General features: G+C 40.9%; 3 protein-coding genes across 6 annotated transcripts in view; 1 reads left to right on the top strand and 2 right to left on the bottom strand.

Moving 5' to 3' along the window:
- USP14 (ubiquitin specific peptidase 14 (tRNA-guanine transglycosylase)) overlaps positions 1–4,271 on the top strand; it is a 21,859-nt gene extending 17,588 nt beyond the window's left edge. Inside the window, exons 14-17 of the mRNA XM_010574406.1 lie at positions 807–935; positions 2,025–2,085; positions 3,216–3,323; positions 3,446–4,271. Coding sequence (XP_010572708.1) covers positions 807–935; positions 2,025–2,085; positions 3,216–3,323; positions 3,446–3,597 — 450 coding nt within the window. The 3' untranslated portion in view covers positions 3,598–4,271. The remainder of the gene's footprint in view (positions 1–806; positions 936–2,024; positions 2,086–3,215; positions 3,324–3,445) is intronic.
- A 2,545-nt stretch (positions 4,272–6,816) lies between these two features.
- THOC1 (THO complex 1) lies at positions 6,817–29,623 on the bottom strand. 4 transcript variants are annotated; one of them, XM_010574306.1, is made up of 22 exons: positions 29,476–29,623; positions 28,469–28,542; positions 28,307–28,367; positions 27,524–27,590; positions 26,348–26,466; positions 25,032–25,080; positions 24,428–24,523; positions 24,054–24,136; positions 23,474–23,547; positions 22,747–22,855; positions 21,406–21,537; positions 19,953–20,053; positions 18,018–18,084; positions 17,790–17,840; positions 17,082–17,152; positions 16,192–16,215; positions 15,673–15,768; positions 14,688–14,753; positions 11,226–11,309; positions 10,845–10,992; positions 9,293–9,371; positions 6,817–7,257 (listed from the first exon to the last, which is right to left on the bottom strand). In XM_010574306.1, the coding sequence occupies exons 1-22, from the start codon at positions 29,566–29,568 to the stop codon at positions 6,962–6,964; spliced, it is 2,040 nt and encodes a 679-aa protein (XP_010572608.1). In that variant the 5' UTR covers positions 29,569–29,623; the 3' UTR covers positions 6,817–6,961. The 4 variants fall into 4 exon arrangements, with proteins under 4 accessions (XP_010572608.1, XP_010572607.1, XP_010572609.1 ...); XM_010574305.1 differs by lacking the exon at positions 16,192–16,215 and having other exon boundaries at positions 24,012–24,136; XM_010574307.1 differs by lacking the exon at positions 16,192–16,215.
- Positions 29,624–53,777: 24,154 nt separating this feature from the next.
- COLEC12 (collectin sub-family member 12) lies at positions 53,778–73,181 on the bottom strand. The gene is made up of 9 exons (XM_010574405.1): positions 73,094–73,181; positions 71,620–71,742; positions 64,703–64,801; positions 61,122–62,168; positions 59,207–59,695; positions 58,625–58,761; positions 57,732–57,841; positions 55,894–56,039; positions 53,778–54,690 (listed from the first exon to the last, which is right to left on the bottom strand). Exons 1-9 carry the CDS (start codon positions 73,179–73,181, stop codon positions 54,671–54,673), a joined length of 2,259 nt encoding a protein of 752 aa, XP_010572707.1. The 3' UTR covers positions 53,778–54,670.
- Positions 73,182–127,326: the final 54,145 nt, after the last annotated feature.

Genomic DNA, 127,326 nt, shown 5'->3' with positions numbered 1-127,326 from the left:
GGGGGAACCTTCCACCAACTTTTTAAAGGGCCCCCCCCCTTAAACCCCCCCCCCCCCGCTACCAAAACCTTGCCACATAAAACCAATACAATTTGCTCCAATACTGTTAGGATGGTTTTTGGTCTCTCTTCACCAGTGGTTCAGAGGAGAATGTTTAATTAAGGAGAGGGCCATGCTTTCAGTCACTGGACAGTGTTCTAAAGTTGATGAGAAATGTTTATGCTAACAAACACTTCCTGTATTAGTTATTTTAATTGTCTGGCTTTCTGATTGACAAATGCAAGAACCAGCTGCAAACAGCTAAATGTTCAGTTTTGCTTTCTGTTGGCCTTGGTTGGTAGACCTCCTAGGCTGCCCAGGGAGCATCATGATAGATGATGCGTGTTCCTTACAAGATAAGCAAGGGAATAAAGGTAGAAGGCACGTGTTAACTATTTTAGAAGATTGTTTGGATAACACAAATTTACATTTTTGCAAGTGTACAGTCATTTTACAAGCATTTTTTTCCTTAGGCCTGCATAGGTATTTCTGTAGTACAGAAGTATGACAGCTGATAATAAAGAATCTAAATATTTATACTGAATGTAGTAATTTGTGATGGTTTGTTTATACTGAATCAGACATTCCTCTGTGAAAGTATTGTAGCCCTTTAGGTAAGTGCTGTCAGCAACATTTCAGTAGATCAAGTTGTCATAAATGTGATGAGAGTTGCATTTAATTGGACTTACTGTTGTCTTCCCATGGGAGAACGCTTTAATGTGGGGTACTAAATTATGCTAATAATCTTTATGCTTTCTACTTCCTAGGATGTTAAATTTCCTCTTATGTTGGATGTGTATGAGCTGTGTACGCCAGACCTTCAGGAAAAAATGGTTTCTTACCGATCAAAATTCAAAGATGTAGAAGACAAAAAAGTAAATCAACAGCCAAAGAATGTAAGTCTCCTGACATTTTGATTGAATAAGTCATACATATGAAATAGGGGTACTAATAAGGACTAGAGAAAACTTGACTTAAATACATTTTTTGCTTATTTAGCATTCAAACTCCTTGGTATTGAGCTTTAGATCTTTTTTGTGTATTTTCATGAAAATACAGTATCTGCTTTGGTATGACTGCTTGATGAGAAATGTTAAATGCTGTGGACATACATGTTGCTAACATTTTTATTTCAAAATGTATTAAAATGTAGTGCTTCTGCTTACCAGTGTTATGCCTAATGGTTTTCTCTGAATTACACAAAGTGATTGTCTTCAAACATTATTGCTTGCTGGCAGGTCACCTCTTCAGTGGAGCATAGGTAGCTATTTCCTGCTCATGAACTGGAAAGGGTTGTATAACAGAGTGCTACATGTCTGACTGATAAAACTTAGAATAGATGTACTAGTGAGCTAAAAGACTGTACCCTAAAAACTTGGTAAATGGTTTTGTCTCCTCTCTTGTCTACACATTCTAAAACTGACTTGCCTTTCTTTAATGAAGAAAAAAAGTAAACGGGCTAAAGCTGTAGTGTTTTAGCCAATTTTTTTTTTTTAAAGTTTGCTACTCTTTTCCTGGCCTAACTCCTGGCAGTTTCATGTAAACATTTGAATAAGGCTTGCATCTCTTTTTACACAGTTAGGAGCAAGGAAAGAGTGCTATTTTAAAACAGAATGTGTTGGCACTTGGGATCTGTCTCTGGTATTTTCTTGTTGCTACTTCTGCTGCTAGCAAGTCCCTAACAAGGAATAAAATCTTCAATTGCAGAATTGTTTTCAGGCTCCAAACTTGTAAATCTGGTGGGTAAACAGTCTAGGCAATATGTGCTAAAATGGTTATATATTTGCTTTAAAAAGTGGTCTTGTTTAGGTTAAGCTTTTGGATGTCCAGCTAGAAATACTGTAATGGAACTTGTTTTCAAGTTGAACAAAAAATGTTTAGGCTTAGAAACATCTTTAAATGAATGGAGAGTTGGTATTTGATATGATTGTGCTAAAGCTTTCTCAAAACCATTCCACATTAATTCAGCATATTCTGTTCTTTAGTCTAGTAAAAGTGATGGTGCACAGAAAGAAGTTAAATATGAGCCATTTTCTTTTCCTGATGGTGAGTACAGGGAAGTAAAGCTATTTTAAAGTAATTTTCTATTTACTGATATTTAAGTGGACCTGATGGTAGGTATATTTTGAGAACCCTGGTTATTTTTAATGCCTTTGAAAATTAATCTTCAGAAACTGATGGAAATTTAAGGAATGGAAAGATTAGGCAAGTCAAAATGGTGTTGAGATAGTCAAAGACTTAATTGTCATCCCTCTGACAAGTTGATGATACATAGAAGACATGCGCCTCAAAAGACATTTTGCATGTAATGTGCAGTTGTTTTGTATGCTTCCATGTCAGTGGGTGATAGAAAGCTGAAATCAAAACAGAAACTTAAATTGGACTTTTAAAACTTCTGTAGTGGTGCTAGTGTTGCCTAATTTGGGGGGGCTTGGAGCTTGAATGTCCTAAGCATTCACCCTTATGTTGAGGACGCTGTGCAGAAATTATTTTGGAGGTCTTGTTTACCCAGACTGTTACCATTCAGTGCTTCCTGAGGCTTGTGTGTGTTGCACTATGTGAGAAGTGGGGCGGGGGGTGTTGACTAGCTTGAGAGCACAGTGAAAACAAGATATTCTGGAGTGCTGAGAAATGCAGTTAAGACACGTTGGGAACTGTAACACCCTTCTTGGTATGTTTGGAATTAGCCAGCTTTTTCCATTGAAAAATGGAATAGCATAATTGAACTAACTGCAGAGTGGTTGATTACTGTATCTGAGTATTCTCAGCAGTGTCGCTATACAGCCCATGCCCAGCACATCAGTTCTTGCAGTTTCATGGCTTGCCCTGAATGCGGACAGCAGCTGGTGTTTGAAGGAGGTATTGGCCAAACCTCTCCAGAAGATTTACTGACCATACATCATTGTTTTAATACTTCAAGCTTGCTGCATTTGCATTACATCCAGAATACATATTTATGTCTTGAAAATGGACAACATTCTCAGTTTCCTGAGAGGCTATCCTGGCTGAAAGCTGCTGCTTTTAGTTCGCAATGATTTAGAACCATGCTGTAAATGGGGTTTTACACAGCTACAGTGCTGCAGTATGGCTAACGTGCCTTTGGTCTGTATGCTGTTAAAAACACTAAAACTGTTCATGTAAGACTAGCGTAACTGTTTTTTCCCCTCTTCCTTTAGATATTGGTTCTAATAATTGCGGCTATTATGACCTGCAGGCAGTGCTAACACATCAAGGCAGATCAAGTTCCTCTGGGCATTATGTGTCTTGGGTTAAAAGGAAACAAGGTAAAAAAACCCATTACAGTACTGTTAACCACCCTTCACAGCTTCTTTCATTTAAGGGGCTGTTAAATGTGATTAGATTTTATGTACCTAAATTACAAATAATCCTCTTGTTTTTCTTGCAGATGAATGGATTAAATTTGATGATGACAAAGTCAGCATTGTTACACCTGAAGATATTTTGAGGTTATCTGGGGGTGGAGACTGGCATATAGCTTATGTTCTACTCTACGGGCCTCGCAGAATTGAAGTAATTGAAGACGAAGCTGAACAGTAGTCTTCAGTTTTAGTCATTCTGCCTAGGTGTGAAATAAATGTTGATTACTGATCACTTCTTTAACCCCAGAGCTTTAGCAAGTGGATAAATAATTTGTTTAAACCTTTTCATGAGAAGAGGGACGTTGTTTCAAAACTGATCCATGTACCAATTAGTCACTACTGGACTGGACTGCCCACTGTGGTGGTGACAATACTTTAAATAGCTTTAATGTCTTGCAGAAGATAATTTTTTTTAAATGAGCCTCTTGCCCTCCTGCCCCTTCCTTCCTCTCTAAAGTCATCAAGTATTTATTATACACCTGTTCTCACATTTGTTACTCTTGCATGGTTTATACCACAGTTCAGTAGCTGTCCATCCTTTGCCTTACCTGGCAGTTTTGTTAGGAAGGTAGAAGAGAAACTGTTGCCTTGTTGTGTAACTCAGTGCTGCTGCCCATAGCCAACAACTGTGGCTGCAATCAAGTATTTGTCCAGCCTGACCTGCTGATTCAGTCTGTTGTTGCTGGCATCTCATGACTTCAAAATAAATTGTGATCAACAATGTGTCTCCATTAAAAAAAAGTTCATGTCTTGGTAGTGTAGTTAGTATGTGTTTTGTTTTCACTTCTTGGGCTACCACTGATGAATGTCTTGAAGCAGTCACATAATAAAGCCACTTTTTTTTAAGCTGTAGGGATTTATCTCCTGTCCTGTTACTCTTTACTCAGTATGTAAGTCTAGTGTAGTGGCTGCAAAACTGGGCTTTGCTTGCTTACAGTAATTTCTGTTCCTTCCCCACAGGAATACAGCAGCTGTATGCTAGTGGGAGGCTGCAGTAAAAAGTATTTCAGTGTTGGCTACAGCCATAAAAGCACTAGGCCATCAACAGAACTCAGCCCTCTGTGTAGAGGATCTGATTTTTAATGTGTCCCAGTCCCTTCTGGGAGAGCTAGTCCATATTCATATGAAATGCCTTCTGTTGTGTCTTCGCTAACAGTGACAGTGTGGTGAGTTCAGCTGTGCCTTCCTTGCACAGAAAGGATCCCTCCTTTAACCCTCCTCTGGGGCCACTGGCTTCAGCTTTCACCTTCCCAGGTAGTTTTTCTCCCTTACAACTCGTGTTGCTGGTTATTGCACTGCCGCCTTCACTGCACAGCTTACCCTGGGAGCACGCCAAAGGGCTAAGGGTGCAATTTAAAAAAGTTGGATGATGCTTAAAGGCAAGTTCCCCAGCACAGTACTGACTCTGTTCCTGTGTACCCCACAGAAATAGGACAGGCTCCTCTGTTTTTAAAGGCTTGTTCTGTGTCCTGTTAAGGAGGAAGGAGTTTCCTCTCTGAAAGCTGCTGTTGGCAGTTGAAGAGAGCCTACACCCATAAAATAATTAATCTTTTATTACTGATCACAGCCTGATAGTTATAAAAAAAAAATTAACTGTTTTTTCTTCCCAGAAAGTGTTCTGCCCCATTTGCTTTTTCCTAATTTTGAGATGCATGCATTTATCACACCTGACAACTGTACTACAAGTTGTCTCACTGGGACAGGATACACTTAATAACAAACAGCTGGGACACTGAAACCCCCTTACTACATGGGTCTACAGGCCTGCCATTGTCATTTCTAGTGGATGTCTTTCTAGGTCTATCAAACCCTTTAGTTGCACCTTAGGGCTGGGGCTTGAAGCCATGATAGGGATCCTCACAGTCAGGATCTCTCCCCCAGTGGGTCTAATTCCAAGCCTGTTTGAAGGCCAGAGCAGTGCTGTCACATTTTGATGAGGTCACACTTGTCAGATAATGCAGAAAAAATCTGCACTCCTTGCACAAAATGACACAAGACTGCTGGATCAGAGAAAGGGATCAAATCTAAAGCAGGGGGGTGGCTTGGTGCCCAAGTCTCCCACCTTGAACACAAGCACTGAGATCATGGTTCATGCCTGTAGCAGCAAGAATGTAACTTGCTGGACATGGCTTCCTTCAGTTACCTTCATAATGGCTGCCCTCATCCCCAGCTTTCCCAGTGTCAAGGTGGCAGGGAGGCCACCTTCAAGAACTGTTCAGTCATCCACACACACCTCAGTTCACAATACACTTGAGTGCCTGAGTCAAGTGACATCGTTACTTTTTGTACCTTCTACCAAATTGTACCTGCAGCAAGAGGTTAAGAGTTAGGCTGTATTATTTCCAATGCCTGTCCCATGGATCAGCCCATACCAACTTTCACTGGAGCACCCAGTAATCAAATTCCTAATAAATGCAGTTAAATCCAAAGAGGGGGAGCAGGCACAAAGCTGTCCTCAACAGCTCTGTAGGCAGGAACCTGCCTCCCAGCTGGTAGCAAACCACCCTGGAAATTCACAGGTACAATGTAGTAACTGAAACAATGCAGAGAAAAGTCCTGTAGTATGTAGTTTTCCAAATAATCAGCAATTAACTGAATGACACAAATTCTACAGGAAATAATAGCCACAAAACAAGTTGTAGCTAGCTATACCACCACAAAAATCTCTCACTTCTTGAGGAAAAACAGATCTAGCTACATGCAACAGCTTGTACTCATCAACAGAGCTGTATCCTTAAAAGGAAACCAATTGTCACTTCTTCACAGTGAACTGGGACAAAAAAAATTCACCTTGTTTATCATGATTCAGGGGAGTTCTTAAATAGCAAACATATGCAGAGACTAAAGTTAATCATTACTAATAAAAACAAGCATAGAAACCCCTCCTGACTATTGACTGTCAAGGCCTAGAGAGAACCAGTTCTTCAGCAGGAGAGCCAATGGACCACAGCACCCCTCCAAGGACAGCAGTTCTTTGCTGAAAGTGAATATTATAACTTGGATCTCCATGACAACTCTGTTACCTTCTCAGAGTGGAATCACTCACAAACAGGTATGTTTTGATGGTCTATAGCTCCCTGCCACCCCAAGCAATGACTTGGAAGTCCTTTGCACCTACCCATGCTCTGAGAAACCACCCACCAGCAGCAGGGTCACAGAGACCACCAGACACTGTCCAACAGGATCCACCTGAGCTCTGCTGATGCCAAACCCTCCTGCTGCAGGCTGCACAGGAAGCAGCCTTGACTCTCCATCCTCCCTTTTACCTTTCCACCATCCAAGGTGAAGCTTCCTATTTCTGGATCAGGATGACTAATCCTTTTCTCAGAAAATCTGGACAACTGAACAATGTTATTAAAAAGTTTTATTGTTTATTGAACATAAAATACCTATCAAAAATCTATCACCTAGCAACGATAGTCACAATTAACAACAACCACCAACAAAATAGTCACAATTAACAATGATGACAACAGCCAGAACAGTCACAATTAACAACCACCACCACCACCAAAACCAAACAAGTTAGCACGTGAAGCGTGTTAGCTGCTGCTTTCAGTGTCGTTGGTTAGGCTTTCTGCAAGGTCACTTAACCCAGCTTTGTTCAGTGCAGTAATCAGATTCTCAGGGGTTGCATGTGCACCCTCCTGATCCTGCCAGGCAACCAGCAGCTGCTTAGCTCTCATCTTCATGTCCTCACTGTCTGACTCAATCTGCCGTATATCGGAATCCTTCATTTCCAAGTAGGGGGCCAAGGCCTTCCACTGCTCCCCGAGCCTTGTCGCAAATGACTCAATTTGTTCGCCTGTCATGGCTTTGTCCCGTTGTACCTCTGGACCTGGAGACACAAAAAAAAAAAAAAGAAAAAAAAAGTGTGAAAGAATCAGCAAGACACAGGGAACGTCTCCACATACTGCAATGAATCTTCCCTGATCTGCCCCATTTTAAACCTCCTATTTATTTACTAACAGACTGACTTAAACCTTTCCTTTAGTTGTTAAAACCTACTCAAGACCTCTGAGAACAGATGGATTTTTACAGATTTACTACCTGGGTTTCAAGAAGAATGTCCCTTATTGCCCATGATAAAGAAAATATTGGTTTTTATGTTGTTATCTCCTGTTTGATTGAGAGAGAATTGCTAAAACCTCAAGTATATCAGAACTGCCCCCTCCAAATGAAAACAAGGATTCTGACAGGCAGCCTGCAATTTTCAATACATGAGTCAACTATGATATTAAAATAGAGTGATCTTTAACATTTAATTGTCTTTTGGACTTATCTTAGTCACTTTACTCAAGAGTTAACCCAGGTAAAAAATAGTTTGCTTCCCTTTTACTGAGTTACTAAAGCCTCATGTTCCTATTAGCAGCAGGACCGTGAATAGGATAGTAACTTTAATAGGTAGTCAATTCTTAAAGGAATTTTCTGTCATTCTGGCATCAAGATAAAAGACATGGAATACTGTGTTCTGCTGAGAAGACAAGTGCTGCAGTGATCAAAACATCACTTGTCATGGTCTACAATCTATGGCTTACCACCTATGTTTATTACATGCTTTTAAAGAAAAAACCCTAACAACTGCATTACACATAATTACTGCATAGAAAGTAATCATATCCTTAGTTTTTAGTAAATATCTCACCCTCATGCCACCTGAAGAGCCAGCTGGCATGGAGTGGAAGTTTCAACTCTCTCCAGTGCTTATCAGTCACACTCATTTATCCGAGCTAAACTCACTACATCAAGGGGAAAAGAATGGACAATCACGAACAAAACAACAAAAACACTCCAATCACTTCCCTTATTTCTAAGCACAATGTTGTATAGCGGATGACAGCTCTGCCATCTTGGCTTTAAGACAAGATGTAAAGAAAGATGTAAAATCAACACAGTGAAGCTCCGAAGGCTGCATCAGGCAGTGTTAAGCTGAAGACGAGAGAACTTCTCCGCTATTGACGGGGAGACTGTGGAAAAGGTCTGGTGCTGGATGCAATAGGGCACTAGGAGAGAGATTCAGAGGCCCACAGGCAGCTTTCCACTAACAGAAAAATCTTCCAACAAAATTACCAGCGGCACCCGGTGTGTGCCTTCCATGCCCTGCACACCCCATCAGCCCATGCTGGATCCAAGAGCTAGCACACAGAGATACAACACGCAAGGGAGAAGGTGCTGTGAGATGAAGGCATGAATGAGGATGGAAGGCGGCAGACTTACAGACACGGGAGACAGGGAAGGACACTTGGGAGCATGACATACCAAGGTTACAGGCAAGAGGCAAAAATGGACGGACTGGTTCATGGAGAGGAATGAACAAGAGATAACATTTGTCAGGAAGATTGCTCTTCTCACAGACAAGCTTTTGCCTTTTAAGATATTTTAAATGAAGAGGAAGTAAAGATCTCAGAGTTGGAATATATCCATTTCTGAAAGTCCCATAACTACTCACCCCAGCAGGGGCTAGAGGGAAGCACGTACCCGTGGCAGTTAAAGGGCAGAAAGAACAGGAAAGCGGGGCGAGGAACACTCAGGTAGGTTTTTACACAGCAATGCTAGCGTTTCAGCTATAAACACCTACTAACACTGTAAACATACACCACATAGCAGAAAAGGTAGAAAAGGCTCCTAATTCAAGTGCTACTCCAACTCCAACAAGTTGGATGCTTTCAGCGCTGCAGGCCACAAGACTGAGAGGTTGCTACTGGTGCCCTGTGTCCTGAAAAGGCTGCACTTCTTGGTGTGAATGCAGGTTCAAGTTAGGAGCACTGGGGTAACCAGGACTGGTGACCCTCAGTAGAAACTATGCTAAAACACAGCTTCTACAATACACATCAAGAGAGAAACTGAAAAGACTGAGAACATGCAAATCTTACTTTCATTGTTTTCCTTTAATAAAGCATCATTATCTTCCTCATCTTCATCTTCGCCTGTTTTTATTTCTTCAGAAGGAGGCTACAATGAAAGAACTAAACATCACTGGATGAATTTTGTGTTTAAAGAGAAATTTCACAGCTCTGTGATTGTCTCTGGAATGTGTGTTAGGATGGAAAACCTCACATGATCCCATATGAGATTTAAAAATCCCCCAGTCTCCTGTATCCAAAACACCAGTAATAAGTGTTCTAATAAAACATACTATTAACTAAAAAACCTAATGAAAGTATCCACTGACTTCACAGGATTCTCTCTTTTTCATAGTAACTACAACTAAGTATTACATACCTAGTTTTATTACTTACTTTAAAAAAAACAACCAACCAACTTTCTATAACACCACTAGCAATAAACTTTTTTAATTCTTCTTCACTAATTTTACTCCTCGCTCCAAAATTCCTCAAAGTTTTCTGTACTTTCAAACTTCTTAAATGTGGCAAATAAATACGCAAACAATAAACTTTTCACTCTCTGATTTAGCTATTGATCAGCCAAGATGAACAAAGGGCTTCCTCTTTTCCTACATTTCAATCACAGGCCTTATCTCTGTATTTGTTTCTTGCCACAACATTTGGTACATGGCAGTAGTACTATCAGAAATATTACATAAAGTGATACCTTAATATATTAAACAGCTCTCCCCTCCCAGTATTTTTTTTCTAAAATTGCTATTAGCATCTAGTTAACTCTGATGGCTGAACAAACAAAAAAGCTATGTATTACAATCCAACCTTTACACCTCAGTAGTTTCACATTACAGACAAGGAAGGTCTCAAATATGGAAGCATGGGTTCATATCCGCAAGAAATTGCTGGGTTGTGTGCTAAGTCAAAGGTTTAGAAAATGCTCCCTTTTCCCAACTCCTAGTCTCTCTTATCATTGTGTGTAAAGTGATCCGAAAGACCCCTCCCTGGCCTCAAATTTGTATGTGAAAGGGTTAAAGCCTTAAATTTACAGCTCCACAAGGTCTATTTTTCTTTACATATTTTAAAAGTCAGGAAGCTGATAGAAAAGCTCTGGTAAATCTTGCTGTAAAGCTCTGGTAACACTTAGCACAGTATCTTCAGCTGTACACCCTGTCCCTTTTACTGCCATCCCAGTAGCCACAGCTACTGATATTCATGAGCCCTAACACTGGCTTATACCTTCAGTAAAAGTGGTTTGCACCGCAACATGAGACCCAAGCAGCTGGGTACAAATATATTCCTGTCTACCAACCCAGCAGAAAAACTTGGGATTGCCACAGCTGTTTGTTCACAGAATACAAGGCAGAGCTCAGCAGTTACTTGGCGAGCCAATGTTATTCAGTTTAGTGTTACTGGGATCTTCATCAATTAGACCAATTTCACTTGCAATTTTTACTTTACAAGCTTTTCTTCCCCCCTGTGTTTTTTTGCTCCCCTCCCTCCCCATGTACCAAATGGACTGCAGAGAGACAAGCAGGAAGTCAAATGAATTCAGCATTTATTATTGTAGGATAATATTACTTACAGGCAGCTCCTTGGCTAATTTGATTACCATATTTTCTAGATATTCAGGTAAACTCTTGAATTGTTGGTTTGTTGGCTGGAAGAAGTGGGGACTTCTGCGTGCTAGAAGTCTTAATGCTCTCCAGCCATAGTTAGAATTGTTCACAGCCCTATAATAAAATACAAGTTTGGTTGGTAACAGTCTGTCATCTATAAAAGCACAGAAAAAGATCTGCGTAATTTCCTGATTGTAATTTTGGACAGAATTATATTAAAGTTTTTTGTATGTTACTAGATTCCTGTACAGATATTAACAATACAGAGAGAGAACAGTCTGTTTTCTTTAACAATCCAAACATGAAAGAGATCGAAATAAAGCAAAACACAACAAAAATTAACATACTTGTACTTATTTTCAACCATGTTTTCAGGATCTGCTTGTTCAATAGCTTCTTCAAAAAATTCCTCTAACGTTGGCATATATTCCCTAAAAAATAAAATAAGGAGCTTTAATACTCCTCAAAATCTACCCTAAAATATCTGGTTTTCAGTTCCTTCATACACATCTCAAATTTATCCACAGAAGAAAAAAAACCCCAAACCCAACCTACTCAAACTTAACAATTGAAAATAAGCAAAGAATCTGTTTGATACATGTTGCTATAAAATTATTTACTGCATAACCACTTAAGCATACCAGTAGTTGCTAGCACTGCCTATTATATGTATTTAAACCTTCTGCCATACCAAAAGGTGACATGAACATCTTGTCAATAGCATTTGGTGAAAAAGGACTATGGGACCTAAGAGAAGAATTTTGGCAATAAGGAAATGAGACTTTCATAAAAATACCCCTAACAACTGACTGTGCTCAGGAGTCTAAAATGGTTGTTAGTTTTGTGCAATTTGACAGGACAGGATAGTAAAATGTGGCCTTTTTAACCCCCATTTCAGTTTCATCTGCTACCAGAGATACCTAGACTACTATTACTCCCCAATTTCAATTATTTACAATCACTAATTTTATAGGGGGGAAAATATTAGGCAGCTTAATGTTGTGTTGAATGATCCCATCTTAGTGGCTTCCTGACTTGCTCAAGTACATGTTCATTTCACCCCCCATGGTGATTCTTGCACCTTCTGCTGAAGGTACTTCAGTTAAAGTACATTCAATACAGGTCCAAAGTCTACAGGCATCAGCAGAATTTGTCTGAAGCGGACTGAAAAGCATCTGAACTCCTGGACTCAAAGAGATGTGATCAGTGTCATGAAGTCCAGCTGGCGGCCTGTCACTAGCATGTGCCAGGGCTTGATACTAGGGCTGGTACTATTTAGCACCTTCATTACTGACCTACTGATGATGGGACAGAGTGCACCCTCAGCAAGTTTGCAGACAATGTAAAACTGGGAGGAGTGGTTGATAGACCAGAGGGTTTTGCTGCCATTCATAGAGAGTTCAATGGACCATGATGTTCCTGACAGCCAATTCCTCTGGAGTTCAGGAAAGGGAAATGCCAAGTCCTGCCCCTGGGGAGGAACAACCCCAGGCACCAGTACATGCTGGAGATTGACTGGCTGGGGAGCAGCTTTGCAGAAAAGGTCTTGGTGGACAACCATCATGAACATGAGCCGGCGATGCACCCTTCTGGCAAAGGTGGCCAGTGGCATCCTGGCTGCATTAGGAAGAGGGTTGCCAACAGGTCAAGGGAAATGATCCTTTCCTTCTATTCAGCACTGGCAAGATACATCTGGAGTGCTGGGTCCAGTTCTGGGCTTCCCAGTGCAAGTGCTTTCCCTGTGCAAAAGGCTGTGCATGGACAGAACATCTGACATCCAAGCAGAGGCTGAGGGAGCTAGGACCATTTACTCTGGTGAAGAGAAGACTCAGGGGCAGTAAATAAATACCTGATGGGGCAGTAAGGAAGAAAGAGTCAGACTTGATGTTACTCAGTGAAAGTACAAGCAGCAGCCGGCACAAATTGAAATACTGGAAATTTGACTTAAGCATCAGAAAAAAAAACTAAACCACTTTTCTGTGAGGGTGGTCAAACACTGGAACAGGTTGGCCAGGAAGGCTGTGGAGCTTTCACTCTTGGAGAGACATTCAGAACCTGACTGGAGAAGGTCCTAGGCAACTTGATCTAGTTGACCCTGCTTTGAGCAAGGGGGTGGACTAGCTGATCTCTACAGGTCTCTTCCAACCTCAGCACTTCTGTGATTTAAAAGACAATATTTGTGGTTCATAGGGGACATATTAAAAAGGTGAAAGGGATGTTTCTGTTCTTAGAACAGCTAGCGGTTGCTTCTGAAAGGTATTCAAACCAGTACATAAGGAACCACGACCTAAAAAAATAACAGAAATATTCACAGTGATCAGGACAGTTTGCTGCTATTAACACTACAAGCAAGAAATACAGATTATTTAAGAGCTGTAGGTACTGTGAGCCAAAATTATCAGTGGTGCAAAGCAAGCTCATGATGATCTGTATTTCTCCTACCTAATGTTTGACAGAGACATATCTGCTTCTACAAGGGAACCTAGTGATCAGTTGTGGGGGTGGAAGCACACTGGTCTACAAATTCACATTAGTTTTATTTTGAAAAACACATTTTGCCCAGGAAAGCAGTGCCCCATGCATGTTTAAATGTGGTATTATCACTGACTATGGGAACCAAAGCCAGCATCTTGAAAACCCATCTGATTTAAATCCTGCTATATTTGGCATTATGCAAAAACATTAGAGTTTTTATCCCAAGAACAGCTATGTAAAAAGAAGACAGGTAAGGAAGTATTACCCCATTTGAATGAAGACATGGGGAATCAAAGCAAAAAGTTGCAGTCACTTGACCACGTTCAGTCACAAAGTCTGTAATAAAACTTGGAAATGAATCCAGATCCTCCAGGATCTTCTCTTTCCTGTTTACCATGGCATGCAATTTTCTTGGTTTATCTCCATTTGTTTAGTTTCAGGGTTTTTTTTTGTTTGTTTGAGTTTGTTTATTTATTTAAAGAAGTTGCAGCACAATACAGTCATGCACAGGGAATCAAAAGCTTTGTTTCCAAACACAGCTCCACTGTGTTTAGCCCTTGGCCCAGTAAAGTCAAGTATTCTGTCAGAAGCCTTCCTGCACATCCCGGCCTCACAAGAAAGGAAGGCACTCCTCTGCAGAGCTCTCAACCTCTGGAAAAGCAATTCCTCCACTCAGGACACCTGCACAGCTAGCACCTCTCCCCAGGCACCAAGCCTTTGCAGCCACCCAGCCTTTGCAGCCACTACTAGCAAAGTTCTCTTTGGGAACTGTCCCATTCCTTTTCCAAGTTTTCATACTAGGTACATACTGCACAAAAGGGGATTATGCTATCTTTAACAAATAGAAAGTTACATAGCAAAGTACATTTTCAGTATTTCCTACAACTGTGCAAGCGGAAGGATAACCAATAATTGTATTTTTCTGCATCTGCACCACTAGTAGATCCTGTATGCACTGGAACAATGCCTGCTAGCCAATTTCCTCTTATCTAGTATTGTTCAAAGCACATGCCTGCTTGAAAATCATAGCTAAACAGCATGCTAACTTCATTAGAGCCAGACTTAGCAATCTTACAAAATGGGGATTTCCATCTGGGTTTTAGCTTAGATTTTACTTTACTAAGCAATGAAAACACTAGTGAAGGAAACCGTAAGGAGATTTTAAGACAAAGATTCGTACAACCAACTTCTCTCAAGACACAGAGTTAAACAGCATACCATATGAGATCATCTTGTATACTTTCCTTATACCGATTTTCCAATAACTGTAATTTCATGTGCAATTAGAGTGCTGAAAGTTAGCTTTAGACAACAATGTATCATCTTTTACCTACCTATTCTCAGATTTACAAGCTTCCATGTTATCAGGACATAAATTCCAAAGGCGGGTCAGTTCCTCACTGAAAAGAGAGGCATAAATGCATATGAAACTCCACATTCATCATTCTATCATTCCACACTCCATCATTCAAAGACAGACACACGAAACAACGCTACAGAAATTCTCACCCCAGAGCCTTTATAATAAAGCATATCATACGAGCTTTGTGATACATACATATTAGGAATTACGAGAAATGACAGAAATTTTATCTGATGTTGCAAATTAGGAAAATTACGTATTAAATTTCTATTATAATCTCTTGCTGATCTATAGTCAGAAACAGTAACAAACTCTCCTTCCAAACTAGCTAAGGTCAGGCTATTTTGTTTTGATAAATGAAATAATTTACCACTTTCTTTTTCAGAAGGGACATTTTACTAAACACTCAGTACAAGGTCTTGAAGGTCAAGTTTCCACATCTAGGTTGGGTGAACTGTTAGAATGAATAGACTATCATTCCTCCTAAAGGAGGAAGTGAAAAAATGCAGCACTTAGTGTCATGCAAAATATGGCATTTTTATCGGAGAGGACATATCAGGAAGAATTCTTCGCCCCAGGGATAAAATACCAGTGGGTGTTATTTTAAAACCCATGGCACAGATAGATTTTAAGCAAAACCATAAGGACTACAAAAGTATAAAAACTGATCCAATGAGTACAAACCACTGATTTTCAGCCTGTAACTTACAGACTATTTAAAAGGGATCTAAAGAGATGACTGTAAGGAAAGGAAGCCTACTGCAAGTTTTAAAAGAACTGATATATCCCTTGGCTGTTCTTTCCTGGCAGTTGCAAAATGAGGATGTTTGAAAATTATTGACTAGAAAATACAGTCAGTGGCAAAAAAAAAAAACAAAAACCAACCCACAAAAAACCCCAGACCAACTAACCAACCAAAACCCAGAAACCGGGTAACAAAAAAATATTCAACATACTTCCCCATAAGGATTTTTTTGTTTGGTCCTTTTCCTAAGAAGTCCTCTGGAGCTGGCCTCTTTCTCACAGGCCTCATTGGCTTAGAATCCGGAGGTCTAAAGCAAAAAAAAAAAAATAAAAAATCATCTCTTTAGTATCAAACCAGTAACATTCAGAGAACAAAATTAAGCCACTTCACTTCAGCTGGTGACGAGTTTAATTATGATTAATGTATTCAGAAGGACTGGGATTCCAGGAATGGAACAAGGGAGTGGGGCAGAGGAGAGAGAATGTAAAGTAAGGAAAAGTATTTGCCAAACACCAGAATTAGTTCACTCACAAATTTAAAGGTCTATCAGAGTCCTGATATAGAAAAAGAAGCAAATCATGTTTATGCCAGCAGCACATAGTTAGTATGATCTACCCTGCTGCTGGGATCATCTGTTCTATGACTGCAAGTTCTCTTTCCCAAGGTGCATCTGATTTCATGGGATCAGAGAATGGAGATCCCAGACCACTGAGGCTAGGGTAAGACCTACCCAAGCTGAAACTCTGGCTGAGATCTAAAGAAGGAGACAGAACATTTGTAAAAGTCAAATTTCATAATTTTACTTCTCACCACCTCCCAATAGTAATTTCTCTCTTCTCACAGCCCCTCTTCCTTTTTTGCAAACAGATGAAGTCATGAAAAGGTGGCTCCACCTGATCCCTCCATAAAAGGAAATCTTCAAAGAGAGATTGACCCAGCTGCTCCCTACCACAAAGAGGCTACAGTCTGTGTGTAGAATAAATAAGGATGGAAGAGGAATGTTTGGGCACCACCTCAAGATAGTCAAGTAGACATATGGAGTCAAAGTTCAAGTTTTGTCACTAGTTAGTAACCAATAACACAGGAAACCTTGCAATGGCAAAAGCCACCTAATCATAATTTCCTTTCAGGTAAGCAATCACCACCAAGTATCAAACCTAACAAGGTACATAAGAGGAGAACTGTTACACAAAACTCCAGGTATGCTGCCCCACCAAAGCCTTAACACCAAAGGCTTCATTAGAGGCAATCCAAAGCAGTATATAGAAGTCAGGCACTAACTTCTTGAACCTAGCATCTGCTGAAGGCAGGAGGGGAGACAACATGCTTCAGTCTCCTCAGTCACTGGTTCCTTGGTATTAAGAGAACAAAACATTGCCATGAGACAGTGCGGAATGTTCTCCTAAGACCCCGCACATACATAACCACTGCTTCACTAACATAATGAAGCCTTAAGACTTCTGGCAGAAATCTAGGAGCCTTCTGCACACACAGAAGGGACATTCTTCTATGCAAATCTTGTGTGAATCATTAATGTTCATGTACATCGTGGGTACATATTCTGAAGTTGAACCACCATTTCAAACAAGCAACAGCAATCTTCTACTTCATAATAGTTACCTTTCTTTCACAAAGCTTGGGCAGCCCTCATTTTTCCATGAGTTCCAGTTTTCTTCAGTATTTAATATATGCTAGAGAAACATAATATTGCACATATTAGGGTCATAATCACCTTCAGAGTTGACCCCAAAGTTTTTAATTGAGCTATTACAATTAAAGAGAAAACTTTGTTATTTTGTATTTCAGCCACTATTTTGAAGGTCATCAGTATAATCTTAGGCAGCTGGTTTAGTTTATTCAAAAATAGTGTCGCTCCTCTCTTCAATAATTGTGGGAAAGGCTTTATTTCTCCTTTTCTAAACAAGAAAATAGAGGCAGCCAAAGTAAAGGAAAAAATGAAAGCAAGACGACAACTTTTTTTTTTTTTTTAATTTCCACTTGCATCTTATTGCCATGTCTCTGGGCACAGCACTCCTTTCTGTAAAGACTTTTTAAATTTTTTTTTTTCCCCCAACAACCAATGTCTCCTGTGTGTACACATGCACATATATGCACATTTCCATCTCTCCCCAGGAGAAGGAAAAGGACATTAATGAAAACATGGGAAAAATGTGACTACAAAATAAAAAAGATGTTATGAGACCTTTTTTACTGAGATGAGATAAAAGTTCTCAGACATGACATCTATGTTCCAAAAGCTAGTTTAAAACAATACTGCTTTTTTATGCTCTATATAGACTTTATTCAGACAGGCACCAAAGTACTTACCTCTACCATTTTTGAGAATCTTTCCCCATCTGGAGGATTTTCTGAAAGAAGCTATGATTGGGAAGGAGGAAAAAAGTTAACTTTTTGCATTAGATTTATACAGATACAGAATATATAGAAAAAAAAAAACAAAGAAAATGGTGGTTACTGCTTCAAAGGTCACTGATACAGCATTACACAATAAATATTTTTCCATGTAATTTTCATAGAAGTATCTACCATACCAACCTGGTAAACCGCTTTTGTAGTATCTTCAATCCAAAGAGACTGTTCATCTGTTAGAACATAGTTTGAACTGGAATTGGAAAAAAAACCCAAAACCAATGAAACAAAAAATCAACAAAAAAGTGTCATTAAATCAGCTCTATTTTCTTTTTTTCTTTTTTTTTTTTAAATTTGAAGAGTTTACTACACACCAAAACAGTGCTGAGGACACATCATTTACACTACATACTTTCTGAGGGTCTTTAGAAGGGATCTGAAGAAAGTAGTTTGAATGTGCTCTGGTCTGGTCCCATGGACTGACCACTCATTAGTTTGTGGAGTTAATTAGATGTGCTTGTGGAATATACTTTCAGGTTTAGCTTCATCCAATAGCAAGTCCATTTGCATGATTCAAGATCACACCAAAGCACAGCAAGTGGGTGCAATGAAAGGCTTACTTAAAAAAAAACCCCTCTCCTAACCCCAGCTAAAGCAGTACTGTAGACAAACTATAGTAAAAGAAACAATCTACCAGCTGTATACAGAACACAGACCTTGAATACCTCAAAACATGAATTCTATATAGCATAACCTGAAGTCTTTAAACAAGTTGCTTGGTACATCTAGAATTATAATGCAATCAGTAAGTAGAAGTGAAAAGAAAGGAACACAGTAATAAATCCAACATGGTCTACTTCATTCCCAAGCAGAGACCAGAACTTTTTTTAAATGCATTAAAAATCAGATGAGAATCTAATATTTGTTTTTCACTGGTTCAAGAAGAATCCATTTGAAGTATAACTATTAACAATGCATTTACAGTGTTCCAAAGCAATGTAACAGCAACCAGCTTCTTATGAAGCACTAGGTACCTTAAGTAGCAAATACAAACATGATAATGGCTAAGTCAATAACATGAGAAAGACTTTTAGAACTAGCTTCTCTTAGTTAATAGGATATAAAAAAGCTCATCTTTTTTAAGGAAGGGAATAATTAGTATTATTTTACAACAACTGCACCAAGTGTTATACTATACCATTTATATATCACACCATCCTTGACCACTAATAAGAGTGCTTTTAATGAACACTTCAATGAACTGTCATTCAAATGACTAACTATCACCTCCACCAGACTGAACTGCAATTCAGAACACATGAATTCTATTCCTCCTCTGCCACTGGACTGCTTTGGTAAATAATCTATAGAATGAGGATAATGATCCTAATCTAGTTTGCAAAGTTCTTTGAGATCTGTTTATAAAAAGCAGTATATTGCAGGTGAAAGACAGCTGCCTTTAATGTTAATCATTATATGCAAATATAATCAAGGGCACAGGAAATAAACAGAGAGTTAGGATTTTCTTCAGCATAACATTAGAGACTAGGATAATCACCGCTGTTATTTTTTGCTATTTTAGACAGAATTCTGTGGCACACTAGGAAAAACAAATCAGCAACCAATGCCATATTTCAGAGTCAATATAGATTCCAAATGATGCCACATACAAGCTTGCATTGGTCTAACAACTAGCAGCTGCCAAAGATAATCCTTCCCTCTCATGGCTGGCACTCACCTTAAGCAAGCTTTAGTGGCCTCTACTTCTCAGAGACCCCACTCAACTCGCCAATTTGGCAGAAAACTAACTCTGCAAAGACGAGCAGAGTGGGTTTTTGCTAGTTTAGTAAACTGCATAAATTTGAGTGAGTCTAATGAACACTAGAGCCACTGCAACGGATGACAAAGAATCACACAGAGAAGAGCAGAGAAAGGCAAGAATGAGACCTCTGCTTTACTGCTATAAAATAACTTCAGCCACATCCTGTATTTACCAATCCAAGGCCCTGCAAGTTTCACAAGAACCTTAGAACAAGTAGGCATAAACTCCTTTAAAATATTTTGGTTTATCTCCAAGTTCTTAGCTCCTTATCCCCAAAACACAATATATTTCCACATTACCTTTTAAATTTGACCTGTCCCTTTAGATACTGAAATAGTATTAAGTACTGCAACAAGATGTGACGGCGAAAGTTACTGTCACTCAGCTGTAAATCCATCAGCTAAACAACAACAACAAAAAAGAATTACACGTTAAAGAGACTAAATACGTGTAAGTGAAAAAAATCCAACAAATGTTTTCAGATAAACTCCATGGAGACTGTTTTTACAACAAGATGATGGTAAGCCATTACAAAAGCTCTATTCGGTACCACCTATACTTTCAGGACAGTGCTTCACAAGGTACTAAGATGGGTAAACTGTCATCTAGCACAATTTAAGAAAGACCAGCAAAATTTCTAATTAAATCACTTTTTAAAAACACGAGGAACTGTTTGTAAAAGTATCCCTAGATTTTTAACTGGTTTCATACTGCTGGATTTAACAACATTCACTTTGAAGTGAACAAGAATTTGGAAAAACAAATATTCAAACATTTCAGTAACTGAAGGACAGCTTGCTCCCTTCTCCTATGAACAACTGGCTACAACGTAAGGATTCAGCTACCACAGAAGCATTCACTCTCATCAACAATTGCACAGTGACACACTGCTTGGTTTCTACCCTATGTGCTGCAGCATGATACATCATACAAAGGGAGCATTTGAAGATTCTTTAAAGAAAAAGGCCTTTGACTACTGGGTGTTAATTAAGCAACCAGTTCTGTATCTTCTATACTATTTTATTTTAAAATTGTCAATACATAGGTCAAAGGCTTATGATGAATTTACCTACTCTTGTATCCCATAAAGAGAAAACTCATGCTGCGCTGAGACTTGCTTTCTGTCATCTATTAATGCATGTATTTAAAAGTTAGTTACACATTATTCCAAAATGAAGACAACAATTTTAGAATTAAATTCAATAGAGCATTGTATTTTTGACTTAATATCAACAGAATTAAAAACTCTCAAGATTTTTTTCAAAGCAATTTTAAACAAGACCATTATGAGGCAGAAAATACAGTTAGCACATCATCAGCCAAGTTTTGAAAATGTAATTCTAAAGGCAATAAAAAAGCAACAGATTTTTAAATATTTACTCTCTTTTAACTTCCTTTTCTAAATGTAACAGTACAAATCAAATGCAATACATCAGCTTTATTGCAGACTCTTATTCCAGAAATAGAAGTCCCTCAATCATCAATTAACAGAGGCCATCCACAAAGAAAGAATAAAATAAAAAAAGAACAGAATAAATCTATCTAAATCAAGTGATCAAACAGTGTAATGGGATACCCAGAGAAACTCTGGAGTCCCTATTTGCGGAGACATTAAAAATCCAACTGGACATAGCACTGATCAACCTGCTCTAGCAGAGAGCTTTGAGTAGGGAAGTTAAATTAGACACAGGTTCCTTCCAACCTCAATTAGTCTGTGATTCTGAGGAAAAAATAAAAACAAAAATCACATACCTTTTCACTAGTTAGGAACTTTGCAAAATATACATGTTCTCCTCCTGTTTTTAATTCTTCCAACTTTTTTCGGGAAGCCTGAGTGTCATCCAATTTGTAACTTTTGAAAACAGCCAAAACTTCTTCTGAGTACTATAAAACAAGAGTTACTTGCCACATGAAAATAACACAAAAACTCTGTAGTTAGATAACTACACCAGACTCAGTGCCAAGCAAGTGAAATAATTTGGAAACTTGCTATCAGCCAGTCAAAACAACCCATTTACCACCAATATATAGGGCTTCTCTGAACACAACAAATGACAGTGAAAGTGTTACTTATCATTTCAGAACATCTAAAAATTTGGAGTATTCAAAATGTGCTAAGAAAAACAGTGTTGCAGGTTTTGAACAGTGTACAATTGCTTTGTTGTTTACATGCTACAAAGAAAAAAGGTCCACATGACGACAATGCTATATTCAAACTCAATTTAAGTTGTTCAGAATGAAAGGTAAATCACTGAGAGTCAAAATTGCAGTGCTGCTCGTCAAAAAAATCAGTTCAGAGCCTTAAAGCTGCAATGAAGAAAAACTAAAAAATTGCATCTGAAAGACTTAAGCCTGGCCTTGTTCAGTTTTTCTGAACCACATGTGGGGTTTTTTTTGTTTGTTTGGTTTTTTTTTTTGACAGCTGAGAATGTATATACCTCATTAACTAGATTTATATTAGAATGTCTGAGCAGATGTTACTTCTTATTACCAGAACACAGAGAATAAAGATTAAAAAAACCCAACAGGCTTCTTGCTATTAAATAAACACTGAGTGACAAATCGTGAAGAAACAGTAGCTTAGCAATAAATCGTCCTCAACATTCATACTAAGCAAAATTGAAGCAACTGGCTCAAGCGGACATTCAGGTCAATGCTTCTATAAAGAGATTTGCTTTGTTAGGAACCTATCATCATCTTACGATCCCCCTGGGATCAATATGACTATTCAAAAGTAAGATCTAGGACTAGGTGAAACTGTTTATCCTCTTGGGAGGGGGGAACTCCAAACCCACAAGTTCTGCTTTTTGCAGCTGATAAGTCACAAAAACGGTACTTCTGACATTGCAATGTAAGAAGTCTTTCTGTTATTGACTTACACAAGTTTTATTAGGGGATTTACAGTACATCTTAATATACTGTTTACCATCAAAGGCTCACTTTAGAAAACAGCAAAACGCATTTCCTCATGCACTATTATTTTTCAATGACATTAGCATGTGAACTGTTCTATGCTTATGCAGTCACTCTCCTACTTGTGTAAACAGTGATTTTAACTTAGGCTGAATGGTTGAAAGCACGAACTCAGATTACCTTAAGAAAAGTTTTCCATGAGACCTTCTCATAGCACTGCACAGGATTTCTAAAATAATCTTGAAGTGACCAGAATTTTCTATACAGGTTATAATCTATTGGAATGGAACTGGGGACAAAAAAAAAACAAACACAAAAACCCACAATATTGAAAACGATATATTAAATTCAAGTCCACTCAGGAATTTGCAATTCCAGAAGATATCATTCATTTTGTAAGTGAAATAATGAGTGAATAGCAAGCCCTCAGAGAAATCTGCAATTCAGAAATTGTCCCTAAAAAGAGTTTTCCATCCAGTCTATTGTTACTTCCTCACCATAAAAGCAAAAATAGTAAGAAAAAGGGATCTTAGGAGTTTTTCACCATCTGGGGAATGAAGAGGAGCACAGCTTTTTCTCCTAAAAGCATATACAGCATGTACTAAGAATCCCTGAATACCTCTTACAAGAACAAGTTTTATCAAGATAATTTGGAAAATTGTCAAAAAGACAGAATAGCAGTGGTTCTCAGCCAGGGTATGCAACTTTTTCCAAATATCTGTAGATTTCTTTCTTTTCCAGGCAGCTCCACTTAAACCGATTAAGACACTGTTAGGTTGTATGTAATCTTGAGAAGGCAGGAGATAAGTAGAATTCCGAGTACAACATTTAAGGATATTTCCCAAACAGCTCCTTCCTTTCACTTCATAAAGTTTTATTTCAACTTTTAAAATTGCTGTAAGCTCACCAACTTGTTGGTGCTTCATCATCTCCCATTTCACCTTCTTCTACGTCCATTCCTTCTTCTCTCTCCTCAGTGTGCTAAGAGGAAAAAAAAATAATTTAAAACTTATACAAATGCCACTATAACGTGCATACAGTTTTCAGAGTGTTCTTTATTTTAAAGATTCTATTATACTTTAGATCAGAAAGCTTAAACTGGTAATTCAAGAGATCTCTAAAATTTTATTCCAGTAAAATGCGCAACAAATTCCTGTCTTAACGCCTTACTAAACTTTGCAATGGTAGCCTGACTTCTCTTGAAAAAAGCTGAAGGGACAGCTCTATACTCTGTACACTGTGGGGAAAACTTAGTACAGTACATGACAGTGCTTATCCGTCACAATCAAATCAACGTTTTCCCCCTCAAAGTCTGCACAGTTTAATGTACCAGGTAACATGCCTATTTCCAGAATCAGCTTGGTCTGGAAGAGGGACAACCAAATTATGAACATACAGTTCCAAACATTAAGCACAGTAGCACAATCTCATGCAAACAGTCTTACACGTTTACTGCAGAATGAGTGAAAACCAACAGGAATTTTCACCTTCTGTCCTAGAGTGCTCTCATGTTCGTTGGTATTGAAAACAGTGACATTTTCCAGGTTAAACTGACTCTGCAAGTTAAGTCCTGTGAAAAACAAAGGGTCAGTCTTAGAAGTTGTGAAGTTCTTAAGTCTGTTCATTCAGTTAGTTCTGAGATGCCGATATTAAAATTCTCAGAAACTGCATTCAAAACTCATGTTTGAAATCACAATAAATGAAAGTCACTCACAATATTAAGTGTACAGACAAGAACTAAGATACAAGTGCAAGGTGATTTTCTCCAATTGGATTTGGACTGCAACCATCAAACTTAAAAGATTCAGCATATTTTGACTTTGTCAGATGTTAAGTGCGATGAAATGCAAAAAAATCTCACCTGACTTTTCTGAAAGCGGAAATAATCTAGCCAAGAACAGCTGAATTCTTCCACAGAAGACTGTGTTTTGTGACTTAGATAATCTTCTTAGAAGGTCTAAATATTGTAAAAAGAATATTAGTATTTATCCCTCTTTCAATTTCTCATACACTAGAATTCAAGACTTGCTAATTACATGACCTACATAGCTAATGAAAGGAAGCTAAGATTTGTAAATTTAAATGCTAGTAACTTCCTCAGATCAGCCATATTTTTTCCAAATGCATTCTACCAATTGTCCTAACATCTTCAACAGCAATAAATTCAAATGAATCCTACTCAAATGCAGCCTCTGATATGGGCCTTGTCATTGCTGAGAAATAAATATTTCTCAGACGTTCTTCTGTAACGACCTCCACTGATGAAGAGATTTCCCTAAGGTCAGAATGGCTTTTACATTAATCGGCAAGACTCACGAATATCTGCTAAGATGAATGATCTGCCTATTAACTTTATTACTTATTGAACACATCTGAATGCAAATCATATTATTAAACTCACTTTCATTTGCTGTGATAGGGAGTTCTTTAATTCCCCACCACCCCCCTGAAAAACTACAACTCACCATTGCACATTCGTAGCAAGTAATTTTTCCCTGCAGAGTAAAATGTATTCTGAAACAGAGTAAAGGTATTTAGATCATTAAGAGATCACAAAACCTTCCTAAGCAGAATTTTAATTCAATCACAAGCCATGAATAAGTATGAGTCATTCCTACTGTTAACTCCAAATTTGAGTCTTCGCTTAAATAAGGGGCAGGTTTCAGAAAAAGGCAACATAAAACAAGCAGTCCTAGAAATTCCAAGAAAGCTTAACACACAACATTTAAATCCAGCCTCCACACAGAAAAAACACATGTGACAATGAACTGTAAGAGCAGCATCCACTTTTTTTTCCTGGAACAGACTAATTTTTTTTTTTTTTTTTTTTTTTTTTTACACGCATTGCCTTTATTATTCCATGCATTATTTATACACAGAGGCAAAGAGCAATATACAAAAGATTTAGAGCATTCACAGTACTAGTAATTTGGCAGCAGGAGAAAGAAATTGCTAAATACTTGAACGAATGATAAAGAACAGTTTGTGAATATATCAGGGGACACAATGTTATCTGAAACAGAACAGCCTGAATGAATGCCTATGGGAGGTAGTCCTGGTTAGGAAATTCAGGTTAGGAAAACACAGAGAAACTACAATGCTTTTCAGGTGTTACCAAGGATACTGAGATCCAAGATTTCTTATGGTCTTGGAATAAAATGTGGGCAAGTTAGGACTTCTGCCTGAGACCATGAATTCCCTATTTAATTAACAGCACCCGCAGCACAAGAAGCTCAGCAGCCTATCGCAGCAGCTCTTCTGCTACAGCACCATGGTACAGCAAGAGCATAAAATGCTCATGCAGGCCTCAAAACACCAACTGCTCCTCAAGAGCAGAAATATTTTAGGGCAACATATTCACCACTGCTATAGTCCTGTAATGGAAAGCTCATTAAGGAAGTGACCAAGATGACTTCTTTCCCTGCAAATTGGAGATGGAAGAATCTCCTGCAGCTCTGAGGAAGAAGCTGAATAATAAGTCAAGAGAGAAGCTACTCATACAAATTGTCCATAAGAATTTAAATTTCCAGTTTCTAAATGTGACAAACACTGTATACTGTAGAGAAAGGAGTTAGAAATAAAATATCAAAATTATGATTTCTTTTATTATTAATTTTCTGACCTCTGCTGCCCAGACATTTTTAAGCCTCAAACCAAAATGTGCTCAATGCTACTATTTTAACACAAATAGATACAAAGACAGTTAAAATCTGTTTGTAAAAAAGGTTCAGGTAGACAGAAGCTTTGGTACAACTGTATCACATTTTGGAAAAATGCCTACCGATTTCCACGTAGCAACATTTTTCTCCACAAAAGTGAAAATTTTATCACACTGATCCAAAGGCAGGCAATCCAGAACATCCCCCAGAAGCACAAAAGGGGTTGATGCAGTGCAGATACCTATGACAAACAGGGAATACTTTATTCAGCAAATGTGAACTGAAATGCAAAGATGCATGGCAGTTGAGGGACATTATGTTAAAAAAAGAAAAAAGTTCTCCTGGGTTACTACAAATCCTATCCAAAAGCTTGGGCTAAAGCGTGAACTTTCATTGAAGCTATTTCTATATGTACACATATGCAGATGAGCTTTACAAGAGCTTTGCACTAACATAAAACAAGAAAGAATAACTGTTCTAAAAACCTCAAAGTCTGAAACAATGTCACATCTCTTTGCAGACTGCAAGTGAACTCTTTCAGACTTCTAAATCCACAGTTAGTTACACTACACACGCCCATGAATTTTGAGAGTCTTTTCCTCAGTAAAGCACCACTAAAACAGTGCTCCAAGTCTGCCTACCCACACTCCGTAGTTCGGTAGTGTCTCCATTCCTCATAATCACAGGTCTTGTTATTCTACAGTTCATAAAAAACATATGTAGTTAAGCTATACTTACTAAGACAAACAAGTATTTGATGTGTAATGTGAACAAATAAACAAAGGGAAGAGTGCAAAAACCCTTTCAGAAGGGATTATCACACTGATTTCTGACACAAGAGACAGATTCAAGTATCTAAAAACAGACATGTACCGACAGGCAGTACTGGGAGATGAGCACAGATATTCAGAAGTTATTTCTGTCTGCCAGCAACTGACAGAGAAACCTACAAGTCATTTAACCTCTCTGCCTCAGTGGTCTCATCTCTGAAATTATGATGGGAGACTTCTAAGCATTTTACAGGGTGGACAAAGATAGAAAATGCTAATTACGTTGCAACCAAAACCCTGCAAATTCCTCTATTAGAAAAAAAAAAAAAGATTCCAACGCAAATGTCACACATATAATTGAATTTAATTTTATTAGACTTCATTCCTCTCGTGAAACAGACTTAACCACTAGCATAAGGGCCACATATTATCAAAGTCAACCGCTGTAGATGACTTACAACAATCAAGATTTAAAAATTCCCCTAAATGGTCCCTAAAACTGACAACAGATTTGAGAAAGATGCTCACCTTCTGTGACTCCATTAATAGCAAGAGAAATAATTGCCAGGAGATTTTCACACGGAGCTTTGTTTATCTAAACAAACAAAACAGTGTTAAACTTCTCTATTCTGACCTAAATATATCTAACAAAACTAAAGTTCTTGGTTCCAAGTAGGCATATTTGAAACAAATATTGACATTCAACTTCCCAAAACTTCAAACAATCTATTAAATCAGACCTGTCAGTTAACTATATGAAGTTTTTATTGAGTGAGCAACATTTCTTGACTGCTTCCAGCCATTAAAGACCCTACAATACCTACTGTATAGAGTCATTTACCTCTGAAAATTAATATACCACATGCAACCTTCATTCGAGTAATACCAACAAAACCTTTATTTGATTCCTTTCATCATTCTTTTCAGCTGACCGGCACCTTTGTTACCTGCTAGTAACAGATAACCCACTCCACCCCACACTTGAAGTATAGTTGTGGAATAATGCATATTTATGAACTAGAATTTTAAGATGTAGCAGACTTTCATAAGCACTATGAAGAACTGCTGGAAAAGGCTAAGTCAACACCTCTTACTATAGTGTGGTATCTGTAAAACACTGCCATTCTGTCCTACCTACCAATCTCCTTTAATCATCTATATTCAATGTTAATTAGATAACTTTTACATAATTCATGTTTTTAACAAACAGCATTTCCTTACACTAAAGTTGCTGTTAAAGTAATACATTAACTTGCAAATAGAAACTTGAGCTTTATCAAGAGATAAGCTGTAGCAGTTTAAAATACTTACTATTTCTTCTTCTACAATAACTCTAAAGGCTTGATCCAAGGTACACTTCTTTTCATTTTCACTGCAAATGCAAACATTCCACATCAGTTAACAACAACTATTATGGACAAGATTACTAAAAATTATCTGAGTAAGCACCTTTTAAAATCAAGCTGCACTTACCTCCCAGGAATCTGGTTAAATGTGTTCAACAATGGCTTGATACTTTTGTTATTCAGAGCCTCTCTAGTGGATGTCTACCAAAATGTAAAGAAAGAAAAGTTACAAAAGCAGAAGGATCTCCTCCTTCCTCTATCTGACAGTGGACAGAAACACTAAGGAATCTATTTGCCACATACCATGTGTCAGTTTACAAAGAGAACTTTGTAACAAGTAGGGCAAATAACAAGTGCCTAGCTAATTAGGCATGTGAGCCAGCTGAACATCACACCTCAAACCTGGACCAAGAGTGTGGTGAAAATAGTATTTCTAAGCAAAACACAGAGGAATATGCTGTTGTGACCAATACTGCATCTACAGCAGTCCCACAAACACAACTTCATCTGCCCCACAGGCAGGTTATGGTTATTTGGGACATGACTCCTGCTAACAAGACGGTCTAAAAATTACTGTAACAAAATAAATCTAACGGAGCAAGTGTCTGTGCTTAGACCGCTTCTGCACAAATCCCATCCCCTCGCCCAAGAAACTGGGCCGCAAACGGCAGGATCCAGAGGCCTAAGTACACATCCAGCCCCACCTGCTCTGGCAACGGAAAAGCATCATTCAGCAGAGGCGCAAGAGATAAGCACAATAAGCTACGGACGTTTTGTTGCTGGGGTTACGCCATAACTTCATTTTATTTTACATTAGTTTTAGTTAACTCAACAGCAGATCGTCCCCTTGGCGGGCTAGGCTGAGCCGGTATGAAGCCCTGTGCCCCAACTTATGGCGCGTTATCTCGGCTGCGCTGAAGGCCCGTTAAAGGAGAGCCCGGGCCCCTCCTCAGCGGGAGTGCCGGCCGGGCCTGCGGGCCCAGGACCGGGCAGAGGCGGCCCGACCCAGCCCGGCCGCGCATGCGGAAGGGGAGGCAGAGCCCCACACCGGCGCCCGGACGCCGTCTCCCGCCCGCCCGGTCCGGCTCCGAGCGGCAGCGAGGGAGAGGAGCCTCAACCCCCGCCCGGGCTCACCGTGAAGCGGAGCCGCGCCTCAGGCAGGCTGAAGAGCGGCGGCGACATCGCTCCAACCGAACGACGCTCCGCGGCGCGCGCCGATGACGCCATAGTCCTCCGAACGGCGCGGCGTACATCCTAGAGACCGCCCGCCTCCTCTTCCCCACCCCGGGCCGAGAGAGGGAGCACGGCACGCGGGCCGGCTGGGGGCGTGGCTGCGGGCGGCCGTTCCTGGGCGGTGCCGGCGCCTCGCTCCCGCCTCCCGCCTGGGGCCGAGCGCATGCGCGGGGGGCGGCTGTTGGGGCGGTGTGGTGAGCGCGGGAGCGGGGAAGGAGCTGGCAGCCCGTCGCGTTTGTCAGTAGCATGTTGTCAAAGTGAAAATTACTTTAAAAGGTTCAACGTGTGGGGGAGTGGCAGATGTGGTTGTTGTTTCTTGTGATAGCCACCTCAGAGCCACAGTCTGCCACCAGTTTCAAAGTATCACTGAAGGAAGAATAGGAATTTTTATATCCTTGGTAAAATCATCTCAGTGCTAACAATTCACAGGTTGAACAATATCGTATGGATACCTCCTTCTGAGTCACTTTTGATGGGAGTTTAATCATTGTTTCAGTGGTAAATGTCTGAAATAGCCCTGCAAAAATAAACGAATGTTTATTATGAAATTTGTAATTTTGTCTGGCTCACCTCCTTTAAAGACCACATTTTCTAGCTATCCTAAATAACGGTGGTTCCCAGACTTGGCTGTTCACAGTCCATTTCCAGGCTTGGGATTCTTTGTCTTCCCATGTTCAAGCTTGCAGCTATGAGTTGGGAACCCTTGCTGTGCAGTGTCCAGCCATAAAACCCTCCTAAATATATTCCTCATCGGCCTTCTCCTAGGACTCTCCAGGGCACCTCAAACCAGACTGGAGATATGGTTTTCTCCTAACATTTCTCAATCCTGCTTTCCTTCTTGCTGTCAACGCAGAATCATTTGACTCTCCTTCCTTTCCGTCTGGAAAAAAACATCCCAAACCAAAACAAAAAAACCCCACCCCACCTTTTCTCTTATCAGTTCTGAAATTCCTTAAGCAATCACTGTTATTAAAAACCCAGCTACTTGGCTGAGCCTGGCAGCCCATCCTGGTGATAAATGGCTCTCAAGATGTGTGACTAGCACTAAACAAACTGGTCTAAGTCTGTTTAGACTGTCACCGCGTTCCTGGGTGTGTGGCTGCCCTTAAATCTAAATTCCTCAACACAGCATACCTGTGTTGCAACATCAAGCACAACACTCTCTCCCCTCCCCCCAATATATAGTACAGCAAAAGTTTGTCACAAATTATCCCATTGTCATATGGAAAATAGCTTTTTAAACCCCAGCCTGTTCTACTTTGCAGTTAGAAATACAGGGACAATTCAGGCACCTAAAGAAAGGTGCCCAGTGCCATGTTAAACATCCCAGGGTACGGGAGACCTCTACGCAGTGCTGTCAGTTGAGAGCGGGAGCCATGGGACCTGCCTTCTTTTGAAGCAGCAGCTGAAGGCTAGGCAGGATGCCCTTCCACATGTAAAAGAGCACTAGAGACCTGAATTACATCCACAGAAAGTAATGGTGGGATTGATATGACCCTGCCGACGCCTGTCTCTGCATTCACCACAATGGTCTGATTTAGACAGCTAAGGTTAGGTGAGATGAATCCTATCCCAGGTGATGTGTTTTTCCTTTTTAGATGATACCAGTGTATAAAGACAGCACAGGGTTGACACTACACAGAACACATAGGAAATATGCACAGAAAATTGTTTTGCTGAACAGCATGGAAGATACTTTCATTTTCCTGCATCCCTTCCTATTTTTACTGTTAGGAGAGGCTGAGCCTGCCCTGATTCAAATACAAATAAGCTCATCCCATAGCTTTTTCTTAGCTAAATCTCATGGTAAGCACAGCGGTCATCTGTCTTTGTCACATAGCTATGATGGGCTGCTGGGAAGGCTGGAGGAGACATTTCTTATTTCTGTTGACTTTGCCACCTTCACCAGTGCATGAACAACTCACAGAGGCCAGAGTACCATAACCAATATTATTTCCCCACCCAGGCATGGTACACGCTGAAAACAGTAACAATGTGTTAGCCTCACAATACTGAGGAAACTCCCAGTGGAGCGGGAACATTGCTTCTGAGCTTCTGAGTTACAAATGGCCACTTTTAGTGCAGGAACATTGTTTTCAGATGAGCTACAAATGGCAGGTTTTTGAGCAAGAACATTGCTTTCTGTTGAGTTACAAGTAGTCATTTTTTGCCTCAGGAAAGAGAAATATTGGCCATTTTCATGACTCTCTTAAGTTGCTGAATTGGTCTGCACTGAAGATGCCTACCCAGCCAATTGTTTTTTTCTCCTCTTAACTGTCCTTCTTCAGTAGTCATTTATCTTTTAAATCTCTAGGAGAGTACGAGGAATTCAGCTTAGCACTGAAGCCCTCCATATTGTGGATCTTGCTCTTTTCCAGTACTGTAACATCAGGCTGTTGGTCAGTTGTGGTGTCTGAAGCATGACAAGTGCAGGCAGCCATCCTGCCCATCTCTGGCTCTTCACATGAGTGTTTCAGCGGTTGCCTTCTGCTGATGTCTCTGAATCTCTGAAGGCAACATGCTCACCTAGGGTGTCCCTAAGTTATGGCATGCAGTGCTCCGGTATATGCTTTGATTTCTATTGACAGGCTAAGAGCAGAAGTAATTTCCTGCATCCAGCTTTGTGGGCTGGAGGCTCCAGGTTTTCTCCACCATTGACCAGCAGGCTGGGATGGGCCCTTACTGCCTTGCTGGCAGAGAGTATCACACATATGCTTTGGGTTGAGCTGGCTGGGTCAGGGGGGTAGCTCACCCACCCCTGCCCACAGCCTGTGCAAGCTCAGCCATTTATGTCTACATTTCTCCCAGGACCCTTTCCAGCAGCAGAGCTGCCTGGGCCAAGGCAGTGTAGGGTTAATGTGCTTTTTGGGGGGTAGGTGTAGGAGGCAGCAGGAAAGGGTTCAATCAGCAAAGTTGCTTGCAAGAGGAGGGTCTGACCAGAATTATTGGGAGCATTAGAAAATGTCCGCCATTGCTAAGTTTTCCTTTTGTTTGTTTGTTTGTGTAAGGTAAAGGACTGCCATGGCTTCGGCCTGTGTTTTAATTCAGAGAACTGAGAGAAAGCCAAGCCTCAATGTTGTTTCCCAGGTCTCCTAAGCATGCTGTTTGTTGTCTGGCCAAAAAGCTCAGGTACTGCCAAAATCTTGTTCATAGGTGGAAAAAAGCTCAAACATCCAATATCCTGTTCATATTGAAAGAGGCAAATAATATTAAAATTCAATTTATTGTTATTATTAAAAGCAAATATTTAAAATAACTTCTGAAAGGATGGATGGGAGTAAGTTTTTCTATGTGGTGTGGCTGTAGTTAGTTCTTGTACCGAGAGAGGGAAGTGTTTGCCCAGAAAATGAAGGTGCCGAGTGAGGGACAGCTTGGCCTCTGCTTGGGAGGCTGGCGTGGGTGCTGCTCCACTAATGGGGGGCTGGGGGCAAGCCACCAGCCCAGAGTTTGTCACTTCATCTATAATTTAAACCATTGTCTGCCTAAAAAATGCGGGATATGTCAGAGCCATACCAGTTCATTTCAAATCATGGGGAAATGGGCTTCATAACATTGAAAACAGCCTCCACATGATTTGTCATTTTGAATGAGTCACCTGCATATACTATGAGAATATTATCCATTCCAGCTTGGAAGAAAGTTTACTTGGCTTTTTACAGAGCTTTTTCACTATTTCTCATCTCTTATTTTGAGAAATTAAACCATATTATCAGCTGAATAAAGGGCCATTCTAAATAAATAATTTGAGATTATTCTAGCCTCCACCTCTTTCTGTATGAAAGAAAAACAAAGACCCCTCTGAATAGGTAAAAAAAAAAAGCTTTTAAACTTTTACAAAGATAGTAGAAAGCCAATTACAAGTGTCCTGAGGAGACACTGACAAAGTAAATGGAGTCTTTTTTAGAATACAAATATTCCCTAAGCCAAGACTGATGTTGTATGTGAACAGAGAGTAGGACTGCCAGCATGCTGAAAAGCAGTACGATATAATTGTTAGAGAGTACAGCATAGACAAAGACATTTTTTTCCTGGGGTTAGAAGAGATTAAGAGGAAGAACAATGTTGCCACTGCAATTTAATAGCATTTTATAGCCACCTCTTGCTTGATACTGAATTTTTCCTCTGTTTAGAATGGTGTTTGTTACTTTCCTGTAGATCTCATGCTGGGGAGGATTGACGCTGAGCTGTTAAGTGCTTATGTTGGGATATCAATGGATAAGTCCTAGCAAGCTGGCTGCAGTGACTCAAGATGTTAGCACCCCAGCAGTTGCTGTGCACCCCTGGCAGAGATTACTATTCCCACAGCAATGTCAGCAGCATGTCACTTCTGCTTGCCACTCGGTGTTGCCACAGTGCAAAATCTGACAATGTTGCTTAAAGCCATCTTCATCAACTATTCAAGCAAAGATGCCAAACTATGCACTGGACTGGCAGACAAAAATTGCTCTCTTTTTCGGGGATCAGAAACTCAGTCAGAAGAGTAGTGCTGCATATCTGTAAGTCAGTAATAAACTAAAATGCCACAACTGTTAGTCATGTGAAGAGGAGTTAGTGTCCTAAATTAGCTAGCAGTATGTTAGAAAAGTACAGCATCAATTAGGCTATGTCTTCTAGTATGTGCTAGGTGGGAAGCTAAGTGGGGAACAAATGAGTTAATATTACTTTCTTTAAAACTATTGTAAGCAGAATCAGTTTTCAGCCCAGATTTAAGTGCTATCACCAGCTGAAAGCAGTTAACAAAAACACTCTCTCTGTGCTCAGAGGGCAGTTGATAGAACAGAGATTGTATTACCTTATGTCAATAGATTGTGTAGTTTGAATTAAAAAAATTTCACCTAAACCAGGTGCTATCTTTCCAAATAAAATCCTGTTCAAAGACCAAACTGAGTTTCCATTTTGACTTCTGCTATCATTTCTGCAGAAGGGTATACCTGGAGCCTCCAAAGCTTCCCATCTGTAATGGCACTAGTGCTTGGTGCTTCGTTCTCCCTCCTTCATTGCCCTCCCTTGTGCTCAAGAGCTCTTCTTTTCGACTCTCTTCCTCCCTGAACAACGTTGCACAACATTCAGTGTGGAAGGACTGGCATGAAAGGTTGATAAATTGCCTTATTAGCCTAGTTTAAGTAGCTTACCTGTTATTTCCAAACCAGTCATGGGAAGTTGCACAAGATACTTTCATCTTTTAAACAATTATGAATACAAGCTGTACTACCTTTGGTACTTAATTTTTAGGTGGCATCCCGCCAGCAACTTTAGTTTGTTACTGACTCTGAGATACAATTAATAATGTGTGAACTGATGAAGGAGAAACTAGATTAGCACAAAGAACAGCCCCTCAGGAAATTTTAAATTACATTTTTAAGAAGTGAGTAACAAAGAATCTGTCTACCTTTTATTAGTATGTTACACTTTTCACCAGAGCATACATACAACTTTTATGTTTGTTAAATCTCATGATGATGTTCTGCTGTATTTAATACTTTCTAGGTTTCTTCTTGATTTCCTGAATAAATTGCTGGGGAATATATACCATATGAACCCATTCTGTCATGCCAGTTACAGCAGAAATGTTTTGCCTGTATATTTTGGTGGCGTTTTTCAAATAACTTGGTAAGGGTACCTAGAAAGGGTCCATTTACCTGGATTCACCTATAAGACTGTTTCACATGTGAATCTGAGAATGATTGATTTTTCTACTCCTCATCTTTCATCTGGGACATGGGACTTACTAGCACAGTTGTCCTAGAATACTGCCACTCTGCATATAGATGGAAATATGGTCACAAATGGCAATGGATCTAACCCATTAATGACTTTAATGATCAAGACCAGGGTTTTGACCTTAGAGTAGAATGAAAATGGGAGTCAGTGGAAGCCGAGAGCATGAAGTATGCTCTTGCAGCATGCTAAGACACCTGTGGGCTGATTCTGCCCAAACTAGACTCCATTGTCTCCATCTACATTGAGCCAAACAAACTGTACTATTCTAACAAGAGATGATGATCAGACAATGTACTGCAGCTAGGTACCTGCACTAGCCCAAAACCCAGGAGCCGAATGACTCCCTTTTTCGTCATTGATTCTACATGGTGAGCTAGGAAAAATGACTGGTTTTTTGGCCTGTGTCTAAAACATTGCACTATGTCTATAAGTTTTATTGTTTTCATCATAATTAGCAGCATACACAATTTTTGTACAAAAATATTAATATTCTACAGAAATCGAAGCCCATGAAATATTTTCAAATAGTATTATTTGCTACTTTTAAATGTGTCTTTTGTATTTGGCTAACTTATCATCATGATCTGAGTGTCTTGTGTATCAGTTTGCGGAAGTGGTTGCCATATACTGTTTGTTTTATCCCAATGCAGAGAACATGTGCCATTTTTGTTGCCAAAATAATTTACTAAAATTCATCTCTCTGTGCCACTAATACTACAGAAATCTAGCTTTTTTCAAAAGCAAGGTGTCACACATCTGGCTGCTATTCACAACAATCATGCCATCAACAGCTTCTTCCCTCAGTCAGTAACATTTTTTGGATTATAACCTAATAACACTACTGTGAGTTCAGTAGAGAACTTGGATTAGTTGGATGTTTTTTAGCTAGAATTTCCTTGCAACATACCTCTCATTTTGAGCATACTCTGATATGGAACTCCTTTAATTTTATTCATGAGTGCTTTATAATGTCAGGCTTAGTTATTAAAGAATGCAGGAAGTAATTTTTTGGACCACATACCTATGTTTCTATACCACAAGTGCCTGGGGTTACTTCTTTACTTTCACATCTGCCATTGGTATGAATTCTGAAGTATGCTGTTGTTTTGTGATTATGCTGCTGAAAAATGATACCATTTTTGCAGATTCAGTTCCTGTAGATTGCACTACTGAAGCTCATTCCTTCCTCCTTGTCATCCTCTTTTTGACCTTCTTTGTCAATATTCAGGTAAAATACAGCTCTGCCCCAAAGAACTTGAAGTCTAGTTCAAACATACACATAAAAAAAAATACAAAAGCTGGTGGCAGAGGTAGGCAACGAATGCTGATGGTAAGCTTTTGCAAATGAGCTTTTCTTTGGGGATGAATTTGAATTAGAGAACAAAGCCGCTCAGCACTCCAGGCTTGGGGTGGGATGGAAGAAGACAGGGAAGTGAGAATCCCAGAAAGACATTGGCAAAGAGAGTGGGAGTTAGTAAGATGTAAGAAGGAGGCAGAGTCAGAGCCTTGAAGACTTGGAGAATGAGCTTGGCCTCAATGGAGAGGGACAGAAGGAACTCCTGGAGGAATAAAAGAGAAGCTGAAGGCAGGGAGAGCCTATCTTAGCTCAAACATTCAGCCTGCTTTGCCCTGAAATGAAGAAATCCACCATGCTGCAAATGTTGAATCTTTGGCTTCCCAATAGCTTGGGGGCGGGGTGGGGGAAGCAAGGCAGCTTGGTTAATGAGGAAATGATCCTGTGAGAGACTGAAAGAGTTAATGTCTCAAAGACTGTGGTGGGGCAAGTTCTGCATAAGGATGAACTCTATGTAACAACGAACCCTGCATAGCAAGGAACCACAGGTGAAAAGAAGCTGATCAGCACAGATCAGCACAGAACATAGCAACAGGACAGGAGGGCTTGCCAGAGGGTGCACAGCTCGCAGCTCTGTGTTCTGATATGCTGTTCTGATGTGCTGAGCAGGGCAGCTCACCATGTATTGGCCGAAGATCAAACAATGGTCATGTCTGCAGGGAAGTTACTCCCCAAACAACCCCCAAGCCCACCGACCCATTTCCCAAAGGTTCTGAAAGCACAAACTGCACGACACTTAATTAGCCTAATGAGTTTGAGTGCCTGCCTGAAGGAGGGGCAAGGATGATAAAAGGACACAAACTGAAGCCCCACACCCACCCGCCCACCAGAACTGGGCCTTTAGACCAATGCTGGACCCAGGACTGGTGAAATCTTTCTCTTCTCTTTTCCTCTCTCTCTCTCTCTCCCTCTCTCTCCTCTTCATAATAAGACATAAACTGTTGACCAAGTCTGGGACTAAGAGTGGATCCAGCTGCCCCTAGGCCCTTCTCTGAGAAGGAGTCTAGAAAGCAAGGGGGTCCGCTCTGAACCTCGTGACTCAACGGGAGGGATCTCCTTATTCCCTGAATCCAGGTATAAGGGTTACCATGGGTTACACAGTTTACTGAGGTAGTTCCATGCCAATTCCTGTTGTGAGAGACCATGCCACCTACTATTAACGCCTTCTAAGTTCAGTTTACTTCTGCCATGAATAAAATGTTTAACTGATTGTTTGGTGTAGTTTCACCTTAATTTAGCTTGTTTGGTATCGTTTCACCTTAATTTAGCCTGAGGGAATTCTGAGCCCAACACAACTCCCTGGTCTGTCCAGCCTGGGTCGTGACAGATCCCTAACCAGTGTTTAGTCCAGTCCAAGTAACCTCTTACTCTCACATGCATAGGCAAGAGGAAAAGAAGGAATCAACTCTTGTAGTTCCAGCTACAGAAATACAACCTGGAAAAGCCCTGCTGAGGCTGTGTAGCAGGAATGAATCCAAAAATCTCCCCAAATCAAGGCAAACTATCTGGGCAAAGTCTTTAGACCAGAAGTTGTTGCTCCGTCAGCTGCTGCTTCTCTCCTGTGCTTCATCACAGGACACAGTTTGAGAGGGGAACCTCTAGGTTAGGTGCTGCATCATCACTATGTGCTGCTCTCATGTGTTGGTTTTCTCCAGCAAAGAATGAAGAAAAGAAAGAATGGAAAAACATTACTTTAAAAACTGTAGTGGAATTCAGTTAAATATGTTAAAATAGGTAAGATCTACAGCTAACAATTTTATTAAGATACACAAAAAACCCCATAGGGAGGGCCAGAAGGGGAATTAGCAAACTGTGTGTGTCACATCTCCTGGCTCACTTCACTAGTATGTCCCTTTCTATTTTATCTAGTTTTTTATACTATAAAAACCGTAAGGTCTCCATGCCCAAATGGAGGTTTGTAAAGTACCTTGAATTTTGTGGACCTGTGTTTCACCTTGGCCTGCTGCTTTCCAAATGTCATTCTAGATCATCTGTGCATGGGGATCTCATGTCACTTTCTCAGATGGATTGTGGCTGGAAACTGCCAGCTTACAGCAACTGATGACGTTCTTTAAGAGCCAGCTGAAGACAAAGTGGAAAATCCAGCCATGTCCATGTGTAAGTTCTAAGGCATGTGTCATTGATAAACTTTGCTATCAGGGCTCTCTGTTATACTTTATTTATATCAACTTAAAGCATGAAAGAATGTCACTTTGGCTGCCTTTCAAAACATGAAAGCTGAGCATATGTGGATTCATTGAAAAGGAAATTAGTGACTCATTGCTTTAGAGAATCCAATCACTTTAAGATCCCTGCAACATCAATATGCCTCCCCATGAAATAAATGCCCCAGAGGATTTCTTGTTTTGAACATTGTCTTAATGCAACTGCCTGTCTAAATACTAAGGCACAGTTTATCTACTGAAGTATGGAAAAGCATCTGGAAGTATAGCTTGTTCAATCAAAACGTCTGAACAGACTTGGAATCAGCACAGTGTTTACATTTTTGTCAGTTGTCTCCAAGTGCTTACTGCTAGTAGAAGCCGTCTTTTTCCAGGCAGCCTCACATGTCATACACTACTAGAAAAATCTCATGAAGAGACCCACTGACCTTTAACACTGCAATTAGTAGCAAACCTAAAGCTGTCCAGACTCGCTCTCACATGCACATGCATCCACACATTATTTCCTTAGCTTCGCCAAGGTGTAAGAAGACAGTACAGGCCCAGAAGATCAAGTGTTATTGCCATAGTGCAACGCACTATGGTGATGCACCCCAACTCCTTTCCAAGGGCTCCTCATACTCTGTATGACCATGACATGCGGCAAGCAGGTTGCTGGGACTCTGTTATGGAAAGTTTTCCCCAGTGTCCCAGCAGGTGAATCAGGCTAAGTGATGACAAATGACCAAAGAGAACGCCAACACCCACAATGGCAAAATGGCTTTGGTTGATAGCAGAGCTCTCTCTGGCTCCAGTACTACTTGAAAGATCTCCCTAGTCATCACTGGGGAGAGTGGGAAACAGACTTTTTTCCTCTGGGGTCCCTCCTAGATGAAGAGCCTTGAAGCTAGGCTCTTGAGCATCACTCCTACAAAAGATGTGGAAATGGCTGGCTCAGATACATTGAGAGAAAAGCAGGTGAATACTAATTTGTATTCACTTGTATATCTCATAGCTAGCTCTGTGCCTTCTGTAAGGCCCAGATCCCAGTCATCTGTGGAGCCTAGGCGAGGAGCGCAGCCTTCCTGAGCACCTGTTCTGATAAAACCAAGGGTGATTCAGGTATAGGTGGGATGAGTGATGCTGTGTTGGTGTGTTGGTGTGTTGTCCTTACAGACAGCCTAGGGCAAGTAGGCATCTCTCTTAGGTACTCAGTTAAGGACCATAAGTTAGGTAGGATGGATCTGAATGACAGAAATAACTTAATGATCTACCCTATTTCTCTCGTGCCGTGTTCCTAACTGGCAAGTGGCGCAGACCAGCGTACTGGCAGGATGATTTTCATTCATTGCACACACCCACCCTTCCTTCAGGCTGCAGCCTAGGAATAACAGCTAAATTGACTTGCTCAAGATAATCTCAGATCTGCTGCTTTTCCAGATGGCTGCTTGCTTTAGATGCTTCTTACAAAACTAAAGAAAAGTCCGATCAGCCTACGCACTTTTTCTGGGACTTGGTCATGTTCTTGAGACAGACAATTTCTCATGAAAACTGATAGCAAACTGCATGTATTGAGAGGTATATCTAGCACTGTAGTACCTAGAGTGTCACTGTGATTCCTCTCCTTGGTTAGGTGGTTCCCCAGACTCTCATAAGTCTGGATTCTTTGTGTATTCACTGTCATATTACCCGCAGTTTCAGTTTCCTCACAACATTTGGTATTGGCTTCTAATTTTTCTTTATAATGAGACTTACATTCTCTAACTATTCTGATATTTCGGCATAGTTAATGGCCACTGGATTTTTTATTGTTAAGGAATTTCACAATGGTGTAATTAAAATGAGAGCGTTTGTATGGCAGCATAGGAAGCTCTGCGCCACTGAGCTATGGTTTTGGATTTTAAACTAGTCATTTGATCTTGTGCTCAGGGCTGCGATAGCAGCAGATTCGTAAAAGCAATTTAGGAACAAGGTTTCATTCTGTCACTCTTAATAATAAAAAGTCTGCTAAGGTTTTTGCTTTGCTCAGAAACAGGTTGAGGAAGTGAAAACTGAAAACCTGCAACTGAGTCCAAAGCAAACTGGCAAACGTTTAAATACCATCTGAAACATTCAGATAGTTCCAAAGAATAATTCCTAGACAAGTTCCAGTGCTTTGCTGGACCTGGGAGCTGGGTAAGCAGCTAAAGATGAGCATTCGCTACCATGTGAAAGAGTTCCCCTGGTTGCTGGGGGAAGAACAAGTTTGGGGGGGACTGGAAGTAGTTTCACTTTCTTTACCTGCCCTTGACTCTAACTGCCAATTTAAATGACTTTGTGGCACATTTTCTCCTTGTTTTCAAGTTGTTTTTCTCTCACTTCAGAGCAAGTAGGAGAAGAAAACGGAGAACTCATTGCATGGACAAATACATGCAAAGAGTTGCCAAACGCACAAAGTCAGTCCACTGAAAAAAAGTGAAAAATACGTTTCCCCCTAATTTCTTTAAAGTAGGATTAGTAATCTGAGGTGCCCCTGTGCTTCACAGCAGCAGGGATGCTTAGATAACAGTGTGGCTTCTAACCAAGATAAAATATCCAAATGACAAAAGATAAAATCTACCTACAGCTTTCTATCAATCACAATTTTTCTTATTATATATAACCTACCTACTTAAATTTCACATGCAAATTACTTCTCTGGGGTACCCAAGGGAACACTAATAACTTACCAAAGTATTCACCTGAAGGTTCTTAAGATTATTTTAGCTATCTATTAGGCTCTAGATAAACTAAATATAGCCACAGGAGACCCTCCTTTAAAATCCAGGGCTGGAAGAGAATTTCTGTTTCAGCAGCAGCCAGCGGGGCCACCCTTTTGCGGCAGTTCTGGATCTAAAAATCTCTTAAAACCTCTGTGTCTCCATCACATGAGAAATGTGTAAATTAGGGAGAGAGGTGTTGCAAGAAAGGCCATCTGAAGCAAAGCGCAAATCTTATCCCAGCTTTTTGAGCAGGGAGCATTTGGCACAGGGGAAGTCAAGAGGTGCTGGTGAGGAGATCATTCTTCCTGGAGTAGCGGTGATGCTGTTTGCAGCTAGTCAGTGTTGCCATATCTCACTAGTACTGTGCCCCTGTTTTCACAGGTAGAGCCTGATAGACTCTGCCTTAGTTCTATAGTATACATGCAATAATGAAGGTTCATGGTTTTCTCTATAGATAACATTTTTGCTGCCTTTGCAAGAGGAAGGGTAGGGTCTATCTCAAAGAGTCCTTCTCCTAAATCCATCCCCATAAATCCTGCCTACCTGCTCAGGAGATGCTCTTCATTCATTGCCTTATTTAAGGAGAAGCTGTAATTGACGTAGTCAGCTACTGTCTGTTGGTAAAAGGCAAAGGGTAGTTTGAGTTAGTTGATTACAAATATCTGCTGAACTAGTGGAATTTTCTGGCTGTTTATAGAATCATAGAATCATTTAGGTTGGAAAAGACCTTCAAGATCATCGAGTCCAACCATCAACCATGCCCACTAAACCATGTCCTGAAGTACCCTGTCTACTCGCTTTTTTAATATCTCCAAGGGATGGTGACTCAACCACTTCCCTGGGCAGCCTGTTCCAATGTCTGACAACTGTCTTGTAGGGTTCAATTATATGGAACTTAGTTACTGGGCCTGAAAGTAACTCATGGTCACAAGAGTGTTCCAGACGCCTTTAGAAGGCCTTGAACAGAATAAACAAGAAGATAGAAAAAGAAAGATCCCAATTAGAAAAACACAGGTGCACATTCCACGATAAAGGGAACTTGGCACAAACAACCTCAATTCAGGGGCTTATCTCGACCAATTGGACTGAGACAAGTTTCACATGCTTTAGCTAACATAGCCAATTATATCCTGTGTGTATGCACGTGTACAGAGTGAGTATAACTAACTGTATCTTATGTTTATACGCGTGGACAGTATCGATGTAACCAATCACAGTTTATGCTTGTGCACGTGGATACCAAATGCTTGCATGTAGTGAGGGGCCCAAAACTGAACACAGTACTCAAGGTGTGGCCTCACCAGTGCTGAGTACAGGGGAACAATCACCTCCCTGCTCGTGCTGGCCACGCTATTTCTAATGCAGGCCAGGATGCCGTTGGCCTTCTTGGCCACCTGGGCCCACTGCTGGCTCATATTCAGCCGGCTGTCAACCAGCCTCCCCAGGTCTTTTTCTGCCAGGCAGCTTTCCAGCCACTCTTCCCCAAGCCTGTAGTGCTGCATGGGGTTGCTGTGACCCAAGTGCAGGACCCGGCACTTGGCCTTGTTGAACTTCATGCGATTGGCCTCGGCCCATCGATCCAACCTGTCCAGATCTCTCTGTAGAGCCTTCCTACCCTCAAGCAGATTGACCCTGCCTCCCAACTTGGTGTCATCTGCAAACTTGCTGCGGGTGCACTCAATCCCCTCATCCAAATCATCAGTAAAGATATTAAACAGAACGGGGCCCAACACCGAGCCCTGGGGAACACCACTCGTGACCCACCGCCAACTGGATTTAACCCCATTCACCACAACCCTCTGGGCTTGTCCATCCAGCCAGTTTTTCACCCAGTGAAGAGTACACTTGTCCAAGCCATGAGATGCCAGCTTCTCAAGGAGTATGCCATGAGAGACGGTGTCAAAGGCCTTGCTGAAGTCAAGGTAGACAACATACACAGCCTTTCCCTCATCAACTAGGCAGGTCACCTGGTCATAGAAGGAGATCAGGTTGGTCAAGCAGGACCTGCCTTTCGTAAACCCATGCTGACTGATCCCCTGCTTGTCCTGGACTTGCCATGTGAGTGCTCTTGAGACAAACTGTTCCATAATCTTCCCTGGTACTGAGGTCAGCCTGACAGGCCTGTAGTTCCCCGGACCCTCCCTCCGACCCTTCTTGTAAATGGGTGTCACATTGGCAAGTAATTATATTTCTAGTCCATCTTCCAGCCAACTTTCTCAAAGTATTTTGCAGGTGTTCTTGTGGGAATACTCACAAAACATTTATTTGGTTGGCAAATTTCATCAGCGTCTGTAGTGAACAGTGAGAGAAACTGGGGTGAAGAGTCATTTAGACATTGATCAATGGGACCAGTGATCTGTTTAAAGCCAAGCACAAATTAAGTGATTTAGCACATCGGGCCTTCAAATCTTTGCCAAATGTCATCCAGAAAACTGATGGTAGTACCCGTATCTCCTACAGCTCTGCTAGGCTAAGGCTTTAATTATTACAGCAAACTACTGTTCAATTTAGTAAAAAAAATCTGATAAGCTGGGAAGAAAAATGAACTGGTTTTGTGAAAGACTGCAGCACATGGAAATCTTGTGTGACAACGGTACAAGATGGGCCTCAATCTGGTTGACTCCCCTGGAGAAAGGATCCTAGAGACTGAGTGTGTTTGCAGAGATCTGTGAAGTAGAGGGATGGACGTCTTCTGGGTAAATCCTCTGTTGTTCAGGCTATAGAGTTTTTAAATTAAGAGGCAAATTTCACCTGATTTCCTGAAAGGTGAAAAACATTAAGATATCTCTAGCTTCTGTTGCCTAAACTGCAATGGCATTCAGTAATTCCCTATTAAGCAAGGTACAGTCTATTTTAAAAGCAATACTTGGTTTCATTAAAGCATATGTTTTAATGCAATGTTGTTCTACACTAGTTTGGAAGAAAGTAAAAGGTAAATGTCAATGAGCAGGACAAAAGAAGCCAATATTCTTGGCAAGTTTTGTCTCCTGTGGCAGGCAGGGCTGTCTGCACTACAAAATGCAATGCAAACCTCAGAGTGGCCATACTGCCTTCAGCTAGCTCAATCTGAATTAGGCCTACTGATGCCCTTAAATACCACAATGCCTTTAGCTTTTTGAATGTGACTCTTGCCTGTTCAGGAAGCCCAGTCCTCGCCATTAGGTTGGTTCATCAAGAAACAATGGCCTAGGAGTCAGTCTGTTGGGTGTAAGTCTGTGTGCCTTTCCTTCCACGTACATCTATTTAGTTACAAGGGTAACCCGGTCTCTCAATTTGCTAGTAAAATTAATATAATTCTAAATCCCCCCTTTTTTCTTCTTCCCTAAAGGAAGAATGGAGCTTTCCCTGCTCACCCCATAGCACCTTTTAAGAGTCTGGAGCACATTTTACCACTGTCATTTTCCTATACTGCTGCATGGTGACACTCGGAGTCACTCACAATCACAGTATGAGCACTACTAAAAACAACTGCTTCTCCATTAAATTCAAGAGCTGAAGTTAAGCGTTACACTCATCACAGTGCTCTTCATTATTTAAATTTTTTTCTTACCTCTTTGGTTGGCATGTAAATGATGTAATTTGGCCTGCTATATTAATTGCAGGAATAGAAGCCAACTTGAAAATCCTTTAGCTGATGTTTTAATTAATATTTTTTCAAGTGCACACTCTTCATGCTCTAGAATTTAATCTATTTATGCCATTATACTCTTATTATTATATGAACCAAACTAAACCAGGCCAAGGTTGTCTGTCATGCTGCATGGCATTAGTGGCGTGTTTGCAGAGCCCTCTCTGATGTCACCTAATCACAGGTGCTGGATGCTGTGGGCTAGCTGAGATGTTCACACAAGGGTGGCATATATGACACAGCCTGAGACCATACCCTTGGCTGCAGGAGAAGATGGCCCTGAGCACTAAGCACCTATGAGTAAGTAAGTGCCTGAATAAATCCCTTGCTCTCTGGGTTTGTTTTCTCAGGCAGCAATTACTTTTGAACAGAAGCAATGGGTCTGATTCTGCCCTCCCACATTACACTTTGTGACCTCTTGGATGTGTCATCTCATGTGGAGGAGAAGCGCATGGTGTGTACTCCTTTCCAGTGTTTGTACAGTTCTGATCACACCGACAATAAATAATGACAAATAATATATTTTCCTTAAGTTCTACTTGTCACATGTTTTGGCTAATGATCAAAGAATTAACCTGTTCTGCATTTTTTTTTTTGCAGCAGAACTTCACATCCTTCACCTAGTTTCTTCATCTTCCTTTTAACATGTTCAAAAATTAGGGCTGAACCTGGCAAGCTGCTGCATGTGCATTGGGAAATAGCTGACCCAGTGCTCTCTGGGGTCTCTGGGCATGGAAACACCTCTGGCTGCAGTGTCAGCCATGCTGGGCGAGGTCTCCCCAACAGCTATGGTGCAAGAGCCATGCACTTCTCAGCCAGCAGTTAAACTGTCAAAGCAAAGCTTGCCTGGGCTCTGGGAAGCTTGCTCTTGGCTCCCCATGTGGAAGGACTGTCATCCCTCATCCCCTACCCATGGCATGAGGAGCATGGGGCCCACAGCATGGTCAGAGTGCTGTGGGAGTCAGCTTCAGATGGGTTTGCACAGCCTGTTACATGGTGTATGCTCTTTTTCTCTCTCTCTCTGTGCTCGGAAAGAAAGCAATATTCCTGGCTTTTTTGCCTTGTTTCACAGCCATATATTCGTACAGGGTTTTTACTCTGGCTAGTTTGATTACAAAGGAAATGGTGCAGTAGCCCCTCAAATTGAGGGAAAAGAGCAAATCAAAACACACATCGGTCTCCTTAGCCAGCATGCCAACTACCACAGAGTTGGGGAAAATGCCATGCGCGTGATTTTGCTGCATGTGAAAAAGAAGGGAAGGGAAATGAAAAAATATACCACCATGTCATTTAAAAATGTGTACCTACAGAGTTGAAGCAACCATGAATGATGCTGTGCAGATGGTTTTTCTCTTGCCAGGGAGAAGTGTATTGGGGCCAGAGTCTTTTAATCTGTCATCTATATAACCTAAGATTTACAGTTGGAATTAGACTTGAAAATGTAAATGGATTTTCAATTGCAGAGTCTGCTCCATCATAATGGCTTTCATTCAAAGCTTTGTCTGGATAGAACAACAGATGTTCTGCCTGTGTTTTTTCTTGTTTTGTTTTATTTTATTTTTAGACTTTTCTCATATGTAAAATGCCAGGAGATGGATGCAGACTGGGAGACCTTGGGGTGATGTCTGCTAAATAAATAAAGTGCTCCCAGTAATACTTTAGTCAAACTATGTTTAAAAAGTGTTCTTGCTTATCTGACATTGCAAAACACAGAAGTAGAGAGTTTATTTCAGCTAGTGAAGAGTCATGACCTGGACTTTTTGACCACCTTCCCACTCCTAACATGGCTAATCTGGATAAAATGGGATGTAGAGATCCAACCTGCCTTTGAAATTAGCTTTTTGCTTGAAATCACCAGCTGGTGACTGTTGAGAGTCCCCTGGAGGCTCCAAGTTTTGCCCCTTAAAGTTAAAAATTGGGGAAAGCCAGTGGTCACTCATTTAAAAATGCCACCTCTAAAACCAATTCAAGCACTTGGGTATTTGAAATTGAACTGTATCTGGTGTTCAAATTCTACAATTGTCTCTGTTTTTTAACACCAAACTACCTCACTTTTGTTTCAATAATTCCTTTTTCAACATCTGTACTTTCTGCTGCTGTTTATTACAATTATTAAAGATGCATGTTTGTTCATAAAGTGCACCTGTTCAAATGCAGGTACCAATGAGAGTTTAGTATGGAAATAGGAGTTACGAGTCCAAATACCGTTGTGGACCTATTTCCCACTGCAGACATTGTTTTGTTGCATGGAGACCTGCTGTATGTTCTTGCTTTAATCTTTCTTCCAAAGTCGAGCTCTGTACTTCTAATACAGCTGGAAAACTAGAAAATATTCAGTGTTTCAAAACTTGTGTAGGAGGAAAAGGACATGTAGGAAAAAACAACCAACCACCAAAACAAAAGCCCCAACCCAGCTCCCTGGAGACCTGGAGCCACCAGGAATTTTTGTTTGTGCTGGTAAAGTAGTACATGACTTCAGGCACCAACTGAATGACATGCTTCTCTTGAAAGACAAGGATGTATTCTTTTCACAACCAAGAATGGGAATTATAAGAACCATGACAGTGCCATGTTATACTGTTTCTGAGAAGAGAGCTCCTCTGTGGTTGATCTTACTAGAAACCACGATAAGAACATCAGGGTTCATTTTCCTCCTCAATCTTTCTCCATCTATCTCTCTTCTCTTCCCTATCTGTCCCTTTCTCTTTCTGTTTTTCTCTGTTCCCTTTCCATTCTCAACTCTTCTCTCTTTACTTTTTTTCATCTCTTATCTCCCACGGTCTCTTTGAAACACTGCAGGCATGCAGGGTTGCCCCTGCCTGTCAGAAGATGGACCAGTGACAAGGCTGTACCTGCAGTTAAGTTTGCTTCCACAAGCAGATAGCACTAAGCTGTCTGCTGTTCAAATATCAGTTCATGCTGTTCTCATGGGCATTAATCCAGGAACACTATTTGCCTGCTACAGTGGGATACTGCAATGCCAAGGGATGTTTTGTCTGATTTCCACTTCCAGGCTTTTATTTTGACATTAAAAAAAAGTGGACAAAAATACATTGTTGCCATTCAGAAAAATAATTCATCATCTGTTTTATATGAATGCGGGTAGTAGAGCTGGAATTAAGGAAATGTCATCTTTGCAATATGCCCAGAATTCTGAATGAGAGGGATTCCCAAACAAACTTCTTCCAAAGTCACATTTCAGAATTTCAGCTTCTACCAACAGGACCTCTGGCAAGGCTGGCAAGAGCATGACTGAGAATGCAGGGAGTTTGGAAGCAATTCTCAGAGCCTGGAACCACTCTGATGCCTGAGCCGTGGATTTGTGCTTTGGCAGGACATATAGATCAGAAAAAGGAGAAGTCACATGCTAATCTCTGAATCAGAGATTTTAATCTCTTGAAGATCAAGGGCCTAAGTCTGACCTGCACTTAGATTCTGCTCTAGTGTAAGACCAGAATAAGTGTGCTTAAGCCCAGACCTACAGACTAATTTTTCAAATGCCTTATAAAACATGGCATTACCTTATAAAGCACTTGTAACCTACTCTAATTCAGCAGGAAGCCATCCTCTACACCTGTTTTGTTACTCCCTGTCCTCTAGCAGTACTAACAAGAAAAGAATATGGAAACTTCCACCATTCATCAAGAAGCCCAGCGTGTCCTCAGATAATCCCTTGTGGGACTGGACGGTGGGACCAGAGCCAGGCTCTGTCATCAGGACTCCCCAGCTGGTCAGAGGCGTGTGTTTGTTCCCAACCATCCCTTACTGTGTCTCAAGATGAATGGCTCCACACTGACCACTACAATTGCTTGACGGTCCCAGGAGAGATGCTATTTTAGCTAAAGGATGGCACTGGAAAGAGAACAAATGTGTCCAAACTGGACATAATTGCATTCACATTGGTTATTAAAAGAAGGTTTCTAATAAAGTTTTCGAAGAGCAGCCAAAATGATTAAAGGGGCAAAAAGCCCCCTAATTATTTTTAAAGTAGAACTTGGTACGTTTTTTTGGAAGATTTACTGAAGTTGGGCTGCAGAGGAGTCAATAGTCTCAGCAGTCCTTTAACCTTCTTCCCTCTGATCAAGGGGTCTCTTGGTAATTTAGTGTCAATCGTTAATTCTTACACAAGACATTGCTCTCTGCAGGGCTGATGTTGCTCTGTTGTGATCACACTGAGCTCTGCTCTCCAAAACAGCAGCAGAAATGGCTGCCTCCCATATGCATGGTGATGTGGGAGAGACACCATTCTGTTTAATTTAGCGGTGAAAAGTCCACTCCTTTCACTGAGGTGTATGAAAACTAATTTGCTCTGTGCCAATATTGGTTTCATTGGAAAAAGTCACCTCTAAAGATCACCTCCCCAACATACGAAAACAAAATCCCTAAAACTGAGACATCAAAATGAATCATATTCTTGAAAATCTCCTTTTTCCTCCAGTCACAAAATGGGGCTGGCAATACTTACATGCCTCTGGGAAGCCCTTTGGGTAAGAAAATCCTCAGGGCATGCAAGATCATCTCTAAAAAGAGCACTATTTGCCTAGTGATTGCTTTTATTGTTCTGGTATAAAAAAAAAAAATCTCTACATAGAATTTGGAGTGTTACACTGAGTTTATTTTGAAAAAGAAATCATAGAATGTTTTTTTCATCTCTGAGCCAGATGGAAAGAAAAAACAAATGTATTCCACCCTAAGAAAGAAAACACATAAGAACTTTCAAAATTTTTGTAGCCAATTTTTTTTCTTTTTTCTTTTCACTAAACAGCATGGAAAAAGTGAGGTGGAGGTAGTGAATGAACAAATAGGCTCTGGTTTTAGTAAGGCCTGGTTTCTGGGGAACAAGGGTTTTGTCCGTAAGGCACCATGCTTTCCCATCTATAGATACTACTCCCAGTGGGTGGGAGTGCCAGGCATGGGCAGCTGTCCCACTGCCAGTCCTTCACTGGTGTAAGTCCCGACACCCACACGTGGCAGCACAGAGCCTGCTCTGGGGGCAGCAGGGTGTTCATGGAGGAGCAAACACCTCTGGGGCACACAGAGAGACCCACAGAAGCGGGGGGAAGAAAGGCAAAGCAAGTCTGCAGGCTGGGGCTGCAGACATTTTGTTCCCTTTGGATGCTACACCTGCATGAGCCGCTGTGCTTTTAACCAAGGAAGCTGCACTGGGGAAAAGTGGTTTTGTTTTCTCACACGTGAATCAACTTGGCCACCTTTCTCCTACTCGCTGTGGAGCGGTTTCCTCTGACAGCCAGCAGCCGCCCTCCAACCAGCCTCTCGCCTTGCCAGTGATCAGAGACCAGTTCCTGCTACTTGCTAAAAACAGAGGAGCTACTTGCCAGGAACAGAAAATTAAAAGAGGAGGTCAGCCATCTGAGAGAGAGAGAAATAGCAAGATCAAATTAGGCATTATAAACAGCCAATTTAAGCTAGATGCAATAATGGCTCATCTAGGGACTGATTCTGCTCTACTCGAGTCAAGACGTCCTTCACTTAAAGGCCCATCTGAGGTGCTTTGCATGCTTCTGCTAGGACAGTGAACTGCAAGAGGGAATTCTTGCTTCTTAAAACCTTAAAGGTCTTATTCAGCACAAATCTTTAAAACCAAGTTTCTAGCACCTAGGTGCTGCAAGAACAATGCACTAAAACTGCAATGAAGGTATAAAATAGCGACAGTCACACTTAGAACTAGGACGATGTAAGTGAGAAGGAAGGCTTTAATAGAAATAATTTTCATCAGTTTGATTTTTAATACCTATGAATGCTTCTGTCTTCAGGTTTCTCATCTCCACATGTCTCTTGGTTACACAAGCACGTACACAGTAAACAACATTCACTTCCATGTCTCTGCTTATTAGTGCTTCCTTTACTGGAACATTTGTAGGTATTATTTACACACATCAAAGGGGATGAGAGTTTGAGATTTATAAGCTCTAATCAGCTGGAGGTGTTTCTAAAGAAATTAATGAAACGAGTCAGAAATGACATTAAGAAATCCAGCACTGGACGTAAATCACAGGGACTTTGCATCCTCTCTGCCTTCCCCTCCCCTTCTTGCAACAGTCGTAGTGCTTGCCAGGGTATATGAACTTGCATTTAGTTTGATATAAAACAAGAAAAAGGATGATGGAAATGTGTACTCAGTGTGCCAAGTTACAGTATTTGTGCATAATAAGGAAAGCCAAAACTCGAGCTGGGACAAAATCATTTCCTATCACTTAAAACTTTCCATACAACCTGTGTTATTGCTCGAACCGTACAGAAAGCAGATGTAATGGGGAAGTTTTCCAGACCCCATGTGGCAGCTCTGACTTTCATGACAATTTCTTGGCCCTTTCTGGTGTCCTGCTTGCACCTCTGCCAATCTCTCCTTTCTGACAGGTTCCTGAGCTGTGTTAATACTCCCCGGGTTCTCCCAGTGATTTCAATCTCTGTTGCCATTTGATACCTCCGTTTCCCTCCTGCAGGAATACTGGGTAAGAAGGATGGTCTGTCTCAGCCCACCTGGCTGCTCAGGCCAGATTTTAAGGATGAACATGCCAGGCATGCAACTGCAGCATCCCTCTCCAGCCCGTTTTGCCTAACAGCTACACTCTTTGCTTCAAATGTGTGAACAGAGAGCTTGAGCCCAGGCACGCTTCGTTTCTCAGTTAAAGGTGGATAATTAAAGCATTATTATAGATAATTACAACCCAGCATTGAAATTTGCTTTGAAATAAGTATTTAATTCATAAACATGTTGCATCCTTAAACTGTCCTAGTTCAGTGGTTATTTCCATGCTAAGGCCACCCAACTGCCCATAGTTTAGCATAGCTGCTGTGCTAGTTTTCAACGAACTAAGCAGCTATCACTGATAAACAGCCATTTCTGTAACCTTATGCATGCATAAGTGCAACTATAGCTGTTGATCACCACTGCGCAGAAAACCTCTTTAGAAGGACTGGAGGATACTAGGTGACTCTTGGTTCATCTCATCTCGATATATACCACCACTACTATTGCTGAAGGAAGAGAAGGATGAAATTGGGGCAAGGAAACAGTACAGCTGGGGCTTACACAGAGGTTTCTCATTAACTTCTTTTGTCAATAGAAGTCTTATCACATCAGTAAAAAGCAGGAAGAACATGATTTAATGTGGCAGATGCTCAGAATGGGCTTATTTCACCTAAGTAAGCTAAAACAAAGCTAGCAGTGCTTCCAATTCAGTGTGGCTCTGCAAAGCTCCGCTCACCAGGGTTTGTGAGGCTTTCTGGGCATGCAAAGTAATAGTTTTGTACCATGTTATCCAAAAATAGCAGTTTAACATTATCTCCACAGACACTGTGTAAATATATATGTAAACCCTACAGCGTGTATCTACACACAACTCCTAGGTTGGGTGTATGACAGGGTGTATGGCAGAATCATCTTGTATTCAAAACCTGATGAAAAAGCCCAAAGAAAAGTCTCAGGAGATCCAGACTGTCTGAAGAAAAGCCCTGCCTCCAAGATGGTGACACAGGGTTTCTGCAGCTGTAATACACAGACCTTTCACTTTTTATTAAACGTATGCAATTCTCATGTTGTTCCTGTCTCGTATCTAATAGGTACCACAGGACAGATTCCCAAATGTAACACTTTGTGTATTTTCTTTAGGAAAATTATAGCTAAAATTAAAAAGACATCCCCCCCCTCACCCCCAAATGAACACTGGAGGGAGTGTGAGATGGAGGAAAGCAGCAGTCTTTAATTGGTTGGTCTTAGAAGCAATATTTGAAAATCTGAAGTACAAAATCTTGTCTCTTTCCAACAGAGCTGGAGTATTTCAACAAACTTATCTGCATTCAGCCAAGGTAAACGTCAGGTCAGGAGGCAATGGAAAAACAACTCTCCTTCCCAAGAAGCCAAAACAACTTCCTTCGTGGTATAGCGTGTGGCCGTGCAAAGAGTGTAAGAACTGGGAACCAAAACCAGGGTTTCTGCTAATGAACTTTAAATGGTTGCTAATTTTTTTAAATTCTTGATAAGCAGCACTGCTACCTAGACAACGGCTCATGGGACCTCGCAGGAAACTGGCTGGGTGATGATATCATCTCATTAGCCACACTGCTTTCTGTTTTGCAGCATATTTTATTTTCTAGTTTGTTTGGGAAAGAAGAAGCAGGTCCAAGAAAACAGAGAGATCGATTTACAAAGCACTTTGGAAAAGTGCAAGTTGATTAGACTTTTCTGAGTATGGCATGTTTTTCTTACCAAATTTTGAAATCTGTCTTAAAAAGAAACATATTTCAGTGTGTGCAGCTCCTTTGTTTCTGTTTTCATAAAATCCTCCATCTGGGCTTCACTTGCAATATGGGTAGCACGTACTGGGGTAGAATTCCTCACAAGAAAGGAGAAGAAATGAAAACATTTCAAAATCATTCTTAGAAGTTGGTGATTTACTTCTGTGCCATTTTCTCATGAGTAGAAGGAAGGCAGGAAGGCAGGATGGCAGGCAGGAAGGCAGGAAAGCAGGCAGGATGGAAAGAAGGAAGGTAGGCAGGCTGGAAGCCAGGCAGACAGGAAAGAAGGCAGAAAAGGCAGGCAGGCAAGAAGGAAGGCAGGCGGGTAGGCAGGCAGGAAGGAAGGAAACACTTTTATTAACATGGTCTTTGCATAGTACCCCAATGGAACACTGGCTGTGATCAGAGCTACAATCAGTATCTAGTCCTTAGTCAACTTAATTTGTTACACACACAGACTAGACTGCATATAATAAGGAAAACACTATCTAAAATCTGCTTTAGAGTTATTTAACCAGAACAAATCATCTGGGAAAGTACAAATATTTCTAACTGGAAAATTATTTCTCTATAGCTGAGCTAGGCCTGACAGCAAACCTTAATGAATTATTAGTACCTTTATTGTTCTCTTTGGCCCCTGTGCACTATATTTGTAAAAAAAGTCAGTAAAAAAGAGAACAATTGTAAAAAGCAAATATTTTGTACAAAAATACAAAGTTTAAAAGCTCTTAAAAGTATATTCCATATTATTGATAAGAGTTGGACTATATATATATATTTATATAAAATCTATATATTTGTGTATCTGTATAATTTTCCTACATTTGGGATTTTAGCAAATGAAACATACTGTTTACACAGTTGCTTTATATGTTTTTCTATATGAGTGACCAACAGTCTTACTCAGATTGAAAGAATGTCTTTTCTCAGAAGACACAAGTTGCTTATGTATGTGGTTACTGGTTGGGAAGAAAATCGATAACAGAATTAGTCCAACGGTATTTCCTGATGCTGTGGGTTGAAAGGCCTCAAATAATTGCAGGATGCTGGAGAAGAGTTGATGCTGAATTCCTTTATGCATTTAAACCAGTTTTCAGTGCTTGCTTTTGTGTTTTTTGTTTTGGTTTTTTTTTCCCCCCAATTTTGGTAGGCAATGTTGCTCTCTCCCAGGATTTTCTTTGTCTTTAAGTAAATTTCCATAATATGTAGGTATCTGTAAAGTCACAGCCTATTACACTCCAAATATTTGCCCTACAGTATGAGAGAAAAAAGAAAAACAAAGAGAAAAAAAAAATCATGTAAAAAGCCTGTGAAGATTAAATGCATTTCCAAAAAGAAAACTTAGAGATGAAAGTATGCAAAAAATTTAAGTGGACTCATTCAGACCCTGGAAGTCCTGGAGGATAAAAATTTGTAAACTATGAAGTTTTCCTAAAATAACAAACATATGTAGGAAAACGAGGGCAAATTACATTGTTACTTACACATGGTTCTTCGCTCTGGACATCCAGAGTTATACATACACAAAGCTTGTTCAGCACTTTGTTTTGTTTTGTTTTATGGGTGCATTTCTGTGGATGGGATGTAATTTTGGCTCTAGCTGACATTTCCATCTGCCTTCACTGAAATTCAGCCTACAGGTTTGCAACTGGAGCACCCAGGCACACTTGGCAAAGCAATGTTTAAACACGTTGTATGGAGGAGATAATGTTTTAGGCAGAGCCCCACCATGAACACAAATACCACCTAACTCTGTGATGATAGGGCCAGGCTCTAAGCAGCCATGAGAACCACCTACCCTCTGCCATTGCAGAAATGCCTGTTTAACCAGAAAGAGATGCCCTGTGGCAAACACCTGGGTGACCGCTGGGTCAGACTGGCAGTTTTCGAGTCCTTCACTCCAACTGCAACAGATGAGTTCCTCATGGCCTGTGGACCCAGCCTCTCAGCCCTATAGGACATCTCCTGGCAGCAGTGGGAATTTTAAGACCCCCTTAGCAGTCACCAAGTGCCTCGTGTTGCACAAACTCTCAAAACAGAGTCTTTTTGGTTTTTGAAGGCTTGTCCCTGAGCTATCCTGAGACCAGCTTTCCCCCTTGTGTGGCCATTGAGTCTATAAAAACAGCTTCCAGTGTGGCTAGGGTCTGCAGCACATGCCAAATCATGCCTGAAATTTTAGGCATGTAGGAGATGGTCAAGATGAGGAGCACGCCATGGCTACAGCCAGCTTGGAGGCTGCTCTTTCCGAGTGCAATAAATCCAGCATCTGCATCACACAGAGTATTACAAAAGTGCACGTTGGGCTGGATCTGAGTAGAAGTGCTCCACATGTGATTCCCTCTCTTCCTCAACAATACACTGCCATAACATCTACCCTGGATCTTTTTCTGCCCTCTAGCTGTGGAAAATTGACTACGGGTAGGGTGAAATAAACAAACCAAGCACCTTGCTTACCTTTGTCCATGTCTTTTTCACAAATGAAATTGTTAACATCTTCACAGTAGAAGTCATTCCAGAGCCCAGCATAGATCAACCCCGCGCAATCTTCCCCTGGTTCATGCCCGTGGCTCCAGTTATCAGGTTGCCCGATTTTCCAGTTTCTTTCAACAAAAAAGCAAAAGATATGATTGCACAACACAGCACACATGACAGTTTTTCACCGCAAGAAATTAACAAAAACATCACGAGATCTGTTCTGAACAGGAAATACACACTGAAACAAACAATACATGACTCTTGCTGAAAATGGAAAACAGATGTATTACAGAGAAGGGAATCTATTCAGCCTCAGGCTGCCAAAACTCAGAGACCTAAAATTAGACCAATGAACTTTATTTTTGTTTCTGAATATACATGCACATACAGTGGGAGTGCTCCATGCTCCATGTGCATTGCTCCAAGCCTGCAAACCCTGTGCACTGCATTCCTGCCAGCAGATGGGACTGAGAAGAGCTGGCAGGCTCACAGGTGCTTCCAAGATGGCAGCACCCTGCCATCATGCTCTGACTGCACAGAGGCAGACCTTTGGGAGGAAAAGAAAAGATTTATGTGTTTTATGGACCCATGCTTGGATGGGAAGTGAATTTTTGGACTTATAAGGAATGTACAAAGCATATATACACTTATCTTTTGAGATCATTAGCTTCGATGGTGAAACTTAACACAGCATGTAAAAAGCTTGCAGCAAGTGTTTCCTCACCCTGTTTTTGTTTAACAAGTAAGAAACGCTTCCAACCTCAGGACTTAAAAGCTCCATTTTCCTCAAGAAACAGGTTGTTGAAGAGAGCTTGTGATTGCTGGCTGATACGGTCCATGCCCGGCTAAAAAACATGCTGCCTGACACAGAGAGTCTGACCAGGCACCTGGGAGGACACACAGCTTTCCTGAAGTGATGAAATATTTTGAAAATCAGTAACTGATTGCTCTGAGGTTACAACAGGGCACCTAAAATCACAGTGTAGTGGAAATCTATTGAAAGCAGCAGCTGAAGTGGGAATCAGTCTCAGTGCTGCCATAAAGAGAAAGAAAGATGAAAACAGGGAGGGAGAAAAAGGGAAAAATATTACGGCTCATTTGAAATGCATCTGACTTTTTCCATGTTTCTCATCAAAATGAACACCAATGAGATCACAGCTAATCATTTCGTAACATCTGACTGACTGTAGCCTGTTTTCCTGGAGCACAGCATGTTCAGCTCTATAAACTCTTTAGTCCACTGCTCAGTATTAAAAATTTGGGTGGTTGACATCTGTTCCATTTAGGACAAATTAGGTGTAGCTCTAGGATTCCTGGAGAGCTGCCAATTCAGTTCTCAGCTGGCCAAAGCGTAGACACCCTCATTTCATACATTTTCCTTACATTTAACGCTTTCCACTTGGGTTTGGGCTTTATCTAAAGGCTGGTCATTTTTTATCGGAACGAGCACTCTATTTATAGCCAGTTGTAATGCAAATATGGAAAATTCAAACCAAGACAGCAAAACTGTCTGTGCTTTCCATCTCAACTTTATAATAAAAGTCAGGAGGAAATGTTTTGGCAAGAAACACTGCCCTGTGTAGTTATGTGATTCTTTCATTCAACATTCAGTTTTCTTCCTGGCAAGGAAAGAAAGCCTTGTGCATGGAGAAGAGAGAGAAAAAAACAGTTCAACAGCACCCTCAGTAACAAATTATTTCATTGGCACCTACAACCCTCTGGATCCATTGGATAATTTCTAGATGCTGCTTTTAGAAGTGTCAGCAAGAGTGGTAGCATCTGCAGAAAATAAACACCATTGTTTTTTATTTACGTACGTGTAAACTGGTAAGGATCCATCCAGCCATCTCCATTCATTTTCCTTCTCTGAATCTGTTAGTCCAATCCAGAAGCTGCCTTTCCCCAAAATCTGCCTTTTTATCCATTGCTGTGGAAGAAAAGTCTAAGTCTATAACAAACAAACACAACCATCTTCGGAGCCAGTAAGATACTCTGGTTTCATGAGCATCTTTGTTATCAGAATAGGAAGGGTCAAAGAAATTTTTCTAAGCTGAAGATATGTTTCAGGAGTTGGCCTTGCGACTCCTTGCCCACACTAGAATCCATCGCAGTGTTTGCATGTGAAGTAGAGAGAGCTAGGCATGAAAATTAGGTTGACATAAAGTCACAGCCAACATCTTATAGATACAAATTGAAAAAAACCCTAAAGAAGAAGCAGTTGTATCTTGACATCCCCACTGCTATCTAGCCACCAAATAATTGTGTTGAACAGTAGTAAAAGTATAACTAGATTTATAGTTAGATTAAAAATATTCTGGGGATCACAGTAGTCTTAGGCTGCATGTATTAAATCAGAAAATTTAAAATTAATTTATATTCACCACTGCAAAAAATACATTTTGGATAATATGCAAGGCATAATGGACTCCATCTTTAAAGGTTCAAAACTCCTACAATTCTCGCCAGCCTTTCTGGCTGCTCTATGCCCACCACCCTCAGGGTCAGCACCAGCTCTGCTCACACTGCCCTTCTGCACATGGAGAAGCTGCTGAGCAGGCAGAGGGTGGACAAAATGCTAACTGGAGTCAATCACTGTGTCTACTTATTACATGAATTCATGATGCTCTTAGCTTCGCACTTGCCTTGTGGCTTCCACATGTTAAATAACCTCAAATTCTCTCCTTGAAAAACAGAAAGAGAAGGTAATTACCTGCTCCTCTTTGTTGTTTATGATAACCAAGCGTGATGCCTTCTCTTCACAGAATAACTTTGCCTCTTCAAAAATTTCTCTTTCAATTGAAAAGTAGTAGCACTTTTCTGTATAGTTCTTCCAGTGAGGAGAACAACCTGTGATGTGAATTTTTTGTGTTAAGCCAGTTACTGTTAACTCAACAGGCCAGGTAAATTTCTGCACAGGGCCAGTTAAGTGGAGGATCCCATACCCATCTACAGCATGTTGCCACCTAAAGCACTTACATACAGTTAAGGAATTTACTTATTAGGATACTGACTCTGTGAAATCAAGGCTAAACCGTGTGATCAAGGGGATTATTTATTACTCATACTACTGCTGCCTTTTCTTTAGCTGTAAAAATTAACTTCAATCAGTTTCAGGTCATCAGAAGGAAGACCAACAGGTATGGCTTCACTTAACAGAGCTCTTTGTGATAAATCCCAGACATTTAGTCTAAGGTAGCAGAGGTTATGTGAACCAGTAACTAAGTGGTGAGCACCCTCCACTACATATATTTGTATCTCATTCAAAGATGTATGCGGTATGTTGATAGCTTACCATTAGCCTCGGGCACTGATGTCGGTTCACTTTGTAGTGCCATCGGCACCCCTGGACCTGGCGGGCCTGGTGGGCCAGGTGGACCCTTTGGACCAGGCAGCCCAGGGACTCCAGGTAGCCCAGGAAGTCCTCGAGGTCCTGGTACCCCTGGCTCTCCCACAGTTCCTTGCAGGCCTTGAAATCCTGGTGGGCCTTGTGGCCCAGGTGGACCATCTTTGCCTTGTGGACCTGGTGGCCCCGGGTCTCCGCTTGGTCCAGGCAGACCTGTCTTGCCAGGAGAACCTCTCTGACCTTTGGAGCCAGGCGATCCTCTTGAACCTTTCCCTCCTTTTTCTCCTGGTGGCCCAGTTGGCCCAGGTGGTCCCCTCTCACCTGCAGGTCCTGGTGGTCCAGGCTCTCCTTTCTCTCCTTTTTGTCCTTTTAGGCCAGCGGGGCCAAGAGGACCTGGAGGGCCTCTGTCACCTTTAGGTCCCCTTGGACCAGGAGGGCCTGAAACAATGTAAGCATGTGAAGTGGGGATATGGACAGAAAACAAAACAAAAAGCCCACATGAGGTCCTTGTTTAACTTATCTCAGGCCAGCAACACTGGATATTCAGCACTGTGAAAAATGGGCTAGCAGCTACTTCTAGCAGTGCTTGTAAAAGTACGTCTGCTTCTCAGGTGCTACATACCATTGCTCTTTCCTTAACCTCCATGAAATACAGGATACAGAAGAAAATAATCTGGTGCACCTCATCCTGTGAACTGGACAGTGACACCATGCCCCAGGTGACCAGCCGAGGTGCCAGTCCCTGCAAGACACATTCCGTGCTGTCGATGCACGTGGTCCTGTGTGTTGATGCTCCCGTTCCTTCACTCTGCTACGCTCCCTTTTCCTTCCATCCCCATCTCTCTGCTCTTAAACTACTGGATTCTTTCTCCTGCAATGACCCTGTTTGCTGCTCTGTCAATAATGGGTTGTCAAAAAGAGACAAAACGATGGATAGTGAGCAATAGGCCAACTGTGGGAAAGACTGGAAGTAGTAGTTGCTAACTAGCTGGCTATTAACAAGAAAGAGAACAATACCCATGATAAGAAATGGCAATATTGTGACAGCAATAAACAAAATAATTTTGGATTCTCATCATGGATGAGCAAATGCCTTGTAAATCCCCCCCCCCCCCGTCAATCTACATCATTTCCACTCTTCCAGAGATAAATTCCTAAGATGGAGTCATTTAGGCCTGGTTGAAATGAGGAAGGTTAAGGTTACTGACATGTAATCTTGGCTCTAATTCAGCCTTAGTTTATTTGGAGCAATGGATTTATATTTGTGATTAGAGTTTTAGGCCTGACTGGTTCACATCAGGTTGGAAATATGAATGTTCTTTTCATTTGGGATAATATTTGGCTGGAAGAAACCTCCTAAACTTGATGCTATTTATTTCTGGAGAAAATAAAATATCCCAGGATTAAAAACTAAGTGAAGTAGGATGTTTTCTGGCAGTCTAACAACTGGCTTAAAGTGAAATAGCAACTTGTTTTTCAGTAAGGGTGGACCTTTCTGGGAATAGTCCAACGTATATTTCTTAGCCATTTCCTCCTTAGCAGGGATTGGTTTCTTGAGGTTCCACACCTTCACTAGCTTATTTTAGAAACTAAATCAAAAGCTGATCCAGTCAGTCAGACAGAATAAAACTTTGCTAAGTCAGAACCTTCTTTCGTAACATCCCCATTCTAGCTATGTAAGGAATGCACAGGATAATTAGTAAGGAAAATCCCAGCTACTTTTACATTTCCAAAGTTTAGGATTAGATAATGGAAAACCCCAGGACTCTGTACCAGCATGCACTAACTTCCACAGAACTAAAGTATTAATGCAAGCAGGAATTTAGCATAGACGATTATAGGCATCATTAGGGAAGCTGCATACCTTGTAGGATAGTGAAGTTCTTGATGAGTTGGCCATGTTTGGAATCTACCAGCTTCATTTCTTCCATGATTACCGACAAATTGGCAACTTCAACATCTAACCTTGACCTCATCAAATCCTGTTGCATCTTGAGAGATGCAGAGTCTAAGCGAATATTGGCTAGTGTGCTGTTCATAAAAATCAGCTCATCTGAATGTTTACTTAAGGAGTCTGTACAAGTTGTCCTGACCTCATTGAGATTGCTAGTCAGTGTCCGTAGGTGATGAGCAGTGTAGCTGATGTTGCTAATGATATTGACTATATCAGTTTCGAAGACCTGGAACCTCTCTTCTAGCTGATTGAATTTGTCAGAAGTTCTGTTTTCATATTCTTTATGCTGTTCCTGGAGATCCTTTAGATTTTGTTCGTTGGCTTGGGCAATTGTGGTGATGTTCTCCATTTGCCCACTGAAGGAGCTGAGCTGATTGTTCATGTCTTCAAGTGTATCATTGTTAGCTTTTGCCAATGCTGAGTTGTTGGCGGCCAAAGTCTGTAAATTTTGTACTTTCTCCTTAAGCCAGTCAGTGTCCTTCCGGGCTTGAAGGACAACCTGCTGCAGATTTTGAAAGTCATTCTTGATTCTTAGAATAGCCAAGCTTGTATCTTCCATTGACTTCTGCAGGACACTGATAAGATTTCTTTGCTGTATTTGTGTCAGGTTTAAGTTGTTCAGGTTCATGACGACCACATTATGAGAATGCACTTGGTTTTGCAAGTTTGTTTGGATATTACTTGTGTCTTGTTGAAGATTGTTGATATAGCCGGTATATGCCTGAAGAGTCTTATTGACACTGATGATCATGAAAGAGTTACTATCTAAGGCACTTCTCATTTGGCTCTGTCTATCATTTAATACATTTCCAGACTCCTGCAGCTTCTCCAGTGTATCTTTGTTTCTGGTAGTTTTCTCTGCAATGTCATGAAGCTGCTGACGAAGAACCAGAATGTCAGATCTGAAGCTAGACAGTTCAGTGTTAGTATTCATGGCTTTTTGTCCAGCTTGGTCATCTATTGTACAGGAAAAAAATTGAAAGGCTTTAGGATAAGTTTTTTAAAACACACTATAAAAAAGCATAGTGTATTTTAAGTATAGTCAGGTTGTCAAAATATTCTTTCAATAGAACTTCTGTGCTATCTTTTCCAGAAAAGAGAAACCACTAAGCAAAGGTCTGCCACTAGACAGAGAAAAAATCAAAGAATAATCAATGAAGACCTTGTGTCTTGCTGAGGAGAACAAAATGGTGATTCTGTCATTATATATGGGAAAAACTACCATTAGAAAGTTATAAGTATACTCAGTCAAGTAGTGCTGTATTCTGAATGAAAACTGAATGATAAACAGAATTTCAAATATTAAAGAGATATCAATATGTTTTGAAGTTACAACTGGATTTCACTGAAAGCTTAGAAGTAAATTTTAGCTGCTGATATTTTCTTCCTCCTTTTCCTGGCAGGTGGAGTATCTTCATTGTGATTTAGTACATATAGTTCCATTTTTTAAAATCTTGGGTTTAGTTTTAAAAAAGTTCTAATACCTATTTTAAAACAATCTAGGTTACAGACAAAAGCTTTGCCAGCAGGCTACTCCAGATATGACAGGATATGATGTATTCCTGTTTTTCTCTCTAATATTTTACTATTGCTTTTAATGACATTTATTTTGCTGTTATTGTTTCCTTATGTTCTGAGTTTGAGGAAGGCAAAACCTTTAATCTTTGAGGAACATCTCTGCTCCTGCTTACACTGCCCTACAAAATACTTCTGGAAGCTTGTCTGTGTATGATTAAGCTTTTGAGGCTCCACAGCTTATCAGCCAGGACATAAAACCCAAGGAAATAAGCAGTCAACACTCACTTTCAGGGAAAGTTCCCTTTCTTGACCTCAGTCACTTCCCTCTCCTACATGCAGTCCATATATTTTTGTCCTCATTAAGTGTAGCTATATTTATGAACTATGCAGTCTGAAGTCCATCATTTCAGATGACTCCAAGAGAGAGCAGGATGGTTTTCATAAACTACAGTGAATACAGCTGTGTATGAAGCTTTCTTCTGGTGTGTTTCAGTGACTCGTGATGGCAAACATCAAATGCTGGCTTGTGAGACTTCAGTCTGAAGTGTTTACGGAGTCTTTTGTGGATGGACATCTTCCCAAGCACGGTTCCTCTCCCTGCCACTTGTCTCACTCCAGGATCTTCTCAGCTCTGACTCTATGTTTACCTCTCGATTATAGCTCAAATTATATTGTGTTCCTCACACAACTCTGACAACTGCCAGGTCCACATACAGCTAATCCCCGAAGGCCTGTCTTTCATTTAGCGCATGCTGTTATCCTACTGGCCCTACAGCAGTTCTCTTACCTTTATGCCTCCCACACACATTGCCCCATAAGTTTTTTAACTTCCTTTATGTCAAGTCCATTTAAATGGGAACTGATGGTCCTGAGCATCTCACTGGCCATCCATCCAGCAGCATGTAAAAATGTGTGGGTGTGAATGAATCAAAGGTGCTCCAAGTTGTGAAAATTTAATCAGCATAGTATAATAACCCAAATATAACCCAAAAGGTTGCATGTGCTTTAAAGTGTAACAATTATTTCTGTACATGCATAAGTAAAAATACACGCCACTGAATTACCCCATGTCTTTGAACTAAATGCAGTGTGGAAATACTTCAGAATCCAGCTATTTTTTGAGGGGAAAAAGTTGTAAAAATTTATGATCAAGCTGCAAGCAATTAATTTTTCTTAGAAATATGTGTCTCAATATATGGTTTATGAATCTAAACAAAATTTATTTCAACAAGTGCATGCATGTATGTGTATATTAGTATTCATATAAAAACGAATTAAATAAACTATAAGTCTATGTATATATAAATTGATAACAGCTCTGCTTCCTTCCCAGACAAGGAAGAAAGGTGGAAATGTACACTTAGTGAGTAGAATCCTTATCCATGATCTTTTTTCATCTTACTGCAAACTGAGAACTGTGATAGCACTTGGGAGACATGAACTCATAACAACCTTGTGTCCTATATTCCCTGAGATGATTAAGAAACATTTTATGGAAGTAATCAACTTGCCTCAGATGTAAGAGTTTTGAACAACTGATTATTTGTGCACTCCTTAAAATGGCCTTCAGTTTTGAATCTTAATTGCTAAAACAGCATCAAGATGACCAGGTGACAGATTTTCATTTTATGTAGAATCTCTTGTGCTGTGGAACAGCTTCTGCTATGTTTTACATCTCTACCTCAGAGAAGACTCTCTCCTGAGGACAACCTTCAAGTATCTGTTTATTTTAGTATAAATTATTTCAGAGTGACTTCAGTGGGAACTATAAATATTGAAGTATGCTTAAAATGCTGTCTTAAGTAGAGCTGATCTTAACTATTTTTAAGTGTTTCCCAAGTACTTGCGAAATTGGAATAGACGTGCTGTATCTTGTCATAGCCAGAAATTTTTTCAGACAAATTTCCTGCCACTATCTGCCAGGAGAATACCCCAAAGCCATAATACAAAGGGGTTTTGCTTGTGTAGATTACCTAATTTCTTCAGATCACTCTCTACCTCGGTGAGCTTTTCTGTATATCTTCTGTGGGACGTTTCCAGGCCACCTGTCACATTGTCCATCTTTTCTACAACTAGGGAAAAAGAACAGTATTTTATGAAAAGAAGAAAAGTGAAATTATGAAAAAAGTCTAGTAAACAATAAAGCAAACCATAAAAACAACCACTACTATCAAACAAAAAAAGCAACCACTTTAAAATTGCCTTGCTTGCCACTACACTCTGTTGTTGCTCTGTAAAATGTTGGAAGGATGAGCTCCTATCTGCTGGTGGGACCCAGCATTCTTCCAGTTCTTCAGTCTGCCAACAGTCCCCAAACATTTCTTTGTTCATCAGCAATCTCTCTTCTGAATGAGGAAATCCCTTTTTGAGGGTTTTCCTCATGAACCAAGTCCTTTTCTTTTAACAGTATTTTCATGCTCCAAGCGCAGTGCTGTGTGGCAAAGGAAGACTGATTGCTAAAGGGTCAGACACATGAGAGAAGACTTCCTTTTATTTTGCTATGCACCATTTCTCCCTAAAAAGTACATTTCTTTTTTTTCCTGTGCCTTTTAATCATTAAAAATTGCCACCTGGATAGCAAACTTTGGACTGAGATAGCAGTTTGAAGATGCAATTACTAAATATATTGGGGATCAACTTTTAAACATCTTGATAATGGTACAGATCACTCAAAATGGTCTTGAAACCATTCTGCCTCATTAAGATTGAAAGGATGGTCATTCAGCAAGTGCATATTTATGGCTGATGTGCTCTTTATTCTGTAATGTCTGAGTCATTTTCTTGTCACTAAGACAATCTGATTATTTGATGGAATCGATATGGCAATGGAAAAAGCAGACCAACAAATAAAGAGCCTGGGGTGGCTTCCAGTGGCAAAAATGTGAAATGCTTGCAAGCTTAGAGGCAGCCTTCAGCTTCCACACCAAATCTTGTCTAATAGGCTTTTGCATTCAAGCAGCAACCAGGGGCAGAAATTTCTTCTCATCACAAGATTATTTAGCCCTTTTGCTACACTGGGAACGGAATTGATCTGAACCAACCCTGGGAGAGGCTACACAAGTTATCGTGCCAGCTCCCTCTTTCAAACAGAAGAAATAAGGTTCTTCCCATCTCTTGAGATAGTGAAGCCAATTCTGTAAACCTGTGTGGTGTAGGGGGTACTGCTAACTCTTTCTGTGTGGGAGATAATCTGCAGCTAGGAAATAGCTTCACAGAAGTTGTTGATATGTAAAGATTTGGTTTTTTACTAGAAGTGGAAATTTAGGGGATCTTTTGCTGTTCATGATCAACCACAAGAATCCCAGACCTTTAAAGTGTAGTCCACCAAGTGCTGCTTTTTTATTAACTTTTCCCCTTGTTTTTCTGACTCTGGGTACCGCAGTTACACAGCAGGCTTTTATTGCTTCCCCAAAACCAACAGGAGAAAAAGCACACCAAGATTATCTCTGGTGCAACTGCACTCAGGTGAATGGAGTTACAACAGAGAAAAAGTCTCAAGGTTTTCAGAGAGACTAGACACCCTTTAGCGAATTAGCTGTCTGCTCCTTTCTATACTGCTTACAAGCCAGGAAAACAGAGACTCTACTGTGTGTGCAAAGATACGAATCAGAGTGTGGCTTTCTGTATTAGAGATGATGGCAGATTGCTTGCTAAGCACCAGATCCAGGCTACAATAATGGCTTTATTTTTTCAGGGGGATCATTGCTCAATACCTTCTGCTTTAGAAAGCATTCTTCCCCCCAATACAGCACTAATTTTTCACTGTTCTTCTGCCCATTAAAGTTACTTGTCAAAATGCTGTATGCCATTTTTCCTAAATGAACTCAGAGCTGATACTCTGTTTGTCCTGCCAAACTGTCTTCCAGGCTGGAGCCCAGATCAGCAAAAGTCCTTCAGTTACTTCTGACACTCTACTGATGCATGTTTACACCTATGCGTCACATGCAGTGAGTGTAGGGAGCATACTTGGTTCTTCCTTCTGGCTAGCTCTAGCCAGCTCCTTGTTCAGTCTGTTGTGTTCCGCTTTGCTTGTGGATAGTCAGTGTGAAGGACATGGTTCACTCTGGGCACTTAAAGAGGACAGCATCTGGATTTGAAAAGCAGGCCTACTCCAAGTGTTTCTGCTGGACCTGTGCCTTGACTAGCAATGTCACATCACCGATGGGTCTTGTTAATTCAGATTTAGTGTAATATTCACCTGGTTTCTCCAGTTATGCAATACACTTGGAGTTGGCAAATTGATATATGTTATCAATAATGAAAGGAAAATGTACTTTCTTCCTTTTGCTGTACAAATGAATGCCAGTTTGTACTTCAGATCTGAAGTTTGTAAAACTGAGATTTTACACTGTCCTATAACAACAAGAATGTTTTCATGGTTGAATGAAATCTAACACTGGAAACTCGGGTTAAAATATTCCCCTGAAGAGTCCAAAGCAAATGAAAATAGTAGAAATCCTATCAATATGTAGTAGCTTGTACTGGCAGTTCAATGAGATCTGATGGAATTCAAGATACAACAGCGTATGGTATTTTCATTGCTGAAAGTAAAAAAACACCCCACTCTAAAGACTGAGCTGGTCTGTAGCTATGGACATTCTTTGTGTGGAACACCCCAAAAATTTGTTGAAGCAGGAATTTAATCAGAAGCCTTACTGGTATTATTGACAATTGGCCATGATATGTGGGGAAGACTGTGCCTGAACTGTGTCTGAAAGATCACTAATGAGCACTGTTAAAAGGTCTTTCAGTCTCCAGCAGCATGCCACCTACAGAAAGTAATAGCTCTTAATTCTAGCATGTAACTGGGTGCAAGACAGCACCCCTGGATTGGGTGGGCTGACATGACACTTAGCTGGACGATGCTGGTTGAGAGAGTCTGGAAAGACAAGGCCACTTTCAAACACACAAGGTATTGATTTTTGTCTATTTGACACTAAACTGATGATGACTTACCCAGATTAACTGATGCGAAGTGGAGAATTAGCTATATCAGGCAAACCATTTCCTTTATTTTAATTGTTTCCCCTGTCGTGAAGTGTAGAGGAGAGAGGCCAGAACCAAGTTCAAACCACCCAGCTCCAGCAGCAGAAACAGTGGAGGTCTCTGCAAATGCGAACTGTAGGGTTAGCTCAAGGATTGCCAGTGATGCAGGCTAAGCTGAATTTTGTCATCCCATAGACAAACCAATGCATATATTTGCTTTACACAGGGGCAGAACCTTAGCCTCCACGGTCAAACAAATTGTGGGCCTGGGGGACTTGATCTCCTGCCCAAACTCCTTACCCAAGCAAGTTGTAGCTTATGTACTTTCTTGCTACTGGCCTGCAAGTGGAAAGGATGAACTCTGGGGAGAACGAGTAGAACACCACGGCCAAAGTAGGTTTTGTTGCTCTTGCTGTGAAAAGGGGTCATATGAATGGATGTCCTATTAATGGGAATGCCTTTGCTTCCTTGGCAGTAGCTCCCACCACCATCGCTGGATGGAGCCTTCGGTGGTAGGTGAGCATGTGGAGCACTCTCAGGAGTGGAAGTAAACCTCTGGGGAGTGCCCTGGGTTCGAACAGCCATCTCCCATCTTCTCCAGAAAAAGGCAAAGGCAAAACAGGCAGACCAGCCATAATATCCCTTATGAAGGCCACTCTGCTGCTCCCAACAGTCTGCTGCTCTCAAAAATGCAAAGTCTATCTATGCCTTAAGCTTAGAGACTTAAGCTTGGTCAGATCTCTCTACATTGTCATCTCACTTTCTGACAAGGTCACTGGAAAATGTGGTAAAGACCCTCCAAAGCCAAAATTTCAAGTAGTTGCTGACCAGAACATTGAGGACCTCCTGCATCTGAGCCACTGTTTTGGAAGTAGGGACAAAATGTGCCATCTCACCAGGATGTGTGGGCCCTAGGTAATGGCAGGCAAACTCGTAGAAGTAGATGAAAGTCACGCAGGGCATTAGTCAAGAAACTTCAAAACAAGGACTGACCAAAGAATGAGAACTACCAGAAATTCAAGCTGAGAGCATGCTAGCTTCCCTCACTGGAGTGAGTCACAGGAAGATCATTCACCTTCAATAGGCTAATCCGACACTGGCTGGTGCCAGAAAAATTGTAACTTTGTATTTTGCATTTAATTTAAGAAAGTATGAGTAAAAAACTACAGATTGCTTTATTAATGCTTTTAACAATAATTTAATATGTCTTCTCAAAGCAAACTAATAGTAAACTCAGCTTTTTATTCCTTCATGACCTTGATGTTTAATTCATGTTTTGGTTTCAGGTTTCTCCAACGACTATGTAATTTTTACCACCAGTTTGGAGGTTTGTTCTGTGTTGATTTCACCTCCCATTGAGTTATTTTTTTGCCTGCCATATTTAATCCACTGATTAGTAGTTTTAACATTTTAAATCACAAAGGTTATCTAAATACCACGTAGGAAATGAAAGTTTTAAAAGTAGTTTTGGGCTTTATAAACATAAGTGTGGGAGGCAAATTTAATAGAAACTTAGCTAAGAGACTGAAAGAATCCCTGATGCCAGCAGAATTCCTTCTTTCAGTGTAATATTGCAATAAGACAGACAAGCAAAACTCTAATGCAGAGAGGAGAGTTCAAGAGCTCTATAAAATTTTATTTTGAGTTTTGTTCTTCCTTTAAGGCCTAATTCCTTCCCAACGATCAAAAATATTTCAATAATTCCTTTGAATATGTACTGTCAGCTGGGGTTTTGTCTAACTCATGTTTTCCCTGCAAATTAGTGCTTAGGCACTGTGGAGATGAAGCTCTTAAGCTGCAGTTACAAAGGGCGAAATTAATGCCTGACGTATGACCATTTGCTGCTTGGCATTACAGAAAGGATACCTTGGACTAAACAGGACTTTTCTCCAGCATATGCTTCTTTCCCTTGGCATTCAGATGGAGCAGTCACCAAGTAGGTGAGTGGTGGAGCAGTGGTCACCAAGATGTCTTAAGGTCTGTGAGCAAGATGTGCATTATCGACCTTCCTATAATCTTTTTCCCATTTTTTTTGTGGGAGAGAAAATTCTTTTGTCCTTGCCCTGATACTGCTATGACAGAAAGACTAGTCCCTGGTCAGGTGTCAATGACTACTCAGTACAAGAGGGAGGTTTAGAAATTAGTGTAGCAAAGATGGGGCCTCAAGATGAGAGCAAAGCCTGGGGAAAAGACAGTGCTAGAGGCCCCCATGGAGAAAGAAGCTTGAAAATTGTGGATTGAAATGAGGAAGAGAAACTCCCTCTCCCAAAGAGATCTTTTGGACAGTTTTCTTATTACTATTGCACAAAAAAACACTTGTCAAAGCAAGATACAGAGCAATGGTTCCTCCAACTTGATAGGCTGTTTCTGATGCCAAGTGAGGTCTGAGTCTTTTGATGAGCCCCAGAACTGACAGCCTTGTATAAAACTCTCTTGAGGAAAATTCTGCTAAATCCCAGGCGTTTAGTGGCTGGGTTATAGCCTGGAAGGATTCCATCCTCATCTGCTGTAAGCAGATCTCTGCAGATTTGTACCTGGAAAAGGCCTAAGTTTGTCTTCCCCTAGTCCATATAACCAAATTATCTTATCTTTATAGATCAAGAACAAGGTTTTGAATCCTGGAAAGTTTTTTTTTTCCTCAGAATCTGACTTCCAGAGACCAGTTACACATTCTTCAGGAGAATGTATGACCAATTATATATGTACTGCATTTCTTTACATTTGATTTTAATTTGCCACGTTCTGTCTGCTTGATCATGAAAAAGGAATACCTACGTGTGTCTATCTGTCCTTCACATTCTGTCATCTCCCTGGCTAAATCTTCCATTTAAACCAATCAGTTTTAATTTTATTCCCACTCAAAACTGTACCAAATCCTCCTAAATAAGTATTTATCCCTTTCTATTTCTACTATTTCATTTTCTTTCACTGGCAAAGGACAGAGGTGATGTCAGCTCTTCTACAAGTGCAGCTGTTGGTGGCACAGGGCACATTGCATGCTAATCACAAGAATTTACCCAGCTTCTTGGAGGGGTTTTGAAGCTACTCTCAGGGCCATACTCAAGCAGCTAGTTTAAAGCTAGCTTGGTTTTCTCTGCAACATGCTGTGATGTCCTGTTATAATACTCACAAAGATGTTACTCACTTTCTTTTTCTTACCAGAAACTCATGTCTTATTTATTTAACTTACAGATGTGACTGCACAACATGCAGACATTTACATCAAAACATTCATAAGAATGCCTAAGTAGCTACAGTTAATTAGTGCTGAGGACATATGGGAATTTTAAGTCGTGCTTTCCAATGTGCCCTACCAATGACTTGCACAAATGAAATTTTCTCCATTACTGGGTTGCCCAACTACCAGAATCTTTGCAATTACTTTCAAAAGCATCTAAGCATCTTTGTTCATCAAAATAATTGTAGATAACTCAAAACAATGGCACCTCCTGGTTCAATCTTTCTTCCAGATATTTCAAAGTGATATTGATCCTACACTTTGTTCCTGTGATAAATATTGTATTAGTAAGACTATTCCTGGCTCTCCCATTAAGAAGGATATTTATTCTGGAAAGGCGCAATATATGTAAAAAACCTCAATGAAATCAAGGTATAGCACATGTTACAGAGCTTTAAGTCTTCCAGTTAGTACTTTGTGTGGAAGAATGATCATTTTGTTCTAACTTTTTTCTTTCTTTCAAATGTCTAATCAAGTTTCAAAACTTCATAATTGTTTGGAAGTGAAAATCTAAGGTTGCAGTTTGTTATGTGTGTACAAAAAGCCAACATTGCCAAGGTATCGATATTTAAGGTGAAATGTGATAAACTGCCTGTCTATCTGATATATGTAAATGCTCTTGGATGCCTGGCTGAAAGTGAAATGTTGGGCCTGATGCATACATACCTTTGTATCCCAGAATGGCTACTGTGATTGTTAACAGGGCACATAAAATATATAATAAGATGATGGAAAACTTCAGTGCCCAGTTATTTTTACATTTGGTACATTGAGTCCCCTCCTGAATACCTGCAAAAGAAGATTTTTAAGAATTTTAAAACAATGGCAAAGAACACATTGCTGGTTTTATCTCCCCATTTCCTCTCCTCCATTCTCTAAAGAACAAATTATTTATGTAAGCAGATGATGTATGGGTGCCTATCTATCTGCCTGTTCTGCCAGGATAGCCTCCACAGTGGTTAAAGCATCAGCTTAGTGATACAATCACTTTGGGATCTTAGCATGTGGAAGAGAAGTAGGTTCTGCTTCACTGGAAAACCTGTGGCTTTCCTGAGAGACAGGGCTATTTTCCAATTGTGCTAACAAGGCTATGGTGAGCTTTGGAAGTCAAATGGTTATTAGCATCTCCTCTGTCAGGCATCACACTGTAGCAGCTCTTTCTTAGCATTCAGTCTCCCTACAGAGGCAAGAGGAGACAGTAAATGCTCCGGCAGAAGGAAAATACAGAAATAAAATAGCATTGTGAAAACCTGATAGGAGTACTGGTCCTGCTGTGTAACCATTACCACAAATGGTTACCATATGAACACTTTTTTTCCATAATGAGAAAGACTTTTTTCCTTATTTTTGGGGGGTTTGGAGAGTATTATTTCCACAGAAAAGAAGGATTGCTATACTGGTAAAGCTAGTGGTACATCTATACCAACAGAAAAATGCTGGTGAATTTCCCCTTGTGGACAAGTTTAAGAAAAAGGGCTTCAAGTTGAGAGAAAACAGGCCTTTATTATTTTATATTTGCACTGTTTGCAGAATGGCTTGATATCTTTGAGTCTATTAGGGAAGCAATATTCCTCTTTTCTCTACATCCTCCTTGGGAACAGCTTGAGAGTGTTGGAAGCCTTGATTAAGTTACCAAGAAATTTGTCAGAAACACAAATGTGTAAAAACATGAATACTGGACCACTGTGCTGGAATTAATGGACAGGATTTATCCCTCCTTCTGTTGTGTGTTAAGCAGGCCAGGATTAATGTAGCTTTCTGTGTCTGTCAGAAAATGCATTTCTTTGATATTTTACTCTATTTGTATACTATTAGGGGAGTCCCACAGGAAACCTTCAAGCTCTAATAAATTCTATGTACCAGATTACTTAACTAATCAAAACTTGCTCCGTAGCTTTTTATGAGTAATTTATATTTCCCCCGAGGCCTACCCACAGATGATTTTACTTTTCCCAACTCATGACCTTCTGCAGAATGGTTTTTTATTTTTCATTTTTTAAGAGAAGAGCACAGCCCACTTCCCCGGGTTCACGGAGGATGGGTGACCAACATATCAAGTTAAGTCAACTGTATTTCTCTCTCAAAGAACAGCAGTTTCCAGTGAATTCCTTGAGCCCAGGGTACTTGAAGGAGGGATTACCATATTGGAACAACTCAGGAAGAGGATTTATACAAAGTTTATTTGACAAGGCATTTTCCTCAATTCCCTCTGCACATATACTAGCCATGGCTAAGGCAGAAATGCATATCTCACAGGTCAGCCCACCTTCTGCATTATGTCGCCTAATGTTTTTTCCAAACTTTTTAGCTGTGACATGACTTTCTGCTGCCATGTGATGAAACCAATATGTCATAGATTTGGGTTCCTTGGTGTTTAGGCATAAGACCAGTTGGGAACATCTGGTTCTTTTTTCAGGAACAGGAGCATCAGGGGAAAATGAGACAAAGACTTGTAAGCATACACCCAAGAACAGAAACTCCAGAGTGGAAAGGCTTCTTTCCTGCCTGGGTAGGTGGGAGGGAAGGGAGCTGGCACAGAGACAGGCAGTTGCATAGCCCATTTATTGGTGACTTGGATTTGGAAGGCTGATAACTCCTGCAACACAAAAGAAAAGGTGAAGTGTCCATAATTCAATAGCCAAGTTTGCTTATGGATCCTGATGTGTGGGCTGGTTGTCTTTGGCCGACAATCTCAAGGAGATTGCTAGTGGGGAAGCTCTGCATACTGAAAAAGCTGGAGAGGGAAAGTACAGTTTTCTAAGGGTTTGCAGTAGGTATTCAGAGACTGAAATTATTTCACAGTAGGAACTTGTGATGTATGGAGCACCATTTTGCTGCTGTTAACTGGTACCAATGGGCTCATTGAACCCTTGAGCGCTGAATCGTTCCTCCTCGGAAGGGTTTAAAATTCAGATTCCAATCCTTTAAGTCTTTGAACATCCCACATATCAAAAACCATGAGAAACTTGGGGCAAAAAGCACATCACATTCACCTTCTAAGTACACAGATAATAGAAAGCTTGATCCTCCCTATTTTAATGTTAATGGAAGCAGGACCAGATCCATAACCGGGAAGACTGATAGACTGCAGAGGTACAAAGCACAGAGAAAGGCAGAAATAAAAACAAAACCTTTGACAGCAACTGCACATCAAAAAGTTTCACTTGATTACAGTCTCATATTAAGATTACTCATTTTATGACATGACCTGCTTTCTGTCACCATACTCTGGCTTCCTGTGTAGTGTAATGAACTGAAACTTCACTGATGTCACTGGATGTATTGTAGTTCAGCATCTAGCATCATGTATGTTCCAGTGCTTCATAAGGATCTTGTTTCACTTGTCTCAGTTCTCTCTATTGCTGGTTCAATAAAACAGCACTTTGGCTTTTTTGAACTTTTACTTTCAGCGTATTTCAAACTGACATCAGAACAGCGCCCCAACAAAAGCCAGACCTTTTCAACTTCTAACAGACCAGTGCTGTTGGTATCAGTAATATAAACACAGCATCCTGAAGCGATCATACAGGCTAGAGTGATTCCATTAACTAAGCTGGGTTGGAACCATGTATTGCATTGTCTGCTGGCGCTTTCTGCCTATCAGCTTAAAACTGCATCTGACTGCCATTGCACCCCCGCTACCCTCATCTAACGTGTCCCAGGTCCAGGGCTGGAGTAAAAAGCCAGGGAGCTCTAACAGGCTCCTTTGTTTTCCTTTACCTAGAGATAGACACGGTAAAGTCTTTCAGAGCTATTAAATTTATTCTTTATTGCAAATACATAGCTCTTAACTCTGCTACTATTAACACCTGACTTTCTAGTTTACTAGACTTATAAAAATTACTAAAGATAGAGGTACCTTGAAGAAAAGATTTGGAAGACTCATTCTGATGTCTTTCTGTGCAGTTAAATAATCCAGGCTATGAGCAAAGGTAAAAGCCAGGAATGCAACCCTCTCTATAGGGAAGAATTACAGTGTAACCAGGGCTCCACAACCTCCCCAAGTACATACCTTGGCTTCAACTTGCCCCGTTGCTCTTCCCCACTACCCTATTTAAGGACCAAGCCCAAATAAGATTGTTCTGATACAGGAGATGCATTTAGTCTGCACTGTGAGGACACATTTTTATTGAAGGGTTGCTCTGACAAGACACGATAGCCAAAACGTTAAGCAACAACAGATGGGAGATGATTTCAAATGCTTGTTGTGATTACACAAAACTGAGCAGGTTGGCTTTAATTTGACAAAACTTCCCCAATTTTACCCACTCAACTGCTTGCTTTCATGGCTTACATAAAATGCAGTGTTCTTCCAGGAGATGTGTAACCTCTCATCTAGAAAGCTATAGAGTAAATGTACAGGGAAAGACCCTACACGCTCATTCCATTGATAGAACATATGTAAAACCTGCAAAAGGGGTTCTCAGCTGAAGTCAAGCTCTTCTCCCTTTGTTATTGTTGCTTCTAGTGCAGCACACTCCTCTCTGTGTCCTGTACACGTGTTTTCAATGTTGGTCTGCTCCCAGACATTTGTCACTAACTTCCAAACCCAGGGAACCAGGGTCACTTCCGCATGATGTGCATTTCTCACTGCTGATTTGATCAACGTTTAATAAATATCAGATGGGACAAAATGTGCCTTGTTTCACTGGACACATGTTTTTTTCCATTCCTTTTCCCAACTTCTTTTAATAAGAGCTCTGGTTTTTCTATCTCACTGTTGGGAAGACATCTGGCCAAACAGACAGCGACCTAGTACAAAGAGATCCTGCTGGCTCACATGCATTGGGGAGCCCCTTCTCTGCAAACCAAGATGGTCACAAAAAAATATGCAAGTGAGACATCCCCCTGTTACCAGGCTTTGTAGTATTTGTTTTTATAGCATTGCATTCCAGTGACTGAAGACTTTGTTCTCATGCAGGGGGTATACATCTGCAGATTCCTTTTGGGCTCCAGATAAGCAGAGGTTTTTCTGGGAGAGGAGCTTGTGGTTTTGGTTGGGGTTTTTTTGTTGTTGTTCCGTGTTTTTTAATGGGAGACTAACTTTATTTGCTCTTTGACATGGAGTAACCACCTTACAAAATGCCTGACTCCTCAACTATGTTACACTTCAGGAACATATCTTTGAACACTCAAATATGATGTGCACACATATTTTTTTTTGCTGAATAATTTTTTTAAAAGCATTTGCTTCTATGTCCTTTTCTTGGTGCTTGCTGCAGGATCTTAGGTGGCCTCATAATATTTCTGCTAGCAGATCAGTTTTGACAAAGATGCAAGGTTCCCTTCATAACCATGACAAAAAATGTACTGATAAGATGATTGAAGAAATGTAGTGCGGGAAATGAAAATACATACATTAGTTACGAGGGGTTTTCCCCAGTGTGATTCACTGAAGAGAGATAACCTATGTTGAATTTTGGAAGGAAGACTGCAAGCCTAGTTTGCAGCCATCAAATGATAAATTTCTCAAAGCGAATGTTTGCAAAACTGATGAACAATAGATCTAATATTTATATTTAAAGGGGCCTGAGCAAACTCTGTCCATCTGGTTCCAACCCCCCTGCCATGGGAAGGTATCACTGCCCATGGCAGGGGAGTTGGAACTATGATCTTTAAGGTACCTTCCAACCCAAACCACTCTATGATTCTGTGATTCAACATGTAGATAGGAATCAGATACTGAGAGGTAACCACGCAGAGTTGTAACAAGCTCCCAGTGGGTGCCTATCTATCTCACTAGCAAAAGTAGATGATCCCATGAGGAACCCAACTCTAGGTGTAAATAACTAAATGCCTTGAAAAAACTGGCTGTAAGTGCTTAAATTCAGGCACCCAAGTGTAAAATGGTAGTTTTTTACTAATATGCATGACTAGCCATTAGGACAGTAAGTCTGTCTCTTAGGACAGAGAGGATTTTAAAATTCAGGCATATAAGCATGTACATATATACACACATACACACACACACACTTATGTTGAAATATATAGAAAAAAAAATATGTGTGTATATGTTTTTTACAGGGAAGCTTTTCCATATTACATTAGCACACTCAAATCGAAAGCAGACACATCTTTGCCAACAATAAACTTTGTATAGCTTTGAGATTACTGGATCCAGCCAGCCACAAAATTCAAAGTGAGATTTTTGTCTTCTCTTTTGCGTGGTGTTATAGGTTATTAACCTACCCTTCATGAAAACAATTCCTGTGATCCTCCATGAATGGTTTCATTGCAGTCAGCAAAACCGATGATTCGACGGCTCCATATGACTAACCTACCTCAGAAAGCAATTGTTTTTTATAATGGTTATAAATGGCAAAAACTGAGACTGGTTCATGTTTTTTTAAATTATTATTTTGAGATAAGTCTCCTTCCTTCAGTTTAGAGTATATTCTTACACTATAAAGGCTATAACTTGAATTAAGTGTAAATAGACACCCTACATTTTTCCTAGCTAATGCGTAAAGGTCTATGCCCATCCCCAAGTTATTGGATGGGCATTCAGCATGAGGCTGCAGTCATGGGAAGCATAGCATATACTAGGGCTTCTCTGAGCAGCTGCCCCAGCCCCTCTCCATCTCTGTGACCTAAATGCTGCTGGACAACCCTTCCTGGGGGTAAGCATGGCTAAAAGAGCAAACGTCACAGTTATTGCACGACTGGCCTGCAGGAAAGCACTGAGTCCTTAGGTTGCAGTTGTGAAGCGCCTGGTTTGGCAGAGCCATGCTCCTGCCTTCAGTGGCACGCTGAGCCATTCCTCACATCACAGCTCCCTCACGTATGCACATCCATCCCCAGGGCTTTGTGGGGAAGAGCTCTTGACCAGGCAAACTAAGGCCCTTTATTGTACATTATAAAACAGGGGTGATACTACTGAATTGTGTCTGCTGCCACCCCCTTCTTCACTTCTCGCTCAGTCTCTTGCCATGATTTCCTTTCCACTCGGCCCTAAGGGGAACACGAGTGCCAGCCTTCCTCCCACATCCACACTCTTTCCAAGCCCGGGCTCTGCAATGGCAATGGTCCTGCTTGCCCAGGTGGTGCAGTGCTACCTTGTGGGCAGGTGGATCGCGACAGCCTGCTTAACTTCATTCTCAGATTTTTACAATGCCATTGGAAAAAATATTTAGCACAAAAATGCTGTCATTTGTTCCGGAATTTACTAGTTTTGTTTCTGGTTTTGTAATCAAATAGGGATAAATGCAAGCTATGCTTATTTTGAAAAGGTTTCTGGTCATTTACTAGGAGGCAATTAAAGCAGCGAAACTTGAAATCTAAGCGGTGGGTATGTACTCACCTAACTTGTGCCAGTTTTCCTATGCCAGGTGGAAAATCATGAAACATGGCAGCAAGACAGAGGATGGAACAGCCACTCTATTTCAAATAAACACTGCGAGACACAGAGCTTCTTTCTTCATAAATTAATAAATAAATGGACCAACCCTAAATCACTCCATCCTCACAGGTTTCTACAGTATCCTGCATAACCCAATCACCCTGTTACATAGCTAGCAGCTTGTATGAATAACCTCTGAAGGGGAAAAAACACACCTCAAAAGCCTGTTCTGAGAATTTATGCCTCAAAAGAGCTGCGTGACTCCTGCCAGGGCCAGTGGTGCCAGTGCTTGTGATTTTATCCTAAGCTTCACACTGTGGGATTTCTTTTTCACCCTGGTGCCCCTTTCTTTCCTAGTGCAAGGTCCTGCACCGGATTGGGGCAACCCCCAGTATCAATACAGGCTGGGGGATGAAGGGATTGAGAGCAGCTCTGCAGAGAAGGACTTGGGGGTACTGGTGGATGAAAAGCTGGGTGTGAGCCGGCAACATGCGCTTGCAGCCCAGAAAGCCAACCATACCCTGGGCTGCATCCAAAGCAGTGTGGCCAGTGGGTTGAGGGAGGGGATTCTGCCCCTCTGCTCCGCTCTGGTGAGACCCCACCTGGAGTGCTGCCTCCAGCTCTGGGGTCCTCAGCACAGGGAAGACATGGGCCTCTTGGAGCGGGTCCAGAGGAGGGCCACAAAAATGACCAGAGGGATGGAACACCTCTCCTGTGAGGACAGGCTGAAAGAGTTGGGGTTGTTCAGCCTGGAGAAGAGAAGGCTCCGGGGAGACCTTACTGCAGCCTTCCAGTACTTAAAGGGGGCTTATAAGAAAGATGGGGACAGACTTTTTTAGGGCCTGTTGTGATAGGACAAGGGGTAATGGTTTTAACGTAAAAGAGGGTAGATTTAGCCTAGACAGAAGGAAGAAATTTTCTATGATGAGGGTGGTGAAACACTGGAACAGGTTGCCCAGAGAGGTGGTTGATGCCCCGTCCCTGGGAACATTCAAGGCCAGGTTGGACAGGGCTCTGAGCAACCTGATCTAGTTGAATATGTCCCTGCTCATTGCAGGGGTTGGACTAGATGACTTTGAAAGGTCTCTTCCAACCCAAACTATTCTATGATTCTTGCAGCTATATAATTATGAGACTTTCAGCTTTCAGGACAACAGCATATCCTAGACTGTTAAAAAAGCAGGGAGGAGTTGTTCCTTAGGGCTTAAGACAATAGAATAATCCACCATTTAGAGGATTTTTCATAATCCTGCCCCTAAAGAGCCATTCTCACCACTGAGGGGGCAATGCTGGGGCTGGGGCCGCCAGGGCTCACTGTGTCCCTCATCCCCTGAAGCTGGAGGGGGGCACTTTGTCCCAGGAGCCCAGGGTATTTCAGTGGAAATGGGGGGCTTCCTTCTCTGGGACACCTTGGAAAACCCCACCCTTGATGATCCACAGGTTGCAGCCCAAAGCTCTGCATGCAGGGGAGGCGAGGCAAATTCTCCTCCACCAGACTGAGTCTGTTGGAGGCAGTGGCTGCTTCCTGTAAATCCAAATCCCACATCTGACATAATAAAGAGCCTCAGAGGGCCAACACTATTATCTCTGGAAAGCTTTCGGCCTAAGAAATACTTTATTCTATGTAATGTACACAAACCCTTTCATTAAAGAAGGGGAGAACCCTCACTTTTAGCCTGACCATCATCTCTCACTTATTTATATAACCCAGCTAGCATTTTCTCTCTGGCTTTGTTCTTCACAGTAGACCAGAGATTCACAATGAATTGTCAGAAATCCTAATTATACACTTCAATGACCATCACCATTTAATTATATAGTATTACCAAACAATGTCCTACTGTGATTAAACACTAAATATCTTAATTGAAAGGATACAAAAAGCCTGACCACAACACAGGCTAAGCAAAGTCTGCTGAGTATCTGAACTGTATGTTAGGCAAATATTATGAGCAGAACTGAAGGACCAGCATGGTAAATTTTAAGAAAAATAATGGATTTGCAACAGTTTAAGGTCCAGCCATAGCAATGCGTTACAAATATCACACCACCAGATGGTCTAACATCGCATAGAGTATTAGATTTAAAGACAGATCTAGAACTTAACTCAAACCAGAACAAAATCCAGTAAGTGCTGGTGCTTTTATGTGTCTATCCTCAGTCACTGAAAATCAAGCAAGGAATCACTCAGTGCACCTCTCTGGAACTAAACCCCAAAATCTAATTAGGTTGTTCAGAAGATGAAAGAAAAACTAGAACAGTTAAAAGAAGATGAAAATCATGTATGAACTGAAGACTTGTTCAATGGCAGGCAAGACAGCCACGATACATCACAGCAAAGAGCCTCTCAAACTGTATCCCAAAAGAGAAGAATTTAGACTGCCTCACAAGAAGACATGTAGCCAGATCTATAGTGAGATCAAAGCCAGACCTTTTGTTTGTGCCACAGCCTCCTAAGACAACCTGAGGATACACAATCCAATGAGTTAATTAAAACTAGAGTGAACAAAGCATTTGCAAAGTCACAGAAGGGATCTGTCCTTCAGAGTTATGCCAGATGGCAAAGTAATGCCATTTCTGTCTAAGTCTGGGCCCTCTGTTCTGAAATAAACAAGCTTCCTAATGAACCATAGCTCCTAATTAAGATGGTATAATTTGATGATTAATGTACATGATTTTTAGTCTTAATTCAAACTACATTTGACTGAAATGAGGAAAAAAGGTAACACACTGAAAGTGTGGATTTCCTGTAACATTCTCTATTTTTATAACACAGTATTTAGGTGTTAGCGACCTTAGTAATGGTGTTACATTAACTGGTAAGTAGAAAAAATAATAACTCTGTGCTTTGTGGCTTTTGAGATACACTTGTTTAAGAGGTCAACATGATCTTGTCTGGGGCTGTGAGCATGGTAGGTGCTGATATCACCAGCAGTGACACCTGTGCTGCAGAGCAGCTCACCAGGAACATGGTGAAGTCATCCAGAGCACAGGTGGAAAAACCGTTCTCTTCATGGGAAGCTTTCATCCTTTGTTTTACTAACTTCTACACATTTTAACATTATGTTAAGGACAGTGCTAAAAATGTTGGATCACTATTTAACAAAACAAGAAAAGCTCACCCTTGCCAAATGAAGACTCCAGCGACAGACAATGAGGCTACATTTCTGTGTTCACCGATGCTACCACAAATGCTATTCCAGCTATCTACAGAAATTAAACTTTTTTATGTGCCTGTACAAGTTAAATGGGAATACTCGGCAACCATCTGTTCCGCAGAAGTTTCTGTATGGATACCTACGTGCACACATGCAACACTAACATGGTCGAGGCAGGTCATTTGTTTAAGCGCATTATAAAATCCCATGTGTCTCTTCAAAGTGTGCTTTTAAACTCTTATAACTCATATGAATCTAAACCAATTTTCACTAGGTAGTTGGAAGCACACTGTGTGCCCTTCTCACTCATCAGGTTTTTTTTCTCTCCTCTATTACCTAGTGGAGCGGAACAAAATAATGTTTAGATCTTATTTGATGGCATAAAAATTGTATTTATCTTTTTCCATTAGAGAAAAACACAGAGCTACTTTTGATGAGACTTTCAGCAGGAAAAAATGATTGTCTGCAGGCTATGAACAAGTATGCCCAACTTCATGCCAAAAAGCAAAACTCTGAGAAAATTATAAGGACTGTGATTTGTAAGCTTTAAAATGCAGATGCATCAATACCTGCAGGCTTTGTCACATGTTCCAGCTGGAATGCTGCAATGAAGTGCTGACATTAATAGAACTGAAAAAACTTAATGATGATTTGATCCCACAAATTAATATATAGACCTTTATCCGCCCTTTGCTGGATTTAGTGGTAAGGCTTCCATTGCCTTCATTAAGAAGCATTCTAATATAACAATTGCCCCTTTTCCAGCTGAAAAGTCTATCTGAGGACATTATTTGGAATTTAAAAGACTTATGTGCACATAAAAGAAGAGGTGACGGTGTTTCTATTCGTGCTGGGTACTTAGCAGTTACTTAGGCCCCTTACTTGGAACGTGATCCCAGAAATGAAGAGGGCCATGGAGAAGAATACAGTAGGACCTCACAGAAGAAAGTGAGTGCAGAAAACACAGTATGGATACGGAAGCCTGCTCGATGCATTTGATTATGGCTGTGAGTGCCAATTGCCACTTCTGACTAGCCTTTTGCATGATGATATCAAGACTGTCTGGCTGAGATACCAACACTGAACAGAGAAGAAAGGATCCTTGCAGGCACTGCATTGAACGTAGCTCATGGTCACAAATCCACTGGCTGTAAATTAATTCCGAATCTCCTGAGGCTACATGTTCAACTACAGGAGAGAAATTATGTCCAGGTATGAACACTGCTCCTCTGGAAGTGTGCTGCCTTAGTCCCCTCGGCCAGATCGAGACATGGTATTAAATCACCTCCAAAGGAGAGGGGCTGTCAGGGCTAGAATTTATTTTGCACCTCACTGCCCTTCTAAAACCCCTTTCTAAAGGTAGAGCTTTTTCCTCAGAAATATTGCGGGCTTGATGGTAGAGACAATAAATCCTGTTTCCACCCTCCAGCCTAACCAACCTCCCCCAACCCACCTGTCTCTGCCTCCTTTTCCTGAATCTTATCTCTTCAAAATGGATGTTTTTCTCTGTGAAGCTGGATCTCTAGGCTAAGATGAAGGACCGTGATCCAACGCAGCTACCATCTTTTAGTTTTCTCATTCTGTTCTCCCCTTTTCCCTCTCTCCTGTCTTCTCTGTGTCCTGCAGTATCTCCAGCTCCTGAGCTCTCCCCATACCCCGGCTCATACACACCTCACTAGCATCCAATTTCCTGGATAAAAAGCAGACTTAGAATGAATTCCTCAGGCAATCAAAACATTTTTCACATGGTTGTGCCAATGTGCAATGGCTGTGCAATGGCTGTACAATATAAGGAGCAAACAGCCCTGATAAATGGATTTTTTCTACCTAATACCATCACAATTTCTGTGATATTTCCCTGCTTAATATTCATCTGTACCTAGAGAGGAAATTTTTATTCCGTAAATTACTAGAAGAAGTTTCCTGTACAGAGGTGGAAGTGTGGTTGATGAAGGCGATTTGTGTTTTCCCTCCTAACAAAGCAATAAGCAAATTTATACTGTCTTGATAAACACAGGAAACTGCTGAGTTGAATCTGCTTGTTACAAGTGAGGAAAAGCTATGCAGAAGGGCATCCAGAGCACAGTAGTCACAGACAAGATAAGCAACTAGCCAGGAGTAAAACAAACATACTACCTACCTACCTACATAGCACCTACCCGTTGCCTTCCTAATGTCAATGCAATCACCTGTTAAGTAGGTGAAAACTCTATTGCAATCACGGAAATACAGAAGTTGACAAATCCATTAAAAGCATTAACCTACTGAATCTGTAGGGTGTACGTATGCCTTGTCACAACCTGCCATTTTTTAATATCCTGGGAAATTTATTAGACCACCCCTAACACAGCATTAAACATGTTGCTACAGTTACAATAATAATAGTAATAATAATACTGCAATAATAATAATAATAATAATAATAATAATTTTCCTGAAACATATACTCCTGGTTATAATCCTTTTCTTGATAGCTTACAAAATCATGGAAAACTAAGTATTTGCAAAATATTTTTTAATGGAGCCATGGAGTTTTAGGGTGTCCAGCTCCAGAGCAGCACGTAGGGGAGGGAGCTTCCATGAGGCCAGGGGCTCCTGTGATTCCACATCTGCAGATGGAGGACTCAAATCTTACCAGGCATTTCAGGCTCATTGCTACAAGTCTTATCAGGGCATTGAGGTTTACAGTGGGAGGCTTAAATTGAATTGCTATTCTTATCCAGAAAACGAAATTAAAAAATTAGAAGTTTTCACAACAAACTTTATGTGCTTTGATGGAGAGAAAAACCCAGATAATGAAGGACATTTTAATTAAGAGGCAGAAGGCATTATATAAATCTATAGCTGCAAGTGGGAATTTGTGAATTTTATTTTAGAGGAGAAGTTGTAAGGGAGACCTGTGGTTTCTTCCCCTAATTGATGTGTAAATATATTATTAAAAGTTCTTGAGAGAGGTACAATCCTATGTAATAAAAAAACCCCCAAACAAAAACTTAGCTTGTGTTTCAGTGAAAGCAGTCCCAAGGTAACTGAAAATAATGTTTCCTTCTTTGGAGGGCAACGGTTCAGGAAAGAAGGAAGAAGGGAACTGAGTGAAGTCAGACAGGCGAGATGTGTAAATTTTTTATTTTGAAAAATTATTCTTCCTGAATTTAATGCCAAATACTTTCAGACTACAAACCTAAATATCTGCCTTGCAACTCTTTCACTGGTTTCCAATATTCTTCTAGACTTGTAACTTTATCATACCTTTAACTTTTTTAAGAATGTTGAAGTCCTCAAATAATGTCTGCAATAATCAGGTTCCCTATTTTGATATGATATAACACTAAAAATACAAAGAAAATGATCCCTTTCTGTACTTATTGTAAAAGGTGGCAAACACTTAGAAAGTTAATAAAAATTGCACACATTTTGTCAAGCCTGAATTTGCTTTTCAATGCCTATTTTTTGCCAAATATCAAGATTTATTGGTCCTTGAAGCAAAAAAAATGACTGAAGCAAATCTAGGGTCAATATTTAACTTCAGGGTCAACACATCTTGCTTTTTCACTCCCAGAGAAGTCAATATTGGCTGCCATACTCTGCAGCTGCTCTTTTGAACTCCAACAGAGAAATACATCACATCCTTGACCCACAGTCTTTCAACCTAAGTGTGGAGACACTATAATTTATTTGCTCAACCCAAGTGTCAAATGTTTTCAGCACTAAACTGCACCAAACACTCTTGTTCCTTATCACAATTTCAACTGCACAAGTGTAACCTCTCTGGCTTCCACAGTGTTACATGCATTTTATATCGGTGTAGGTGTATCACTCAACCAGGGAGCTGGAAAATGTCTTTTCTTCCATGTCAAGCTAAAAGCATAGAACAGAAGAGCAGGTGAAGCAGCCAAAGTGGCAGCTTAGTAGAAACTTTGGATTAAAAAAAATTAACACATAGCACTATAGCCTATTTAAGCAAAATCCAATAAACTTCAAAATAACTCTTCCTCGCGTCTTCAGAGTCCACAGGCACTGAGTCCCTGTACTGCTCTAAGACTTATAAATAATAGGCTGAAAAATAATTTTCATGTATTAAAAGTAAAAATATTTTCCTAAAATGTCTGTTTCTCAGCAGTTTTATTTGACTTAGAACATTTATTTCTTGGCTGGTTCCTTGTATGCCAAATTTTAGTCCAGGGTGAATTTTTCCATGGCTGAACTATATACTCCTGAAGAGCAGAGTTGGAAATGTTGAAAACCATAAACTATAGCTAAAGACACACATCACAAACAGGACCATGAAAAGCAGAGCTTTCAGTTTGAGCAGAACCTTCTTTTTTAATGAAAGATGTATTTTGTTTGCTAAGCATACTTCATACATCACCTCCTGATACTCTAACTGAATCTTCCTCAAGCCTCCGCAAGGAAGAAGTGTTTGGGCACATAAGATGTAGCCTTTGCATGTAGGAGACTAATGTTTTCACTACTTTGCATGGTCTTTTTGTTCTGGACTTCTGGCCTGATCCACAAGAAAAGTGGTGTCCTGTTTGCTCATTTGAATGATACATTACTCTATTTAAATAGTTTAGATAAGACTTTCTTTAATGCTGCAAAAAAAAAACCTCTAAAAAATGTTTTTAAGGTGAATGAATGGATTCAGGTCCTTCATATCCTATTACATGAATACTACTTTTTAATGGCAAGATCAACACCTGTACAATTTTAGAAGATGTACAATTGTGCACACGATACAAATGCAACCCTAAAATAGAGTAAACTGCTTGATAAATGTCCTGGTAGCTCTTTATCAAAAGATGAGAGATGATATGCCCAGCGACAGTGTTACACTCCTGTAGAGATTGTAAGGGTAGTCCAATTTGTTATGCAGGTTCTTCTCTCTTCCACTCTTTGTTTTCTCGAGAGCTTTGTTAAAGAAAAGTTAAAAGCACTTACAGAAATTTCCTCCAAGTGTTCTGCCAAGGTGCATGAGCAAACTCAGGTCAAAATTTTGCTGTACATGGACAGAAGCCAGAGGACAGGAGATCATTTCATTTTTAATCGTTATTCCATTAGTTACTAAACTTCTTAGCTGCTCCATAATATTTTGTACTGTCTGAAAATGGCATCCAGCTTTGTGGGAGATCTTTCTTCAGCCTCTCTCAGCTGTGGACACAAATGTAAGGTTTCCAAAGGAACACAAAACTTAATGCATAGCTAGTGATGAGTACAGAGCAGCCATTCAAGCAAGCTGATCACAGGGTAAGCTGGGGCCATTTACATAAAGTGAATGTCAATGTACCTAAGAGTATGGTAGGAACCAAAAGCATAAACCTTGTGTGCTGTACTTGGAGAGCTGTGGCTTGAAAAAGGATAACAGGAGTGAGATGACAAGAAAGCTACCACAGAGTAGAAGTTAGGGCAAAAAGGGCAGATCCAGCTTCCTGTCTTGCTGCAGTGAGCTGGCAGTTGGTTAGGTCTTGGGCATTGCAGCGCTGATGGGCACCCAGCTGGACACAGGGACCTCAAAAGCCACTGCAGTGGCTCTCCAGCCTTCTCATGCTGGAGACAGCACCTGGAACCTGGACAACCTTGGACAAGGTCAGTGGCTCAGGGCCAGGCTCGTCATGCAAAGGTCAAGAGAAAAGGTTTCCTGGGGCTGGTGACTGAGGGCAGTTTCTGGTGGGGTCAGAAGCTTGGAGGGCCACTGGCTGCAAGGGAGCACATACGGGAGGGAGCTGCTGTTGAGCTCCTCACATCTGTAGGGGGGAGGCTGCAAGTCTTACCAGGTGCTTCCTCACTACAAGTCTTACCAGGGGACTGGGGTTTAGAGTGAAAGGCTTAAATTGAACCAAATGGTTTTCTTACTCGGAAGAAAACATAAAAAAAAAAAAGAAAAACAGAAGACTTGGCTGCAGAGCCTAGGTGGTTTAATGGAGCACTGGCACTAAAGGGCACTTCTATTAAGAGGTAGAAGGAGTAACATACACCCCTGGCTACGTGTTGGATGTTGAAAGATGACTCTTGGAAATGAAGCAAAAATTCAAGCAGTGGGGGTGATTACAACTGGAACAAATTACCATCACAGGGGATTCCCTGTATTTTAATGTCTTCATATCAAGCCTGACTCCTCATTTAAAAGATATGCTTTAGCCAAAAACAAAGTCATTGGACTTCGTACAGGAGTAACTGGATATAACTGTACGGCCTATCATACACAAGAGGTCAGAGTAGTTAAGTGTTTTGGCTCTAAACCCTACAAATGGAAATAGGTGTGTCTCCACTCTGGCCTGCTGCACAGAAAATATATGTCTTTAGGGGAAATCAAAGGCGATGACAAGGCTTCTTACTGCCCTGAGGGGGACATGCCTTTTGGATCCCGCTGAGCTCAGAATTAAGACAGGGAGTGAGCAGATAACCCTCCCAGATGTTTTATGGCACTGGAAGGGGACATCAGATGATAATGGCCAGCATAGCTCTGTATGCTGGAACACCAGAGATTTTGTTTTTCTTATAAAACATGTAGTAAGTTGGTTTGTTCAAGAAACAAAACAGAGTGAATCAAAAGGAATAAAGGCTGGAGGCTAATAAAAAGCCTGTTTCTAGTAATAGAATGGGAGAAACTGCTCAGGAACAGTCCATTATGTTGTATCAGGGCCCTGCAATACTGCCAGAAAATGCTAAGAGCTTTGGTGAGTTATTTTCAGTCCTGTTTATTAAACACTACCACTGAGAAATCCCTCTGTTGCTTTTCCTGAAAGCGGGCACCATTTCCAGTGTGTGACCTGGCCATCCTCAGCCAGGGTGTCCTGTCATTCAGGTATCCATCTGGAGAGACAACCACCAAGGCAAGCATATGTCTCTTACCTAGGGGAGAAAGGACACATTTCTCATCTTGGCCCTTCTTTTTTTTTTCCTTTAAATAAACGTACTGAATCAAAGTCCTAAAGGAGGACCTTCTTTAGAGCTGCTCACCAAATTCTGGAGGTAAGCTCTTTTTGTCAAAGTGCAACTTTTTCCTTGAAGTGTAGACTAAGCATATGGAAAAGTGTGAGGGAAGAAAAATGTTTCAGTCAATTAATACAGATTGGGAAAAAGTAATAGTACTAAACCTCATGTATCATGACTACACAAATCAATGAAAATTGATGACAATGCTAGTGACTACTAAAAGGCACAGTGTGGAGAGTCAAGATTTAGGACCAGGATGTGAAACAGGAGCATTCTTTAGGACACTGAAAAATGCTAACTTTGACAGGCTTGTAGAAGCTATTTACTTAAGTACTTTTTAAGGCAGAGCTCACTTGATATTCACAGAAAACTACTGAGATCCAACCCGTCCCTACGGTCCCTATTCTGAGCATACTTTCTGCTGTATTTGCACCCCTTACTTATGGCAATAAAATTAAATGCTGCATTTCAGGATGATTTGATTTCAACCAAAAAAGTATAATGAGTGATTTAATAAATGAAATACTGGAAGATTGCTAGAAGTATTGGACAACTGTGCATCTAGGCTTAAGCATTAAAACCTGTTTTCTTGCAAACTTCCTTTATCTGCATCTGTTCGGATGGTTCCCACAACTTGCAAGAGAACAGAGACAAAATCGGGGGGGGGTGTGTGTGTGTGTGTGTGTGTGTGTGTGTTTGTCAGCCCTTCATGGCATAATGGGTAATCAACACATCGATCTTTTACAGCCAAGAAACCTGCCTCCCTGTGAGCTGTAATTTGAATCATTCACCAGGTTAGTCACAGCTGGGGGCGGCTGTGCTCTGCTTCCAGCCACGACTCTGCTGTGCCAGGAGAAAGGATAAGGGCACTTTTGGGAATCTGCAGCACGCAGTGACTCCGCCATCAAAGGGGGACAGTCACTGCAGAAAGTGTGTGGCCACCTCTGCTTCAGGGTGACACGCTCGAGAGATGTTCACATTCATGCTGAGTTTTACTGCAGCCTGTAGGTCTATTACTGTTTTTTTCAACTTTTTAATGTAGTAGGCAGCAGAATGTGGAAAGCTGAGTGACCAGACATACTATGTTATCCAGTCTGACACCTATTAACAGATAAAATGCCATTGTAGTACTGAGGGTGCCTTAAATTAACAGTGTTGCATTTCAGCAAGGATGCTTAATGTGTTGCAAAAAGAAAGACTGAGGGCCTGTGTCTCCTTAACACAGCTGAATAATACCTGGCAATCTTACAAAGTGAAAAACATTGCCTTGAATTTTCATTAAGGCTCAGTGTTCGGGTTCAGTGCCAGTTCCCATTGGCTCACCCTGTCTTCAAGATAAATTGCAGATTAATCTATTTTACTTTCTTACAGTAGCGAGGCCAAATTATCCTTGTACCTGCTCCAGTGGAGACTCACAGAGTTAATGTCATCACACAGATAAAACTTGGACCAAAATTTGATATGCTGGCTGTTGCCCATTCCCTGCTTTTCAATTCTTTTTGAAAGAAAAAGAGGGCAGGCCATCCTTCAGTTGTGCAGCACAAAAAATGCTAACAAAATAATGCTTCTAAAATGTATATTTTTACTTTCCTTGATCAAGACTTTCTTTGGTGAATGTATGTTTATTTAAACAGATTGAATTTGCTTAGCAGCTATTATAGACTGAAACTCAGCTCTAAAAGATTATTACCATGAATTAAGATAATTTTCTGTAGTGTAAATTCACCTCATAAATCAAGTCTGGTATTCATATGGCCTTGCAGATGTGCCAACTCACTTGCAGCTGTAGGCACTAGAAAATCGGCAGAATTTGTCCCTAAATCTGCAATTGTTTGATGACACAATTAATGTATTATGACTTTTAAGTGAACAGATTATTTAAAGATGTTTTATAATACAGAGTTTCAGGATGTCTAGCACAAAACACCACTGCTGGTAAAAATGAGGAGAAAGTGGAAATTAGTGGGGTTTTCTAGTTCTGCCCTCACTGCAGTTTTTCAAATATATCTTCCTCTGCCTCTGACATACTGGTCAGCAGAGCAAGCATTTCTTCAGTATTGACACACCATTTGGCTCTACGTGGAGTATGAAAAAGAGATGCTCTCGTGCCACAAGAATGTAAAGCACTTCCAGGTTCAGGGGAGTTACTAAATAAAATTACCTGGCAAGTCCTATTGAAATTGGGACCATCCATCAGAGAAACAGTTTAACATTAAATACATGAGTAGGAGGTTACCTGAAGTTGCTGGTGGTTCAGCTCTTTTGAAATTTGGTCTATTATTACTATTTAGCAAGTGCGTCTATAGCCAAGGTCCCTGTTTTGAAGACTGGACTAATCCCATTTCCTTACTTACTTTTGTCAGTCAAAAAGTGACTGGAGTTCCTGATTTTGGCCAAGCAGACAGAGTGAAACAAAAGCTCTAGAAAAAGAAACCTACACGAATTCATGAGAAAAAAATCTATGATTCAGCAACCACAGAAAAGAAAACAGAAGAAATTTTTTTTCTATAATTTTGACATTTTTCCAACAGTAGAGTCTTTACCTCAGTCACAAAAATTTTGCCTCAAATTTAGATTTTTAGCATAACCCAATTTTCAAACCTAAAATACGCCAAATTCACCAGGTCTACAGCATTCTGTTACATTTGTTGGAGAAATTTTGACTATGCTTCTCTGTATTTACACCTTTGTCCTTTAAATACAGACTGCCAGTCATGCTGTCCACCTTAAATAGCACAGGAACAAAAATTTACTCCCAGAAGGTAGTATTTTGAAATATCTGGTCCCTTTACTGCTAAGATGCACCAAGCAAAGTCATAATCACAAGTTTTCCATGGAATTTGCTGCCTTTCTGAGCAAATTTTTAATTCTGAACTGCATTCTTAACTCCTACATCAATGCAAATCCAGGATAACTCCAGGGTATTAACTGTAGATTTAAATTGGTACAAGTGAAAACAGAACAGCATGAAGTATTTAAGATATTGCTTGTTGAAATAAATTGTGGAAGCCATGTCCAAAAGCTCTGGCCTTGTTCTTTTAAGATATTTTCTGGGATATCCAAAAGGTCTTCAAAAGAGGGGTCATCAATTCAGAACAAAAATAATGTTCAAAATCAGCTTATATCTTCCCAGGACCAAATCTTTCTGTAGGCCCTCCTGGTTCCCTGTCAAGGCACTGCTTCCATGAACTGGGGACTCAGAAAATATGTAATACAAAGTCTGGGCTATAGGGAATAATATCATTAGGAGAAATGAATGCAAAGTAGTCTCCCTGCAAGATCGCCATGCACAGTTGCAACGCCTCCTGTACCTAAATTATCTTCCTCCTTTATGCAAGTTGTACATGAGAAAAATCTAAAGGCTTACTTAACAGTTTTAGCAAGCTATCTGCATTCAGAACACCTCATAATTAACAGCACATCATTTAGCCAAGTGAATACTTATGAAAGTGTGAGGTTGAAGAATCATGTGATCCCAGCTCACATGCCTCCATCCTGACCTAGCTTCCCTGTTACTCCAGTCCCAGGTCTCTCTTCTAATTTAGCTAGTTACTTCAGTAGATACCAGAGAAATAGGAACCAGGCTGGGATAAATAAGCCATCTGAAACCAGACTTTGAATTTTAGCCAGATGAAGTAAAAATTGAGTGACTCATGTGGTGCAATAACTCACTATTCAGTTATCTTCAGTATTCTTCACACATCCCTATCTTCCCCCTCATAAACACCCTGAGAGCTCTTCAGGTCTCTAACACTTTAATGACAGCTCATTTCCCATGTATGAACATATATATATATATATCTAGATATTACACACCGCTTCCGTTGGTATCCCGCCTGTCTGTGCAGGATATTTCTCACCTGCTCAGCAATTCCAGCTCTCCCTGTGAGAGCTAAAGCCTTGTGCAATGTGAGATTAAAACTGCCAGAAAGCCTTCCTCTAGGTATTTACAACAATGTGTTAATTTTCCATGTTGTTTCCAAGGGGTGCATATCAATGGATCATCCCTTGCCAGTTTATGAATAAATCTCAGATTTTTAGCTCAGGCTGAAGCTGTCATTAAGTCATACAGGTTCTTTCTTTAAAAATTTCTACAATGAGCTTTCTCCACATTCTTTCTGCTAAGATTTTGGACCCTAGGTTGCCCACCCCTGGACTCAATGATTAAAAACCCCTTGCCACTGGATTCCTTACATTTCTTTCTGACCTCCTCCAGAAGTTCTGAGGCAGCTGCTACTTCCCTTTCCTCCATCCGACTCCGTTGTCTTCCCTGTATCCCTCTACCACATCCCCCTTCTCCATCTCCGCAACACACACATGGGCCTGCTGGTCGCTCCAGAGGTCCATTCCTAGCCAGACTCCCACTCCTAATGCCTCTCTTCTCACACCCTGGCCTTTCCCTCCTGCTTTAACTTGTAAAACTCCAGACAAGCAGCAGGAAGCTGTGTCTGCTCTCCATCTCCCATGAGCAGAGCAGCACCCAGTCTTTGTGCACAGAGCCCCAGCCCTGCTCCATCACCTCCTCCTGCCTGCTCCTCTTCTGCAGAAGTCCCTGGTGCCCTTAAGATCCAGCAGTTGCATTGCGCACATGTGTGCTGCCTTCTGGGCTTGCTCATGTATGTCCCCGTTCTTAACCTGGAAGCAATTCTGGGCAGGGACTCTACTGAATATGTTGTGGTTTGGACAGTGCAACCTAAAGTGTGTTATAAATGACTTGGTGAATATAGTACTACAGCTACTCCGCCTGGACTCTTGATAGTGAGGGCTTTTGAAAAGCTACAGAACAAAATTTGTTAAAAACCAACCCTGAACCCTCTAATATCCCCCCCAGTCCCCGAAAGAGCAGAAGACAAAGAAATTCACCTGTTTCCATGGCAACAACACTTCAACAAAAGCTCAGAAGAACATCTGCTTTCCCCAAATCACATCATGCCATGTAAAAAGGCTGCAGCAGAAACAGATGTTGATGATATATCAAAAGACAGTTACCACCGCCCTGATAAACTTGTTATTTGAAGGCTGCAGTTGTCAGAAGGGCTTTTGTACTGACCTCAAGCCCACCTGGCTGTTGAAAGAGACCACATCAAAGAGGCACTGAGCCAGAAACAGCCTGATGTGAAATCTGTATTCAGCACCACATCCTTTCAAATGGCAATATAATCTCCGACAGGATATGTGAGGATAAGGAGAATTCGTCTGTACAACATAAAATATCTGGCAACTGTGGTGGGTACTCAGCAGGGTTCACCACAGTCTGTGAGTCGTGGCTGAAAACCTCACCAGAGGACACAAACTTTAGAAAATACAGATGAGTCAGATACAAAGCAGCTTGATTGTGAGGCAATTGACTTAACTCAGCCAGTATTGCCTTTTTTTTGAATATTGCTAACTAAATGTAAAACCCAAGAGCCTCATCATGTAGGAGGGATAGGTGACTGTTTCAGCAAGCGGTGAAGGCAGTGCGGGTAACCACCAGAACTTGACAGTAGGAAACCCTGTAACTGAGGAGAGAGCAAATGCAATAGCTGGGTGTATAAGCAAGATTAGAGACGTGGCATAGCTGTGTCTGGTGATGCTATGGAATAATGTATGTCATTTTTGCATTCACTTATTGAAAAACTGAAATGCAGCAATGGCTTGGATAGTACAGATGAAAGGATGATAAAAGCCTACCCTAAAATGATGGGCTAAAGAACCTCATTTTACTGAGTTTATCAAAGATGAAGCTAAGCTGACTTATTCATGTTTTGCTCATAAATGAAACCCTTTCTGATAATACAGGGCTTTCTAGTAAACAAAGTCATGATAAGAGCCAGTGTAGTGGACATTGAAGTTAAACATATTCCTAGTAGACACAAGCTGACGATTGTTATCAGAGAAGATGATTAACAATGGGCAACAGTGGAAAAGACATTTAATGGATTCTCTCTGTCACATGAAGTTTTAAAACTAAGACTGGATGTCTTTTTGAAAGATATGCCTTCATGCCAGAAAAAAATTTATGGGCATCATTCAGCAATAACTCTGTCTTGTATTATGCAAAAGGTCAGGTTGCATGATCATGTAAAGTTATGAGTCTATGCATTTTTAAAGTACTCTAAGCTCTTGAAAACAGTTAATTGCACTGAACTATATGATTATAAAAATTAGTCACTCTCTAGATGGAGAGGCTGAAGAGGGTATCTCACAACAGCTAGTAACCAGCTGCTATGCTTACAGGAAACGGACTCAACTGCAAAAGCGAACATATAGATACCACATGGATGCCTGTGCATAAGACTCCCCGAGGGCACAGAGGCTGCCTGAGCCACGTTGGGTTCTTCTTTGGGTTGAAGGAGTTCAGAAAAGAAAACATTAATAAAATATCATGCTTGTTCCCTTTGTGCATTTGAAGAGATTTTTATCTGAACTCAATTTTTCTGTTGCACCAGTAGTCACCCTGGCTACATCTTTCTCACATTTAGTAACTGCCCTTGGGTTGGGACTTGTGTTTGCAAAGCCAGGTGGGTCAGGCCAGTCATGTCAGACTGGCTGGGCATGCAGGACTCGAGTGTCGCCAGGGCCCCACTGAGCTGGAGCCTCCCAGCCTGAAGACCTGGCTGGCTTCCTCCACCCTCAAACCAGGGGTGAGCTCCTGCTTCGGCAGTGTGTATCACCACTGTACTTGGAGGTTCAGCCTTCAAATAGGGAGCTAATGTCACAGTACAGACTGCCAGGCATTGCTCAGAAGGAATCAGTGCATTTCTGTTGGAAAATCTGGGACAAAGCAGAAATTAAAGAGGCACCAGACACATATGGCAACTGATGAGCCCCAATATGGTTTGGTGATGTTTTTTCATTTCTCTCCCCTTCTGGCCCCTCAGAAAAGTGCAGGGAGGAACTCCTCCTCTTCCTTTGCTGTTTTAGCAAAAGGTTTTTTTAAAGTATTGTGAGGCTTCAGGGTAAGCCTTTTAAAAGGGAACTCCTAAACAACATACAGAGAAATTGCTTTTTAAAAAAGTCCATCCTCACACCTATTCCATGTTTCAGAGGAGTCACTTTTCTTACTAAACAGTTCACTCCTTGAACACCGAAACAGCTTTCACCTTGCCTTTCAGTTTGCTGGGAACTCTTGTAATTGAGAAAAATATTGACATGTTCTTTGGCTTTTTAAATAATCTCTTTTACTCCACTTGTACAGTATTAGTGAAACTCCAAAACTCCCCAAGATAGAATGGGTGACCTGTTGGTAAGAGCCTTTGACCTGGGAGACTAACAGATTTCCTTTGACACCTTGCAAACACATCATCCTACAGGACTGCTTGTGTATCTATCTTGCTAATGTGAAACACAGTGCTGAGAGCCCCAAGTTAACACTGACCCCATCCCTGGACTCACAGCACCACAGCATTACTGCAGCTATGCTGCTGAGCAGCACTGCTGCACCAGTATGGGCACATTAGCTCAGCACCTTTGTTTTTTGTCTTACTGTCTGGTACGATGAAACGCATCCTTCAATGCTTAGGCACCATTTAAATACAAAAGGAATTACACATATGCAAGTTTTGAGAAAGCTTTTGCAAAGACACTGGCATAATGTAAAATGGATTTTGAAATTATACAGTATTCCTAATCTTGTAAAATAACGTTCCAATTTTGTCTTCAGGTTCAAACTCACAGGAAGTTTTGTCTACAGTATCTCACTAGCCCTCACAAGCACTGGTTTAAAACAGCATTACCTTCATCAGATACAACTGAGTTCCTCCCCTACAAAAAAAAAAAAAAGCGCTTTAATGATCTTCAAATATCAGGCTTATCTGAGAGGACCATAAGCCAAAATCTACTTGACTTTCCCTCTCAGTCTCCCTGTCTTAAAAAGCAAACTTCACATCTGCTTGTTATCAGTAGTTATCTCACAGCACGCCTCTGAATCGTTTAGAAAACTCAAAGCACATGTTTATCCCTGCTGAGGAACCAGTCATTATGATGCTATTTACAGGCCCTTGGTGACCCAAGCTCACTACATGGTGTAGAAAACTGGCAAAAATTTTGTCTCAGGGGTTCTTGCTGCTGCTGCTAGGTTTAATTACTTACCATCAGCTTTTTCAGCCATAAGGCTGCACTCCCTCCTTTCAAGCTGCATTGAGGCATGCCTGTGTGAGGACATGTGGGAAAGCTAAGATAAATCAATTAGGCATATGAAGCACATCGCATGTGAATTAAAGCAACTTAAGCCCTCATGTGGTTACTCTTATTCAGGAGAATAAAAAGGCTTTCACTTCCCTGCAAAGATGACTTCAAAGCTACACCATTTTACAATTGTAATGTGTCGTGAAAAGCAATGAGGGTCTAGGAAGAGATGCCAATGGTCTTGGGCAAATGCCTTCACATCTAAAAATGAAAAAAGCTGATTGATTAGTAATGTGGAAGGATGATATGTCCTCCTGAGAACAAAGTCTGCTTTTCACAAAACTCTGCACACAAATTCCTCCAGAGCCTTTCTGCTTAGAAGACCAGATGAGCCCTGTATTCCTCTTAGCACAAGGATAAACAACTATATCACTACAGGATGCTCAAAGAGCCTACTTTTTGTGGGACATGAAGTTTGATGCAGGACTAAGCTTCCACTGAAGTTCAGAGCCTCAGGTCCAGCTCAGGCCATGTGATAACTGTGCTGAGACAGCAGCTTTGCTCAGTACTTTTGATGTTCAGGAAAGCCATTTAAAGGTCTGATCTTACAGCCAGTATCCAGCTTGCAACTGCTCCTTACTATACCAGAGAGAAAATTCCCAGTATCAAATCCAGATCTTTGCCATTCTGGAGCAAAAGGCTAAGGATATTGGTTTCTCCTTGCTCAAAGAGGGGAAATGAAATCTCTTCACATTGTTCTTCTCAACCTTCTTGAAAATCTGTGCAAGGCTAGCCCTATATTTAATTTTTCATGATTTTGAGTCAAAACAGAGCCCTATTTTTTTTTGCTTTCCAATGAATACTTTCAGCAGTGATCCATCTCTAGCTTTTTTACCTAAAACTGTTTCAACAAATTAAAAAGTTCTTTTAAAGCCTCTGTGAGACTTCAAGAAGCATCAAGAAGCCCAAAACTGCCTCCCTGTCTTGTTTTGCTAAGGAATATTTTGAAAAGGTAATAGCATCAGATGGAGGTGTTGTAGCTGTCACTGCATTCAGGGAACGTCTCTGTGAGGGGACATATAGAGAAGGGACCTACAATGCCAGACTCTGAGTCTTACAGTATGCATATGAAAACTCATCTGACGCTACTTACACAGCATATTTGTGTGATGTACCAATTACAGACAGAAACATCTACTATAAATTCTACAGAGAAGTTATAAGGTGTCTGTCATCTTTTTAATTTAACCAAAACCCCAAAAGAATTCAAAAAGAAAAACTAAACCAAAATACTTCAGCAGATTGAAAACAGCTGAATGTCACTGAGATTTCCATTTCTTCATGTGGAGAAGTATCTGTAGCTGACAACTTCAACCACACGTTCTGCACACCGCCTCGTTTCACACTGGGGGGGGGATGTTTACATAGCCACTCACAAGTGTTATGTTCTTTAATAACATAATATAGAGAACTGGAAAAGCTTAAAGAGAAAGCACTTGGGTACAGATAGGTCAAAACCAAAGCTAAGTTTAACTTAACTGTGCCTCAATTCTCATGTTCCTATTACCAAACTAGTATAGAATTTGACTACAGTTAACATTTCTGGCTTTATCTTGAGAAAACCATGGCAACTTGGGGTTGGATTAAAAAAAATGCTTCAACTGCATCGCAATGTGACACTGGAAAAAAAGTCTAGAGGCAATAAGTATATATACAAAATATCTATTCTGTCATGTAAATAGATATTTAAAGTTTAGTTAACATTCCACAGTGGTTTGACAGAATAGACTTTGAAGGAATCAAATTAGAAATGAAAAATGTGTATGCAATTTATTTTGCACATCCTAGTGCCACTGGTCCAGTTCAGTAAGTGCTACGGGGCTGCCACATTACTCAGAGGCAAAACGTGTATTTTAAGTCTGCCTTCATTAAAGCAGTGCAGGACTGTTTTTCTTCATTTCTCCAGTTTCTGGCTGCACAGGGACTTGGACTGGACTAATACTTTTTGCTGAAGCTTGACCTGGGATGAAATGCTGGCGGTGTACATCACTGACATACAGGAGGGAAAGCCAGTGATGGACTGGAAGGGGTTGTTTCTGCTGCTGTTGAGGACTGTTATTCTCCTCTCATGCAAGAAGCTCATGATTTGGAAGTGGCACCACCCTCCTGGTTAGGTCCCCACATAGTATTTGCTTCACTGAAGGCTTTACAACCTTTACTTCAGGCCCAGGTCCTGCCACAGTTAACTGAAGGTTTCCACTTCCATTTAGTTTTTCTTCAATATGTAATTACTGCAGTGCACTCAAGCTTGGAGCTACCCCTGAAGATCACTCAGAAGCAACAGCTGCCACGCACTGTGGCTTCCCACTTGCTAGGAATTGCTCACCACAGGCGACATCACAACTCTTTCAACACACTGTGCAGATGCGCATCTCTCATGTTCAAAGTTGCATTAATCTAGGCTAGCTGAGATGCAGGGAAGCTGGTATCTTTACGTTAGCTTGCTGAGGTTGGAAAACCAAGGGCTCAGTCCACATGAAGCGTAGGCAGCATCTCACCTGCTTGTGCCCTCTCCACAGACCTCATCAGCAGGCTCCTCTGGTGCCCCTCTGCCTCCCCACTGTCTCTCCTTGCTGGACCCCTGCCACACAAGGATGAAATGTCCCTGCAGAGCCAGCTACCTGTGCTGCGCTCTGCTCGGTGTTGTGCCTCGTTGGATTGAGCAGGAGCCGGTGATCTGTAACTCAGGTTGCATGTACGTTGCTCACCTTGGGAAATCAGGATATGACTCAGAGAAGGCACTGGGCTGAGCAGGGATGCAGGCGTGATTGTGTTACCACCTGAAAAGGTGGAAGGTCTGTACCAGGCAGTGGTTATCTGGAAGGTGTCATGCTGGACAGCAGAGAGCCAAAGCTGAGGCACAGCTTCCCAGGGCTGTACTGTAACCTCCAGTTCACCTAAGTGCAGCTTCTAACAGTAAACACCATAATGGAAAGCCTGGCATAACTAAGCAGGGATAGGGTCTTTCAGACTACAAACCAACCTCTTTTGCATAAGAATGCAACCATAACTGTTTGAATTTAGCTAGCCCTTGTTTTGATCAGGAGGCAGCCTGTTTATACTGCCTAATTGTAGTCATTCCTGTGGGTTTGTTTGTTTGTTTACAACAGTACTTGGGAGTTTGGGAAAATGCTGCAAAAGATTCAAATAGCAAAAATGACGGTCATTCTTTAACCTAATGTTTATAGATTATAGGAGGGCTTTAACATGCATTACAATATTGCAAAACTCCAGAATGTCTTTGCATACTTTGTCAGTATAAATCTGGGGATAATTATGCAGTGCTGACAAACAGCTATTTCTGGTACATTTGTGAGCTCCTGCAGTATCAGGCACACAAGATAAACCACCTATTCAAAGATGATGGAAACACTACCAAGAGATTCAGACAAGTTCACTATTAATTAACTTCTACCATCATGAAAAAAATCTGTAAGAAGTTCTGAGATCAAGAAAAAGAAAAGGAGGTGGCACTACCCTCCTGTTATGTCCCCACATAGTATTTGCATCACTGAAGGATTTACAGCAGTATTACTTATTTCCTTTTTTTTCCCAGACTCAAATGGGTTTTCTGAAGATGTCCTGAGCTGAGTTTATATGCTATATTTCCCACACTTTAGTATATATATTCCAAAATTGTCCCTTTTTCTAGGATTTGTCAATCTTACTGATAAATCAAGCTAAAGAGTCTCAACCTTCTCATAGTCTGGTTGGAGATAGTGCAGTTCACCTGAAGAAGCAAAGGTCTGCCATCTTATTTAGCAAGAATCAATGGGAAAGTTCAGGAAGGGGGAGTTTGAAGAGCTCTATGATAGTTAGGAGCTGCAGTCCAGCAGACTTTTAAAGAGAATATTTTGCTTCTACATTCATTAGATACATACACTTGAAAATTTTCCTTGCCTTCCAATGCAGGGCCCTAAAACCTACAGTTCTGGTACCATGAGACTAAAACAGTTCTTGAAGTGGGACATCAACAGCCTTCTTTCTTTTAACAGCAGCTAAGTGCACTGACACATCCAAAACCACAGGAGCTTTCTAACTAACCTCCTTGTGGACACTTTGAGGTGAAATGCTCTCGCTACAGCCTTTGCTTCTTCTCCAGCCTATGCCTAAATTACCAGATTTACACAGTCCAGTACAACATTTTGTTGTGACACTGATGACATTCACTTATTGTGCACAGTTTTTCTAGAAGGCATGAATATTTAAGTCAAGATGTCCGTTCTCTGTTGCCTGAAACTGAAGTTTCTGCTCAGAATTCCCCAGGGTTTTGCTTTGTTTCTTTTTGTCCTTTATTTTGTTGAACCTCAGTGTGTTGAGATTTGCAACCTCATGTTCCCCCTCAGTATTGAGGATTACTCTGGCTTGTGGTGAAATATCCATCTTACACTTTCTTCCCTCTTTGTTCACATCTGGAGCGAGGCATGATGTCATCAGTATAGCATGTCATCTGCCTCATCTCCCCTGGTAAAAATGAGGAAATTTGCTTGATGCTCAGCATTCATTCAAGAGTCCTAATGCAACATGAAGCTACTTGGAGCGTCTTACCCACTCTGGCCAGTCTGATTTATCTGCACCATCACAGAGGTCTCTGGGAGGATTTTAATAGCCATCACTTTGCTCTCAGAAAAAAAAAAACTCGTCTCATTCACAAATTCTTATTCTTCTCTGCCCTTCCCCTAGCATCGAATCCCATTTCTATGCCTTTAAAGGTGAATTATTTTTTTGTTTCCCTTTCATTCCAGCAGAGAGATGGGCCCTTTTCTGTTTCAATGGGATCCGGGCCTTCCTGCCGCAGCTGGTCCCTCCTGGCCGGTGGCCGACTCTCTCATCCAAGCTCACTCTTAATGTAGTTTATTTTTCTCTGTCTTACTTGTTTCATTCTTTGCCTTTTCTGCAGGCTCGACCTCTCTTAGTCAATCTCAGTCTTAGCCCTTTTCCTTTTCAATTCAGCCTTTTCTGCTCTGCTGGGTTTGGGGGTAAGGGAAACAAGGCTTCCTTGAAGTGATTTGCTTACTCTCTTTTTTCCTATTTCCTTACTCTTCTCTTGCTCTGCCAGGGAGGTCAGGCGAGCTCTGACCTTGGGTAACAGTGCAAACTGGAACATTTGTGGTTGCAACAGAAACAATTCTTTAATTAATTAAATGATCCAGAAGTTGCAGAATGAAGCCAGCAGAGCTCTCCAGCCCACTGAGATCTGCTGCACTACATCTTACAGTGCCTCCCAGGCTGAAGCTCACTCTCAGGTTATAAAGTCATGACTCTGATACCATCCCTCCTTGTCAGTCAGCAGCAATACAAGTCAGACTTATTTATTTATGTATATTTTTTTTACCTTTAAAAAAATAAATTAACCCTTAAAACTCAAGTTGTGTTGTTGTGAACCCTTATTTTGCTTCATGTGGCTTTTGTTTATACCACTGAAGAGTCACAAAGTTGATAGACTTGAAATATCTGAAGGATTCTGTAGAAATGATGATATGAAATCTTTATTGGAAAGAAGTAGTGCCTATGTTTTCTCCTATGGATGGCAGTAGGCACGTATCATTGAATCCCATGGAAACAGAATGTGGACCTTCAGTTTCTATCTGAAATATTTTTAAATCATATTGGCCTGAATGGGATCTTAGAATTTGTCCTATATGTAAGAGAAAGAAATACTCTTTAGGAGACTTTTTTGCCTGCTTAACACATGTTCATAGAGATTGAGCCACACTCTCTATGAGTGCTGAGGTCGCTGAACCAAGTAATTGATTTAGGGAAAATACAGGGCAATGTCAAAACACCATTTGCTTCCATGGTGGAGGGTTATCTCACCAGCTCTCAAGCATCTAAGCCAACTGTTTTAGCAATGTCAGCTGGCACAAAATCTAGGGTTGACCATTCTGATATAAAATCTTAGTGACTGGAAATCATGAATAATCCATGGAGAAACTGTGCTTAATTAATAATCACATGTCGTTAGAGCCCCAAGTTTGCCATGTAGTGTTCAGCAGCCTCCTTTTATGAGTAGCCACACCTTACCATGCCATCTGCAGAAGAAAATAACTGCATTTAACAGAAGCCTCTCTTTATTTAGAGCTGCAGGGAGAACTAATTAAAGGTAACTGAAACCACAGCTGCTAAAATAATTATATGGCATCTAAACTATTTTGGAAAGCTCTCATTGTTTCTCAATGTGACATATGCAGAATATGATTGGAAACCTACCATCACCTTAAACAACTTAATTGTGGCAAACAATGTACCTAGAACTCTATAGTATACTACTTAACATAGATATGTGTAACACTTATGTATGTTTTATGTGTACGTACACACAAACACACACATGCATTGTATACATGGACCTTTTTTAGTACTCTTACTAGCTGCATATAGCCTTCAAGACTTAGGAGAGAGAAAGATATAGTGGCATTATAAAGCTGTAATAAAGACATGCCCACTTTTTTGCAAAGCAAAGAATTTTATAATCACACATGGAACTGATTGTTTGGAATTAACTACATTAAACATTACTCAACCAGTCTTCAGTTAAGAAAAATTTCCTTTCAATCATTTTCATGTAACAAAAAGGCTTGCACTTCATATATATACAAAGAATGGCAGTACTGAAGCTTGGAAAAAGAGTTTTGATGAGGTTTGAGTTATACTGAAGTCAGGGCTCAGTGGGGAGCTCAGATTTTACATTTGCATGGGGATGCAGCTGTCAAAAAGAGGTAAAATCAATTGACAAAAAGCACCAGAAAACTAATCTGATTTTGTCATTTGGACCTTATTCAAAATAAGTACTTTAAAATGAAGAAGAGGAAGGATGTGCATTTAAACTCCCTGTTACTTTAACTGTTTCTCTCCAAATGATGTGCATCATCATGGCGTTTCAGTCTCTTTTTAAATTAATACAGTCAGGTCTGCTAAAGGCAGGCATTACCATAGGCTGATCCAAAGTTAGATCTGTCTTTAATTTCACAAGCACATTCTTCTCCTTACATCCGATCCAACGTTTGCTAGGAATCATACTAAATGTTTTGGGGTAACAGTGTTTCCCCAATAAAGCCATGACAAACTTGTGTGGGAGCACAAGGCACTCCCCCGAGGGTGCACACCCTCCCTAGCCTTCCCAAGCCCAGCATCTTGGGCCTTTCCAGAGCAACATCCCCATAGCCATCTCCATTAGTTGACTTGCACTTCATTCTTGGGGAAAGAGAAGTATGGCAGTTTATAATACAGTTATCACAAAGTTTATCAACAGTAAGCTCAGTTTTGCTGATAGTCCTGCTCTTCTAAGTGACAGCCCAGACAACACACAAATATCTAAGTAGCATTCCACATCACAAAACCAAAGTATTAATAGTTTGTTATAAAACAAATCTAATGAGAACTTTGGTGACATCTTAGTACAAATATTACTTGGAAATAAGAATGAATACCAGAAATTAAATAATTTCCATACCTTGGAAACAACATACTGTCCCCCTGGAGATGCAGAAAAGGAGATGAGGCCACAAATTGGCAGGACAACAGCTGCATTTATAACTTTAAACAATATATGGTCAGCAAACATCCATTGCTAAAAGACAAAAGTACAAATCTCCAACTCAGATATTACTTTTGTCATCATATGTGGATATGAAAGATGGAAATCTATCAAAGACATAGGCAGAGTCTGAATGCTTTTGAAAATAAACACTTTGGAAAAATACTAGGCACTAAATGGACTTCAGGGATAACATATATCAAGATATACCAGAGCATCCAACAATTCATTATGTCTAAAGTGAACTAGAAAAACACCCTAACAAACAATGACAGGCAAATGGTGAGGAAATATGTAAAGAATGAAGCTGATTTTTTTTGCCATAACAGGCATTGAATAGGGCAGTGAATAAACCCTCAGAAGGCCTGAGAAGAATTCCCTCCTTCAATCCTGCTGGGAGGAGAAGGATAGCAGTTAACAACACGCTCAGCATGAAAGCAGGAGTTCCAGTTATTCAGGGACTGCGATGACTCTTAAGTGCCCTAAGAAATGCCAGGTAGCTTAAGGAAGGATTCAGACAGAGATGTGACAATTTTCACAAAAAGTAAGTCATTTGCCTCATTAATTTTTTTTGTGAATAGGTTAATTTAAATTTTCCCCATTGCCCTCTCGTGCCTCACACATTTTCCTTGGTACAGCCAAGGAAAAGCAGCCCAGGAGCCAGGATGTTGTCTTGGAATGGACAATGTCCTTCCATTGGGTTCTACTGGGCCTCAGAGCAAGTCATGCAGGCACAGCCTCTTAAAAGCACTGTATCATCTGAAGATGCAGATGCAAACCTTCTGTGACTTTAAAAAGTGCCTTAAAAACTAAATCCTGCTGAAATCAAAGAACCATTAAAAGACAAGCAAAAACCATCACTTTGTGACATAGAAATCGAGCATGAATTAAACCCGCAAATTTTCTTCAGGATCATCTAGTCATCTGTCAAAGCAAAATATATTCTGTACAGTTTCTATTTTTTTCCCAAAGTTGTTTCTCATTGCTGTTCTAATGGACCCTGTATAAAACCAGGAAGCACACAGGCCTAGAAGAGGTATATGGAAGCTATAGATAGACTGTATGAGGCCTGCTGTCAATTACAGCAGAGCTGGAAGGAGTGCAAATGAAAACCAGACTGACAGTCTGGGTATTTTATGTCTCAGTGAGACCTGCAAATTTAGATAGTTTCAGGAATATCCCATATGAAGTTTGATCAATAAAAGGCTTGTAGACTGCATGGTATCAACTTGTAGTCATCTTCATTTTGACCTGATTGAAACCATCATTCCTCGTCTCGGATGGTATGTGAGTCACATCAGTGGAAGGAGATTAAGTTCACCCTGTTGGTGCCCTTTCAGATCAAATGTGTTAAGAATGACCCTGACATGCCAAAAGTGTTGACTGACAGTCTCTTTCCCTCAGATGCTGGAGAGGTTATGCAAATCATGGTGTTTATGAGCTGCTACACAAGACCTCAGCCAAGTTTGGTAGAAACCAACCCTCTGTTTCACTGGCTTATGAGCCCACCCAGAGGAGCTGGAAACCTCAGACAGTGTTCCTTTCTTATGGAATGAGAAAATGCTGCACTGAATTTGAGAAACTAAAATATAGATTGGCTTTGACTTCTGTGCCAAGATATTTATGTTTCAATTGCCTTTTTAAAGTAACAGCAGAAAGTAGTTTCCATTTTCCTTGAAGCCACTTTCAAACAGGAGAAAGGGTCTGAAGAGTGAGTTACAGCCTGTGCCAGCAGAGAGGATTACGGTTGTCAAGATACTGTGATAGGAGTTATGGTACTTTCACACTAGGATTTGGGATTGGAAGTATTGAAAGAGGGCCTTTACAGAGAAACTTGGAGGCTGTCCTCATTTTCCCTGCTACACACTGTTCATAGCCAGCCCCCTTCATACTGCAGTAATGATTAGAATAAAGAAGCTGTTGAATTTACTTTGGAAATCAGCTCTAAGGCAAGCAAATATTGATAAAATACCAAGATGTAGTTGAATAGATTCTCCAAATTCCTAAATGTGGAGAAAAATTTTCAATAGAGTGATAGCACTGAAATGAATGCATGCCCTCTTCTGCTGAGGTAAGGACAGGCACCGGTCAGAAAATGGCTGGCAGAGGACACACATTTGTTGTACAGAATAAAGCCATATCTCATCACTCAGCTCTGCACTCTCTCCGTCTCATCTCGTCTCGTCTCGTCTCGTCTTATCTCATCTCATCATTCCTTGTATTTCAACTACAGACATAGCAATGCTGATCTATGTAAAGTCTTAACTTCAAGTGATAGAGTGAGAGCCAACAGTCCTATTTATGTGTCCCTGCATGAGACTGAGGTGGTTCACTACAACCCTGTGGAAATGTCTGGGCACCGTCCATGCTACATTAGCCATGCACACAGGGAAGGATCAATCTCTCCATCAGGCTCAGGGCAGCACATTATGAAGAGGAATGTTCTTATTCTGGAATTTCTGACCCACGAGCTCCCATGCATCTGCCAACATGTTAAATATTGAAACACATAACCACAAAGAGGACATAAGAGGATGACAAACCACACTTAGGTTATTCAAGACTGCACCTTTTCAGCAAAGAAAAATGGGCATGAATAAGGCAGGCTAAACTTCCCCCCCCCCCCCCCCGCCATGGGCAGTCTATGGGTGGCTTGTAGGCTCTACGTGAAGACTGTGCTGGAGTGCATTGGTCAGCATCTAGCTGGGTCCACAAACTGAGACACTGCAATGGGCTCTGACCTCAACCAAACTCAAACCCTATCAATTACTGTAGGCAAAGATGATGCTCCAAAACTTTCATCTACATGAAAAAAACAACATTCTAAGTCTACAGAAAATTGTCTACAAACAAAAGGACATTGTCCTGTTGAATGTCAAACTGTGAAGCTGGGATCCTGCATGTGTGGGTAAATTATTAAAACAATCAAAAGAATTCAACAATTCAATTATGAAGTCAGTCATACAGCTGGTTGAGTAATGAACACATTCAGAGAGAAATATTTCTGAATAAAGAGTAAAAATATTGCCAATATTTCTGAGTAGAGAATTTCTAATGACTAACTTGACCTGTAAATTAATTCCATAAAAAAGTGATTTGGATAAGCTTGGAAGTCAAAGGAAGTAAAAGAAGCATGCAAAAGTTTGGCATTTAAACAGACTCATAAATAGAAGACACGTGGCTGTAGATGAACAACAAATTCCTTCAATGTGCTGATTTTCTAAAGACAAAATAGCTGCAGATATTTTAGATGTTTTCAGGACTGGCTGCTATGGTTAGGGTCTTCATTTTTGCAAAGTAAAAGAAAAGCAAGACGTTGTCTAGAAACACAGCATTATGCAGATAAAGCAGATTTAAGAGTGGAAATTCCTGTTGCTATTGAAATTATTAGTGTCTTGTGCACCACAGAGAATATAGTCTTGAAAAGCATAACCTCCCTGCAATGCACAGAGTGTAAAACAGCTGGCAGAATGTGCCAGGCTTATTTGCCCTGACCCATCTCCCCTGGGCCCCCCACCCCACACCCTCACCCATGGGACAGAAGCACCAATAAGCTGAGTCCTGGGATCCCTGTCATGGCCAGGGCTATGGCATTGCCTGGCACCCAACCCACACTGATGACTTACAGGCCAGCTTCTCCCAGCACCTGGTGCATAGCCATGGGTTTGCTGGAGGGCACAGAGTTGAAACATACGCTCCCCACATGCGTGTGGCACCTCATGGGCACAAGAGAGTGGGGTCTTGCCTACCCAGATGAGCAGTAGGGCTAGAAAGGGGCTCTTGAAAACATGGCCCTTCCCAGCTTAAATAAGAAAGCTAATAAAGAAAGTAACAGAGACTCTAATATATGATAATAATTAAAACATTCAGATGGTGACAAATGAAAAGGGATGTTGAAGGTTAGAGAACAAGCATAATTGTAAGGCAGTAGCTGAGCTTCCGCTTCTTACAAAAACAAGACAGATGCTATGAAGGATGCCATATTGCACTTGGCTCCTGTCCTAAAATAATTCCACGTTATAAATATTTGACGCAGCACTTAAGACTATTGCGTCCACAGGATTTAATGTAGTATAATGTAATACATCTGTTTGCTACCCACATGGTATGAGGAGAATGAATGGGTAAGATATGAACAAAAAATGCACAACCATATTGTATACTATTACTTCTGTGTTGATTATTCTATGCTTATTACCTATTGAATTAAGATGATGGAAAAATGTTTCATAATACCTGAACAGCATGATCTCGTTCATTGTTTTTTGATCTACGAGACTACCCTCAACCCTGTTCCTACCTTGACTTTCTGTACTCATGAAAAGTACCATGAGAAGTTGTGACTTGCACGGGCCCTGCTTTTAATATGAAAAGTTGGAGTACCTGTATGAAAATGCAGAAGCATAAGACAAGTACAGTCGAGTAAATTAGGGAAATATGCCTCCTTTTTATGTCTTCAGTTTAAGTACTAAGTATCAGTTGTCACCAGCTTACACTACCTGAAAAACTCTATATTGAAGATACATGTGTTAACCAAGTTAATAAACCTTTCCATCAACCATATTGCTGCTAAGTGACACTTTCTTACTCTACTTTGAAGAGTTGCAGGATTGCCCTACTTTGACAGTTATCTCCTCTGCTCAGCATCCTTCCCGCTTCCAGGGGAATCTTTCTTAAGGGTATCTTTCTTAATAGAATCTTACAGTGTATCTTTCTTAAATTGTAAGTGCTATAGTCCAAGAAAAATATTAAAAGCCACAAGTCACATTAACAAGTAAACAAACTAATGTGCAGACAACACATAGGGGATGACACACACTTTCATCACTGCACATCTGTCTCGTGATAACAAACTTCACACCAGTTTTTTGTTCTTCTGATGGCAGCTTAGATGATTGATTTGAAAAGAAAGCTACACTGAGACGGCAAGTACAGCACAAACTTTTAGTTTCCACATGGTACCATGATCAAAGTGTGGCAATCTGTGGTGCTACCAAGCTTGACAGAGTTAAAAAAAAAAGGAAGAAATTCTTACTGTAGGATGGAGCAAAACTTTTCCAGTCCCAGAAGATGGATTCTCTCTTCATTCATGTTTTACTTTCATCAAAGCATTTTTGTGTGGTGGTAGACCCAACCAGGATTTTCAAAGGTGCAAACCAGCTTAGATGTCCTTTGTCCCTTTGGAAATGTCAGCGCTGAGCTCCAGAGAGATCACACCCAGTCTGGGAAGGGGCACAGCTCTATGCGCCTGCGCTCCAGTGCTACCTGCCTCGGGCAGCCACAAAGCAGGAGGTGTCCAGGAGACACAGTTTGGCCAGGAGCTACAGCTGTGCTAGGCCAGGAGAGATGGCTCAGCTAAGAGCTACATCTGTGCCAGGCTCCCAGGTCCCACCAACACTGACTGACCTGTTACTGAGAGTTCTGGGAATTCATTACAATGGATGCACTTTGGTAATCTCAGTATCTCTGTGACAATCTTTTCCTATGTCTGAACCACAACATTTTGTTTTCTCTGAAAGCTGCCGATGAAGCAAACACTAGTTTTTGGGGAAATTCCTTTGGCATCTCTCAGAATATCAAATTGAGTAAATCATTTAGCAGAGAAAAACAGATTTAGGCACAGTTTGGGATGCCATTATCTTGACTTCTTTACTATGTAACTTTTCATAACTGTGCCTCATCTGGGAAAAGATGCAAATCTGTCTTTTGTGGGAAGCTAGATAATTAGTCACTCTAAATAACAACTTATGAACTACAGCTAAAAACTAACCAGACTGGTAAACAGGAATTGCAAGACTGTGATTTTTGCTTCTTTACACAGAGTTTCACACACACGAAATAAATGCTTAATTCAGCCCTTCTCTAGCAGCGGTTCACAAACCAGGGGGTTCATGAAACCACAGAGCTTGCTCGTGGAACCGTATTAAATGGTAACATTTCTCAGTTCTGTTTGCCTGCACTGGTCATCATCCCTCAAATTTGGTATTCACTGGTTCATTTGTCCACAGCTTGGAGATGTATAGGTTTCAGTCAGGTCAACCTAATGACCAGAAATGTAGCCAGTTGTTCATAAACAATTTTCCACTCAAATGCACAAGAGCCTGATTTGGCAGCCCCTTAAGCCAACAGCACTCCCCTTGCAAAAGCCGAGAAACCAAGGTAACAGCATCTTGAATAAAGTATTGATTTTTTTTCACTGGACAATGTTTACATTTTTCCTTAGCACATAACCCATCCATATGTACTTGGTTATGGATGAATTTCTGATTCGACACACACTGTGGGCAAACACTGTGGTCAGAGGTTGCTAGGAGCATATATGTGTATAGCTGTTAGTCATCACGTTCTCCTATCTTTGTAGAGGACATGATTAAGAGTATATCATTCACCTCTTTTGTTTGCATTATGGTTGGACCTGGCTGAGAGCAGCAGGAATGAACTCGAAACCTGAGTCATGAATGTGGATGATTACAAGAAGGATCTCAGCTAGCAGATTTGATCTCTTGAGCTTGGAGGACAATTAGAGAAAAACTGTACAGCTTAAGTTTTTCTTTAATTAGTTTACAGTCTGCAATGTATGGGAGTTCAGTGCTTAAATCAATTCTTACATAACTCATGGTTCTCTTTTATTTTTCCATCAATATTACTACTTCCACTGAAAAATATTTAGTTTTTAGAAAGGAGGGAAATGTGATAGTCATTTATTGCCCCTACATTGCTAAGAAATTCCATGCTTTTATGTGCAGGAAGCATTGTGTTGACATTGGCTTCCCCACGAGTTAAAAATCTTGTTTAAATGTTGCAGAATCTAAATGCTCTTTGAGGTTTTTCTGTGTTGTTTTATGGAAAGGCTTCTGCCTGATTATTTACAGATGCTGTCTCTGAGAAAGCCAAAAATAGTCCTTTACAAATTCAAAATTTAAACTAGCATTTTTATTATTTTATTGTCTAACCAAGAAATTCTGCTCTGGGGTCCTCATTTCAAAGAGGAAAACAGAGCCCTTCGGCAAACTGTTGGCATCACAGGTAGCAACATTCCCATTATAGCTAATGGCAGTGCCAAGCCTTGGCAGACCGTAGGATCCTCTCCAGCAGAAATGCAGCCTCCCAAGCATCTTGCAGCACAGACTCCCCAGATTACATGACCATGAAGGACTCACATTGTTTGAAAAGCTACTTCTCCCACAGTAGCACAGGGTGTTTAAAACAATTTTAGGAATTATGACAGCCCTTCAAGCCATGATGCTTTTCTATGGCCACCTTGGCTGAGCATCAGTAAGGGATTTTTTTTTCAACAGTTCATGAAGTGCTAAGATATATCTTGAGCTCAACAAGCAAGAAATGTTGCTCAGCCATCTCAGCAAGCAAGCTTTTCATCAGTCAAAACACTCCTCCAAAATTTCTCTTCACTTCTCCATGGTTAAGGAGAGTCTTGAACACTAACAAACAGGGGGACTACCTTTGCCAAAGAGGAGCCAAAGAGCTTAGATATCATCATTGCCAGTCTAAAGACAGATTTTACTCTTTATTCTCTCAGCAACCAGCAGCAGAAGAGTTGCACTTTCATTGCTGCCTCAAGTGACTGTTTTTCTATCCTAGGTCCTGTATATACCTGGTCAGGGCTGGTTGTTCCACTGATCTGGAGACCGTGTGTTAGACTACTCCCATCCTATGGATATGGCAGCTCCAGCGGTCCCAGGAAGGGGCTGGGGAACAGCACAAACTAGCAATATGGGAGGTGGGTTACCAGACATTATTTCTGCCTCACCAATAGCTACAGTAAGAGCATGGTTCAGAAAAGCCTTCCTGGCCTGGGTGAACTCATCAGCCTCTCCAAATCCCTGCATCACGCAATGGTTGGGAGGGAGAGCAATGTATCAAAAACTCAGCATTGCAGTAAACAAGAAGATAAATTACCGTTAGCATTACAAAAAGTTCTGCATAAAATATTGTTGATAAAACATCTGCAAATATGATTTTCTGCCTGTCAGCAGGTACCAGCTGAAAGCTGCTCCTAACTCAGTCTGCACAAACACTTACTTGTCTACTACAACGTAGCTTTGAAACAAAACAGGAGCGATTCATGAACCACAGGTACGGGACAAAGTCTATGGGTCTACATGGTAGACCAAATTGTCTTCTAACGGACTGGCCTACAAGCTGGATGATATCTTTCAAACATTGGGCTTGGGAGGTTTGTGCTTATTTCCTACAGTCTAACTTCTTATCTGAAAATAGCACTATGGATTTTCTGAAAATAACAGCAAACACCTCTCAGGTGTTTTCTTCACGGACTTTTTTCGTTTGTACAGAATGTGTGGTTGTTCTGCAGTTTCATTAAAAAAAAAAAAAGAAAACAAAAAAGAAAACTGGACTACACTTACTTTCTTCAGTCAAAAATTTCCTTCACCTCAGACAGACACAGCTACCAGAGATGATCGGAGAAGTTGGTACATTGACAAATAAATTAGGTTCTTCTTTGGATGCAACAAAATATTATCACTTATTTTGAATAAGGCAGAAACCCCTCTAGAACAATTAACATTTTAAGGTTTCAACTTTATGGAAATTATCAATTTCTCCCAGATATGAAACAGCTTGAGAACTGAGATCACAAAGTCAAATTTGATCTAAAGTTGAGGTCTGATCTTTCCTTCCTGAAACACAGTGGAGCTTGGGTTCCCACAGGTTCTGGCTGGATGCAACTCATCTCTAGCACTGGTACAACTGGCAGCTGCTCCTTCTGAATGTGCCATCAGCTGAGACATGGGGCTGAATTTACGGATTAAATACAATATGGTGAAGAAGGAAGAATTCCTAAAGAATGTATTCCAGAGAAGCTGTTATATATTTAATTAAAATATATTGTTCTGCATGGTATAATTAAAGTACAACCAAGAAACTCTGCTCCGGGGCCTAGGACCTTTGGGGGAGTCTTACTAAGGATTATACACTGGAAAGACCTCTGCGATATGTTTAGTCCTGTAAAGTTTCTTAGCCACAGCACAAGCTGGCCATACAGTTACTTATTTGTTGTAACTACATTTTGAAAGATAATGAACACAAAAGATAATTTGCACTGCTATACTACTTTTCATCCAAGGATTTTTACAAGCTTTAGAAATAGCTATAAATTTCTCTAACAGTGCCGTTCCCTATCATTGCTGCAATTTAAGAACCTCCCACAGTAACACTAAACTTTTAGTAAGCGTACCAAAACTTCTGGTACTTATCTCTTGGGTTACAAACTACTTTATCAGTGTGTTTTGTGTTTTATTTCCATGCTGGGATTGTGGATCTGAGATATATTTGGGCAAAGTTAACTAGATGCCCTACACCAGCCTTTGTCTGCAGCTCCCTTGCTTTCTCCTGAGCTCTGTGGTCTGCTGTTCTCAGAGGCAGAGAACCACACAAATGCTGTAAAGTGTGTTTTCTCCTCCTTACCTTTTCAGATGGACATTAAGTGAATTTCTCAACACAACATAGGCATTCCCACTAGAGCTAGAAGACCATCAGGATGTCCTGACTCTTGTCCTGCCCCGTATCAGAGCTCAGATTAATTGCTCATTGCTCCACAGGTTCCTCAGGAACACTGATCTGCCATGACTGCAAGCAAATTCCTTGCCTCGGTTTCAGTCTCCTCTCCTGTACCAAAAGGATGATGACACATATTTCCCTTACTGAAAAGATCCATGATCACTCTGAGATGACTAGTGAATTCCTACTGTTGTTGAGGAAAAGATTTTCGTAAAAACTCTTCATCTCTCCTCACCTTGTTGATGAATATGCAGTTGTTCAATGACATGACACACGAGAAACCAAAAGATTTGTACTGAAGACAGAGTGATTTCTCTTTTTCTAATAAAAAAGAAGAGTGGCTAGAAAAAAAATTTATTTGGCTTCGGATGTCTTTAATAAGTCAAACAGATGGGCAAAATGTAACTGAACATCTTCCTCTGTAAGTATATGCTGTGAGAATGGCATTTTCTGAAATATGGCTGGGTAAAGAAAATCACTTCATCAATTTTGAAATCTGATTCTGAAAGAAAAATGCAAACTAATGGCCTCTGATGAAACAATAATAACAATAATAGTAATAATAATCAGGATATTTCCCTAATTCTACTAGTATTATTTTCATCACCATTGCACTCAGTACTTGTACCTGTTGGCCCTAACTGCTACGTTGTTTCACTGTGTTGGAACATGCGAGGTATAAACTAAACTCCACAGCTATTTTGTTTCTTGTTTATTCAAAAATCAGAAAGCTTCTTTTAACAACCTTATTGACAAGGAAAGCTTGCACAATTGACTGAAAATTGTATCCTTTTTTATGGTGGAATAAAACAGCTACAGATGGCCCACAGTATTGTACTGATATCAAGAACATTAAGTGGCACATCAAGTGCTTCACTTTCAAGGGATTTTCTCCCCTAACCTTTCAACTTACACATTTACAGGTCTCCAAGTGCTAAGAGGAAATCTGTGCAAAATTAAGTACTTAAGCACAGTGACACTGGCAAGACATGCATCTAGCTAGAGCCTAAAACTGATCCCTTACAAGAGCACTTCAGCAGACTAAATTTATTAGCAATCTGAGCCTGGGTGCAAACTGCACATTGGATGCAAGTCAGCCAGAAAATGGGCTCGGTGCTTGGTAAGGTTGGGGGTTAACCATCCTGCCTTGGACACTACTGCAGAAACTGAGCAGCACTACCCCGGATGCTGTTGGTACTAATGAATGTGTGTTTGTGCATCTCTGCATTGCGCTGCAGTTACAGAAGCAGGCTTGTGAGTGCAGTGCTAACCAACTGCATGATGAGGAGTCCCTGTTGGGGTCTGCCAATAGCGGTCTGGCTGGTTCCTACTGCTTTATTACACAGAGCCAGAGGATTCCCCAGGACCTTCACACCCATTCCTGTGACAAAGCAAAAGCACCAGCCTGGAATATTTTTGGTCTTCTCTTATTTTGTGCATGTGCTCACTATAGACAACAAAAGTCTCCCATTCGTCTGTGCCAGGCCAGGTTTTATTTGTCATTAGTCAACTTCTGTGTAATCTCAGTGTTTCTCTCATACCTAGAATGTTAAGACAAAATTAACAACCATGGCTAATATGCATCATGGTTAATATGTCATCAAGACTGTATGTCCGCAAGCAGCATTCTCTGCTGAGCATCAGTCCTTGTCTTCCTGACTCTGCCATACCCCTCCATGTAGCTTACTAACTTGCATTACATGTAACATCTTTTGTTGTTTAACACTAATAGGATCCAGTTGAAATATGCATAATTACATCCAGATCTCCTTCAATGGATGGCTTGTTCCCTCTGTCAATGATTTAATAAGTAGAGAGACATACCATAAAATGGAGAATGAGTAATGCACACAGAGGTGATTATTGTGCTGTGGTGCTCATGCTAACAGCTGGAAGAGATCATGGATTACTGAAGCTATATGGGCTTTGGGATAGCCCCTGCAAAACATTTTCAAGAATCCAGAGTTTCTTTCAGTGCACAGGTTAACATAACTTTCCAAGCTACTTTATCCTTCTTCCAAATGAGTGTTTCCTTCACCCCATTTCCGCATCCTGAGGAAGGTTATTTAATCTCATCAAGGAGATATCCTTGTGAAAACTGGGGAAAAGTGGAGAAAGTCTGGAGCTCACAGTCATCCTTAAGTAATAATTAATGGAGGATCCAGGACACAAAAATCTCTCTCATCAATACCTCCTTAGTTCAGTTAGCCATGATAAAAGTCATCAATAGGCATAAGAGCCTGACACTGGACAAGTTAGCCTGGTGAGATGGATCAAGTGAAAATTCCCCAGTTTGACAGGGTTAGGGGTCAAACGTGGGAACAGACCCAGAAGTGTGGCTCCAGCACCCCTGCCACTGACTGCAGGCCTGGGGTCGAGCTGGAGGCAGTCAGTCTGCCACCCACCCTGTCAGCACATCATCCAGAGCTGGAGATGGTGGACCAAAGGAGAGGTCCATGCACTAAACGCTGCCTGGGGTATATACTGTGCAAGTCTTAAGAAGTGCTACGACTCCAGAAGTGCTCTGAATAGAAAAGGAAATGGTGCATGCCAAACCCCGCCCCCGCCCCAACCCCATGGGGAGGCAACAAGGGTTTAATTTACATGGAAGTGGCCCATGGGCTAAATAATTCAGTATTATCTCTCCAAAAAAAGAGGGAGACATCACAGGAACAGGGTCACCCGAGGAGCACTCTGCCAGCCACAGGAGCCAGAAACCAAGTTTCTGTGAAAAAGCCGGTTGTGGCTTGGGGAAGAGATGGAAGGGAGTGAGAGGAGCAAGTCCCCAGGCCAGAGCAAGCTGCGAGTGCTCACACTGGGTAGGGAGATTTCTTATGCACTGGCACATTGGCTGGCAGAAACCAGGATGCAAAGGCTCAAGCACCATCACCCCAGAGTAGCTTCCCTGAAGAGCTCCATCCCCCGAGTTATCCAAGGGTGAATCAGCCCCTCCTTTACTACCACATGCATAGCCAAGGACAGCTACACTTCATTAGACCTCAGCAGTGAGCACACCCTAAATAGACTCTAAAAACCTTTCTCACAACTTAATCCCTGACCTCCCTGGAGATTCCCTAGCTTAGAAGTCATCCAAAAGTTTTTGGAGAGGAACACAACAGGTCAGCCAGACTCCTTCCAGACTTCACCAGAAAAAGAAAAATACTCATCCTGTTCACGTTACACATTTTGGGAGCTGGGGCGCACAACACCTCAGCCATAATGCTACAGGTCACTGAAATTTGCAGCTGATTCCTGGACCGCTCTGTAATGTGCCACGGGAGCCCTCGATGCTGAGCTCCCTCTGTGGAGCTGAAGCTCTCACAGCTGCCTCTCCGAGAAAGCAAATGCAGTCAGCATCCACCTCCACCTACAGACATCCAGCAGGATGGGCTGCAAGTCTCCAAAAGCCAGAATATCAGTATAATAAACTACACATTATACAGAAGCATGATCTGTCCAGCTTGCTTTACTACACCTGGCTTCATCACAATCAACCTAATTCAGACAAAAAACCAGGCAGAGCTGATGGACTCAGCTGGCTGAATAATCCAAGGGAAGACTTTCACCAGGTTCAGCGGACACCGTGCCTGTCTCCACAGTTGCAGAACAAAGATATAATTGAATATCATGGATTTCTGTTAGGAGGAACTGCATGAGGGTCAGCTCTCACTTGCTGCTCTTCATTCATAATAAATTTCAGTTTGTTTATTTCTGCTGAAAACAGCCTAACCACATGAAACTCGGTTCTTTGATGTGAACACATACTACAGTAATAAAGGGGCCTGTGACATCATTTCAGATGATAAACAGGATAAATTAAATATCAGAAAATGCAGTAACTTCACAGTAGTTTTTTCGTCAGAGTAAAAATGTGTTTTCAGCAGGTTCCATCTTCTCTACCTGTACAGCCTTTCAGGAGAAACACTAGCCTTCTGTTCTGGACAGGTAACACTCCTGCTTTGCCACAGCTGTGAGCGCTGGTACCACCCCTGGAATTTGTACAACCTGAACTGGTTTGTATATATTTGCTTATAAAGAGCTGAGTCAGCTCTCACAAACGCTGATGTGGAAGCACAATGATACCACAGAAGTCTCAAGCTTGTCTAACCGCTGCCAGAGACATGCTGAATTAGCTGTAATACCTTCCATGATGCTGCTGCAGCAAGGAGTCTGTCAACAAGTTCTTTTGCAGCATACAGTGCTCCAGGCAAACACAGCCTTGATTTGTGTGGGAAGCTGAGCAGTTTTGTAGCCACAACCACATCACTTGATGCTAAACCTTTGCTGAACTGTTCAGAAGAAATGGGAATGCTACATCCCTCCTGATCCTCCGTCCCCATGCCCTGTTCTTTAAGTTTTAGAGAGGTTTTTATTCTCCAAGGCATATTTTGGATGCATCTAGAAACCATACTTTGAGCTCTACTACATATTCTCTTGGTGATTTTTTGACTGTGCATGATAAACTCACATTGTATTCTGATACTCAAACTGGGAAAAAAAAAAAAAAGTAACTGGAAACCTCTTAGTAAAATGTCCCTGTATTGGTTCCAGATTATGAAGTTTAAATGAGATGAAGATGATCAACACATAAAGACCTTCCTTGGCCTGTACCAACAGACCTAGATGTGTTAGGTGAAACAACCCAAACAAGTAAAAAAAGCATTTATGAATTTGCTTGGATAATACTTCAACCTCCTGTTTACTAGCTGTTTCCAAACAGGCCTAGAAGCAATTGCCTGTTCACAATATTTTTTTTGGAAAGCAATATAGATGAAAACATGTTTTTATATGTGTCGTGGTTTAAACCCAGCCAGCAACTAAGCACCACGCAGCCGCTCACTCACTCCCCCCCCATCCAGTGGGATGGGGGAGAAAATCCGGAAAAAGAAGTAAAACTCACGGGTTTAGATAAGAACAGTTTAATAGAACAGAAAAGAAGAAACTAATAATGATAATGATAACACTAATAAAATTACAACAGTAGTAATAAAAGGATTGGAATGTACAAATGATGCACAGGGCAGTTGCTCGCCACCCGCCGACCGACACCCAGCCAGTCCCCAAGCGGCGAATCCCTGCCCCCCCCACTTCCCAGTTCCTAAACTAGATGGGACGTCCCATGGTATGGAGTACACCGTTGGCCACTTTGGGTCAGCTGCCCTGGCTGTGTCCTGTGCCAACTTCTTGTGCCCCTCCAGCTTTCTCGCTGGCTGGGCATGAGAAGGTGAAAAATCCTTGACTATAGTCTAAACACTACTGAGCAACAACTGAAAACATCAGTGTTATCAACATTCTTTGCATACTAAACTCAAAACATAGCACTGTACCAGCTACTAGGAAGACAGTTAATTCTGTCCCAGCTGAAACCAGGACAATATGACAGCTAACAGAAGAACTAATTTATTTATTGCTCATAAAGACTTGAGGACTCAGTCATTCAGTGGGGAGGCTCTCCTGGAACCATGGATGCTCCTAAAATGCCACCTCAACTTTCACTGAGCTCTACTGTCTTTTATTTCTACTCTGTTCAGATCTCAAGCCTAGGAGCCAGCAGAGCAGATGTGCTAATTGCTGCTATCACATCCTTCCCTTGGCTTGCAGGTTATTAACGCACTCTTTGCTTATCTCAACTGCTGAGACCACAAGCCCTTTGGTACCTGCATGGTTCTTAGCCTGAATTTTGGTTAGCAGCATATGCTACTGAAATAAGCACCATGAGTAACAGCAACAGCCCACCATTTAGGCACTGGAAAGGGAAAGTTGTTCACTGCAGGCATGAAACATTTTAGTCACTGCTCAGATTTTCTGCACATATGAAATACATAGTTTCTATAAATGGATGGGCAGTCTGTAATATTTTTTAGAGGGTGCTGCTGATTAAACCATAGTGAAGAATGTGACATTTTGGGGGGGAAATTAAACCCAGTGGAAGTTTTCACCAGAATATTGTGTCTATGGAATAAGGTAGTTCCATTTGAAAGATTTAATTTTACAAACATTTTCAGATTTTTCTTCAAGAAAAGCTAAAATAAGCTGTGGATAATGTTTAGATTCTGGACAAATTGTAATGAACAAGCACCAAAACATTCTGTAAAACTGAAAAATTGCATTACTCAGTTGAAATGTATTTATTTTGAGGTAACAAAAAGAGGAAACAACTGGACAGTATTTCTAAATAAATCACTGTGACACCCCATGCATCTCTGGCTAGGAAGCTCAGCCTCCTAGTGAAAACTGAGACATAATTTATCTAATCTGTTTTTCCCATGAAACGAAGAAACAACATTTAGAGTTAAACCAGAATAAAATAGAATAGCTCAGTCGTTCAGAAATTCTGAAATTGCACTTCAACTGAAGACCTCAAAATAAAGCAGTCTAGGCTTTTCCAAGATGATCCTTTCTACAACAGCCCCTTGTTGGGGGGGAAGTGGGGGGCAAATCACATGTTGTCTTTATTCAGAGCAACAAAACAAAAAGTTAAAACACAAGAGTTTACTCTGGGACAAAACAGTCAAAATTTTCTTACAAGCTCTAATATTAGAGCAATACATCAGCATTGCATTCTCTTCGAACAGTAGTATTTCCATATACAAACAAACTAATATACTTGGAGTATTCAGCCCTGTGCACCGGAGTCATATTTGCAGTATGGAATCCCCCAAATGAGGTCTAAATGATGGAAGTATCTGGTGCTTAGAAACTTCCATATCACAAATATATGAGCCATTAATCATGATGAAAATAGACTGAAGCAATACTTTTTCCACTTAGTCTTACATTAAGTTTCTGAATTCACTGCTAAAAGTGATGATGTACCAAAAAAAAGTCTACAGGTGAAGCACCTACTTGTACCAACCAATGTGAAACTCTGGATCTTCATCCTTTTGCATTGAGCCCAATATCTAAGTCACAGCAGCCCAGAGAAGGGGCAAGTTATTTCATGTTTCACCAATGCAAAGTATCTTATACTTTGTCACACTTGGTCACTTGGTGACAGAGGCACTCAGCGAAAGGATACTGCCCTAGATGGAAAGGCTTTGGTTTTCTTGCACTGACCTGAACAAGGGGAGCGGCACCCACAGAGTGAAGCCTCCATGTCAGCACTTTGTGCACTGACATGAAAGAAGTGTAGAAGAAAATGTATCCTCCCCAGGTAAATAAGACAGAACTAGTGACAACACACATGGAGATGGATGAGGTACTCAACAATTATTTTGCCTCAGTTTTCAATGGTAACTACTCTTCCCACATCTCTCAGGTCCCTGAACCTCAAGGTAGGGACTGGGAGAATGAAGTCTGTCCCATCATAAAAGAAGATCAGGTTCAAGACCACCTGAGGAACCTGAATGTACACAAGTCCACGAGACCAACAGGATGCATTCCAGGGTCCTGAGGGAATTGTCTGATGTAGTCAATAAGCCACTCCATCATATTTGAAAAGTCATGGCAGTCAGGTGAAGTCCTCAGTGACTGGAAAAAGGGAATATTGCACCCAATTTTATAAAGCGTAATAAGGAGGACCCTGAGAACTACCAACCAGTCAGCCTCACCTCCATGCCTGGTAAGATCATGGAGCAGATCATCCTGGAAGTTATATTCAAACATATTGAAGACAGGGAAGTGATTAGAGATGGCCAACATGTCTTCACCAATGGCAAATCACGCCTGACCAACCTAGTGGCCTTCTACAATGGAGTTACTGCATAAGTGGACAAGGGAAGAGCTACTGATATCATCTACCTGGACTTCTGTAAAGCCTTTGATACAGTCCTCCGCAACATTTTTGCTGCTAAATTGGAGAGATACAGGTTTCAAAGATGGACTGTTAGATGGATAAGGAATTGGCTGGATGGCCGTGTTCAAAGAATTACAGTCAACTGCTCAATGTTCAAGTGGAAACCAGCAATGAGTGGTGTCCCTCAAGGATCTGTACTGGGACCAATACTATTTAATATCTTCATCAATGACATAGTGGGATTGAGTGCACCCTCAGCAAGTTTGCAGATGACACCAAGCTGAATGGTGCAGTTGATATGCTTGAGGGAAGGGATGCCATCCAGAGGGACCTTGACAGGCTTCAGGAGTGGGCCCATGTGAACCTCACGAAGTTCAGCAAGGCCAAGGGCAAGGTCCTGCACTGGGTTGAGGCAACACCTGGTATCAATACAGGCTGGGGGATGAAGGGATTGAGAGCAGCTCTGCAGAGAAGGACTTGCGAGTACTGGTGGATGAAAAATTTGACATGAGCCCACAATGTACGTTGCAGCCCAGAAAGCCACCCATATCCTGGGCTGCATCAAAAGAAGCATGGCTAGCAGATGGAGAGAATTAATTCACCCCATCTACTGTGCTCTCATGAGACCCCATCTGGAACACTGCATCCAGTTCTGGATATCCACCCAGTGCCCACAGTACAAAAAAGACATTGACGTGTTAGGGTGAGTCCAGAGGAAGGCCACAAAAATGGTCAGAGGGCTGGAACACCTCTCCTATAAAGAAAGGCTGAGAGAGTTGGGGTTGTTGAGCCTAGAGAAGAAAAGGCTCCAGGGAGACCTTACTGTGGCCTTTCAACACTTAAAGGGGGCTTATAAGAAAGATGGAGAGAGACTTTTTACCAAGGCCTGTAGTGACAGGACAAGGGGCAATGGTTTTAAACTGAAAGAGGGTAGATTTAGATTGGACATAAAGAAGAAATTTTTTATGATGAGGGTGGTGAGACACTGGGACAGGCTGCCCAGAGCAGTTGTGTGTTTCTCATTGTTGGAAGTGTTCAAAGTCAGGTTGGATGGGGCTTTGAGCAACCTGATCTAGTGAAAGATGTCCCTGCCTGTGGCAGAGGGGCTGGACTAGATAATCTTTAAAGATCCCTTCCAACCCAAACCATTCTGTGATTCTGTGTTTCTGTGATTCTGTGTTTCTATGATTCTAGATACCCAAAAAGGTACCCAAGCACTGAAAGAGTGGGAATCCAGTGTGGCTTCCGTTACTTGGATTTTCTGTGCCATCATGGCTACAGGCTTAGCTTTTGGGCACAGACTTGCTTTAAACCATCAATTACTGTCCAGTTAAAGCTTTCCTCATGTATTTGATATGTCAGCCAAGGAGAATCTCTATTTTTCCAGTTTTACAGGGAGCCACAGGGCTGATTTAATCAAGCTTTGGAAAAATCAAACTTAGAGCATGTAATGAACGTGTACACAAAGATGAGGGTTACTGCACGGATGACAGGAATAATACACATCAACATCTGGGTGAGGCAGGTGGTGCATAAGAAGGAAGAACATGACAGTTTATTATTTAAACATGAAAACTGCATTTTGAGAAAGTATTTTCAAAGTAGTAGCTAATCAGAGGTGAAGACCTTTGATTCTGTTCGCTTTCTCTAGGACATGTGGCAAATACATATGTATTTTGTTTACAGATAGACCAAGAGTATACGGACCCTCCAAAACAATACCTGAGTTGCCTGATAGGTATCTGATAAAGATGCCAGCCTATAAGCCTTTATTTGTGAAGCCCTGATGTCAAGAAAGTGAAAAATGCAAATCTTCTAGGGGAAGCTGTGGTAAACTAGAATTTATCAGCAGCTGCCTCCTTCTTGTACCTGAAAAGCTTATGCATTTACTAGTACAATTTTCCCAACAATTTTCCCCTTTGTTACAGTGCTCTCTACCACAGTTCATCACTGACCGCAAGTTATGCTCGAATGGCTTGATTGTAAAAAATGTTTGGCATTTAAGAGGAGAACTTGGTAGAGGATTCACCATTTTAGTTGCACTTTATTAATAGAGGCTAGTGAAGACCCCAGTTTGTAGGTATGCATGAATATGAAGCTCTTCCCACAGGTATGGTGTGGCAAGAGCATCCTCAGACCAGTGGGCATAAGGAGCAATCTGCAGGAGAGCAGCAGGATGAGCAGTTGACACGGATCCCTCTTTCCCCCCTCACACCAACCATTTGCAATTCTTGCTCTGGGGTCCTCAATTTAGGCCAAAACAAATGGGGAGAAAAAAAACCCCCACAGTTTGGGACAGGGGTATAAGAGGGAAAAATTTCTCTAGACATTTTTTCTTTTCATTGGCAGACACCGGACACTGCTCACAGGTTTGGTATGTCAGGCATGGTCCCAGCAGAGACTGCCCAGCACACAGGCTGCAGGTGAGGCAGCTGTTCATCCAGGGCTGTCACCACCACAAACATGTTTCACTTTTGCAATCTATTTGGTACTTATTTGTCCTCATCATGCTAAACACAGACAATATTATAAAACAAACAAAATCATACTACTAATATGTTTTCCAAAGCCAGTGATTTATTGTGACCAGAAGTCTGTGACAAGGATCCTGTTTGGCCAGTCCTGCCTTCGCAGTTCCTTTAATTGCAGTATCACAAGAGGAAAAGTACATCACACTTCCTATTATCTTGACTTCTTACATAATAGAGGAAAACAAGCTCAGGCTCAAAATAACCCAAGAACCCCATACCAAGACCAAAAAAATACTGAAAAATTAACATTCCACATGTTTAAAGAATGTAAACAAAAATGTCATCACACAGACATGCAGAAAACTGGTGTTACTCAAACCAAGCACTGCCATTTCTCCATCTAATGAGTTGTTGAATCCCAAGAAAATCAGAAACGGCTCATGAGAGCTTAGTGAACAACAGCATTTGTTTTTCCTTCTGATTTCTCCTTATTAAAAGCTACAGGGAAATCACTGAACTAGAAGGACTACCTCAATTATTCTTAATTGCTGTCAGTTCTGATTAGCACAGACCACAGTGATCCTGCAATGAGCAGTGCAGGGGATAAAGCAGGTGCTTTGTCTCTTCATAGCACACTCGCTCTGCTTGCAATGGAAATGCCATCGAGGGAATGGGTATGAGCTCACGATTCACAAAGACTGGTAATACTCAGGACCACATTTTGTGTTAAAGCAAGGCTTAGCCTTCCTGTTTTGCTCAACTCTCCATTTTTTGCCTATGTATTTTTGGGCTGTGCTCCAAGTAATCTTATGAATGAAACCCAAGGTCCACCATGTTGTGCTCACAGCCCACTCTTGCAGAGCAAGAGGGGTGCTACCACTCAGATGGGAGCGTGAACATGGCTGCAGCAGCTCATCTGCTGAGCAGGGATGTGCACATGGCCCAGCGGGCCAGTTATATAAAAGCAGCAACAAACATTTTTCTAAAATCAAGATGAGGACAGAGGACTGCCTCAAGGGAGCTGAGTGAATATTGATGCTTTTTTGAGCAAAATAGAGGAAGTAAGATAAGCCCGCTCCTTGCTGTTTCTCCTTTGGTATATATTTGCAAGTCAGTTGGGGCATAACAAGAAGTAACTAACATGGTTCCTCGATACACAGCAAGAAATAAAGATAGTTGAAGAACAGAGCTACATGGTGGCAAACTCTGAGTTATCTGGCTGGTTTCTTATAACCTTTCCCCCAATAAAAGCTAAGAAAATATCAGAAACATACAGAGTGGGTTAATATATATTATCAAGTATAGATTGAGATGGATATAGTTTTGAAACATAAAATATCATAAACCCAAGTTTAACTGTTAGCCATTTTATCACCCAGTCATCTAGGACTACATTCAATATCTCTTTTATTCATTAAAAATGAATAATACAACAATGAGAATGTAGGAATATCCATCTCAAATCAGTTTGCAGTGAATACCAACTTATTAGGTAAGTAAAGGGAAACAGACTCTTAATATTATTGCTTGTCAAGAAGATCCAGTACTGAACAAAATGTTATTTATTTTTATAAATCCCATACTGACCTGATGCAAAATTCCATGGCAGGATTAACTTTACTATTGCAAAACTTTAAAACATTCACAGTGAGATGCAATAATACTTTGATGCTATTCAGGTTTTAGCAAACTCTTGCTTACGAATTTATATAATGTTCTTGAACTAGAGGGTAGGGGGAGAGGACTCTGTGTGACTTACTAGATATACTATCATAATAATGTAAACTATCCTCATTTTTACAATAAGTAGAAAAAAATACAAGGTTGCAAAATTAAAATGTGCAGGTACAGACCCACAAAAGTATTTAAGATCTTGAAACATACTTTGATGCCTTAGTTTCTGCAGGAAGCACCTCAAGCTCCTCTGACAAGTGTTAATGGACGGCACAGTGCGTGCAATTACAGAGGAAAGTAGTTCTGTTCACCAAGAGTGGGACTCTAATTCACTAAATACAATGAAAATAAATGATGAGTCTTACTGTGATTTAAAGCAACGTACTTATTTACGCCTTCCAGCTGGCTGCACAAGTATCATTTAATGCTCTGCCTTCCAACAGTGGGATGACACAAATCTAGTCAAGTCATTTCACACTTCAACACTGGCAGGGACAACGCTGCTTTAATTAGTGGAGTGGTACCTATTTACAGAAGATTTGTCTGTGATCTAGGAATGCAATTTGTGAGAAATAGTCAGAATATTCTCTACTCTTCTCAGATTTCTAAAAGCCATTTACAATTATTATGAGAAAATGATGTTATAGACAGCTCCTGTGAATTTCAAAGAGCCTGAAGCAAGAAATCCCAGAAAAAAACATTTCTTTGCCTACTGTACTACAGCTGAAATGAATAATCAGTATTTTAAAGCCTGGGAAATCAGCATGGAAAATCCCAAATCCTCATAACAAACCGTAACCTGAAGAGAACGACGGTCTGCTGTGGGTATCTCATCTGCACTAGGCAGAGCTGCAGAAAAAGTACAGATTGTCCTCCCCTCTGCCCCATCATTCACCGAAACCTTCCTCACGCCACTTTCAAATATTTCAAAAAAGCCATTTTGACTTAAATGTCTAGTTTACTGGAAACCTGCTGGCAATGTCCTTATGAGTTGGTTGAAAAACAAGCAATGTAATCTGCAAAGATTTAAACCAGTGTATTTTTAAACGGGGAAGTTTGCTGACTGCTTTTTCTCTCTCTTAGTAGTGGTCAGCTCTGGCAGCAAAATGCTTTAAAAAACACACAGGCCATGCTAGAAAAAGATCAAAAGTGGATCAGATGGCAGGGCCAGCTCACATCAAGTCTCACAAGAAAGAGAAGAAAACAAACAAACAGAGAAGATGAGTTTTTCTTGCCATGCATCGCCCCACACTACCCACCTGCATGCGAGGGCTCCTGGGCACATTGCAACATCTCTGCCACGCGGCCCGGACCTGCAGAGCGAGGGGGACTGCACTGTCCACCTCCACCCCATCCCTCTCCCCAAATCGATTCAGCAGACTATTCTGACAGCAGCTGGGCTTTTCCTCACAGCGCTTCTCCTCGCTGGGCTGCCACTCCTGGGGAAGGGAAGCAAGCCTGGGCGCTGGTTTACCTTGACTATCAAAGAGTGATAGGGTTCAGGGTGATGGCAGCCCTTCTCGCAGGTGGGTAACTGATATACATGTAGCATCTGGCTGTCTCTGAGGATGGGAGGTGAAACACCGTGGGGCTGCACCGAGCATGAGCACCGTCTGGTCACGGCACAGCTCGCCCTCTCTGCTCTTGCCACAGCACAGGCCATTCTATTCGTCTGTATTTGCGAGACTACATGGACTGTGCTGTGCTAAAAATGTGCAAAAGCATGCAGATAATGGTCTTTTTCCTTTAAGAACATGAAGCCTTCTACAAGCCTCGGAGGTGAACACGGAGAAAGAGTCCCCAGAGTCTTAAATGCCATA

This window comes from Haliaeetus leucocephalus, unplaced genomic scaffold (assembly GCF_000737465.1).
Source record: "Haliaeetus leucocephalus isolate CR32 unplaced genomic scaffold, Haliaeetus_leucocephalus-4.0 Scaffold428, whole genome shotgun sequence".
Taxonomy (NCBI): Eukaryota; Metazoa; Chordata; class Aves; order Accipitriformes; family Accipitridae; genus Haliaeetus; species Haliaeetus leucocephalus.
This window is presented reverse-complemented; position numbering and strand designations above follow the sequence as displayed.

Bases quoted from the DNA above. Each gene is read 5' to 3' on its own strand.
- THOC1 (XM_010574305.1), bottom strand. From the start codon at position 29,568: ATGGCGTCATCGGCGCGCGCCGCGGAGCGTCGTTCGGTTGGAGCGATG. The intron at 22,856-23,473 runs GTGAGCTTACAG...TTTTGTCCCCAG, and splicing joins GATGAAGCACCAACAAGTTG to TTCCATTCCAATAGATTATA. The intron at 14,754-15,672 runs GTATGTTGAATA...CTCTCTTTTCAG, and splicing joins AAAAAAATCCTTATGGGGAA to TGAGGAACTGACCCGCCTTT.
- COLEC12 (XM_010574405.1), bottom strand. From the start codon at position 73,181: ATGGCTAGTATATGTGCAGAGGGAATTGAGGAAAATGCCTTGTCAAAT. The intron at 62,169-64,702 runs GTAATCTACACA...CCTGTACAATAG, and splicing joins GAGTGATCTGAAGAAATTAG to ATGACCAAGCTGGACAAAAA. The intron at 54,691-55,893 runs GTAAGCAAGGTG...CTCATACTGTAG, and splicing joins TGAAAAAGACATGGACAAAG to GGCAAATATTTGGAGTGTAA.